Source organism: Myiozetetes cayanensis, unplaced genomic scaffold, assembly GCF_022539395.1.
Source record: "Myiozetetes cayanensis isolate MyiCay16 unplaced genomic scaffold, myiCay2020 scf26, whole genome shotgun sequence".
Lineage (NCBI taxonomy): Eukaryota > Metazoa > Chordata > Aves > Passeriformes > Tyrannidae > Myiozetetes > Myiozetetes cayanensis.
Genome location: NW_026087477.1, coordinates 5395240 through 5517135, shown reverse-complemented (window position 1 = coordinate 5517135; position 121896 = coordinate 5395240). Strand labels below are relative to the sequence as shown.

The window sequence follows — 121896 nt, the reverse complement described above, 5'->3', positions numbered from 1 at the left end:
AAAGCAACCAAAAAAAAGAGAGAAAACCCTTGCACCCAGGAAGGGCATTTGACAGTTCCAGGGTCATGTTTCAACAGAACTCAGCATCTGAAAACGGGGGGGAGGAAACACACTTCTGTTTTTACAGTATAAATAGTATTTTAGAAAGGTAGTACTCATGGATACAGGAATGGTGCTATTGCAGTCAGGATTTCAACATGCAGAGGAAACTCCCCAACAACCACTCAGCCCATCCCACCCTTCCCCTCCCACCTCCAAAAAAAAAAAAAAAGTCCTCTGCTGGTTAAATTTCTCTTTCAATTGTTTTAAATATTTCTCTCGTAGCCTGGCAACATTCTCAGTCTTTTATACAAGCAAGTTTTCTATTAAATCATATTTTAACCGACAGGAGACAGCTCTGGAGGAGGAACAACCGAGGCTTGGAAGAACCTTGCCAAATTTTTCGAAACTTTTATTAGTCTCAGTTTGGTTTTATTGGTGGAGACATCTACTGAAAACGTCAAAAACTCTGAGATTTAAAAAAAAAAATAAACAAACCCAAACCAAAACACAACCCTGTTTTTCCAAGGTCTTACAACCACGCACGCGCAGCCACGCACACACAGAAAATAACCCGTAGCAGAGGCAGGAAGGGAGGGCTGGGAACTCCAACTCTCAAGGGAGAACAAAACCAAAGTTTAAAAAAAAAAAAAAAAAGAAAAAAAGGAATTAAATTGCTTTATTCTATCTCCACTCTTTCACTAGGACAGTTTAATACCCATGGAGTCTCTTAAGATGCTAATCTACCATCTGCCAGCCCACAAATCCTTCCCACTTATTCCCTTAAAGATCCAGCCAGAGCGTTGCTTAAAAAGCCTCTCCCCAGAACAAGGGCCACCTTGCAAAAGGGGCTTAAAAAAATAATAATAATAATAATAAACCCCCCAAGAATATTGTCTTCTCTCCATCCAGTGATTTCAGGGAATTAAGTGGAAAAGATTGCAGTGCAGCTTTCCGGGCACTCACAGCGGCCCCGGGGCAGGGAGGGAGGGTCCGACTGCCCTCGCCCACCTTCACCCCATCCCTCTCCAGCTCTGTCCTAGCACTGCCTTCTTCTCTCCCTCTGAGTTGATTGGGGTCCTCCAAAAAACGTGGAAGACTTTCCAGTGACTTTCAGTTTGGATCAGGCTCTTTCCAAAAGGCTGCTCCGCGACAGCTCTTCGACCGGAGGTGATTCCCGAGCGTCCAAGTGGGAGCTGCCCACTCAATACTTCAGGGTTTGGTTTTGCCTTCAATGCTCCTTCAATCCTCAGGGATCTGAGTCCAGTCAAATGCAGGGCTCACACTCCTCTTCCCCAGGAGTAACTCAAAAAGGCTCAGTCTTTACTTAAGGAAAGGATGTCACGACAATCAAAGGCGGTTTGGGGAATTCCTTCTTTAATGGGATAAAAGAAAAACATACAAACACCTCCCAGGCTTCTGTCATGGAATGATTCTCACACTGTAAGGAGCACAACTCGAAAATAATAATAATAATAATAATAATTAAAAAATAAAAATAAGGAGACAAAGAAAAGAAGAAGGTTCCTAAGGGAGAAGTGCCTACCAGAGAGCCGGAGCAGCCCTCGGAGCTCTCGTCTTGCAGCAGGAAGGGGATGGCTCGGAAGGAACTAACACAAGCAGCAACAGAACACCTGCCAAAACAGAGTGGCATCTTGGAACTGAAAGCCATGCTGATCTCGATCTAGGAAAGCAACTGTGATGGCAAAGATGGGGAAGGAAGGTGACAAGAATGACCCAAACCTGGCCATTTCTTCCCTAAGTCCCCTCCTGGTGACACGGCAGCGATGCCCACGCCTGTCCCAGGGCTTTTAAGAGAGCTAAAGGTAAGAAACATCCCAGCTGTGAAACATTTCTTTCCCCATCTTCCCCAGCTTACAAAGAAGATAGTGTTTCTTTACAAAAACAAAAAAAAATAACCAAACAAACCCAAAAGAACCCAGAATGTTCCAGGACATCTGTTCTTGAGCTCCCTCTCCCCGGGGTAACATCAGTCACGATTCATTTGGAGGGGAGAGGAGTGGGGGGAGAGAGGATTTCATTTATTTTCTGTTTTAAAGCCATTTAATCTAGAAAAATGTTTCGTGGAAACTTTTGTTTCCCTCTTTTTGCTCGCTTTTTTTTTTTTAACAATGCTCGTTCATAGAAAACTTCACAAAGGTGACGTCTATGTACAGAAAACACGATTCCAAAGGCTGCTTCAGTAGTCAATGTAATAGCACCTTGAAAGACAAAAGTTTGACAGATTTGAAAAAGTCTTTTTCTTGTGTGTGTGTGTGTAATTTTAACCCTTTCCAAGCCTCATTTAAAAAACAAAACAAAACAAACCAAAAAAAGAACCAGTCACAAAGCTCCATCTGTAGAAACTCTTCCAAAGTCTCCGTGGGAAATGCTGTCTGAAGGGGTTTTTCCAAGCTCCCCACTCTCTTGGTCAGCAACACCTGGCAAGGTCGAGGTAGCGTGGAGCCAGACAGGGTTTTCCTGCAGTCCAAACCAAGAGGAGATGAAAGAAATTCACAGCAAACTATTGCACAGGGCTGGTCTTCTGTTCCACAGTTTCTCGTTAATTTTTTTTTTTCTTTCCACGAACTCAAAAAAAGGGTTAATTTAAGATTTTTTTTTTTTTTTTTTAATTAATCCTGGTTAAAACATGTTGCTCTGAGTCCCAGGCTGGTACTGTGTCTGCAACAGGCTCTCCATAAAGGCCAGGTAGTCTGGGTTCTGTCCATATTCTTCGGGATTTCTCGGATTCCCCAGCCGGGGACGCTTGGCTGGTCTCACTTCATCTCCCGAAAATACATCTTCCTGAGGGGCCCCAGTGCTGAGGGACTGCAGGGGACACGAAACACAACCATTAGAGGCACAGCAGGGAAACAGGGAGGGAATCATGGAGCACCCCTGTGGAACAGGACAGCAGGGAACAAGCTGGTTCAGAGCATTCCTGGAGAAAATGAACTTCAAAGCATGCAAAGCACAGGGTTGGAATTCAAAATTCTGGGCTTCTGGAACCAAACTGGAAGGAGAAACCTTCAAGTTGCCTTTTTTTTTCTGCTTCAGAATATCTGTCACTTCCTTGCCAATCCTCTCTTTATGCCTATTCCTCCTCTGCCTCTTCTCCCAGTAGCAGACACAAAGGAAACTGGGGCTTCCCTAATGCCTTTAAAAAAAGACCCACAGGAAGCATTTGGGGATCACTGCACAAACAATTCCTTCTCCTCTTCCTGCTCTCACACTCCACTGAGGTGCATTTCATTTGCTTCCACTCAAAATGAGATGAGGTGGGACCAGGTGGCACCACTGTGGTCCCTTTCCAACCTTTTCCTTTCTGGGATTCTGGGATTCCTCGGGTAGGAATTATAATCCTATGGCTCTGTCCCTTTGTCCTCCTGCTCTACAGCATCCCCTCCACAGAGAACAGGATGAAGCTCTGGCAGCAGAAATACAGGAGAAAAGCTTTAGCTTTCAACCAGACTTGAAGCTTTCTATTCCTCTTTATTCCCTTTCCAGCTTGCATTCCTTCCTCTGGAACCTGTTAAAAAGTCTCCACTGCACAGAAAATGCTTCTTTCCAAATCCTGGATTTCAGGGCTCCAATCTGTTGTCTTTATTATTAAACAAGCTTAAATAGCCTGGAATATTGGGCATGTCTTCAAAATTACTGCCATGCTGCTGCTTTGCCACCAGAAACCCTTCAAGGATAACAAGGTGAATTATTATGAACCTCTAAAATTTAGGCCATGAGGGTCTCACAGAGATAAACAGCCTCCAACAAGACAGAGAAGCCATTGGGGCTGTATCACAGAAAGCATTTTACACGTGAGATTTTTAGGGTAAAACCCCTGAAGATTTCATGGGAAAGGGAACAAAAATTTCCTCCAACTTGTGCTCAGTCCCTCCCCAGAAGTGCCTGTCCCGGGGCCATTTCTGGGAAGGTTGAATCATCCTCCTTTTGTCTCTTAAAAGAGACAAAAAGGAGCCCAGAACCTTGTCACAGGTTTGCTCTGGACCTGTCCCTGTCCTGCAGTGCCTGCCAGGCAGACATTTAGAATGAAGGAGAAAACTGTACATCCTCCAGTCTCATCATTTGTTTAAATGAAATGGCTTTTAAAGGTTAAAGCACCAGGTTTGAAAACACCCAGCAAGTCTGGAACCAAAAAAGCTATGAAATAAATCCCTCATCTCTTCTAGGCCCAGTAATTCCACTGTATGCACTTAAAGACAGCCTGATCTTGTAGATTAAGAGATTTATAGGTAAGAGCTACATCCTAAATCTCCCATTTGGTGAGAAAAGGGGGTTTGGTCCCAGGTTGATAATCAGTTCTCCAGAAAGCACTGAGCTGTAGCCAAATCCACCTCTCATTTGGACAAAAAGACTCCAATATAACTAAATTCATATGGTGTAAAATGATCTGAACGTAATCTTTTAACCAGAGGAAATAAAAATCCCATCTGAACACGTGCAAGGGAAAATCACTTCTGTGCTTCTCCAGCATTCACAGCAAGGATCCCTTCTACTTTATGCATTTGGGGAATGACAAGTGGTTTTACAGCCACAGAAACTCGAGGCTGCATTCACTCAATGCCTAAAAAATGCAAGGGGAAGATGTGAAGGGGTTCTGCAAGTGCAGCTGGTTTAGTGTTGCTATTTTGGTACCCACCAGGCGAGACTTCACTCTCTTGGGAAGCTCTTCCTCCAAGGTATAAATATCTCCACGCTTCACCATTAGCTGAGAACCATCTTCAAACTCGACCTGCAGAGAGGCAGAAGATGAAATCACAACTTGGCCTCTGCATTTCCAGCCCTAGAATGGCTCATTCCCAGCCTGTCCCTTCGGGGAATACCAAGGAGGCATCAGGGGTCAGATCCCATGGATGATCTCTGCAGGTCTCCAGGATTGCTCTGGAATGAGAATTCCTAAGCTCTGCTGAGGATGCTGAACCCACAGAGTGCTGTTTTCAGTGTTATCCAGCCCAAGTGCTTCAGAGATCCCAAAATATCTGCACCCCAGCTGGCCCAGCACCTCTGTTCCCCCCTCCCACTACATATTCCTACTGATTTTTTGATTCAAATCCTGAAAAAAAAAAAGAAAAAAAACCAACAGCAGCTTTTCACTTACAATAAAAGCAGCCCTGTATTCAGGCCAATATGGTAATAAGAACTTCTTTCATCTTAAACAAAGCATTTTCACAGGTCACAAGGAAACAATTCCAGCTACTAAAGTACATTTGTATTTCAACCAGCAGAAATAGTCAGCCAGGTACAAAAAACTCCTCCCATCAACCCTTTTGTGCTAAGCACTGATTGTCCCATGAATTATGCATCAGATGTTCCAGGAACGTTTATTCAAGGAAACGTGCACAGCAAAATGTTAAAACTATTAAAAGTTTTTTAAGAGATTCTCATTTCCTTTGCTCAAGACTTTAATACAGTTTTCTGGATAAAGCAGAAGGACACAGATCAGAGTTTAATAGGGGGGGTCAGGTTCAGCCTGGACAAATTCAGAAGGAATAAAGCATCTGTGTTCCCAAATCCTCCTCCTGCTCTGTCCAGCTCCAGCAGGCACAGCATTCCCATCATGGAGCAGCATCCAGGAGCTGGGGTAAATGTGCAGGTGGGAGCCCAGGCCTTGGAAGGTGAGCCCTTCTGAGGGGAGGGTTAAGATGCTACTTTATTTATTCCCATTTATTTCCACTTATTATTCCTATGGAGCTCTATATGGTCCTTGTTCAGATCACATCAGATCACATCTCTGAGGGAGTTACCCTCCCAGCAGAATTCATTTCAGGAGGCAAATTCTCCTTTGTGGCCAAGCACCAGGGAGCTGCCCAGTGCCAGGAACCATCAGACACACTGCCATGAAGTCCCTGGCTCCTCTGCCACACTCACCTGGTAAATCTGACTGATCTGGGCTGCGATAAACTTGGCCTTATAGATGATCCCATCCGTCCACTGCAGCTGAACCAGCTCCCCCTCCAGAGGGGGTCCCATCTGGATGCAGTCCCTGCTCTGAAGACAGAGGGAAACAGGTCAGAGAGACACCACCAGCAAAGCTCAGGAACCAGAGAGGTGTTCAAACTGCTCAAGGAAGCTGCTACACAGCACTGCAATTAGGCACAAGATGAGTTTCTGCCCTTGGGATTAATTGTGGGCATCTCAAACCAAACCAGCGGTGAGAGACCACGAACGACAGCACCCAGTTCTAGGACATTTCTCATTTACAAATCCTGAAACATCAGATCTGCTGCATCTCAAAAGCAAGCAGGGCAGCTCAGTGAATCAGTGGCACAATCAGGAAGGGAATGCATGAGTTGACAAATCAGCCTCTTCTAAACTTTCCCTCTATTAAGTGAACTCCCTATTCCGAAGCAGAAGCAGCTCACAGACAATCTGCTTCCCCCATGAATCACACTTGTCAGTTGAAAAATAAGATTATTCAACCACAAAATAAAGAGGATGAAACTTAAAACAAACACTGCTTTCTGTGAAGTCATCTGCATTCAGCAAAATCATATCTTTGTCAAGGAACCAAAAAAATAAATGAGATAATGTCAGAAACAAGAACTGCAATGAAGAGCAGGATGAGATTTTCTAAGCGAGGAGCGACTCAACTTTTTTAATCTTAAATTTATTTTTTTTTTAAATTTACTTTGCTGTTCCAGCCCAGAGCACACAAGAGGGAGGCACAAATCACACTTGGCACCCATCTACAGAGTCAGAGGCTCCACAGAGCTGCTTACAATGATGCTTTCGGGGTAGACGTTGTCGCTGTAGGAACCGTCGTCGAAGTTGACTTCGTAGAAGGTCTGTGTTGTTGTGCCGATCACTCTGCACCGGTAATAGAGCCCATTCCGGTTCTTTGTGATCACAGTCTGCCCCAGGGCCACCTCCCTTCGGAATGGGATCTGTGGGAGAGAGAAAAGGGAAACATCTGCAACCTGCAAATGGAAAAGCCGCGTCCAAAAATACCAACAGAATCGTGGGATGGTTTGGGTTGGGAGGGAACTCAAAAGCTCTGTGGGGTCAGGAACAGGACCTAAACCCCACCTTAAGCAACCCAAAAGCCCCAAAAGCCAAAGCCCTACATTCTGGTTTGCTGCTTTGTGTTTGAAGCAGGTGATGGACACCACGTAGGGCCAGTCGTCCGGCTCCATGGGCACCCCGGCCGCGTGCGCGCACGTGACGTGGAAGGACGTGGAGCAGTGCTCGTAGGAGCACTGGATGCAGGCACCCGACACCTTCTTCATCCTCTTCCGACAGTAGACACATTTCTGGAAGGAAACAGAGCTTGGGGTTATGCAGACAGGCAGCAGATCCAATGGGATGCATGGAAACCGGTGTCTGGCACAGCGGGAAGTCCGTGGGATGTGGCCAGGGCATGGGAGCCACAGGCAAAAATGGTGTTTGGTGTCAAGAGAGATTGGTTCCACACTGATAGAATTGTCTGCAGACACCTCCCTAGAACCACTTGCAAGCCAAAAACCTGGGGGAAAGTGGGGGGGAAGTTGTGGGAATAAGTCAGGGGGGAAAAGTCACAGGGAAAATTCATAGTGCGGGGGAAAGGGGGACTTGTGTGTGTGTGGGGAACTCAGGGAGGAAAAACTTGGGGTGGAAAAACCTGGGGGGGGAAACTTGGGGGAAAACTCATGGGGAAAGAATTCATGGGGGGAAAAAACTTGGAGAAATAAATCGGGGGAGAAAAAGTCCAGGATGGGGGAAAGTCTGGTGAGAAAAACTCAGGGGGGAAAAACTCAGGGAGGAAAAAATCGGGGGGGAAAACTCAGAAGGAAAAATTCAGGAAGGAAAAAATTCAAGGGGGAAAAACTCAGGGGGGGAAAACTCAGAAGGAAAAATTCAGGGAGGAAAAACTCAGGGGAAAAACTCAGGGGGAAAGACTTGGGGTGGGGGGGAAACTCAGGGGACAAAAACTCAGAGGGGGAAAAAACTTGGGTGGAATAAGTTGGGGAGAAAAACTCAGGGAGAGGGGAAAATTCATGAGGGAAAAACTCAGAGGGGAAAAACTCATCACTCCCTTGGCCATGACAGCACCTCCCAGTCCCTCAGCCCTCCAGAGCCACACTGGGCAGTGACTTAAGCCCAGTTTAAGAAAGTTCACTGGAGGGTTCAGAGAAAAGGAGGGCAAAGCAGGCAAAGACCCCTCAGTGTCACCAGAGAACTGCTCCAACTCCATCCTCACCCTGCTCAGACACAGGAATGCACCTCCATTAACTCCTAAATCAGCTGGATCGTCACAGATGTGCTGCTGGAAGATGATGTTTCCATTTTGTGAAAGAACAGAACACAATAACTGGGGAGTAATTCGCCCTATTATATTTAATGGAACATTCTATCGATTAGATCTAATAGAATGTAATTTTATAGAATGGAACAAAAATACTGTGTGTTTGTTTTCGATGCATAAGCCTATCAACCATAAATATTTTATTGGCATCCATGGCAGATGAGGCATTGTAGGTAATTCAGGCAGTTTTGCAAACAAAAGAAATAAAAACATTGCACCAAACACCAGAATTACCGGGGCAGGGGGGGAAAGGTCTGAAATCGTTCAGTAATTGTTACACTCATTTTCTGCAAAGCAGATCCAGTTATTAGGTAAATCAATGTAAGATATGTGACTATTTTAAAAAGAAATTACATTTTTTCAAAGCTAAAAATCCTAAGCCTGATGGCACTGAGAGTTGGCAGCAAGCGTGAGGCGTGGTAGGAACAAGATGCATTTCCTCAACTCCCTAAACCAGCACCAATTCTTGTTTCCAGCCCCTCAAAAATACAGAAAAGCAGATCTTGGGAGTCCCAAGCAAAAGAAGTCTAAGTTGGATGCTTGCATAATGTTTCCAGGGAACTACTGGGAACACCATTCTTAGTTTTGGTATTTCCAGTTTGGGGAATCTGTCACTGATCATCAAATCCCAGAGTGGTTTGGGTTGGAAGGGACCTTAAGGATCATCTCCTCCCACCCCCTGCCATGGGCAGGGACACCTTCCACTAGCCCAGGTTGCTCCAACCTGGCCTTGGACACTCCCAGGGATGGGGCAGCTTCTTTACCTTACCTGAGGCTGGGACAAGGCAAATCAGGGCACAATTAATGTCTCCCACCAGCCAAATGTGCACTTTACTTGTTAAAATGAACAGCCCATGTAAATAAAACACTGAGGAATATCTGATGTCCCTGTGTAAGTCAGTTATTACAGAGCAAGAATTCCACATAAAAAGGAGGAACAGAGGGAAGCAGGAATTTTTAGTGCCTGTTTCCAGCTGGCCATCCCCAAAACACACCACAGCTTGCTCCAGCCACTGTCCCCTTCCCAATCCATCCACTCATCTGAACATAAATGCCCTATAAACACATTAGGAATGATGGATTCATTCTGTCTCTGCAGCACCTGATGTCCAACAGAGCCCTCCTTCCCCTCTCCCCCTCTCCTTCTCCTCACTCCCATTAAAACAATGCTCAAACTATGCACCAGTAGAGAACACATGACCTAAATTTTAAGATCCATATGAATTACTACATCCCATAGGATTGGGAATGTAACACAAGCTGCCTGAGATCACACAATAAACCAACACAACCCCCAGAAGCACAAGTTCACTCTGTTTCTAGATCTGAGCCATCTTAAAAGTGCAACCTCAAAAAAAAAATCCTTGAAGGGTGGTTCCATACTATAAACTATTCATAGTTTATAATATAAAATATATACTGCCAGATATAAAATAGGAATTGCCAAATTTTCATGTTTTATTTGAGTTCTCACAGCTGAGAGCAGAGGTCCCACTGCACTCACTACAAACCACTGCCAAGACAAAAAACATTCCAATGCCTTTAAGCTGACAGAGGGGAGGTTTAGATGAGATTCTGGGAAGGAATTCCACCCTGGGAGGGTGGGGAGGCCCTGGCACAGGTTGGCCAGAGAAGCTGTGGCTGCCCCATCCCTGGAAATGTCCAAGGCCAGGTTGGAGCAACCAGGAAGTGTCCCTGCCCATGGCAGGGGGTGGCACTGGATGGGCTTTAAGGTCCCTTCCAACCCAAACTGTTCCACGATTCTGAGATTCCTTCTCCAAGATTCTCTCTCTTCCTTGAAAGCAAAAGATGCCAAAGAAAAGCAGATGTGTTATTCCCTATTTCTGTGCAACATTTCCCCCCTCCCTGCCTGGGCTCTCTATGAAATGAGCCACATTCCTTCCTGTGATTTAACTGAAGTCAGTTTGTTTACACCAAAGATTAATTTGGCCTTTTTACACAAACGAACAAAAACCAGGAAATTCAAAGCCAGAGCCTCAGTGCTGCCAGAACGTGGGTTTAGCCTTTAATAAGCTGAGCCTTTATCACTCTGCAAACCATGTTCCAAAGGCAGATAAGCACCAGGAAAGTGCACAGCAGGACATGGCCCGAGAGCCAGTCAATGGAGATCCCATTATTAACCTGTCAATACCCAACTGTCCCAGCAGCACAACAACTGCTGATACACGGGGGGCTCAGGGGAGCATTAACCCTCCTGGATCAGGAGTCTGCCCTTGCTGATGCAAACAGGATTTTTCCAAGGGAAAGGATTAGCACACACCTAATGCCGCCCTGGTGCCAACGCAAACTCCGTGTGACAGGCGGAAGAGCTGCCACAGTGAGTGGGATGTTCGGTGCAAATAGGATCAAAAACAAAGGAAAATGTGAGTTCCAGTGAGCCTGAAGTGTGGAGAATGATGGGAAAAGTAAAAATTCCTCCCTGGGAGGGTAGGGAGGCCCTGGCACAGGTTGCCCAGAGAAGCTGTGGCTGCCCCATCCCTGGGAGTGTCCAAGGCCAGGTTGGAGCAACCTGGGATAGTGGGAGGTGTCCCTGCCCATGGCAGGGGGTGGAATAAGATGAGCTTTGAGGTGCCTTCCAATCTAAAGTGTTCTGTGATTCTGTGAAAATGCAGAAGATCTGGATGTGTGGGAGATGGGATGGACAGAAACACCAGTGCCAAGAGCCGTGGCAAAGCAGCACAGGGAGATTTAAAGCCGCTTTCTGTGGGAAGGAAAAGAGAAGGTCTAAAACACAGGAGAGAAATCTTCAGAATAAATGCACACCAGAGAGTCAGGTCACAGCTGAGAGTAAGAAATGGGCTGTCTCCTGCATGATGAACACTGCAATTCATTTACTCCACTGAGGAATGACAGCTAATTATTCCAAATTTCCACGTCATAAATAATTTACGTGCAAGGGGCTGTAATATGCCATCAATCAGGGAGCATGGAAACTGCATTCCTGAAAATGATGCCATACCCACAAACGGACTGAAAAGTCTGCTTGAACAGGGAGACCTGCTACAAGCTTAAAGAACAGGATATAACTTTAACCAGACCACTGCAATGCCTTGGTACCTCAGCCCTCTCACAGTAGCTTAAAACAATACAAACACATTTTAAAAATTCAAATAATAATCACGGATAAACCCTACTCCCTCTTTCCTCCATTAACTTCATCTATTCACTTCAACTGTCCTCAACCTTCACATCATTCCTTCTCTCCTTCTCCATCTTTTTCAGCCACAAAGGTCACCTCTCCAATTTTACCCAGTACTGCATCAACTCCATCATTCCAAAGTCATCAGATCCAACACCAGCACCTTTCGGTCACCCTCAGTTTATCTTCCTGAATGCAGCTGCTCACCTGCAAAGCACAGACACCCCCCAACTCCTCCACTGACTGTAAATCCCAACACTGGACTGTGTAAGTCAAGGTACTTCATACAAACATTCTCTACCTCCTCCGAGACAGAAGGAAAACAGGAGGTGCAAATGGAATACAACAGTGGACAAATCAAACAAAATTCCTTTCCACAGCTCAAGGGGCATTTGGACAACGCTCTCAGGCACAGGGTGGGATTCCTGGGGTTATCCTTTGCAGAGCCAGGAGCTGGACTTTGAGGATCCTTGCGAGTCCCTTCCAACTCAGGATACTCTAGGATTCTATGAAAATATGAAGTTTTAATTCAGGAATGAAAGAGAAAGGTGTGCAGGAGGTCCATGCCAGGCCCAGCCAACACTTTTGAGCAGAATGAAGCAACAGGTTGTGACGGACGTTGACAGTGCCTGGCTCTGCAGGACTGCAGGGCAGCCAAGGAGTTAAAGAATTAAGCCATGTTTCCTTGTGAGGCTCCATTAAGCAATACAAGTGAGTCTTGTGTAAAAGGATTTTAAGTTCAGCGTTACAAGTGCTGGTAATGAAGAGGATGCAGGCTGGAAATGTCAGCTGATCCATAAAGAACCGCCGCGGCAAGATTTATCGCCCTCGCATCGCTCTGCTCCAGCACTCCTCCTGAATAATGAATGCTTTTTACATCCACATTTGTGTACAAAACCCATTTGCACAACAGAGAAATAACTCTGGAGGCAGGGATAGATTCTTCCTAATCCCTCACCTGGGCTCCCTGCACTATAAGGAGCAGCTCTGCTAAGGAATCCATCAGGGCTATCCCATGTATCACTGCTCCAGCACCTTCCCCGTCCCACACTGTGTCACCCAGCTGACTTCTGTACCAAAAAAAGCAGCAAAAGCACAATTTATTTTGCAATAACACAGTGTAGTGATGGAGCATTAACTAACATTAAGATTAATTGCTCTGAGCTAGTGAATCATCCATTACTAATCCCTGGGATGAGGCCACGCAGCTGAATAACAACTTGTAGCTGGACTGGTATTAAAATCTTCGCAGTCTCGCCTTGCAGTCAGGGTCACAAAATGTTTATTCGTTTCTACAGGAGATTTCTTGATAGAAAGAGAGAAATATTGCACAGAAAGATGAATCGAGTTAGAGATGAACAAGTCAGCTTCTCTCTAGTCACCACATCCCTTTGCAGACCCGCTGTGCAGCACGTGGAGTAAATGAAGCTTTCAGGCAGTTTCCACCTGACTGCAGGTGGGGAAGGGTCCTGGGCTCTGCCCAGGGTATGAGCACACTCCCAGAGAGTAAAGGCACATCTGGAAATCACAAGCTGTTTGTGTGTCAAAGCACTGAGTGCTCAGCAGATATCAAACGCTGCAGCTTCCCAGAGATTTTGTTTGGAAACAAGAGCGACATCACCTCCAATCTCAGCTACTTTATGAACCCACACAATGTTTTTCTGTCTAGTTACAGCTTTTTCCTCTGGCTCGTGTTCCCAAACACTCTCCCCAGGTAAGAGACACCCACCAGTTTCCATCTCTGCTCTGGAATAGCGCTGATATCCACAGGATGACGCTCCATTACATTGAGGAAACGGGCCTCGGGGACAGCAATAGCACAGATTACATGGACCCACCTGGGGAACAAAGCAAAGAGACAAATCAGAGGCTGCCATTAGTTGAGTTAAATGCTCAGGAGGGCAGTTAACATTTCCCTGCCTCCCTCAGCATCAAGGCATATTTATATGGGCTGGCAGCCTTGGCAATGTTACCGACTGTTAATTACGGTCGCACGAGGTAAATGTCTCTGCAACAACGGGGATCAACCTGCTTGTGCATCTGATTTTGCATGATGCTAAACATTCTCTGAGAAGACTTTTCTCTGAGAAACAGCCACATTCAACAAGTGTTCTGAACCTCTGCTATGGAGCACCTGGTGCAGTGTAAGACAGCACAGTCACTCAGGCTCATCCTCCCAAGCGAGGAGCTGTTACCTCCAGAACACCAAAACTCGCTGGTACGCTGAGCAATAAGACCCAATTCACAACAGCAGGAGATTAGGATGGCATGTGGAAGGAAAACACCCTAAAATACAACACTCACCGCCCATCAGTGGTCATCTGAAGAGCTCCTCCCCTGAGATTGCACAGGCAACATTCCTGCAGGAACACAACTCCTTCAGAACCGGACGGGAAAGCTCGGCCTATCTCCCCCCAGAAATGACTACACCCCACCTGGGACGTCACAGGCAAACTGAACCCTCCCACCACCCATCTCTGGAGAGGTATCTGAACAGCTCCCAGAGTATCCTGTGGGGAATTGCCTGGTGTCCAGAGGGGCAGGTCCTTACCGCTGCCCACGCGTTGGCTGAGCACCGCGAGCAAGACCAGCTCTCGTTCACCAGGTCTGGACGAATTCCGTAACAGCCTGAAAGAAAACAGTTACACCCTCATCAGGTCAGAATTTTCACAACTTATCTGTGGTACTGACCTGTTGACTTTTCAGTGAGAAGCATCTCTGAGAGCAGGTGCAGGATTTGGATGACTATACTCAACAGGCTCAGGCTAAAGTCTGAGGGGGCAGAATTTGGGATCAGGGGATCTAAAAATAAACAAAAAAACCCACATACAGGAAACTCTCAACATGTTTTTTTCACTTTCCTAAGGAATACAGTAACAGGACTTTGATCCTTCAGGCAGGAACTGGGCTCCAAAGTGATGCTATCACTGCTGGAAGGCACTCACACATCGAAACAGGTGAGGCCACTGAATTTTGGCAAGACTGAAGCAATTCTCTTTGCTACATGGTGTTAAGAGGAAGGACAGACCCAATAACACTGCAAGGAAATTAAATACCTGCATTTCACATATTTAACAGTATTTAATTTATGGCTAGAAACATCTGATTTTACAGAGCATCAACTACTGTAACATGCAAGCACCAGATCCTCCTACAGCAACACCAAAATAGTAAAGTGGCATTAAAGCCATAATAAAGACAGAGAAATAAGAACAAAAAAGTCCCTAATATTCTATAAAAGGCATTGAGGTTTGTCACTGAAAACAATGGGGAGAAGACACAGAAATAGTTGTGAAGAAGTGGATCTATGTGATTCCTCCAAGCTTGTAAAGCAAGTGGAAAACTAAATATAAGCATCCCAAATAATACATAGCTCATCCCACTCAGCCTTTACCTATCCTAACAAAACCCCATCCAGCCTTCACCTACCCTAAAAAGCTAAATAGAAAGTTTCAGCTGGGAACAACAATCTCAGATTACTGAATTAAACTTAAAAGGAGTCATTCAGAAAGCACTGGGATTGCCACCATAACCTGATTTATAAATATCATCCACTTAGCCAGATAAACAGCATGTCAAAAAAAAGTCAATACTATGGATCTGCAGCTGTTCTCCACAGCTGAGATCTCTTTTCATCATATGGCAAATCAAGAAAGCAGATTCCACCCAGTCCTAGACCACGGGCAGGGCGTTCAGCCCAAAAACGGAGCTGAGGCAGAACCAGACACTGAGCTGGAACACTGCTGGACCTCCCAGAGGGGGGGAACAGGCTGGGATTTCAGCGTGGATTTCTTCCTCCAGCACCACAGGCAGCTGGAATGTGGGATCTGAGGAAAGGAGACTGAGGGGAGACCTTATTGCTCTGCACAACTCCCTGACAGCAGGTGGGAGCCAGGGGGGGCGTCGGGCTCTTCTTCCACATAACAAGCGGCAGGACGAGAGGAAACAGCCTCAAGCTGTGCCAGGGGAGGTTTAGATGGAAAATTAGGAAATATTTTTCAAGGAAAGGGTTGTGAAGCGTTGGCACAGGCTGCCCAGGGCAGTGGTGGAGTCCCCATCCGTGGAGGTGATCAAACAATGTGTGGATGTGGCACTTAAGGACATGGGTTAGTGGCGAACACGGAGGTGGTGATGGGGTGACTGCTGGACTTGATGATCATAAAGGTCTTTTCGAACTTTAACGATTCTATGAGGGGAGAACAATCATATTTACTGAGCCCCAGACTGTCCCACAAAGACAATCCTAGCAGACCAAGAAAAATATGCTCTTTTTATGGATTTTGTCAGTGCCTCAAAAGCCCAGAAACCTTCACAAAACCTTCCCTCTCCGTCTGTTCCGGCTGCTGCCGTAACCCAGCACAGTTTGTGAGGACACTTCTCAAGAACACTCAGGCTGCCAACTGGTTTTACAGCACAGATTAGCCAAAATACACCTCTCAACACACTGCAATCCTGCAATAAAAGCAAATGGATCCTCTGCAGCAAAGTCACAGGGATGTCACAGACTCGGAGCACAAACAGCAACAAGGAAATGAGAATACGCTGGAGACTCCGTCAGATTTAAGGTCCGTCCTGTCCTCAAGGGGAGAGCAGCACGACCAAAAGAAAAAGCTGCATTTCTCTACACCCTGAGTGTGCAGATTAACATCACCTTGCCCACATCTCTCTGTTCCTAAACAGAATTTGGCCACTGAAACCATTTTGATAGACTGGACTATTGCAGACATATGGATGGACAAGATGCAGCATCTCTGATTGCTACAGAGGTCACAGTTTGGGAAGTTAAGGACATCCTCACTGCTTATTAGCCAGGAATGACCATAATCAGGGATTCAGCAGAGAAATAAAAAGTTGCCTTCCAGTTCTCCACCAGAGCCAGCCCTGCTGAGCTGCATGGGGACCTGCAGGCTCTAAAATTGGAACAACAAAAGTAATTCCAGCTGATGCAAGTCAAATAAGATTCCCCATCTGTCAAGATCAAGCAGCTGAACAGTAATTCGTCACATCTCCTACGAGCCCAACTGTTAACTGGATGTTGTACAATCCACGCTGAAGGTACACACTCCACCAGGATTAATCAGATCTTCTTTTAGACATAACTATCAGGGAAGCAAACAGACATATGTTCCCTTTTGTAATCAAGTGCCATTACTACAAACAGCATCACAGACACTAATAAAATGTATCTCCAACCCCTCCATAATCTCTGCTGCACGCAGGAACAATACAGCCTCACCCAGCAGAGCAATATTGGGAGGAAATATTTGAGAGAAAAGAGTGCAATAAGCCTTGTGAGCTCTGCTTTATTACAGAAAATGAAAGATATCAAAAGAAAGAATCTTTTCTGGGAGACAGGGAAAAGATCAGGCAACAAAACAACCCCTAAAAAGAATGTTGGTGTGAATTTTTAAGATCAGTGACTGCCAAGGTGGATTTGAATATACAGATATCCCTTCCAGTGGAAGGTGTTCCTGCCCATGGCAGGGGCTTGGAAGTGGATGATCTTTAAGGTCCCTTCCAAATAAATAAACTTGGGAGTCTCTCAGCACCCACAAGGCTTTGGGAAGGAGGGAACACTCACTAGCATGAACCTGCAGGCAGCATTTGGCACAGGATATCAAGGGACTGGTTCCATCCTCTCCAATGTAGGAATTCGAAGGAAGGGGCTCTGTGTTTTCCCCACTTGAGGTAAAGCACATCTCTGGGATCAGGGGCTTGGTCTTCTGTCCACACTTGGAAAGGTGGATGAAAGAGGACGGCTCCCCTGTGGACACTGGAACAGCTTCCTTATCCACCTGTAAGGACTTGGAGAGAAAATGTCAGCACATGGAATCACCTCTTGCCTGGGCACAGTTTAAACTTTCAAGGCTGAGCACTCTCCCCTTGCAAAAAAAAAACCCCATCCAACACCTGCCACCAGACAGCCAAAAACTGAGCCTTAAAACCTGATTCTCCCAGGCACACCCCACACCCCTGCCTTGCTCCTCTTCCTTAGGCCTCTCCTAGGAGCTGTAATTTGTTTGGAAAGCTCCAGGAAGCTTTAGAATAATGAGCAGCTTCTCCTGGTTTTCTTCTGGAAAAATCTGAATCCTTAAATTGCAGCTGAAAACACCACGGAAAAATAAAAAGGAAAATCTTATTTAAAGCAAGACCTTCCCTCCCCCTCTCCCATCCCTCTGGCATCCTTCCCTCCTCTTCCTGCAAGAATTTCTCCTGAAGGACATCTCAAGGTTTCTGGTAGCAGACAGAGTTAAAAGCAGTGGATTAAACCAGCCCAGCTGCACCCAAGTTTTTCCTCAGAACCATCAAACAACATCCAGCAATCAGAACAGATATTTTATTTTTCAGTCTCTATAATAAATCAAGGAGGTTTTATTGAAGGGGGGAGGTGGGCCCTGCTTTTCTCAGAAAAAGCTTCCAACACATATCCAAGGAATCTAAGGCACATATTCCTGGTGGACACACAAAGCCAAATCTGGCTTTCTGTGAGAACAAATCAATACCCAGCTGAGCAAATGACTAATTCATCTGATGAATTTTGCCTTTCTGCTCATAACATCTCCCAGAGCATATTGGTAGTTTCCAAAAGAGATGATGGATGTGCTTACTCAGTAAATTTTTATTTTGTTGCTTGTTTGCATATATTCAGCAGTCTGGGCCTGTACTGAAACACAAGCAATCATGTGCCTGATGTGGCAGAGTTTTCTGCATGAAACAGTGTTTGCAAAGCTCTTCAAATGTGTGATTTTAAAAAATGAACACTGAGAAAGCCAGAGAAGCCAGGAAAACAAAAAACAAACAAACAAACAAAAAAAACACCAAAAAGGCTATTCCAAATCCAAACACTTTTCTTTGGGGTGCAAATCTGTAGGGGTCTGTCTTTATTATAAATGTCTACATCCTAATTTATCCATCTGAGCAGTATCAGAGGTTTAGATTAGACATCAGGAAAAATTTCTTTATGGGAAGCACGGACAGGTATTGGAACAGGTTGGAGTCATCCCTGGAAGTGTTCAAAAAATATGGGAATATGGCACTTGATTTAGTGGTGAACACACTGCTGGGTCTGGACTGACAGTTGGACTTAATCTTAGAGGTCTTTTCCCAGTTCAGTGATTCCAGGTGAGGAATTACCTGGTTGTAGGGGTAGAAGAGGGTGCAGACAGCACAGTATGGCTCACTCAGGGCAGCAGCTGCATTGAATTTCCTTTCAGCTGGGAAATTAAGTGCTTTATTCTTCCACTGGAAGGAAAGTAAAGATTTCAAAGCCTCTGGATCGCTCATATCTTCCTCTCCAGAAAATGGAAACGTTTCTAGAACGAAAGAAAAAAATCCCCAAACAACAAACAGTCAGTAGAGGCAGAAGAGTTCATGGATAGAAGAGGTGGAATGGCACAAGGCTGAGTTAAACAGCTCATGTCTCAACTGTACAAGTGCAATAAATAACAACATTCAACTCATCCATGGTTGCTTTTACAGCCATTCCATGGAGCACACACCACTAAACCCACCCTTTGCTCTCCCCACCATCCCTCCCTCTGCCAGAGCTCTGCCAGGTGCTGCTCCTGCTAATTAGTTTGCTAATTCTTTATTTTCATAAACCTTTAAAAGGCCCTTGGCATTTCAGGATTAAAACACTGCAGAATCCATCTGGGGGGCCAAGTTTCTTACCTTTCCTTAGGTAGGAAATTCGAGTCACTGTTAAGTGTTAAAGAAATTTTCCACACAAGACTAAGTGTAAATCACTCCCTGCATCACCAATCTGCGAAGTTTCCAAGAGAACAAGGAACTCAAAAACATCTTGGTAGAACATTATCCCCAGAGCTCACACATTAAACCAGATTGTTCACTGCTTCACTGTTAATTACTAGAAATAAGCAGTTAATGTTCTGCTCTACAAGTCTTAAGTCTCCTCCCCATCTCTCCCTCCCTTTGAAGATTTTTTGACTCTCAGGTTACCTGAAAGGATAAAAGGAACTTGGAGTAAAACATTAATGGCTGAGTTCACATCTCAGACTCTAAATGTTTCCCTCAACTAATCTAATCTCTAATTGCCAGACAATGTGGAAATTTGATTGTGTTTAATTAATCACTCCTCTTTGTGAGGTGATGGATGCCGTCTGTGTGGCTCTGTCACACTTCAAACGAGGGTTACTTCCTAAAAAGTGCCTTTTCTTTTTAAGACATGAGCCAAAAACCTCATGTTTCTCCAGATTTTAGTTGAGGCACATCAGGTGACAGGCAGGGATTTATGATACCAGCGAAATCAATGAAAGCAGCATCCTAATCCAGAGTGACAGAGGAGGAGAAAAAGGGAATGACTGCTGTGTGTTATCACCTTCTCTCCTCCCAGGATGGACCCTGGGGGACACACAGCTCCTGCACTGCAAGTAGGAGGGACAAACAATTTGTCTGGACTGAATCTTAGTGCAGCATGTGCATCCCCTTAATTTACATGCTCACTGTTCCTGGTACATCACTCCCTGAAAAAGCAGGGAGTGCAGAGAGCTGCTTCTATTCCCTGGTGGGGGAGGGAAGAATCTGTTTGATCAGACTGTGCCCAGCAGGGCTGTAAATCAGTCCCCAGGAAATGCCAGCTTTCACAGCAGCCAAGTCCCCAAACACCATCCAACAAGTCAAGGCAGTGGGAAGGATCTGCCTAAGGAGGACCCTCCAGCACCAAGCTGGCTGCAAGGTCTCCCACCAGAAGAAGGTAACGAGTCTCTGCTGCCTCTCAGCTCTTCACCTTACACACACCAAGGTCTATCTCCATGGGAAAGACCCAAAAGTGGGAAATTACACCACAAAACAGAGGGAGAGGTAAGAGTATTTTTTTTTTCCCCCTTGGTCCAGACTGTTGGGGCATTCACAGGGATTGGAATGTGGGAAAAGAAGAATCGGTGATGTGCAGTTAAGCACTGACAGACTTTAATTCTCATTTCTGCATCTGCCAAGAAAAGTTGGGCCCCAACACTGACACGAATTAAAAGCCACTAAAAGGTTAGAATTAACTCTCCCCACACACACAAGAGCAGAGCTGACCTCCACCGCCCTCCAAGGGGAACAGATCTCATTCCACTCAACACCCAACACGGCACTTTTCCTGTAAGATGCAATTTTCTGTGAACTCTCTTTTCCCTTTGCCCAAAATGCTGCCTCACTCTGCAGCCAGCAAAATATTTTTCTTGAGAGAAAAAAAAAAAAAAGGGTGGGAGGTGAGAAGGGAACACCTCCCACGGAGGAGTTTTGTTTCCAGCTGGGTTATCAAAATGGGAACACGCTGCCTTTTCTACCAGCCAAGTGTAACACACACACAGTTTCAGGGCACCCACTTATGGCAGTGGCTTCAGGAATTTTTTTGTGGATCAGGCAAGAAAGACAAACATTCCTGGTGGTGCTCACTCACCCTCATCACTTGAGGTCTCCTGTTTGACCACGGACAGCGGGGAGCGGGTCGGGGGTTTGCCCAGGGGGTGACGACGACTCTTTTTGATCTCCATCTTCATTTTGGAGAAAGCAGAAGCGGTCTGGAAGGAAGCAGAACAAGCTGGATGGGCATCCCAAAGGAGGGAACAGCACAAGAGAGGCAGAACTCTTGTCATAAGGAGTTCTGAAGTTCACACAGCAAAGTTTTCACTGCCTTTTGGCTGAAACACTTCAGTTTTCTGAGCCAGTTCCTGTAGCTGATGAAAGCCAACACTAACTCTTCAGAAGGTGGGTAAACTACAGAGTTCTATTCCAATCAGAACAGGCTCAGAACATCTGCAAGCTGCCAATTCCATTTGCTTATGAAAAGTCTGGTCAATCACGTACACAGCTGGGAACTCCATGAAAATTATGGATCATCAAATCCTAGAATGGTTTGGGTTGGAAGGGACTTTAAAACACATCCAGTCTCACCCCCTGCCATGGTCAGGGAGACACTTCCACTAGCCCAGGTTGCTCCAACCTGGCCTTGGACATTTCCAGGGCTGGGGCAGCTTCTCTGGGCAACCTGTGCCAGGGCCTGCCCACCCTCACAGGGAGGAGAACATTCCAGCACATTCACATTGTACTGGACCCAATGCCCCATTTACCAACCAACACTAACTACAATATTCACCCTCATGCCAGGAGCTCCCCATCCACTGGAGGCTCAGAAACCACCATGGAATCAGAGAACGGTTTGGGTTGGGAAGGGCCTCGAAGGTCATGGAGATCCTTCAGGAAGGGCAGGCACACCTTCCACTAGCCCAGGGTGCCCCATCCAACCTGGCCTCGGACACTTCCAGGGATGGCACAACAACTGCGGCCTCCTCTCACCGCAACAAGTTACTGCTTCAAACCAGCAAATCTTACAGTGCTTACCCACAGAAAGCTGCCAACCACTGACCTCTGCAGCGACCTCTGTGTTTGCTGGCTCTGCATTCTCCTCCTCCTTCCCTGGCATTTCCAGGGGCACCGCCTGCTCCCTCCAGCCCAGGCTCTTCTGGGTGGCGAACTGCTCGAAGGCCTGCTGGCAGGACATGCGCTCCTTGTCGAACACCACCTTCTTGGTCCTGGGCACCACGTAGAGCATGGGGATGATGGGCCTGGGTTTGAAATCCTCCTCCTCCGCCGGCGCCTCCGAGGGCTGGATGATGTTGAGGGGAGCTGGGGGCAGGTTCTTCTGCGCCGTGGCCGGCGCTGGGGGCACCGGGGGCCGCGCTGCCACCGCCTCGCCCTCTGCCAGCGGCTGCTGGGGGGCTGGGGGTGGCACTGGGGGCTGCACAGGGGGCTGAGGGGCTTGGAGGTGGTGCTGGTGTTGATGGAAAAGGTGCTTCTTCTTCCTCTCGCCTTTCACTTTCGGAGGACGGGCCTTCACTTTGCACTCCCCTGTTTGGAGAGAACAGGCAGCAGTGAGCTCCTGTGCCCAGATCCGGTATTTAATATCTCCCTCCTTTCAACAAAGACCACAAACCTGTCCCACCATGGCACTATTGCTCTAACATGTCCCATCATCACCGTTCTAACATGTCCCACCATGGCACTATTGCTCTAACATGTCCCACCATGGCATTATTGCTCTAACATGCCCCACCATGGCATTATTGCTCTAACATTTCCCATCATGGCATTATTGCTCTAACATTTCCCACCATGGCATTATTGCTCTAACATTTCCCACCATGGCATTATTCCTTTAACATGCCCCATCGTGGATTATTCCTCTCAAACAGGCCCCCTGAGAGCTGCAGACATCCAGCTGTGCCTCAGCACTGACCTAGAGCAGCCCCACGTCACAAAGAAAAGACTTGTGGCGTTTCTATGGACTATTAAATTCTTGACTGGAGCAGAAAGGCTGCCAAAATGAATGTTTCCTGGAGGGAAAATATCTAAATCCCTAAGAAACTGGACAGTGTGCCAAAACCCATGTCATTTATTACATTAGCCCTGACTCTGTATTTCAAGTATTTTATATCAGCAGTCTCCAAAGTTGGGGGCACAAAATCATCTGCTGGGGTGTGGGAAGGAAATATTTTTGTACCGTTACCAAAATAAAATATATCTTCAGAGTAGAGTTTATTTTATCTTTACACCTTCCTTTTTTAAATCTCTGTTTTTCTGTATGTCTATAATGGACATATCAGCAAAGAAATATAAGTGTACCAGTGTATTTCTGTGCTACATATAAATAAGTATATAAATAAAGACATACATCAGGAGGTGTGCTGAATTATTTTTTTTTTGCTGATAAGGAGGTGCAATCAAAAAAGTTTGGAGACCCCCATTCTGCATCATGTTGTGCTAAACCCTGGTCCTGCCCCATTTGCTGCTCCCTTTATTTGCAAGCACAGCTCTTATCTGGGTATTGCTGTGTGTCAACACACTCAACAGCCCCAGGAAATGAAGAGCTGAACAAAGACACCTGAATCATTATCACCAGAAGATTTCTGCTATAAAGTCTTTTTAAAAGATGCCTTGAAAGCATAAATCAGGTAGAGCACTGAGCTAAGCCTGTTACAGGCACCACACCAGCACTGGATACTGAGATATCCTTTACACTGCCCTTGTTTCTCCCAGCTCACTGGTACACTCATTTTACCTGTGCAGGTCTCTCACACGGCTCTGACAACACTTCTTGAACAGATAAACATCTCAATATCATCATAAAAGGCCCATAAAAGACTGTCTTCCCAATGGAACTGCGTTATGGGATCCACACACTGATTTTCCAGCAGTAGTTCAAACTCCTGCTGGCCACTGAGGGAGTGTCAGGACAGGAGCTGCCTTCACCTCTCCCCTCTGCAACGATGTTCCCACTGCCCAGCTCCTCCCTCACTCCAAGGATGGGGTTACCAGTTCCCCCAAAGGAAGGTAAATCAGAGGTGCTCACAGGCAGGTGACAGGGCTCAATTTCTTCCAGAGGAGATTGGTTTTCACCTGCAGATGCTGTGGCAAAAGGTCATTTCCCACAGCAGGAAGGGAAGGAAGAGCTGATGACAACCAGAGACGGGTTGTTCACCCCAATAATGATGTTTCACCAACTCAACCTACCCAGACCCTTCCATTACTACTCCAAACCTGACCAGCCAAGCCCAGTAAATGGAAAACCAGATAAACCATCACACAAAAATGAGGTCTCTGCAGGAGGAAGGGTGAACAATCCCACAGCGAGATAAAGTGCCAATATCCCTGCTGAAATCTTCCAGGGAATACCTCAACCTCAGCATTTCCCAGAAGTCTGCTCTGATGACTTTATTTACACTAACTTATAAACATGGGAACAAGTCCAGCCCAAATAATTACAGCTGTACTTGTGTAGGCAGTCCCTGGGATAAACTGGTTTGTTCTATCACAGAGAAAGGAATATTGAATTTCCTTAGAGAAACAAACACAGTGAATGAAAGGCAAATTGGATTTCTCCCCAGTTGCACAAAACCAGATCATATTTACTCTCTATACACTCTGAGAATTCTCTCCCCAACAACACCACAAATGCCATTCACCAGCTTTATTGACTTCTAAAGGGTAATTTGACAGCAGCTGGCACGTACAACTGGGCTTAAAAGTCTTTGCATTAAGATGAACAAATGAGTTTGCAAGTGAATCTATAGAATCAGAAGCCAGGGAAAAGGGAGGTAAAATTCCAAGTGCCTATCCAGCTACCCTGAATATTTCTAGGAAGGAAAGGGATCTGCAGGCACAAATCCATTGTAGGTTAACAGAGGAAGGTCTTTCCTGTCCTTCCTCGTGTAGCAGAGCTGGGACACGTGGAAAACACGTGTGACAATGTGGTGTCATGGGGAGAAGAGCTGCGTGTCCAGGGATGATGGGAAATATTGAGAGAGCTCAGGAAAGCTGAGGAGCAGCTGAGGGAGCTGGGGGGGCTCAGCCTGGAGAAAAGGGGGATCAGGGGGGACCTTCTGGCTCTGCAACTCCCTGACAGGAGGGTTTGGGCTCTGCTCCCAGGGAACAAGGGACAGGAGGAGAGGGAACGGCCTCAGGCTGTGCCAGGGGAGGGTCAGGTTGGACATCAGGAGGAATTTCTTCCTGGAAAGGGTGGTCAGGCACTGGAAGGGGCTGCCCAGGGAGGTTTGGAGTCCCCACCCCTGGAGGTGTCCAAGGAAGGTCTGGATGTGGCCCTCAGTGCTCTGGGCTGGGGGACAAGGTGGGGATCAAAGGTTGGACCCGATGACCTTGGAGGTCTTTTCCAACCTCAATGATTCAGCCATTCTGTGACATCTTTGAGGGGAAGGGGTTTTGGTGAGGAAATCAAACCCTTTCCATAGGGCCCCACCCCACAGCTTTGGGCAATGGGATTATAAAAAGATGCCACAAGAGTCTGGACTTCCTCCATTCCTGGGTTGGGGCAAAGAGAGTTAGAAATGGACTTCAGCACCAGAGGGAAAGTTTGCAGGCCACTCTGCAGGACTCCTACCAGGCACAGCACCACAGGCAACACCTGCTGACTCACAGGAGATATTTCTGCTGCTCAGCACCCCCAGAGAAGAGCAAAGACTAAAGACTCTCCTTTCTCGTGTCCCAAGACAAACCTGCTAAGAATTCTAAATATATTAATAGCAACATAATAAATTATGAATGTAAAGCTGAGTCACAAAAACCAAAACAAAACACCGTTAAGGGATCTGGGTCAGAAATCCTGAAAACCTCGAGTTATAAATACTCAGCTTGTCCAAATAACCAGCATGAAGCACAGGACGTACTTTGAAACGAGGATTACTTTGAAATCTCCTTCTCCCTCCTTCTCAAGGTCATCTCTCTACTGGTGTAAATAGAAACCCAAGGCAAATTAAAACCAGAGGAATAAAGAAAGGAAGCGAAGGAGGTGGGAGGGGGGAGCTGAATTGCCACGAGCAGGGCCGTCCAAGCAGATGCTCTTTTCTTTTTTCAAGATGAAACCCTAAGACACTTGTGAGAGGCAGCAGGATGTGGAAAACTAGAGAAGTCATTGGGATTTAATTGCTGTGTTGCAGGGAGGAAGCTGTATATTTGCTAACAGCCACACCAAGCAAGAGCCTGTGCCAGTGGCACTTGCTGCGATGGTGCTGAAAATCAGCTTTTCCCTCCTGAGCTAAGAGTTAAAGAGCTCTTAAGATGTAGTGGAAGTGTATGATTTGGAACCTATTCAGCCAGAACAGAGTTTTTATTGTTCCTTGGCCATTCTAATGATCTCAGATCTGTCCCTGTCACTTATCTCTTGTCTCCGAAGAAAAATCAGCATTTTCGGGCCATTTATTCCAAGCATCAAGTGTTAAACTTGTACAAGAGCTCAGAGCAGACAATTTAACACACTGCTGCTGCTTCCAGGCTTAGGGCAATAGAAATTAACTGTCTGCACTGTGCTGCTGCTCTGTGCAACAATGATTCTCCAGCTCCTGATTTCCCCTGAAAAGAGAAAATACACTGTCTAGTTAAGAGACTCTGGAACTGAACAAAGCCCTCCATTCTCTTCCCAGAGCTTCCATAGATTTCCTTTAAGATCATTATCAAGGTCCTCTAAACACTTTGCAGCATCAGTTTCTCCAAGTGCTAAACAAATAAAGGATGTATACAACAGATTGAAATTAATTCACTTCTCGGAGGAGCCTCAAAGAGGGAGTGTTTCAGGCACAGCAACCATTTACCCACACGCATTAGGGGGGGAAAAACAGCTTTTTCCTGGCAAAAATTGCAATCTTTGCTACACAGCCAAGGAAAAGGTGTCACAGGAAGAGCCTCCTCCTGCTCAATGGGTGAGTTCAGGCCTTGGGAATAACCACATACAGAAGGAATCCTGAAGGATTGGGAGCTGCCATGGACTGGTTTTAATTTCAGCCTGGTAAAGGAAGCTGAAAAGCTTCCCTGCTCCAGCTGGACTTGAAGAAACCCAAGTGGGACTCGTGCAGCAGCTGTGGATCCCACCCAACCTAAAGCTCCCTGCATTCAGTCTGTGAGAAATGGGAACAAAGGGAGGGAGAGAGGAAAGATGAACTGCACAAGGCAGTGCACAAATCAATCCTTCCCACACAAATATATTTTATTTGTTTCCCTGTGAAATATTTTTTAAATATTCCTCCCATCATATATATATTTTTACAAACCTGTAATGGTTTCAAACCCTGCCAAGAAAGCTACTGGGACTGAATCCTTAAGGAGAGGGGAAAAAATCAATTGCTGCTGTGAATGATGGTGTATTCCAGTGAGCATGGATTTAATACTGGGAAAAACTCTGCTGATATTTCAACAGAAATAAACAGCAGCACCAGTTATTTACAAAGGTGTTTTAGAGAGATAACTTGCCCCCAACTCCTCACTACCACCAGTGAGCAGGGCCCTCACCTTCTCCCTCAATCCCTTTGCTTCTCTCCTCTTCTTCCAGGTCTGTCCCTCTTTTCAGCTCCTCTTTTACTTTCACATCTTCCAAGGCAGTTTCAATAGCCATGACATCCCCAAGAGACTTCTGATCCTCTGTTTTGTGTCTTCTGTGTTGACTCTTTTTTCTGTGAGACCTGGAAGTACAAAAGTGGGATTTGACATGAAAGCACAGCCTTCAATACAGAAAACCCATCACTGACTTAAAAAGCTGAATACAAAACAAAAGGATCTTCTTCGGAGTGAAAACACAAGGTAGTGAAAATAGCTACAGGGCAAAGGAGATATCTGAAAGGGAGCAGATGAACCTTGCACAACACAACATTTTAAGATCCATTCTTGCAGCCATTAATTGTCTGGGTTTCCTGAAGAGCTTTTTCCCACCATTACTAATGTGAGCTCACAAGCTGCAGTTAAAGTGATTTTAATTGTGGTTTCAATCTATTTTGCTTGTATTTCAAAATACAGATGAAAACTTGTTTAAATCCCCCTTTCATCCTCTGCCTCCGTTCCATTATTTCGGTTCATTCTGGCCGTGCTTCCCTTTGGCAAACTGCTGGAAGTCTGCAAAGCATCATCTTCCAGCTCTGAGACATTAGCCAGCACTGCCAGTTCCTAAAAACACACTATAATGAATGTTCAGAGCAAAATCAATAGGCAGACTATGATTATTCAGTGGTATAATTCACAAGGTCCAAGGCCTTGAAGAAATCTACCTAAAAAATATGTATATTAATATGATCAGACTAATACTAATGAGCCAATAGCAGTGCTGTTCGTTCTTTTTAAAGTCAATGCCACCAAGGCAAAGAGATTACAGTGGCCACAATGCAAGGAAAAATGCAAATTCAGAAGTCAGAATGATATTTTTTCGGTTGGGAACAGTTGGAAGCCAAGCACCCACACAGACACTCTCAAGAAGGTCAGGGAGGGAAAGCAGGAAGAACAAGAGCCAGAAAACTTGTAAGTCAAGACAAATGCAGGTGAAGGAAAGAGGAAAGAATAAAAAGAGAAAGAAATAAGCCCAGGAAATCCACTCACCGTATCCCACAGGCAGAGCAGTGCCCAGCCAGTCTCCAAACAACCCCCACCTTGGAAACCAAACCCCTCCTTCTTCCTCTCTCCCAGTTTTTATTGCTCACCATCACATTTTATGGTAGAGAAACTCCCTTTGGCCACCCTGGGCCAGCTGTCCCAGCTGGGTCCCCTCCCCATCTCTCACCCACCCCACAGGGGGGGGAAAATAAAGCTTTGACACTGTGCCAGCAACAGCCAAAACATCAAAGCCTTATGAGCACTGGTGTAGCCACAAATCCCAGCAACTCCATCCCAGCCAGTCCCAGCCCAATGTTTTTACAGAACCTACCCACCAGCTCCTTGAATTTTGGGTTTAAGTCTAACATGCTCTCTTTTCAGAAGAGCCTGATTCAGAGAGTTGCAATTTTTACCCTGTTTTTAGCACGTAGACACTTTTTTTTTTTTCTCCTTTGGTTGAAAGCAGCACTTTCCATATGGCCTCACATCCAGCATCGTGTGACAAACAGCAGAACACAACCACTGCATCCATCAGCCTCAAAATGTGCAAAAGCTGCAACTCAGCTTCCCATCCTGGGAGCCCAGAAATTCAGCTGCTAATTAGATTTGGAGCACAACAGAATTAAGGGCCCTTAATCAGGTAACTGCCAAAAGGAGGGAGAAAAAAAAAATTCCACCTGAGATGGGAGATGAATAGGAAAGCAGGTTGATCCATATGCACAGTGATTTCTAATTGCCAGACTCTGAGCATATGGTGGCTCTCCAAGTATAGATGTTGCCTTCACACCTGCAAGACAGTCATTAGCAGGAACACAGAGCTGAACCCAAAAGGATCAGCTTTGCTCTTCACCCATATTCCAAGTACACACCACCTTCCCTGGAGGGGGGAAAGTCAGGTGGGAGGAGAAAATAAAGCTGTGAGACTGTGTCATTGCAGCTGGAACTTTTTGGAGCTGAAGAAAGCATCAGAGAGGTGTTACAAGCTGGTTTTAGGAAAGCGTGTTTTATTCCTGTGGTGTGGAAATGCCAGGCAAAAATTCCAGCACAAAGCTTTGTACTCACAGGAGACAAAAAAAAAAAAAAAAAAGAAAAAAAGATCTTTTGGCAGTGCTCTCCTCACTCTGGAGTTGTGGGGAAGAGAGGCAGAAAGCTCCACTTTTAAAGAAACTGCTTCCAGAACTGCAGGCTGAAGGCTGAGCAGTTTGTGAGGTGAAGCTGTTCTGGGTCTGCCACAACTCACACACCACAAATGGGCTGCTGGGGACTGGACTGGACTAAAACAGCCTCTTGCTGAAGCCACAAAGTAAACAAAGTTGAGTTTTTCAAGGTAACTAAGTCTGACTGACCTCAGAGAAGAAATAACACATCTCTGCAGAGTTTAAAAGCTCCATTTTCCAGGAGAGCTGACAAAAAAGCAGCGTTTGTACTCTTTGAAGAACAGACCACAAAGTGACTTAAATTAAGTAGCTACAACTGTGAAGAGGTTTGGGCAGAGGTGAATCCCATCCCTCCATCCTGCTGAGAAAAATCAGGCTTCAAGTAAAATGATGTCTTGGAAAGGCATAAGCACAGGAGAGAAAGTACTGCTAAGGAGTATTGAACAGCTTCAAAACTGCTTCAGGATAATACTGAAATAATCCAGGAAACACTGAAGAGATAAGGAAAAAATGTACCTGGATCTTTTGCAATAGGCTCAGGTTGAGAGAGAGGCTTCTCTGCTGAGGGAAAATAATCCTTGGTGTTCATACAGTGCCTTACACTGTGCAAATATTTATATATATAAGTAACCCAAAACAGTGACAGGCAGTAAAGAGATTCCCAATTTCCAGATGAGGAAGAAAAAGCTCCAGAGACCCACTTGGAGTTCAGTCATTGCCCAGAGAGCACAAATGGCAACCTCCTGACTCTGAGATTGCACTGCATTTCCCTGCAGCTCATTACAGAAGGAAGAGCTGGAAACATCTTAGGAATGTAACCTCTGGAGCAGAGCAATATTGCAGAGGTCAGTCATCTGCCAAATGCCATATTTATCATGTCTTTTGGAGCATGGATTTAGTGGGGAACACACCTTTCCACTTCAGCATTTGTAAAATCATATTGGACAAAACATTTATGTAGGAAACACAAGTCACAGGACCCCCAGTCCAGGGCTCACTGGGTGACTGAAACTCCTGGAAGACAAACAGCAGTGATGGAGAAAGGGAGCTAACATACTACTAAAAGTGTCTCTCTCTTTGATAAAATGCCTAAATACATCAGCTACCATCCAATTATTAGGTTTTTAAATTGTTACTCACAGTCCTTATCAAAGATGGCCCCAGGAACTTATTTAACATTTTTTTTTCCTGGATTTCCAAGCAGTGATACTGGAACTGGAATTACCAGCAGAAGATTACAAGTGGATGAAGCAACACAATCTCCAGAGCCTGCCAATGCTCTCAACCAGGAATTTAACAAATACCAGATGAGAGCAGAAAGAAACCATGTGCTGCTCTGGAAGTGCTTTGGGGAACAGGAATGAGAAAGGTGTAAAAAATGAGGATATGGGAGCATATGGAAGGGCACAAACTTTACCTCGATTTCTTAAAATAGAGAATCTCACTCTTGAAGTAAGCCTGAGGAGGAAGGGAAGTTCTCCCACCACCAGCCCATGTCCAAACCCCTCCAGTTCAATTCCACTCTGAATTTTTATCAGTCACCCTCATCCACAACCAGTTATCATCACACACCCCTGCTGGTTCAGTAGATGAACTCAAGAGTGAAAACCAGAGCAGGCATGAGACAGCTGAGGGTCTCCAGTGACACAAGAGACCACAGAAAACTACCCCAAACCAAGAGGAAGCCTTGGGAAACCTCGATGCCCAAAGATTTCCTGTGGGCTTTCAAAGAAGGTGACATGAAAAAAAAAACCCAGTGACAAAAGGAAAACACCTCCAGAGTTACTATTTTAGGAAACTTGACAGGAGAAAGAATGAAGTGATTGAGGTTGATGAGGGAAGTCACGTACCGGTGTTTGTTGTCCTCTTCCTCATCTCCTATCCTACAAAGCAAGATTCCAACAGGAAAAGGTTAGCACGCCAAATTTTCAACTCAGGCAGTGCTGCTAACACACAAAACCCACGGACTTGGAGAAAATTAAGACAGATCAAAGGAAGCACAGAAAGGCATGCATAAAATCCCTTTTGCAACTGATGGGGTGCTTTTTTTTCCCCCCCTCCTGCTTTCTGATAAGTGAAGCTTTAAATGTTTACTCTAGATTTTTTTTTGTCTTCCAGGATGAGATGAGATGTGAGAGGGCACCCAGTGTCCTACTTTGGAAAACGTGTGCTTTTATAACATTTAAAGGAAAGAGAACAATGAGGGACACATTACCCAAGACAAATTACAAGAGGAATTGTACAAAAAGAACAAAGGGGGAGGAGGGGGGAGGGAAGGTTTTGAATTATCTCAAACCAAGAATTATAGCATTTAAAATCTTAGCAATTAGAATCAAAGCGCTCAGACACAGCGACGTTTTCTCTTTACCTGCGGAGCAATTTCGCCTTCAGCTCTGCCTTTGTCTCGTTCCAGGCATCCAGTTCTGGGCTGGTCAGAGCTGTGGGTTTCATGTGGTCCAGGACAGCGATGTCTTTTCCTTGTTTCCACAGATCATACCGTTCTGGCTGCAGGACCCTCACAAACACGTCCATGGAGATCTTCACCATGTCCTTGCGGCACGTGCACTGCGAGAGAACCCCCCCAACACAGGACACGTCACTCTGAGGGACTTCCCTCACCTCATCAGCCAAATTTCCCTTTCTCCAGAGGCAGATGAACCCTCCCCAGTGTCGGCTGTAAGGCCTGCAGGGGGTTATTGGGAAGAGTCAAGGAAAAAAAAAAAAAAAGAAGACTTAGAGGAACAAAAGACTAACCCAGAGAACAGGGCAGTTAAACCTCTTAATGGCACATCATGACATTGCACATCAATCCCAGGCAAGAGCTGAGAAATGAGGCTCCAACAAGAAGTACAACCTGCACCTAAAGCACGTGGGCAGTGGGAGGAAATGTGCATTATTCATCTCGACTGGCCTGTGCTCGTTAAAACTAACCTGGAAAGCCAGGTGGTTTTCCTTGGATACATCCATTTGCTGTGATGAAGCACAGGGGATTCTCACCCCAGACACCAATCTTGGTCAAAATGAGCATTTAGTCTTTATAAACTTAATCAAAGGAAGGTAGAGGATGGAAAAGGACACAGGAACCCCTCGTGGCTCTGGGGGCTGCAACCTCAGCTCTGCTTTTGTGAGTGGCTGAGCCCCCTTTTAGTCCTGCTCTAAGGGGTAAAGCTTTGCAGGGTGTGAACCTGCACCAAACTGAGTTTCAACTTTGAGGTTGAGGTAATTAGAGCCACTTTGCAGGACTGGTTCGGGCGTTTTTTCACCCTTCACGTCTTTTCAAAATAGTTCTACCCATTCTCTTCACAGAAATGCCTGAAATTAAACCTGTTCCTCCCTTTCTTCCTTCACTTTTCACCACCTTTATTAACAGATTTATGACTGTAGTTAAGAAGCCACTGAGAAAGAGAGGGAGAAGAGCCTTTCTGCACAGTTCTCCACTATCCCACTTCCTCCCAACTCCTGTTTTCCATTTTGCAAGGACCTCTGGCTGCTTCTGCTGCTCTGACTGGGAGAGCGCTGGTAACCCGAGTGGAAAGGAGCATTTATGGACAGGAATTTTCAGGAAAACTCCACTCATTTCATGAAAAATAGTGCAGGACAGAAAGGCTGGGAATGCAGTTTGGCCCAAGCACGGCAGGAACACCGATGGCACCCGTGCTTCAAATTCCAGCCCAGGCAGGAGCTTCCCAACGGCACCTCCATCAATCCTGGCTTAAGGGATTTGTACTGAGCAGGCTTTCAGTCATTTTTCCTTAAGGAAGTTTTAAAAGCACCTGTGCAGGGCTACAAAGAGGAACACAGAGGAGCACCCCCAGCACACAGCAGCAATGAGCTCTGGGGATTGACCTGCTCAGCCTCCACAGAGGATGAAAAATGGCTTAAAAGGGGAGCGGGTCCCTTTTGTGATGCTGACCTGGAACCAGCAGGTCCACACACAGGTCATGCCTTCAAATCCAGCAGAGCAAATCCCGAGGCACAAGGGTCTAAAGGCCTCCAGAGCAGTTTCCAACCAGCAGCAGCTTAAGAGTCTCCCAAAAGTGTACACAAGGATTAGGGGGAGCCCCACACGCTGAGCTCTCGGAGCGCTGGCTCCGTGGGCTGCATCTGCCACCTCCCACACCACCAGCGGCCTCTGCAGCAGCCAAATGCCTTTCTTTACACAAATCTACCGTGATGTATGTTTATACTTCAATTTTAATTTAATTCTATTGCTTTCACACCAGCAGGCATGAATAATTTACAAGAGCCTCTTTCCTCTGGGGCTTCCTCCGGACCGTACAGTTTTATTTCCTCAGCTGCTGCAGTTGTGTCATATCCACGTTCCCACCATGGGAACGAGATTTTTCCAGCCCCTGCCCCTCAGACAGCAGTGAAATCCTGCTTGATACAGCAGATGCTTCCAATACAGCTGGAAAAGGGGAGGTGCATGTGGGTGTGAGCGGCAGCAGAGGGAGAATGGGGGGATCAGGAGGAGACTGTGGGTAGAGAAGGGCAAGAAATTGCCTTTGCAATTAATTAGCTGGCCCAATCCATCAGAGCAGGACAAAAATGGCAAGGTTGTGTTTCCTGGCAGTGACATCCAATTGCTACATATTGCCTTCCCCCTTCCATATACACAGAGTTATATTTCTTTCCACGTATTTAACTGTGGTCATGAACACACATATTTCCTAACAGATATTATGTCTCCACCTCCCCCATCTCTGTCTATCCCTATCCCAATTTCTGCAGAACAAATCCTTCCATATTCCCTCAAACTCCAACACTTTTATATCTCACTATAATTAAAATTTTATAGAAAAAAAAAAAAGAATAAAATTGAACATGTCCACACTTAAAACACCATCGAGAGATACAAAATCTCGTTTTCTCTACATGAGCCAAAAGCAAAAGTTTGGGAATTCACAGCATTCCTATGGACCAGCAGCCCTGGGAAGGATTTCAGGGTGACACGAGCACCCAAAGCACAGCCCTGCACTAAATGGCAACACCTCTCATGTCAAAATGAGAAATTCAAGGAACTCTGGGATCTAACCAAGTCTCATCTCTGTCATTCCCCATTTGGCAGCCAGACCCCCACTCCAGGCTCCTTGGGAGCAGCAGGGCTGGCAGAGCCACAGCTCAAACAACACAGTAAACACCAGAATATTCATAACTGGCATCTCCAAGGACCAGCTGCAAGTCCTGAAAACGGGGGTGGGAAAAAAAAAAAAATCAAAAATCAACCCTGTTTTCCAGTTGGCTCTTTGCCTTTGATTACAGGGGAACAAGAGCAACAAGGCAAGGCTTTCCACATTCACCAAATCTGCAGGATTTTAACTTGTTCCATCTTCTGAAGGCTCTTCCCAGCCTCCCCTCTCCTTTTCCATGTGTTAATGGCTTTGCTAACCATAAGCACATGCAAAGGCAACTTGCAATCCAAGCACATGGAAAAATACTGTGAGGAAATGCACAATTAAGCCCTTTTCCAACCCAGAAACCCAACATTCTTCTTCTCCTTATTATTTCATTATCTGCTACTCGAATTTGGAGCCTGTGGTAAAATATGTGACCACACCAGGAGACCTGTCCCATCAATTCTAACTCCAAGACTGATAGTGGGAAATTTGTGGCTGTTGAATGCACAACCATTATCTTATTTGCAGCAGTTTCTAACATAAAAACACAAATAAAATACAAAAAACTATATAAAATAACAGTCACATAAAACTACCGTCTCCTCGAAGTAATAAAATTAAATGATATATGGAAAAATGCACTAATTCAACCTCAACCATCAGCATTAGTTATTTAAGGATATTTCCCTCAGTTCCCAGCTATTAACACTAAACAGAACCTCAGCACTTCCATAACACATAAAAAGTTAATGTAAAATAAGCCTTTTCCATATGTAGAAATAGTCCCCAAAATTACACATTTCAAGTGGCACCTCTGGTTCTCCCAGAAAAAAAACCTTCTTATTTAGATGAAATCAGTTGATAAGACACAGCTGAGTCTTTTTTGCCTTAATGGAAATTTAAATATAAAGAACCCCAGCAGGCTCAGAGTTGAAGTTCTTTCAGCTATTAAATCCCAGACAAAAATCTCTGCTGAAAGCTTTTTCTATCAGCTTTTCCCAACAATGAAGCCTAAAAGCAAGTTCCTGGGAAGGAGGGATGGTTCTGTTCAAAAGGCAGCTGAGAAACTCTCGCTGTGTAGCAGAGGAGCACACACTGCTAAGGCAGACAACACTCCTAAGCTTTTCTCCATACATTTCCAGGAAAAAACAGAGAGTTTCAGCTTCTGGGAGTCCTCCCAGAGCAATGCTCTTAAGCAGGAATCCAGTTGGTCACCACATTCCAGGTGTGTTACTGAGATCTGGTTCGGACTCATCCAACAGGACACAACAAACCAGTCTGGGCTCCGCTTTCCTTTCCCCTTCCCCTCAGCCTGAAAGATGAATGGCAGGTATTCTGCAAGGAAATAAGGAGTTAAACTCTGAGGAGAAGCAGGAAAAACCCAAACTGCAGAGTTGGTGTGTTTAATGGTTGGTAGTTGAAAGCTTGTGGGGAGGAAGATGAGTCTTGACCCCCCGTTTCCAGCGTAATTACCGGCATCGCCGTAAGTCTCAACAACAAACCAGTTCATTAGGAAACCCACTGGAAACCCTTCCCAGAGCTTCATAAACAAAACAATTAGGCAAAGATTTCCATGGACTCCCCCTGGTCCCTGGCTGCAGGGCACACTTTCCCCTTGCCTGCTTCCTTAACGTGCTTCCAGGCGGATTTCTGGGGGCAGAGGAGTTGGGTAAGTGGCAAGCAGGGAGTCAGACTCATCCCACTCATCAGAAGAGGATTCTGGTTTAAGACATGATATAAATGCTGTGTGACTTGTCTCACTGCAGGCAAATGAAGTAACAACCCATCCCAATGGGAATCAGGCTTCTGCTGAGAGAGGACGTGGAGATTTCTCCTTTTTCCTGTTTGCAACCTCTGCCACAATTCTTTATCTTTTACTATTCCATAGACTACACCTGCAAGGATGCTCCTGAATCCATCTCCAGTGCACACAGTCCTCATTTCTGCAAGACAAACAGGGGACCTGAGTTATGTGTCTCTGAAGTGGCTGGAAGGGCACAGGAGGAGGCTCAGAGCTCCCAGCAGCACTGCAAGAGGAGAACTCAATGAAGCACCAGCTCCCTCCTGCTTCGACACACTCATCCCAGCACAAGGGATAAACAAATCAGGACTTTTCTCCAGCGCTTGTGACGCAGTTTGTAGTGCATCCCCAAAGCCAGATGTCCCTTGGCACGGGAATAATTGGGGCTAGGACTCCTTATGAGGGACCCCTGTGAGGGGAAAGTGAGGGGAATCAGCTGCAGGGAGCACGTCCTTCCCAAGGGGATTTACTGCAGGCACAGCACACACGACCCACACTGCTCAGAAATCCCAGGGAGGGACTGGGACACTGTGTCAGCCCTGCAGCATCAGCTCCAGGGGTTCAGGGCAGTTTTCCATCCTGGAGAACAGCAGTTCCCATCCCACAGAACAGCAGTTCCCATCCCACAGAACAGCAGCCACCCCGGGCTGGAAAAGCCATGACTAAGCAGCACCAAAAAAAGAGCATCCTTCACACCTTGCAGTAATTAAGCTCAAGTAAATTAGGCTGAGGAGCATTTCAAACTCACCTAGTCTGTTTAAAAAATCAGTTTGAAACCTCCCATTTTGGTGCTCAGGGTTAGGCCAAGCTCTGAGCAGGAGGGAGTTGAGGTGCCTGAAGCCACCACTGGCCTGAAGCCACCACTGTCCCCATCCCTGTCCCATTTCCTGTGAACAAAGTCCTGAATAGTTTATAATATACAATATATAATATTTAATAACAGTATCTAAGTCTGGATTTCAAGGCAGACTCTCTCAGATGTCCCTTCTCAAGGGCAGGACATGCAGAAGGGCCAGGTACCTGCTGACACCCATCCATCTGCTCCAGCAGCATCCCAAGGGCTGCAATCCTGGAAACCTCCAGGTATTTATTCTGCTGACACAACTCTCAGAGTTCTTCCCTCATTAACAAAAATCACGAGCAGAACCTGCCAGTCAGTCCCTTCAGAAGAGGAGCTCGGAAAAGAACTCCTAACACAAAGCTTCAAGACAGTTCCTAAAAAAAAAAAAATATAAATAACCATCTCCTTTCCACCTCAGCAGGAAAAACCCTGTAAAAATTCCTTTTTATTGCACAGAATCAGTGCTTTGCCAAGAGTGAGGTATAAGGGGTGTTTACAAACAATACAAGAAAATAAGCAGGAAAAAAAGGTGGAAGATTTTGTACAAGAGCAACTTTGAATCTGTCTGATGAAAATAAACCATGGAAATGTTATTCCATAATAGATTTTTTTTTTAAATGTATTCTAAGCTTAAAAGCTCTAATTAGAGTAAAAGAGCAATTCTGAATGTCTGACAAAAATAAAGTATGGAAATGCTATTTCATGAGAGACTTTTTTATGTGTTCTAAGCTGAAAAGGTCTAATTAGAGTCAGTTAAGGCATAGACACAAAGTAATGCAAAGACACAATTCTGATTTCCTTTATTTTGGATTTTTTTTGGGAGCATTTACAGTATTACCAAACAGTTTTTGCAGGAAAAAAAAACCTCACAAATTTTATTTTCTTGGGAAGTATTGATGTTATAAGGGGAAACCTACTAAGCTCTGAGTAGTAAGAAGAAAGCTTCAATTTTCCATGGAAAATTCTATGCCAGACAACCTCAAATCACAGATAATGCACATATAAATTTGAGATTATTTCAAAAATATATATATATAACAAGAGAGGAGAAGGTTTGGAAGCAATAAGCCATGTAGAAGAGCATAGGCTGAGACCCAAAAGGTCCCTGTTTTGAAGATGCCTTTGCAGATCAGTAAAATCCAAATGCAAAAGTCTTGTTTTCCCCTTCCCTAAATGACTGAGCAGCAGAGCAGGAAGGGTTTTATGGGAATACTGCCTGGGATGAGACAAAGGCTACTCATTTCAGAACCTAAAATGCAGGATTTGGGAAGGAAGGGCGACTTGACCCTATTTTATATCAAGATAGATAATTCCAGCAGTACCCCTGGAGCAAACAGGAGATAAATGAAGGTATGAAAGTGTTGACAGGAACCCAGAAGTTATCCAGGAGTGTCTGTGCAGGAGTTGTTCCCCTCCCATCCACTTATTTCCAGCCCAGTTTGCAAAAGAAATTGAAAAGCTGACCTGGGACTTGATTTTTTCTGCTAAAACTGTACAAAAATTGTACAAAGAGAAAGCAGATTTTTGTCTAGCAGGAGATTTAGAGGCCACCTCGACTCGGGGAAGGGCATTTTACTGATCCTTCCACTCCAGGCTGGTTATTGTGTATTTTTTACAGCCTGGGCAGGTTTCTCTGTGGTCAGAACATTCCACCCATCTGGCAGGGAATTAGCCCAGCTCTGCCTGTGTTTCTCCAAGGTGAGCCATTACCTTCCTCTCTCTCACATCCCTGACATGCAGCGCTCTCAGTAGAGCAGAATCCAGATCTCCTCCCCAGGATGATGTCCAGGAGAACATTAAACAAGTGGCTAATTATGAACCTTGCCTTGTCACCAATCTCAGAAGTGCTGGGAGGACAAGAGAGCTGAGCTGATCACCCAAGGAATGGAGGGAATCATCTCCAGCCAGCTGGTTTAGTGCAGGAACAGCAGAGTTCCTGCAGAGCTTTGCCCAGCTGAGAGTCCCCAAGGCCTTGGTCAAGGAGTAGATGATCAGGAAGAAACCAAACCTGCTGGATGTGGGCAAGGATAACCTAATTGTGCCTGAGAGCACAGAAATCACACACTGGAGGATTATGGATTCACAGAATGGTTTGGGTCGGGAGGGACCTAAAAGATCATCTGTTCCAACCCCAATGGGCAGGGACACCTTCCACTATCCCAAGCCCTGTCCAACCTGGCCTTGGACACTTCCAGGAATGGGGAGTCCACAACCTCTCTGGATAATCTGTTCCAGGGCCTCACCACCCTCACAGGGAAGAACTTCCCTCCATGAATTCTTCCCCCACAAACACCAGGGCAGCTCCAGTTTCCACCCTCAGCTGGTATTTCATTAAGCCCTCGCTTAACTTCAGATGAGATTTAAACAAACCCTGTGCCCTCACAGGTGCAACAACACTCACCCTCCTCTGGAGCACAACACCCAGCTCTCCAAGGGTTAATTGGCATGTGATTTAAGCAATATTAACCAGAAAGCTCAGAACAGACAAGTGGCACTGAGTGCAATGGGAATAAATGGGGCATCTCCTTCCACACTTCCCCTTCCCCTCCCCAGGTTTGCTCAGAGCTCTCGCTGCTGCTTGTTCAGTAATTTCACGCTACGCTGCTTAACAATGTAAGCATGGAGGCTCCATCTAAAACTGCACTTCCCAAATGTCACTTGTTTGGGAACACATGGCTGAACCCAAAATTGCTTTTAATATTCGAGCGGTGCCTGCTGGCACTGCTGGAGTTAAAGGGCTGCAAGAATTTCCCTGATAAACCCCATTTTCTGGGCTGTAACAGCAGCACCATTTGCTACAGATAAACCTGCCAGACAAGGTCACAGCACACAAACCCCATTCTTTGCATTTCTAAAGCAAGGTTGCTTGGCTATTTTTTGAGTTTAAGATGCTTGGTTTAAGGTTTTTCTTGTGGTTTAAGGTTTTTCTTACCCTTTCTTTAACTCCAGAACAAATTCAAATGTAAGACCCATCCCTGGAAGCATCCAAGGCCAGGCTGGACAGGGCTTGGAACAACCTCGTCTAGTGGAAGGTGTCCCTGCCCATGGCAGGGGGTGGGACTGGATGGGCTTTAAAGACCCAGTGAAATAATAAAATCTGCTTATTTTAGAAGAACTAGAAAGGATTAGGCTGCCTTACAAAAGTTACAGACTCAAGCTGAGTTGATAGAAGAAAAAGAAGTGAAGGAGATATTACAAGTGTCATTCTAAGGGTAAAACTGGGTCTTTCTTTCTGCAGTGGCAATTTTCAATTGACACCCCTTCTGTATTCATTTCTCTTTTGCCCAAAGACTGTGTGGAACTGATCCCTAATTTAAAAAACCACAGATTCATCGAATGAGCTTTGCTGGTCAGTTGTTCTCCAGACTCCAAAACAGGAAAATGCAGGAGGTGTGTTGTGGCAAAACCAAAGGAACAAAACACAGCAGAAATTTGCCCTAATGAGAAATAACCACATATTTCAGCCTGACTCCCCTCTCCAAATGTAACTTGAGTGCACAGATTAGAGGAATTCAGGTACTTTCAGAATGTTATTACCATAGTCTTATTAAAGCTTAAAAAGTATTTCCAGCTTATTCCTTCCCCTCCAGTGTGCACCTAATGAGTTGTGCTGGGTTACATCAGTCACCTCACTCACTGTGAAACGCAGTTGGGCGGCATCAGAAAACCATTTCCAAATCACCAGTCTCCAAACAAGCTGTTCACAAGGTGTTTGTAACACCCAGCACTCGAGAAAGTCCCCACTGCACCCTCAGAACGACAGGAACTACCAACAGGAATAAAACAGCCACGTGGGACGGTGAAAAGAGCACATCACAATGGCACTTCCCATTCTGTCCTTAAGCCTCCCTCTCTCATTCCTCTGTATTTCATGAGCTGGTGGTTTTAAACAACACTTCATCCCAGCTGGCACCTACCTGGGTTGCCATTTTTCCGTAGTCAATCCATCTCAAAGTGGCAAAGTTGGTGGACTCGGCGCAGTTGAAGCCGTGGTTGAAGCCAGCGTGGTATCCGTAGGGAAAGGTGATCATGAACTCTCCGGCTTCCTGGGTGATCTGGAAAACAGAGGCAAAGGGAGGAGACACCCCACAGGTCAGAAAATGTACAGAATAGAGACCTGTTAAAACAATTCACCAGTTAAATCTCTTTCTTTCAGCTGAGGGCGGGGGCAGCAGGACAGTCATTGTCAACTCCTGGCTAAACCTGGGATAATTCCTGGACAACTGCAAAGATACTGAAGTATTTCTCCTAAGGAAAAAACCCAGAACAGTGGATGGAAAGGGCACAAGCCCTGAACTATTTACACCCACAGGTTCTAGTTAAAAGGGTCTCAGGCTGCAGCATTCCAAGAGATCCATAAATCCTCTGACTGTGACCACTTTGGCTCATGGTAGGACCAAACCTACACTCCCACCACCAAGCCAGCAGGAGCCAAGAACTCTGGATTTCCCTCCTCCACAGGGCAGGGCCCTACTGAATCACCTCCTGCTTTTCACTGGATTTATTCCTCCCACTCACATTTATCAGCCTCACTCCCATTTGTTAACCCAAAAGTCAAACACCTTAAAAATTACAGCCCATCATTTGTCTGCTTTGGTAGTTGCCCAGAGAAGCTGTGGCTGCTCCAACCCTGGAAGTGTCCAAGGCCAGGTTGGAGAAACCTGGGATGGTGGAAGATGTCTCTGCCCATGGGAGGGTGGAACTAAATGGTCTTTAGCGGTCCCTTCCAACCCAAACCATTCTGTGACTCTACTTTATTAAAATCAAACAACAATAAGCATTATGGCCATCATTAAAAAGGGTTAAACTCTACAGCTGGACCCAGAGGCCAAATAAATCTGTGATGCTTCTAAAAAAATCCTCTTTTTACATCTTATGCAGAGAAGCCTTTGGGGAAACAAGGAATTTAATTGTTAAGAGTCTGGAATGACTCCTGAGAGCAACTGGATGTACCAGAGTGGGCTGGGAGCAGCTCCCCCAGCACCTCCCTTCCCACGGATTAGCAAAGAGGCAAAGCTTGACCTTCCCTGCCTTTCCAAGCCAGAAGTGCTGACAGACCTTTCCCAGCATCACATGCCAGGCAATTCCATTTGGAGCCCTTCCCACCGGCCATAACTCACAGCCCAGCAGTTCAGAGATTCCAAAGGACTTCTCCACACAAGGATGGGCCCAAGTGGAAAATGTAAACAGAGAGAAGTTCAAACATTCTTCACTTGGCTGGGCCAACATCTAAACTTGCTGATGTTGTTAACGTTCATAGAATAACTAAAAAAAACAGGTAATGAAATCTGCTGTGATAACACAAGCAGCTCCTGCAGGATTCCTGGGTGAGTTGCTCGAGTCCAGCCTTCACCCAGAGCATCCCCCCCATCCATCCCCTCCGTAAATCCCAGCAGTGCTACAGCTGTAACTCCACAAGACACAAAGATTATGTTCCTGTCAGTAAATCTCCATCCTGGTGTCTTCATTTCAAGCCCACAGTGTGTGTCAGCCATGGCACTGCTGTCAACATTAGCCCACAATAAATTAGAAAGCCCTCAAGATGATGGATAGGCCATGCAGAAAAGTAATAACTAGTGAAGGAAAGCCAGCACAAACTGCCACTCATGGAGAAAGCCCCAAATTTACTGACTCCTGCAAGCTCTTGAGGAATAAATGGAGAAATCAATAGGAGATTACAGAAATACACATTTTTAATTATTAAAAAGCCCTCGTATTGATCTGGTTCTTTTTTTTTTTCCAGAACATTACAGAGATTTATAAATGCTGCCTATTCACTTCATTGAAATCTGCCAAGAATTCAGATGGAGGGATCCCATCTCTATTCCCAGAGAAAAAAAAGGGCACTTGTTCCCTGTTTGTGAATAATACTGATCCTCCTTCAAAAGCTCCTATTTCAGGACAGGAGGCATCAGACACAGGTTGCTCAGACTGAAGAGATCTCCTCCTTTTCACACCTAAAAACAGCTTTCCGGGGAGTAATTGTCATAAAAACACACTGTAAATCAGGATTAGGAATTATATTTAAGTAACATGCTGTAATAACTATAAGTATATTTAAGGACCATGCTGTAATAATTTTATGTAAGTATATTTAAGGAAGTTTGGTGTTGACATCAATACTGTGCTCTGTGGAGGGTGGGCAGGCCCTGGCACAGGGTGCCCAGAGCAGCTGTGGCTGCCCCATCCCTGGGAGTGTCCAAGGCCAGGTTGGAACAACCTGGGACAGTGGGAGGTGTCCCTGCCCATGGCAGGGGGTGGAACTGGATGGGCTTTAAGATCCTTCCAACCCAAACCACTCTGGGATTCTGTGAGATCAGTTTGGCCCAGGAATCCTTTGCCACTTCCCACATGCAAAGGCAGGCCAGGAACACGCAGCACAGCAGAGGTTTGACTGATCCTGCACAGATACAAATCCCTGTAAGCCTTGGCTGAGGAGATTTACTTCAGAAGACTTTTAAGAATAAGCACATTAAAACGATCATACCAAACAAACATGACCCCTCAGCTCCAATAAGAGGGTTTAAGAGACTCAGGGATCCTTCCAGGCTTAGAGCAGCAGCACGAGCACTTACACAACAGGGAACCAGCACGTCCAGTCTGGGCTCCTGCTGGATCCACCAGGAAAAAAAGAAGTGTTCCTGACTCACCAAAGAGCTTTGCTGCCTGTTGATGAGCCAGAACATCTGTATTAGCCTGTCCCTCCCTACCTGAGAGGCTCCTGAACTGCCAGAGTTTGTTCAGTGGAAGCTTTTCTTCACTTCATGGTCTCAGACAAACCCCAAATGCTCCTTTCCTGGTTTGAACCAACAGGATACATTCAGCATAACAAACCAACTTCTCCCCAGGGAATTATTCCCTCAAGAGAGAGGTGCTGTGCCCTGTGCACCCCAACAATGTGCCAGTGTGTGTTCCCTGCCTCCCTGGACGTACCCGGTCGAAGGGAATGCCGTATTTCTTCAGGATTGAGGGAGAGATGAGGGTCATCTTGTGACGGAGGAAAGCATCACATCCCTGAGAGCTTCCTGGGAAAAATCCTGTGGGGACATTCAGAGGAGGGATATCACTGCAGGGAATGTCACATCCCATGGATTTGTTAGGCAGAGACAAATATTTCATAAAGATAAAGCAAAAGCAGACAACCAAGATGTCAGCAATTAGCACGGTTTTTTAAGCATTACACAAATTTTGTGACAAAAACTTGCACGTTGAGGCACCTGAATCACAGAAACATGGAATATCCCGAGCTGGAAGGGACCCACAAGGACTGAGTCCAACTCCTGGCCCTGCACAGGACACCCCAACAATCCCCCATGTCCCTGACAGTGTTGACAACCTAAGTCTGAATTCCCTTCAAACTGAGTTTGCATCTAAGTCTTCTCTGTCTGGGTATAAGTATCTTGGCCAAAATACCAGTAAAACCCTGAAAATTAAGAAATATAACCTGTCTCAATTAGGTTTTGGTTGGTATTCCAAACCCTGACCCCCTTTTTTCTGAACACAGACAAGGAAAAAGTCCCATCCTGCACCATCTACACCAAGCACCACCACACCCTTTTTATCCCCCCTCTGCTGGGCTGCTGGAATATTCTTGGGAAAGCAATACAGTTTGTTAAGATTCCAGACCAATCTGTCCCTACAGACCACTCCCTGAAGGGGAAAATCAGCATGTAAATGTTAATATTTGGGGAAAAGAAAGGGAACAGAACATCTCCCTCCCAGGCAGTGGCAGGAGGGACACGTTCAGTGGTCACCAACAAGTGGCAGACACAGCAGGACCTGACCCGGTGAGAACCTCAGAACCATCAAGTGTCAAACCCTTCCTCAGATACAGGATCCACACTGAGCTGTTCAACCCAACCCCAAATAACAAAGAATCCTAAGAAGGGTGGTAAACACTGAACAACCTCCTTGATGTCACCAAATGGAACCCCATTTGCTTCCAAGATCACGTTTTTCCCTCCAAGGGGGTGACTCAGTGACAAATCGTGTGTTTACAGGCATTCAGACCCATCACCATTTAGGAAAATAAATAAGCCAAGCTCTGGAAACAAAAGTAATTGATGAGACATAATGGAAGGGGGTTCAGATAAGCAAAAAGGATTACTGGATTCCAGGTTTTCTTACATTTTTGCACTAAAAGCATTTCAATTAAAATTATGACTGCCTGCTACCCAGCCTGTCCTTCCTCTCTGCAGTCCCTCTTTTTAATGCACAGTTTAAGTGGCTCTCATTAAAGCCACTAATAAAGGAGCACATTTTAAGTGATTAGCACCAATAACATGGCAACACATTAACATTCTCTCCCTGGGCTCCACAGCTCTCCCAGTGAGCCCATTTACAGCTCAGCTATTCATTTTCCATATTAATTGCACGCTCATTTCTCCACAGTAAACTTCTCCCTGGTACAGCCCCACTGATGGGGAGGACACAGGGAATGGCCAGGGAGCAAAACGGCCTCCTTGGAGCTGTCAAACATCTCCCCCCCCATCCCACCTTCCAAAAGGCCAGAAAACTAAAATGAAGACCAGATCCTGGATAACTTCCTTCTGGATTTACGTCACAAACCATCCAAAAATTGACCATCTGTAAAAATTAGTTACAAACAGCGAGAAACTTAATTATTGCTTCTGTCAGACTTGGGGGGGGGGGGAATTTCAGAGCCTGCAGAACACGAGTCCTCTGCACTGACTGACTTCTTGGAAAAATCACTTCTTCATCTGTTAAAATCTGACAAATGACTGAACTGAACTGCAGCTTTGAAATGTACCATTTCTCAGCAGACATTTCTGATATTATTTGTATTTAGGGATCAAGGAGCTCAGCGCACAGGAAAGCAACACTACCATGCCCTAGGAAATTCATTCCCAGTTATTCTACATTTATCCCACACAATCAGTTGATCCCCTTGGCACTCTCTCCTTTTTAAATTATTTTTTAAATTCTATTATGTTAGTCTATTATTTTTATTCCATTATTTTAATGTTTATTCCGTTTTATTATTACATGTATTAGTTTTATTCTATTATTCTTATTCCATTATTTTAATTTTTATTCCGTTTTATTATTACATGTATTGGTTTTAATCTATTATTTTTATTCCATTATTTTATTTTTCATTCTATTTTATTACTATATGTATCTTTTTATTTTATTCTTTTATTCTTTTAATTATATTTATTATATTAAAATTTTATTCTTTTTTATATTTATTAATTTTTTAAAAAATTTATTTTATACAGTGAAATGTCAGACTGGCAGCAGGAGATGGCACTACACTGAATTTGCTTATTTTTGGGAAAATCAGCCTCAGAACTTCTTTTCTTTTGAACCAGAACAGAGTCCTCCAGATTTTCCTGCCCGCTTTTAACTTCCCCACCAGATCCAACCCCTTCCCCCTCGCCTCGCTGGAGACGAACCACGGAGATTTCCAGTTAATTATTCTGGGTCAGGAGCTTTTTTTTAGCTGGGCAGCTCCAGGAACATTGGCAAGCGAGCAAAAATAGCAACCACATCAACAAATTAAAAAATATATATCTACTTCTGCAGCCAGACATCCTCCCTGGAGCTTGGGAGGTGGGAGTTCACCCCAACCCAAACTAACTCGGCCTCTCCCTCACCCCAACATTCTCCTTTCTTTTCAAGCAGAGGCTTTGAGGAAAGAGCTGAGCTGGGAGGAAAAAGTCCCTGCCAGTTTTTTTTGGCTCTACCAAGGCAGGAGCTTCCTCAAGCAACTCTGGCAAGGGTAAATTATACCTGTCAGTTCTGTGTCAATGCCTCGAAAACTCCAAGCTCACCTTTTGCCAGGCGTTCCAGCCTCTTGCCGTGTTCCGGAGGGATGGCGTACCTGGGAGAGATGAACAGGCAATTAAACCCCACAATCAGCACTCTGTCATGGAAAAACAGCTGAAGAAATAACCCAGGAACAAGTAGGGGAACAACCTTCAGCACAGCACACCTTGCCTGGAAATAAACCCAAATTTTTACAGCCCTGAAAGGCATCAGGAACACACAATCCATGGGAGAAACCCAGGATTTTAATAAAATTCCTCAGACATGTTATATGAGGTGTGTTATTTCCTGCCATTTTCTAAAAGAGTATCACAAGATTTCACAAGGTAGAAGGAGAATCGAGGAGACAAAGTGATGAGGCAGCACTGGAAAACCAGAAATAAATCAGTGCAGGGAACAGCAGGTGTGTTTGCCATCGGAAACACATCTGCAAAAATAAAATTGTGCTGAAGATTAACAGGCAAGAAATGTTGGATGGGCTGAAAAAGGTGTGAAGGAGGGTCTGTGTGCTTGGGAATACCTACAGCAAAGGAATATAACCATTTTCTGTGCAAATAGTTTTCATTTTGTTCCAAAAAGCACATATTCTTCCCCATGTTTGAAGCACTAATGGCTCAATCCTTATGTCTGTGCTGGATTTTATTGGCTGATGGGAAACAATGGAATTAAACCATTCAATAATTTTCTTGATGAGGTGAATGAAAATGAAAGGTCTGCTGAGGAAAAGCAAAAATTAAAGGGTACAAAGAACAACTTCTACACTCCTTAAAGACAGTTTTGTGAGATTAGGGGTAAAAAGGATTTGACTGAAGTTTTCTTTGAGTGCAAAGTTATTGAATGTGAAACTGGAGAAATGATGAACTGCCTGAGGTCACAGACACAGAGCTGTGTGTGACCATCATGTCCAAAAACCACTTTCCTCTCTCTTCCCAAAGCTTTCAGTTCCCTTGGTGCTTTGAATATTCCCAGGTGACTTAGACTGATGTGTTCAGGTTACAAGGAGGGAGCTTAAAAGCCACGACAAATGACAAACACTTGGGTGTGTTGAACACGGTGCCACCCGTAATCCTGCCAGTGGAAATTTGTAAATTGCTGGTTACACACACACTGCAGCGAGCCAAACGTGGCTCTCCCCGCTCCTGGTGACAGAGAATTCCGAGAATTTACATTTGTGAGAATGGCATTTATCGCCAGCAATAACTCCTCTTCAAAGGGAACGATAAAAAATGCATTATTTTTGCTATTTCCAATAAAGATGTCAAAGCCATCAGGCCTCGTTACAGCGAGCTGAAAACAGGATATTGCAAAGGGGGGGAACTGCACCATCCCAACAGCAGGTGCACATATTGCTCTGCTCAGGATGGAGCTCAAAATACACCTGAGTTGAGAGGAATTGCAGCCAACTCCTCGGTTTTCAAGTCTAAAACTCGAGTCTGCAGCGCAAGGAGAAGCAGATAAAAGTCCTATCTTCCCGTGTGACAAAATCAAAATGTACCTGGTGAGGCCTGGCAGGTGGGGAGGATAACACAGGACAGAAATCAAACACAGGGGGGCTTCAAGATTTAGACATTAAGCTGATTTCGACTGATGGCTTAAGAAAAAAAAAAATTTAAGGCAAAACACTGTGTAGCCCCTAATCTTGTAAAATAATAAATCCAGCAATGGACTCCCAACATCCCCTGACCAAAGTTTGACAGTGCCTTAAATTGCATAATTATCAAACAATTCAATTCCATTTGTCTGGGACAAAGCTGGTGGCTTTTATTTTACAAAGACCATTCATCACTTACATAAATGTGATAAAACTAATCCCGATCCAAAGCTCCTTTGTGGGATTAATGTCCCTTAAAACAGGGAAATGAGACATTCCATTCCTTCTGGGAAAAATGCTGAAGGATTGGGAAAGAACTAATTTATGGCTACAAGGCTGCTGATGATTAATGTAATATCCCCAGTCTACAATGCAACCTTCACTTAATTAGTGCCTGTAATTGGGAGTTGTAAAGATAAGATTAATTGAATCTTGAGGATGTTAAAAGTTTAATACATTGGAACATGGTTATTGTGTTATCTGAAACTGCAGCCTGCAAAAAGCCAAGCGAGGCTTTAGAGAACAGCCCGTGGAGAGACAAAGGAAAAAGGACTTGTTGGAGAGAAACCAGCCAGAGAGGAGGAATTTCCAGCTTATAAAAAAGAACTATATGTAATAAAACACAAATCAAAATAGCCCGGCACAGAGTGGTAACAGCTGACTCCCACTTTGGAAATTCACTTTTTTTTTGTTTGGGCCAGGCTTTAGGAAGCTGAGCCTACCACACAGCCCTCTGCATTTCTTTTAAGGATTCACAGAATTAACAGCAGGAGAGAATTTCAAAGTAGGTCAAATTGTGCTTTAAGTTATGCTCACAGATCTGAGCTGATTTCCATAAAGACAGGCAATAAAGACAGAATTTGGGCTGCTGTTTAGAGCCAGGAAGAGAAACAGAAGGCTGGGAACGTATGGCACAGATTGAGCTCCATCTACACATAAACTGACTGATTCTCAGGCAGAACAACAATGCAAACACTCAGAATTGCTGCACTCAAAGGAGGGCAGTTACTGAGTGAGAAACACCCACAGAGGGCTGGTTTTTTGGGTGTCCTCCTGCTTTCAGTGTGAAAAAAACAGATCAACCTTCCTGGGCTTGCAAACAAACCAAGGGACGGATTCCAAAGGTCAGCCTTGCAGTGGTTGACCAAGACAAAGGGCCAAGCTTCCCCCAAAATCCTGCCACTCAGCAATTTGTGGGATTACAGCCTGAAAAATGTGCTGCTGCTCTGCCAGGGGACACGAGATTTATGGAGCAGGGGAAAGAAAAAACCAGCTCAAGATAACAAAAGTTACAGTTCCACGACTCAGATGTCACCCTACCCCGAAGTCAACAATCTGCACGTAACATACTGAGCCTTTTAAATTACCTTTTGCTGCTTCCTACCAAAACAACACAAAGTCCCTGAAGTGGATCAAGTATCACTTGTACTCAAACAGAACTTACTGTTCTACATGAAACACTCTCAGCTTCCAAACTTGTGTCCTGAAACTTTAATTCCAGCGTTTCTGGTCTCTCTACCTCCCACCTGATCCTCTGAGTTCCCGAGTCAGGGTCACAAGTTCAGAAGGTTTTGCCCCCAAAGCTACAAATGGGTTAGAAAATAATCTACTTGTAGGGGTAGTTTGCTTTGGAATGGTTTGGGTTGGATGGGACCTTAAAGCCCATCCAGTCCCATCCAGGGACACCTCCCACTAGCCCAGGTTGCTCCAATCTGGCCTTGGACACTTCCAGGGATGGGGCAGCCACAGAGAATCCAGGGCCTTCCCACCCTCCCAGGGAAGAATTCCTCCCAAACATAAGTTTAACTGGACAGTCCCCTCTTTATCCTTAACACAAAAGAAAGATCCTTCCTATTTGCCATCATAGGATGTCATTAATAGTGTAATTTTCTTGGTGTTTTGTTTATTCCCCTGGAATGGGGCTTGATGGATGTGGATAATTATCAGACTATAAAAGCCAGCAAATGTGCTATTTTCTATCGCTCTAAATCATCAAACAAATAAAGTGTGAAACAGCATTTCTGAATACAATTTTCCCCTCTAATGGCTTAGAATTATTATCAGGAACAATGAAAATAAATAAGCAAATGTCTTGTGAGTTAAGAATTAAACAAGTGTTTCAGCAAGAACGAGCTGACAGGCCACGCTGGGATCCAGGGAGCAGTTTGGAGGCCTTTAAGGAATGATGTAACAGGGAATTCAGGATGGCAGCGACAGCTTCCAGCACCAGGTGCTCCTCAGGGACCTTCCAGGCTCGGATTCTCCTCGTTGCTGCTTCTTCAGAGTGGAGGAAATTCAATTTGAGGCTCTCAGTGGCCAAGGAGAAGACACTAAAAACCTGTTCCATAACAAAGGCCTGCTCATTCACACCTGTTCTCTCCCTGGTTAAGAGGAATTCTTCTCACCTGAAGCCATCCCTACCTTTGGCAGAGGACCAGACCATCCTGTCCCTTCATCCAACCTCCCCCAGAGCTTCCAAGACCTTTCCTTGCCACAGTTGTCACTCAGAGAGTTTTTGATAGTTACCCCTTGCCTCCCCCACCTCGTTACACACCAGCCCCAACACAGAGCAATTAAGCAGTGATTAATTTATTAAACCCCACAACTCTTGCTGGAGTTGGGGCTCCACGGGCAGGAGGATCAACCACAAAGGCTTTGGAAATGTCACTTCAATCCTGTCCATGTGAGGAGGTAAGAAACTTAAATTTCACAGTGTGCGCACAAGGTTTGCCCAAGCAGGCCCCACGCAGTTTAACAAACCTAAATTACTGAAATAAGGAACAGAAACACAACAGGAGCAGCACACTGAAAATGCCCGAGCCCACAAGTCGAGCTGGGGTTAGTTTTGTGTCCTCAGAGCAGATTTAATGGTGCCCAGAACACTGACCCTCTGAAGATTCAAATGCCAACCCACTCTCAGCCACGACAGGGCATTGAAAAGCTGCTATTTCAATCTCTGCAAGGCAAAGTGTGTGTCCATAAATGCAGAATCTGAACCCTGACCTTCAGCATCTTTAGCCCCCTGTGACAGCAGAGCCTCCAAAGAAAATTCCTCAGTCCATCAGGGATATTTATCACCCAGGAAAAGCCATTAAGAACCATCATTAATACAGGGTTGGTCCCTCACTGCAAAGTTCAGATCCTGCTTCTGAGGCCTGAATTTTCTAGGAGGTAAAATCCTCACTATATCCCATCTCCTCCCTGGGTCAAAGCAAAGCTCAGGGTAAAAGGGGGAGTTTTCCCCATAGAATATCCTGAGTTGGAAGAGACCCCCAAGGATCAGAGTCCAACTTCTGTCCAGCCTGTATGAATTAAAAAAAAAGGCATTTCAACAAGAAGAACAGATTTTTCATAGCACTGTCACCTCCCTTTCGTGGTCACCTCTCTTTTCCTCACCTTTACATTCCTCCATATTTAACCTTCCTTCATCCCTCTCTCCCAACAATTTGCTGAAATACAGAAATCAACTCCCTCTCTCCTTCTCCTCATCAAACCTGAGCTTGGACCACACTGAACTGGCTGGAAATATCCCATTTCCCTGCTCAAGGTCGTGGTCAGGGAAGGAAAATCTCTGGCTTCCCTCTCCTATTCCCTTGTCTTGTGGCTCCTTTCCATCAGGAATGCAAGTACATGCTCTGGAGATAAGATCACACATGGATCAGAGAGCTCCTTGTTCCTGGGAAAGAACCTTTATCAAGTGCCTGCAGCTTTATCTTTAATGGATCATTTCACAGGACAACAGCTGATGGAATTCAGCCTCTTTAACCAGCAGTGTCAATGATTTCAAATAATGACATTTTTATTGAAATACACACAGGGAGAAAGATAAACACAGAGGTTGGGGAGTATCAGCTCCAAAAGCCATAATAAGGAGTAAATAGGTAATGACAGGACAAGATTACAGCCCCAAAACACAGCAGATCAACCTGTGCCTTTGACAGCTCCGAGGAACACGAGCTCTGCACACAACTGGTCACATCCAACCCTTTGGGAACCAGCACAGGGAGAAAATCAGGGCAAACCCTGCCCAGCAAAGCCTGGCCAGCAGCAAACACACTCAGCACTCACCCCACAGGGCCCATCTCGCTCCAGACAATCCCTTTTCCATGCACAGAACTCCCCAATTATCCACAGCACGAAGAAATGGCAGCGATTTTGCTGCTGACAGAACAGCAAGGTGAGAAACTTTCTCCTTCCCTGAAGGAACTCAAGTTGCAATTGCAAACTCTCCCTTTGCTTTCCAGTTACATTGAACAGAATATCTGGAGCAGAACTCTGGAGCTGGGATCAAATCCTTAGGGATTGACTGTTGCAAGATTAAGTCAAGCCCAGCTTGTGCCAATCATCTACTTCTAAAAGGCTCTTCAACCCTCAGAGTTGCCATGAGCTAGAAATAGGATTAAAGAGCCATTAGTTTCAAGAAGTGCCATTAGACAGGAGCTTTTTAAAATTCTGATTTTAAAGCAATATTAATTTCTAAGAGGTACAACTGAATTCCAAGATTTGCACAAAACTGGGCAATTTTCACAGTGATTCACTAACCCCAAACTCAGTGAATACAAAAGAGATTTTTTTTTTTCCCAGAACTCCAAATGCAATTTTTAAATACCATTTTAAAGCAGAGCATTTAATATGAACAACCATCTGCTCTTGGAAAGGCTCTCACTGTCCCAGTCCAGTCAGCTCCAAATGCCAGGCACAAAAGCACAGAATTGCAGATCACATTGGAGTGACTCTCCTTCCACATGCAAAAATAAACCCACAGTCAGCCCCTGCCTGCAGTGAATGAGCAGCACGAAGGAGGCATTTTACTAAGAAAAGGTGTTTTGGGAAAAGCATTATGAAGTCATTTATTCATTCAGTTTAGCCAAGAAGATAATTAGTATACAATTCAACAGAGATGAATGACTACAATATTCATCCCCTCGCCGTTCCCTGTTATTTGTTTTGAAGAACCTGTTCACATCAGATTTATTTCCCTAAACTGGCAATCAGGTTATTAATTACTGGTTGCTTTTTTGTGGTGGATACTGTAGAAAGGGAAAGAAAAGCAAAGATTAGACTTCAAAGACCTTGTGTTCTAAAATAATAGCTCGTTTCAACTGCAGAAACAAGGAGGAAAAAGGGAACCGAGGGAGATCACAGAGATTTGTGTCTCCTACCAAGTGACCTGTGTGAGCTGCCTCCTTCACCAGGCACAGCAACGCTGTATTCCCGAAAAAAAAAAAAAGCACGGATAATTGCCTGCAGCAGAACAAAAGAAACCTGCTCACCTGTAATGAAAGATATTTTTAGATGAGGAAACCCCTGGTGCTAGAGGTGCAATGACTCCACACACACTCCTTTGTTTTTTAAGGAGAAAGAAAAAACAAACTCCACGTTCCAAAGGTTTAATTCTCCTCATCCATCAACTGCAGCGTTTCAAACTCCAACTGCTTTGAAGTGAGTGCCTGTGTTCTTGTCAGCATCAAAGCCAGGGGTGTTGTAGCTGCGATTTGATCAAGATCACTGAGATAGTTTGCAAAGTTTCCTTTATTTCTTCTGTTTGATCCCTTTAGTCTGGTTGATTGGGCAGTTAGAAACAAAGAGGGGTGCAAAAACCCAGCCTGTTTATCCCTGAGAACATTAAAGAGTTAACAACTCTCAGACAACACCGAGTGCTATTTAAGTGCTGTCATTACCACAGGCTTCTCTTATTTTAAACCACACTTGTGCTGCACTTGGCATCACCCAACGACAATTTTCTCTGCTGAGCAGAGGGGGGAGAAAAAAATAAATAAAAAAAATCCCCGCTGATTTTTGCCAGCGTGTTTAACCAAATGTGAATCAAGACAAAGCTCTGCAGCACCACTCCTGGTGCCTCCTGGCCTTCCCAAGCCAGAACCTGCAAGCTCATTCTCCCACAGGGCCCAGGGCAGATCAGGCTCAAAGAGTGAGATGGAGCATGGAAGAACCTCTCCCTCCCCTCCTGTCTCCGTGGCAGAGTGAGCTCCTCAAAAGCCTCAGTTCTTCAAACCAATCTGGGCTCCTGTCAGGCTTCCACAGATCTTCATTTCAAACCAGGCCTCAGCTCGGAGCAGACACTTCAAAAGGCAAGGATGAGATGCAGCAAGAGCCCTCCTGGGTCAGAGACCTCGATCCAGGCTGGGGGGACTGAGCTGAGCTGAGTTATTGATGCTCCACACACAGCAGCACCTGCACAGACCACCAGGGCAGCGGGGCAGGAGCCCACCTGAAAACACCGCTGTAAAACCAGGGATGTGATCCCAGATCACCATCTCCACCTCCATAAACCAAGGATGTGATCCCAGATCACCATCCACACCTCCAAAAACCAGGGATGTGATCCCAGATCACCACCTCCAAAAACCAGGGATGTGATCCCAGATCACCACCTCCATAAACCAGGGATGTGATCCCAGATCACCATCTACACCTCCATAAACCAGGGATGTGATCCCAGATCAGCATCTACACCTCCATAAACCAGGGATGTGATCCCAGGACACCATCTCCACCTCCAAAAACCAGGGATGTGATCCCAGGACACCATCTCCACCTCCATAAACCAAGGATGTGATCCCAGGACACCATCTCCACCTCCATAAACCTGGGATGTGATCCCAGATCACCATCTCCACCTCCATAAACCTGGGATGTGATCCCAGATCACCATTTCCACCTCCATAAACCAAGGATGTGATCCCAGATCAGCATCTCCACCTCCAATAACCAAGGATGTGATCCCAGATCAGCATCTCCACCTCCATAAACCAGGGATGTGATCCCAGATCAGCATCTCCACCTCCATAAACCAAGGATGTGATCCCAGATCACCATCTCCACCTCCAATAACCAAGGATGTGATCCCAGATCAGCATCTCCACCTCCATAAACCAGGGATGTGATCCCAGATCACCACCTCATCTTCCCAGATCACTATGGAAGGTACAAAGAGGATCCACAGATGGGAAGGGTCTCCACTTTGATGACTTCTGAAAGTCTCACAGTTTAACCCCAATCTCTAAAATTTATGATTTCAACAAACCAAACAGGCCCAGTAAAGATGGACATAAAATGCACAGACTGAACAGTAAAATGGCAGTGAAGTACACACTGATTCCATGGCTTTTGCAGCGGATTTAGATGGGAATAAAAACCAAGGAAGACTCTGGGGAGGAAGCACAAACAGCACAGAGCTGAGTGGAAGGCGGTCTGAGCAGCTGAGGTCATTTCATCTGTGCTCTTCCAGAGCCCTCAGACAGGTTCCATAGCTGATTCCATCAGTCCCACAGCCTGGCTTGCTCTTCACGGCATTTTCTCTCACAGTTAGATGAAGGTGGATGACAAAAGGCAGCAGAAGTCCTGCCCTCCCCAAAATGCTGTGCCTCCTCTGCAGCAGAAAAATGGCCTTTTAATAATCTACAAAAGCCTAATGAAAGACCACAAAACCCTGAGTCTATTAAAAAGAAAAATCTCCACTTATCCCAACTGCAGCACCTGACTGGGAAGATAATCCACGACCACAAGTCAGAGTTCATTCAGGTTGTGGACAACAAGCTTGACCCTGGGATTTTTCAAGCAAACCACCAGTAGCACTGTCCCCTTCCTGGTGGCATTTACCTCTTCCTTCCCCCCCATTCCCACCCCCAGGATGAAGGGGCTGGGCTGGATCTTGGCAGCAGAGTGTGGTTTGTATTGATTAACTAATGACTGCAGAGCACACAGCTTGCAAGGCTTTATTAATAACTCCCTGCTCTCAGTTATCAGGGAATTACAGGGGGATGCAACTCTGCATCTCAATATATCCCTCCTTCCATGGGTCTCCCAGCAAATCAACATGCACACGGATTCTCAGTGCAGAAAGCCCCTTCCAAAGCAGCTTTCACCTCTGTTTTGGAAGAGATGGGAGAGGGAAAGGCTGTTCTGCCTGGCCATACTTTATCTCACTTTCCTTTGATTCCTTTTAATGAATATCACCGTCCCTTCCTCTCTCCCTTTTATCAACAGAAAAGGGTCTTGCTTTGCCAAATCTGCCTGAGAGCAAATGGTGTTGCAGTTAATCCATAAATCAACCATCACCATAAATTCTGCTCTTTCTCCATCCAAAACTGCAGAGCTGTAAAACAGATTACATGGGATAGCAGAGGCAGGAAGGAAATTTGTGAGCTGTGAGGAGCCCATCACGGCCAAACGGCCTTCCCTGCCCCTCCTTTCCCCCCACTCCACCCAACAAGCCTATAAATCTCTGCTGGCAGGGCTGGAACACACAAACAGCCAGTGTGGACAGTGCCTGAGAGCAAGGCAGCCTCACACAGTTCACAGTGCTGACCTTGGAGATCCAGGGAGGAAAGGCTGCAGAAGCTTCTCCTGAATTCCTCAACACCAAGACATAGGAAAAATGAAACTCAGAAATATAAAAGCCCTCAGAATGGAGCATCAGCTCCCTGAGGGCAAAACTCAGCTGGGATTGCAGCTAATCCAGCCTTAAGAAACTCAGGATCTCCAGGGTGCCAGGGTTACTGGGATCCCAACAACCAACACTTCCAGTCACAGCTGATCCACTCAGCGATTCCACCCGCTGGGCAATGCCCTCCTAAGGAACTGGAATAGTTAGGAGGCAATAAACAATGCAGGGGACAAGTGCCCTTCCCCCCTGCTGCCACACCATCCTGTATCAAACATGAAACCAGCTGCTTTAAATGAGATTACACCAAGGGAGTGTTTAAAGCACAGGGCCAGAGGAAAGGGGGATGAGGGCCCAGCATCCTGCATGGAAAATGGAGAGAGAGAAGCTGGAGGAGTTAAGCTCCATGACTGTATTAGGTCATTTTCTTTCTCCAAGAGAGTTTTCCAGGGATTAAAGTGTTCTCTATCCTGGGGGGAGGAGAGGACAAGAGTTCTGCTCAGGGAGCACTGCAGCTGTTTAGGACAACAGTGAGAAATAAAATCAGAGTGAGATTCTCAGCACCTCAGACCTGCAGCTGCTTCAGAGGATGCTTTTAGGCAAGGACAGAGAGGGCTCCTTTGACAACCCCCTCCCAAGGGAACAACCACGTCTTGCTTTAAATCTCCCCATCGTATCTCTGTCAGAAGATGTGAGGATTCCCTGGGGTTGGAGGCACCAGTAACAGACACAACCAATGTATTAAATTGCAGATGTTACAAGGGAGTCATGGAATCCCACACTGGTTTGGGTTGGAAGGGTCCCTTAAAGCCCACTCAGTTCCACCCCCTACCATGGGCAGGGACACCTCCCACACCTCCCACAAGCCCAGGTTGCTCCAAACTGGCTTTGGACACTTCCAGGGATGGGGCAGCCATAACATCTTTGGACAAGTCTTCCCTTGGCCTTTTCCTCCTTCACTGCTCAAGACAGACTTACCCCACACTGCTCACCTGGAGGGAAGAAAGGTGAAATCCTAAAACACTTTAACCAACAAAGTTCTGGGGTAACTCTCTGTACCTTTAGGTTTGCAGACTTTTACAAGACAGAATTCCACTGTAATTGTATCTGTGACCAGTGCTTCCAACTAATCATATTATTTTAAAGTTCCTTTGGTAATTTGCCCTTAATTCCACATAAACTGCTGCTCTGGCATAAAGTGTACTTTGTGATATCAAAGTCAAACAGATTAGGCATGATCCACTTCCAGCGAGGGAGTGTTTTGGAGAGGAGACGATCTAACTTAAGAGCTAAAGCTGGCTCCCTCTTTTAATTAAAGGGGATTAAACATCCATCATGATAAGGAAAAAGGGACATTTTATAAAAATCAATTACCTTCCTCGGTGTCAGCCTGGTTTAACACCTGCAGTTTCTGAGAGAAAGAAAGAGTGTAACAACCCACTAGTACTTGGAGGTAAATTAAATGCCGGTGCTGTACAGCGAGATCAGTCACAAAATATCCAAGAAAAACAACTTTGTTACCCAGTCAGGTGTTACACTGTTGACAAAACAAGACCTTGCACTTCTAAAGGGAATCATCAACTTCACAATACCGAGATTTAAAGTTTCCTCCAGCTCTTCCCCACCCCCCCAGGAAGCCTCCAGGTAGGGATTGTACATCTTTATCAGGAGCAAACGAAGCGATGTTGGAGCATCTCAGTGTTTAAAAACATCCTTTTGGAATTGCAAGGGCTGAGCCACACCACGTTCCTCAAATAAAATGCCATAAGAACCATGAAGAATGAGGCCTGGCATTCAGTTTTGTTGCTTCTGTCATTATAAAAATCAGTTTCCACTTGACAAGATGCCCAATTTTAGATCTCAGCACAGGAAGGCACGAGGGGATTGTACATAATACGTATAATTGACACAGCAAAAATCCCCACCACCAGAGGTTTAATGTGGGGCTGCAAAATGAAATGTATTTCAGGGTTTGTTTTTTTTTTTTTTTTCAAAAGTTGGAGACTATAAAAGGGTTGTAATTAAATTCCTAATGGGAGAGGGACATTTAATTTGAGGGGGGTAAAAAAGCAAGTGAAAGGCTTGGTCTGGCAGCTGCCTGAGGGGCTTCACATGAAGTTACACAACAGCTCCCAGTTCCTGGGGTGTTGGATGGGAAGTGCCCACACCTTCCATAATATCTCCTCAGCCTGTCAGAGTGATTTTCCAGTTAAAAACAACAACAGTGTGAGCACAGTGTGGACCAGAGCATGTGCCTGGGAACAGCACATCAGAAGGGATCATCGTCTCTGGGAGGAGGTGAGTCCAACCCAGGGGGCAGGGCAGGTCCCTGCAGCAGAACCAGGGCTGGAGACACCCCAGTGCTCCTCCTGCTTGGTGCAGACAACAGAATTTAGGAACTAAATGCACTGCAATCCACAGGCACAGCTAAATTATTTAATGAGAAGCAGGAAAAGAGCTGTTTTCCATTACCCCTTCCCTGTCCCTCGTCACTGGGTGACCCTCGACTGCTTGACCACTTCACTTTTGCTGAATAATTTTTGGAGCTGCATCCCAGGGACACAACCCTGTGCAGGCACCTCTGACTGCTGCAGCCTGTCTTGCTCTGCTGATGGAAAGGAACAGCACCAGAAGTGTTGGCAGCAGCACTTCTCTGCAGTGACAGAGACACACATTAATCAAGGAGCTGCACGACCCAGCAGATGCTCATTAGGTCGTACAAAGAAGCCACTTGGAGTTGTTGAGCCACAGACATTTATTTTACCTGCAATCCCAACAGCCCCCCCTCACCCCAAGCACCTGTTTTGTAAGAGGGAACACTGCAAAGACAGAAATGAAAGGCACAAAATACTCAGTAACAATCCTCCCTGGCCCAGGAGGCAGATTCTTTGTCCGCTAAGGTGGCTCCTCCTTGTCCCAAACACCACCCAGACCTCCCTGAGAAGCTACTTCAGCTCTTGCACAGCACCTCTCCTGTGAGGAGGGACTGAGGGAGCTGGGCCTGGTTACTGTGGAGAAGAGAAGACTGAGAGGGGGTCTTATCAATCCACACAAATATCTCCAAGGGGTGTCAACAGGATTGTGCCAAACTCGTCCCAGTGGTGCCCACCGACAGGACAAGGAGCCAGAAACTAAACCACAAGGAGTTCCACCTCCACATGAGGAAGGACTTCTGTCCACGGAGGTGGCAGAGCACTGGAACAGCTCCCTGTCTGGGGACATTCCAAACCCACCTGGACACATTCCTATGCCACCTGCTCTAGGCAGGTGGGGTTGCACTGAGTCATCTCCAGAGGTCCCTTCTAACCCTAAAAATTCTGGGATCCTGCGAAATAATAGAGATGTTTTGTAGAACCCACTTGAATGAGGTCTGGGAGGGAACCTCAAGGAGCCCAACTCCTTTCTGCCCTTGCCCTCCCACACCCTGCCCTGCAGAGCTGGGCTGTGGGAGACAGCCTGGATTGGAGCAGCCCAAGATAATTTATGAGAGACACCAAGAGAGAGTTATGGTTTTTAACAGGCAATTTTGAAGCAGAATACTACCAATATACAGAGTCCTTGGTTCCACTATATAAATATCTCTGACAGCCAAACAATAACTCTGCCTCTTATTTTAGAGCTCAGCCCCAAACTGGTAGACTTCCTAACTCTCCACACTCCTGCTATTCCCCGAGGTGCTTCCAAGATGATCACTGTCAGAGTCACAGAGTCTATAAAAAGGATGAAGGAAGCTGGGAAATTTCCACAGAGGTGGTGCCAGCAAAACGCAGCGAGCATTTCAGCCATCCTCGAGTAAAGCCAGGCTGCACCACTGGAATTCCAGCAGTGCAGTCCAACAGCTCCCCCAGCTGAGCTCTGGGGTGGCTGCAACCACTTCCAGAACACGGTGGACTGCTCAGGTACCTGGAAAGTTCCAGAGCTGCTCAAAGGGATATTCGGATTTACTTTTGGAAGCCGATGCTTGTTCGGGGAAGAGCTTGAGAACTCATGAACAGGAGCTGTCACAGGGAAGAACAAGGAAGAAATGACTTGGGCAAGTGGCAAACTCTTGCCTTATGCTTAAGGGAACAGCAGGGAGGCCCTGCCAAACCAGCAGTGGCATCTTGTCACAGCCCATCTAGTTCTGTGTCACACACTGGCATTTATGTAAGAAAACTCCATTGAGCGGGAAAACATTTTGCTCAGAACGTGGCCTGTCCTCAAAATCCTCCTTTTCCCCCCAGCTGGGGGAGGTTTAGAGAAGCAGTGACTGTCAGAGAACTGCACAAACACAGCAGGGCTGCATAAAAATCCTCCTCTCCTTCTTAAACAGGGGTAAAAAGTGCATTTAAAAACCCACAAACAAAGCAGGTGCAGAGCAAGTTCCTGCTTGGATTTTTAAGCACCTGAGCTGCCTGGTAAAAAATGCTGAGCAGATTTTATGCTTTCTGTTCTCTACTCCCACTGTAAGCAGCAGTGACTGAACTCTCCAACTCCTCTCAGGGGGATTTTAGCTGTTCCCCAGCCTCTCCCCAAAATTCTCAGTAGATTAGATAAAAATAAGCGCTCCCAAAAACTTCTGAAATCCGGTATTTGCCAGATGCAGCTTTCCATCTACAACTCCCAATTCTTTTCTGATTTTTAACCTCTTCCCACAAACGTGCCACACGAAGGTGCTTTGAGTTCTACTCTTGGGAGATTTGTTTTGTTTCTCTGTGCAGTCCCTATTTCCCACAGAAACAAGAGCAAATATAAGGGCATGGCAGGAGGTTGGAACTTGATGAACTTAAGGCCCTTTCCAACCCAAACCATTCTGGGATTCTGTGAATGAAGATGTGGCAACAGCTTCATGCAAAGAGTTTCTCATCCTTAGGATATCATATCATATCCTTATGATATCCACATGTATCCTACAATACTCAAAAAAAACCTACAAAAAACCCACTAAACACCAAAAAATGCCATCAAACCCAGGGGAAAAAAAAAAGAAAGCAAAAAAAATTAAAAATAAAATCAAACAGCATGAAGTGCAAGAAGAAAAGCAGATTAAATCAGGCTACAAGTACTTTGTGTATACTCCATTTAGCATCTGTTCTTTAAGTTTTACTCTCACTATGGGTCTGTGGAACAGCCAGTGGTTTCCTGCTGCTTTTCCAGCTTCTCTTTTAAGGTGAATTTGCTCTTATTTCTACTTTTGGAAAGCGTTCCCCCCTTCAGAACAAAGAACGAGGCAGCACGAGGGGTGAGTCAAAGCCCATCAACACACAGGGAGGGAAGGAGCAGAGAGAGCCAGGAGGGAACAACCCAACCCAGAGCTCCTGAACAACCTGCAGGTGAGTGAGCAGCACGCCGGGGGTGTGTGATGTGTGATGCGGCTGAAGGGATGAGGAGCTTCCCGCGTGCTGTGGCACCACCTGGTGGAGATGGGAACCCAGGAAAAAGAACCTTTTCCTGAGAGCATTTCACATCCTATAAACCCTTTTCTTGAGCTCAGGCTTGTTTAACAGAGGTATCACAAGAGATTCTGCAAAATTCCTCGTGCATCCACCTGAATGAGGGAGACGAAGGATCGGGAACGTTGGGAAACGACTCCCGACGTGCTGGAAGGAGTTTTAAAATTCACATTAACGCTACACAGATTCAGCCCTTCCTTCCACCCCTTTTCCAGGGCTGGAAAAGAGCAGTAGAGCCATTCATTAAAGCCTCCTGGTTTCTTGGGGGCTTTTATGAGCCCACAGGCACCAACATTCCAGGAGACACCCGGTGTCACCAGGGACTCATCGGGCTGAGGGATGGGATCTCATCTGCCACTGCCAGGGCACGATGACAGCAGCTCCACTGTGACATTTAAGCTCTAATTTGCAGGCAAATGTCAATATTTATTAGTCACACCAAAGTCTCTGTGGTTATACTTTTAAACTGCTTGGAAAAAAAAGAGGAATATTGGCTGCTGGGAACTTATTCCTGACCTCCTACGTTCTTAATTTCACCCTTAACTATCGATTACTTTTTGTGGAATGTTATTTTCAACCAACCTGTGCACCCACAGGGTTGAAAAATGCTTGCAACCCTGCCAAAAACTGACTGTGGAAAAGCAACCCTTTGACCCAGTCTGTCCCTGGAGCTGTAAACATATTTATGGATTTAAATAATGGAAATTTTAAAGCAACAGATGTTTCCTGCCTACAGCAGAGTGCAAGAACAACAGACTTTCACTATGACAGTGCATCTGAAGCATCCACACACTCCCATCACCATTTGCTCTGCTGTGCATTAGTTTGCAAAAATCCCCAAGTGTTGAAATCTGGGTTTAATCATGATGTCAACAAGTCTCCCTAATCCTGCTGAAAGTCAGGAATTAGGCCCTCTGAGCAAGGCAGCATGATGGAAAGTAAAACTGCTTTTAAATGGAGAGGAGGAGAGGAGAGAAAAAAAAGGAACTGGAGAGATTAGCAAGTCTGATGGAATCTGGTGGACCTGGAGGAAAGGATTTTTCAGTGGTCTCCAAGCAGAGGGCAAAAGCCCTCACTTACCAGGATTTTGGCTCCCCAAAATGCAAGTAGTTGATACTGTAGAGATCCATGTCCTCTGTGTGCCAGGCAAAAGTTGTCTTCCACATCCCAAAGTAGAGGTAGGGAGTGTTCACACCCTCTATGATAATGCCACACTCGTGCTCCACCATGTCCAGGAGGGTGTTCAGATTGCCAATATTCCATTCATCCACGTCCTGGAATTGAGGAGAAACGTTTGGAACTTATCAGGAAGAATCACAGCCCCCAGCTTCACACCAGGGAAAAACCGTGGATATTAAATAACATTATAATTTTATATTATCATTTATATAATCTACATTCTTTATATTACATAATCTACCTGCTTTATAGTGTAATTATAGCCTTATATTAAAAGAGAATGAAATACTCTCATCCAAGCATGAAATCCTATGGATACACCTGTGATGTGCATGGCTCTGAAGGCCTCAGATACCTCTGCTTATTCCAATTAATTCCCTATTAAACCACACTGATAATAAGAAGACACTTTTACATTAACACTCACACACTCAAACACTCCAAAAAAGAGCCACTTTCCACTCCAAAGAAAACTACAGAGAAGAGATTTAAATTATCTGCCTGAACAGGGAAAGAAGAGAAGGCCCTTTATCATCTCCAGCAGAAAAGACCACGGCAGAATTACTTTAAGCAGAGGATGAAATTTCACCAAGGAAAAGCTCAAACAATTTGCACTGTGAAATAATTCAGTGTGCAGGTGCATTGTGTCCTAATGGAGCTGCTCATAAAGAAAAAATCCAAATGCAAATAATTTTGAATCCAAATGCAAATAATTTAATTGTGTTAAGAATCAAAAGTATTTTTGATGAAGCACCAATTCCTTGAAATGCTGCTTTTTTTTTTCTGGCTCTCTGAGGAGCTTCAGCAGAAATTTCTGTTTTATTCCCTTAAAAAAAGAAACAAAACCCAAGCTATATATAATTTTTGGCCACACACTCCATAAGAACTTGTTTAAATCACATTTTTCTACTAAAACTAAGCTTTTCACAGCTTCCATTATTCCACTATTACCCTGAATCTCTGAAGCAGGTGGAAAGTTTAGTCCCACTTTTGCAATGAGGGGGGAAAAAATAACAATAAAGGCATTATTTTTTTAAGGGTCGCTGAATGAAAGAAATTATTAATTACTGCTCCTTAACGAGAAAAGAGCAATAAAGAAGCTACAGAAGGAAGAGACAATAAAAGAGGAGCACTGCACTTACTGCATCATACAGGGAGCCACTGATATCAGCCCCATAAATGGGAGACACAAAGGTGAGATTCTTCCAGTACTTGCGCTCCAAGTCCTCGAAATCCTGGTGTCGAGGAGTGCAGTACCTGGGAGGGACACGGAGGAGATGGGGATGGGAGAGTCCTAAGGAATTATCCCCCCCAGAGAATCCCCAGGGAAGCAGCAGGGGGTGTCAGAGCAGCTGTGTTTCAGTTTGAATTCAAATGATTTACCGCCTTTCAAACCTTTCCACAAAACCTCTCACAGACGTGGATGTGGAGCATTGGATCGCCCATCCCAAGGGAATGTGGGATGAAGTCGTTTCACAGGGAGCACTCAGGGAGCAGAAAAACTGCAAAGCTGATTATCATGGAATGGTTTGGGTTAGAAGGGACTTTAAAGCCCATCCAGTTCCACTCCCTGCCATGGGCAGGGACACCTTCCACTATCCCAGGTTGTTCCAGCCTGGCCTTGGACACTTCCAGGGATGGGGCAGCCACAGCTGCTCTGGGCACCCTGTGCCAGGGCCTGCCCACCCTCCCAGGGAGGAATTTCTTCCTAATCTCTAATCTAAATCCCCCTTCCTTCACCTTAAAGCCATAATTGCCCAATGTCACTGTTGATTAAAACCCAGGGTACTCCAGAGCTGTGGAAAAGTGACTCTGGAAACAGGATGCAACTGCAGTTTGCACCGGCTGGCTCATCCCAGCTGGCTGCAGTGCTCTGCAGGGTCCCCAGGCTCTCAGGAGACACTCCTGTCACCCATGTGAGCTCAGGAGACACCCATGTCACCAATATCAGCTCAGGAGACACCCATGTCACCAATATCAGCTCAGGAAGACACCTGTGTCACCAATACGAGCTCAGACACTCCAAGATACTTGTATTTCTACCTCAGCAACGCAACACATTTTCCAGAACAACCATTAATACCCCAAGAGCTCCTTTTTCAGTCCCAAGCCACTATTTTCAGGAAGATTCTCAGGCAAATCCTTGAGGAATTCTTCTACACTAACTCCCAGAAAAAAAAATCTGAGATGCACCAAAACCCACCAAAACCCACCAAACCCCACCAAAACCCACCAAAACCCACCGACTTAGGAACTTTTTTGAGCCTCTGGGTGCAAGCTTTTAAGAAAAAGCAAATTCCTCCAAAATACTTCACATTTAACAAGGCTGCATTTCCCCTCCAGAAGAAAAGCTTCCCCTAAAAACTCCCCCCATCCCCAGTTCTGAGCCCACCCCTGGCCAGCCCCGTACTTCTCGCTGTTGGCCAGGCGCCGATACTCCCCCACCGTCATGGGCTTCTTCTGGATGTTGTACTGGGTGAAGAGCCCTGACTGCCCAGTGACCACCTGCTGGATGGGAGCTGGGATCACCATGTCGTCGATGTCATCGTAGGTCCTCCGGGGCTTCCACTCCTTGGGAGGAATCACCTGGAATTGGGGAGGGGAGGAGAAAAGGGAAGAATGGACACTCGGTGTTCACGACGGGCAAAGGGAACTGCTGAGTTTTTTTTGTTTTATTTGTTTGGGTTTTTTGATATAGAAAGGGTCAAAGTGTCTGAGGGAAGGGCTGGAGCTGTGCCAGGGGGTTGGGATGGATCTCAGGGCAAGGTTCTTCCCCCAGAGGGTGGTGGGCACTGCCCAGGCTCCCCAGGGCAGTGGGCACGGCCCCAAGGCTGCCAGAGCTCCAGGAGGGGTTGGATGATCTTCTGAGGGACAGGGGGGGATTGTTGGGGTGTCCTGGGCAGGGCCAGGAGTTGGGCTGACGATCCTTGGGATCTCTTCCAGCTCAGGGCATTCCCTGACTCTACAGAAGTCCTGTAACTCCTCTCCTCTCCTCCCTCCATAACTGAAACAGAGATTCCAATTCCCAAAAAAACAAGAGGAAATCAAACCTCTGCTGAGCGACAGAACTTCCCACCCCCCTTGCATCAACCAGAGCTCCGTGAAGGCACCTGGGACAACTCACCTTGGCCAGCCCTGCCCGGTGAGCTCCTTGGGATTCCATGTAGGCGATGTACTTGCCAAAATCCCGGAATTCCTCCAGGCTGGGACGGAAGGTCATGATTTTACAGCCGGGGTTCTGCGGACTCGGGTTTTCCGACCCCATATTTCCAGTGTGGCAGCTGAGGAGGGGAAAACACGAAGGGAGAGGGAAAGAAGAGGGGCAGGGAACAAAATACGGGTTAAAAAATGTTGGGATTTAATGAATTTCACAGAAAAGCTTGGGGAGATTTTACATCTTTTCCCCTCTATTCCCCCAAGGGGATATTTGTAAGTACGACCCTTTAAAGTGGATATGAAGAGATTCTGACCAAAAATCCCAAACAATTCAGGATGAAATCACAATTTTTAAAATGGAATTTTATTTTTTTTAAGAAGGTTATGCTGGAAATTTGTAAGAGGAAAAAAAAAAAAGTGTTTTCATGGCATTTCAGTAGCAAACATAACTCTGAAAATATTCTCCATGTCAGAGAAAGAGCTGCAGCACAGCCAATATCCCAAACCCTCAGGAGATGGCAGTGCTGGGCTGTGAAGGAATAAAAAGTGCAGCAACGCTGTCAAAAGTGACTTTTAAACCCAAGCAAAATCCGTGTTTGGATTCCAATTGATTTCAAACCAGCCAAGCAGTTTTCCAGATGCCACCAGAAGTACTCACTGTGTCGGGGAAAGCAAAATGAAACGGGCAGAATAAAATCACAATTAAAATTATCAGTCAAAATGCTGCTAAATCTGTGTTTTAATTGCCAAGTGTGGCAATGAACTCACTTCAGAGGCAGCAAGTGCTCTCACCTTCTGGAAATAAAGCCATTCATTTGGACAGATTCCATACCCAGGGCACCAAGGTTTCCTTTATCATCTTTAACTGGGTAAACCATTTTTCATTTCAGAGGCAAATGAACAGTTTTGCCTGGAAATTTTAGAAACTCAGAAATTTTGGGATTCTTCAGAGTAACTTCTATGCCAATTTGTTTGACAACAATGAGCTGCAAGTCTTCAGCTCTTCCCCAAGGAGCCTTCAAAGGAATTGTATCCGTAAAATCACGGCCTCCCATGGCCAGAAAAGCTCTTCCCAAAGCCCAATCCAAAACAAAATCCAACTGTAAACCCCAATACTTCACAACATCTCCCAGCCCTGAGATGAACCACAGGGGCTGGGCATCCCTGGGCCAGTGGTTTTCCCTGAATCACACCAGGAAAAACATCGTTCCCCAGGAAAAATGGGGCTGAAGTGGAGAATTGGGACACAGAGAGAAACCATCCCAAACTTCTATCCTAACAAAATCTCCCTGGGAATACTCTGCTATTTTGGATCTGGGTCTAGAAATGCCAGCAGGAGTTCAGGCAGGCTCGGCAGCAGCAGGACACGCCGGGAGGAGCTGCCTCAGGAAAGGAACTTGAATTCCGTCCTGAGGAGGATCCACGCCAGCACCATCTGCTCCACAGAGGCCTTCCCAGGATTTGCAGCTTTACTCACACCCAGGGGGGGGGAAAAAAAACATAAACAAAGCCAGGTTTTATCCTATTTTTTTCCCCAAGATTGTCTCCAGGTTTTATCTCATTTTTTTCCTCAAGATCATCTCCAAAAATTCCAATTTTTAGTCACTAAACTGGGAGCAAAGAGTCAAAATACATGCTGCACCGAAAACCACTTCATGCAAAGCTTATTCAATTAATTAAAAAGGTTAAACTACTTCATGTAAAGCTTAATCAATTAATTAAAGGGTCTTTTGCCTCAGTGCAAGTGACATCACCCGGAACTCAGGAATTCTGTAGAGCAGAGACAGCAAAACACACCATTTTTCCATGTTTAATCCCACCTACAGGACATTTTAACACCCACCCTAGATAATGTACGTTCCTCTAATTAAACTAATTAAGGCATTACTAAAAAATGGCCACGGAGCTCATGGGAGGGGAGAATCAGTTCAAGTATTTCAGGGAAGACACATCCAGAGTTGCTGCCTGTCCCATCATCCCCCTCCAGCCCCAAGGAGCTGGGAACACCCAGGGAAAGCCTTGGGAGAAGAGAATTTCTTTCCCAACTAATTTAAAATGAGGGAATTTGGGATAAACAGTGGCAATATTTGCTGTCACCTCCTTCCCAACTCCCGGTGTCACACAGGAGGCAGCAGGACAAGCCCAGGGCTGTCCCAGCCCGGCCAAGCTGCTGCTTCCTTAGGGAATTTTCAGGAGAAGGCCTCAATTAAGCAGTGCCCTAACGAGTTTCCCTCGCTCAGCATCACTGAGGGACATTTCAGAGCAGCTTCTGCCTGTTCTGAGCACACTGAAAGGCTCTTTCAGCCCCAGCTCTGCCGTGCTGAGGGTGAGGGTGGGAACCAGCTCTTCTCTCGGCACTGTCAATGCAGAAAAGGAGGATTCTGCAGAGTCTGAGCCCCCTTCAGTTCTTGAAAAGGATGGTATTTGTCTCAGCTGGGCTCATTCTGGGTCTTTGTAAGAGAGTAACAACCTGAAATATTCTGAAAACCTTCTAATTTTCAACCATTGTGAGGAAACACTAAACTGGTCTCCAGAGGGACGATCTCGGTGCACACAAAGAACTGAGGGTTTCATTTCAGTGACTTTTACAGGAGACTTTTCCCTCCCAAACTGAACTGAGACACTTCTGTGACTGAAATCCTCTACCTGTTGACTGAAACCTTTGTATGGCAGAGAAAAAAAAACCAAGACACCCAGCTGAGATCAATGATTTGTGCTTGCTAAAGGACTTCCAGGACTGGGAATCCTTCCTCCAGGAAAATGTTTAGGATTTTCAAGTGGTTCCCCACTGCTCTGATCTGGGAGGAGCAGATAATGCCAGTTCTTTTGAGTCAGGGGTGATTTTGATTGAAGTTGTGACCAGTGGTGGAAACAAACCTGCCTTCAGGCACCAGCACTGGAGCCAAACCCTGTGCCCACCCCTGGGGCAACGTTCAGCCATCGATCTGGATTGGAACAACAGAATCGATTACACAGGAGTCACTTTGTTTACACAGTAACACCACAAAACCATCTTTAATCTTGCTAAACACAGTTAATAGACTCGCTGGGACCTGCAGAGCCCTTTGAAGAAGGCACCAGGTCTAAAGGTAAAGTCCTTCCCAAGCGAGGAACACGCTGTGCACGAGGGGCAAACCCACTTCTGAGCCACCTCCTGCCTCTCCAAAGCTGCAGTTTTCCACCACCAACCCCACAAAAACTCCTCTCAGCTTTTTCCTAAAGGCCCTGAAGCCCAAACATAAAATGATGAAGGGAAATGCGCTCTGGAACACACACCCACAGGAGAAAAGGAGAGAGCAGGGCCTCAAAATCTGGTAAATAAAACCCTGGCGTGGACGCTGCAGGTGGCAAAACCACCTTTGTGAGAAGAGGATGTGCAGAGATTATCAGAGAATCCCAGAATGGTTTGGCTTGGAACAGACCTCAGATCAGCCAGACCAACCTTCCACTATCCCAGGTTGCTCCAAGCTGGCCTTGGACACTTCCAGGGATGGGGCAGCCACAGCTGCTCTGGGCAACCTGTGCCAGGGCCTGCCCAGGGAAGTTCCTCCACACATCACACCTCAGTTTCCCCACTGGATGCAGTGATCCAGGTGGGGTCTCACAAGAGTGGAGATCCTTTGACCTGCTGCTCACCCTCCTTTGGATGCAGCCCAGGATTCCATTGGCTTTCTGGGCTGGGAGCACACACTGACAGCTCACGGGGAGTTTCTGTCGACATTCCAAGAAGATTCCACAAGATTTCCCCTGGCTTGTGTCGGAAAAGGTTAAAAAGACACATGGAAAGATCCTGCCAAGGGCACCCTGCAAACTGCTGCCAGCTCAGGGCAGGAACCACAGCCTGCAGAGGGGTGGGCACAGGGGGTGGCACTGGAGGTGGGCACTGAAGGGGCTGGCACGGGTGTCCCACCCTGCTGAAGGAAACAGCCCCCAGCCATCCCAATGTCTCAGAATAAACAAAGCTCTGGTCACAGTTTGAAGCAGGAGGAAATCTCCCAGCAGTCCCCACTTGGACAGTGCCCCAGCTCGTGCTCGTGGCCATTTGTTCCTGTCCTGTGCCAACGGGGAGGATTTGTGGTGCCACAGCACAGAATTCTCCAGGAGTGACTCCAGTTCCAGGGCTGTGCTTTGGAACGAGGCTGGGCTTACAGGGGCAGGACTTTTAGGACAATGGGGCAAAGCCACCAGCTCAAACCACAACCTCCAGATGCCAAACATCTGCCACAGCTGGAGGAAAAGTCTTCCCCAGACAGGAGAGTTTGTTACTCCCTGAGTTAACTGGAGTTTGCCAAACTGGGCTGAGGGTTCCTGGTGCTCTCAGTGGAATTACCCTTTCCTCACTGAACCCACAAACTCTAATCAATGCAGACAACAAACATCCCTGGGTGTGTAACACCACTGAAAAACTGCTGGGAAATGGTAAGGAAATTAAGTTCCACAGCTCATTATGCCACAAGAGGACAGTGAATTATCCAGGAAACCATTGAAGGACAACAGCAAACCAAGGCAGAAAGTGTAATAAGGCCCAGATATTGAAGAGGAGAAAAAAAAAAGAGGAGAGATAATGAGAAGATCTAAATGAGGCACATCTAAACAGCTCCGATAATTGAAGACATAAAGAAGATGTCATTTACAGCAAGAAGCACAGAAATCATTAATATACAGCAAATTATTCATTTCAGTGCTGAAAACAGAGTAGTTCATTCTTTGGGGAAGAAATTCTAAGTGCATTCCACTCCTCAGTGCAGAAAGCTGCTGGTAGGAAAAGAATTTACAGTTTTAATAGTGTAGAGAGATTGAGAGATGCCATACCTTAAACAAGGTTTTTAAATCAGAGAAACAGAATCTTAAAACCTCCCTTGCCCTCCACAGTTCACTAAAACCCTCTGAATGTGTCGGAGGGAAACTGAGAATCAATGGTAACAAAATCTCTGACTTTGTTTCAACACCCAAACTGATCAACCTTCTATTTCCTGGCCCTGCTGACACTTTGCCTTGAGAACTCCCTCAGTCATAAAAGGGTTTGGGTTGGGAGGGACCTTAAAGCTCATCCAGTGCCACCCCCTGCCACGGGCAGGGACATCTTCCACTGTCCCAGGGTGCTCCAACCTGGCCTGGGACACTCCCAGGGATGGGGCAGCCACAGCTTCTCTGGGAAATCCATCCCAGTCCCTCCCAGCCAGGAATTCCTTCCCAATATCCCACCTAAATTTCCCTTCTTTCACTTTGAAGCCATTCTCTGTGTCCTGTCCCCCCACCCCTTGTCCCCAGTCCCTCTCCAGCTCTCCTGGAGTCCCTTCAGGCCCTGGAAGGGGCTCTCAGGTATCCCTGGATCCTTCCCTTCTCCAGGTGAATCCCCAGCCTGTTGATCTGATCTGAACAGAAAATACTGTAAAGGTACAAAATGAAACCACCAAAACACAGATTTTAGGCCTGGCTGAATTAACTTCTGACTCACTCAGTGCTCGAGGCATTTCCCCTACAACAAGGCAAAAACTCTGTTCATTAAAAGCTCTTTAAATTTACTCTTAACTCATGATTTGACTACTCTGTACACTCACAAATATTAATGGAAACCTCGTGTTTATTTGAAATGGCTTTTTTTTTTTTTGGAACACAGAGGGCAGATTCTTCCATTTTCATCAACTTCCTTTCTCACTAAGCCAACAAATTACACTCCAACCTCCATCGATTCTCGTGGATCAGAAGCTTCTCAGCAGGACCAAAGTAAAACTTTTGCAAGACATCAAGTCTATAAATAAAACAGGTAATTATATATACCCCACTTTTAGAGAAGAGTTACGTGGTGGAAGGATATCTGAGACAACTTTCCTTTCTCCCCCTTTATGCCCAAGAATCACATTTAACTGCAGCAAAATTATTTAGTCACAAACAGTATTTAAAAGCAAACAAAAACAAAAAAATTGGTTAAAGTGCAATAAATCTGTAAGGCATTAAAGCAGTTTATTATTGCCTGAGGGGAGGCAGTTAACATGTAATGGTTATTTCTGACTAAATCCAGAGTAGAACCTCAAAAAACTCTCATGTTTTACTGAGCAGTTATTTGGTTGTCTTTGCTGTATTTTCTGCAAGGTTTTGGGAGTATTTAAAATATAAATTTAAAACTTAGATTGAAGAAAGGCATTTAATGTGGACTGAGCCTTCCCAGCAGCTCTGCTGTGCCCTGGTACACAAAACTCCTTCGGGTTCACTTCGAAAATCAGGAATATGAGCTCACCATTCCCAAATGTGAGACCACAGTGAAAGGAGAAAGCCAGACCTGGAGCAAATGAGGTTAAAAAATCACCTCTTTTTTGCATATTCCTGTTGAATCTGAACAAGATTCCCAAGTTTTAACCCCAGACACCTTGATCCAAAGCAGCAGCACTGCAAGCCTTCAAATAAAAACCTTCAAATAAAGTAACCAGAGCCCATTATTCTTATGAGAAAGAAGCTCAGAAACCTTGCAAAGCAATCAGAAACCTCAATTACTGCACTGCTTTGGCCAGAAAGTTAATTCCTGTATCAGATTAATGCCTTAATAAGGACTAATTCCCAGTTTTCCTTCAACAAACCTCCCAGAACCACAAGCCTGAAGGGCTGTCCTCAGCAACTTGCTCAACTTCTTTAGGTCCCTTCAGGTTTTTATAGCACAGAATTCCAAGAAATTGGATTGTTCTGTGGGTTTTGGGGGTTTTTTTGAGCATTTTGCCAACAAAAAACCAACACCTCGGGTGTATTTTTTGCACCAGGTGCTTTGGGTGCTGCCCGGGGTGGGTGTGACACACTGACCCACATTCCAGGCTCAGGAGGCAGAAAATCCATCTCCTGAGCAAGAGGAGGGAAAGAACAGCACCAGGGAACGTGAGAAGGAGCTCCAGAATTCCCTTCAGCTGGGATAGCTGCCCCTGGAATAACTTCCCCCCTTCCTCTGCACAGAGAGGTGTGGGGGAAACCCCCCAAGTTCACATCCATTTCATACCTTTTAACCCAAACTGCAGCTACGAGCAGTGATGACCATTTAAAACCGAAATTAAAGCAAAGTAATTCGAGGTAAAATGAGACCATTTAATCCCTCCCAGCTCCCAAACCTCGTCAGGGCCAAGTGCTGCTTGTTCTGCCAGCACGGAGCTGAGAACAAATATGGGAAACTTCACATAAACTCCTTATCTACCCCAAAAAACCCCTCAGAATCCTCCCCCACTCCCCTGAGTGGGTATCCAAAACTGTAAAGTAGGAGAAAACCCCAGAAATCATCTTAACCTGCCACCAACTTGCAACATTCACTTCTCAGGCCACAGGTTTTCTGTGAATTACAGGATTATTCCTACAAAATACAGGATTTCTAACAGGTATAGGGGACAAAAGGACCATCCTGTATTTTCTAAGAGTCTGGGAATTGGCAAAGAAATATAAAAATAATTAGGTTTCGGGTCACTTTTGCCACAGCACACACAGAGCATGGAAGGATTTGACATCACACAGCAAAATATAAATGTGTTCTCCCATGAAATCCAGCAAGAACATTATTGAGGAACTGCCCAATTTATAAAAGAGAACCATTTACTCCACAGAAATACAAATGAAAGCAAGTACCTTAATTAAGCCAGGGTAGCAAACGACTCTACCCACAAACCATGACGAGCCAGGACATATTTGGTCCAAACCAGAGGTTAAAAAGAGAAAAAAAAATCTTATTAAGTTTAGTGGAAAACCACCAAAACTGGACAAACACCTGTCCGACCCCACAACGGGGAGATAACAACAACAACAACAACAACACCCAAACCCACGGGAAACAACAGGATTTGTGCCCAACGTTTTGCAGGACCCACGGATTTCCAGCCCTCTCTAATTCCTCAGATGACAAACAGTGATCTCAAACAGAGCCCTGAGCAGCCCCAGAGGATCCCAGGGCCTTCCAAACCCATTAAGCAAATCCCTCACTTGTGGGGACATTTTTAGCTGTTATTAACAGGTGCTCCAGTGCAAGGGACACCAGGCACACACACTGCAAATCCTCCTCCACGTGGCACAGAAAGAGTGGGGAAAATCCCCAGCCCAAAGTCCTTCTACATTCCCCTGAATTAACTCAGAAAAATCAAGTTTCTTCTCACTGCAAAGAGCTTTTCCTTTCTCTTTTTTTTTCTTTTTTTTTCCTGCAGGCCACAGATTATTTCTGGTCACAGGTGGAACCTCCCTGCCCTTAAAAACGAGATTTCAACTCTGAAATTACATATATATAAAATATATAAATATGATTCCAGCCACCTGATGCCAACACAGAGTTTACTGTACTGCAGCTGGACAGCCCAGGAGAAAATAAGGACACATAAATCTGGATAAATAAATGTAAAATAACCCCACAGAGCCAACATGCCCATCCAGCCAAACTGGTTTGCCCAACTCACATCAACTTTCTTGTGGCCTTTTATATGGAAATAGTTCCAAGCTTTCTTCAGGAGCTGTCTGTGTTTTAAGGGGATTTAAAACACCTGGGAAATGCTCCCTCTGTTAAACCTTTGGCTGGTGAATGACAGGAGGTGAAGTGAAAGCTGCTCCCAGCACTTGGCTCCACAGCTCAGGTTCACTTCCCACAGCTGGATTTTCCACGTTCGAAATAAGCAGAATTCCCTAAAGGAAACGGGTGGGATCCTCCCTGAAAGGGCATTTTTTTGCTGTCAACTCCTCATCAAAAGCTGGTGAAAGCTCTAATGTGAGGGGGAGGCCTCACGTTCATCCTAAAGCCAAACTTGGAATGCCAGACCTGTGCACTTTGGTCTTTCATCCACTAAGAAAACTAACTTATTCTCTCTCTCTATATATATTTATTTATTTATTTATATTAAAGAAGTTGCAGTTGAGTGAGCCCAAAATATATAAATATATAGAACTATTTGTATTCTGGTTTCACCGGACCAGTTAAGGCAATTATTTCTTTTCAAGGAGCACTTAAAAAAAAAAAAAAGAGAAGAGAGAATCCTTTGAGTGAGCTTGGACAGAATTTTTCTGTCAGAAGCTGTTCCAGCGAGTGCCTCATCCCTGAACATCAGCTCTGGAACGAGGAATCACGTACTGCCACCTACACCCTCCTTTGCATGGGAGGAACTCCCTGATGGTAAAGGAACAGCCGTGGATTCCTCTTGGATTCCTTTGGGCACTGGAGGAGTCGCCTGCCCTGCCCCAACCTCCTCCTCTCATTACAGGGAACCCCAAGAATTAGGGATTTGCTGTCCAAAAGCAATTACCCCCCGAGTCCTCCAACAGTTATTTCAGGTAATTGCTGAAATGTAACTGGGAGGTTGGAATTTTCGGCTTAAGACTCCTCCGATTCTGGGAATTTTAATTCAAACAGGAAAAGGAAACAGAGGAGAGAAAAAAAGCAAAAGCTCCCAAGAAAAAAGTGAAAATGGTATTTAGGTTTTAGATGAGCAGAGCTCCTTAAAATTAACTTTTTTTGGTTAAAGGACGCTTAATTTTGGAAGGGTCAGGCTTGATCTAACACAGTTTTACCCTGGCCCAGCACAAAGACAACCGAGAGACAGAGCAAAACTCTCCCATCCCAGACCAGCAGAGCAGCACAGCCCCCGTGCCTGCCCCAGCAGCTTTATTGAGACACAGAACTTAAGGAACACACACCAAACTAAATCTCATTGGTGACTTTAATTCTTTAATGCAAAGAGCTCCAGTCATTCTGCAACACACCTGGATCCTAAGCAGCTCCAAGCCCAAGAACCCAGGGAAAGGGAAGTATCACCCTTGGATGAACCACAGAATCCTGGAATATCCTGAGTGGGAAGGGACCCACAAGGACCATCCAGTCCAACTCCTGGCCCTGCCCAGGACACCCCAACAATCCCACCCTGTCCCTCAGAGCGTTGTCCAAACACTCCTGGAGCTCTGGGGAGCCTTGGGAATTAAGCATTCCATGGGGAGCCTGGGCAGTGCCCACCACCCTCTGGGGGAAGAACCTTTCCCTGAGATCCATCCCAACTCCCCTGGCACAGCTCCAGCCCTTCCCTGGCTCCTGTCCCCGCTCCCAGAGATCGGAGCTGCAGCCCCCTCGAGGAGTCTCCCCCCAGTCCCTTCTCCAGCTGAATAATCCAAGCGCCCTCAGCCGCTCCTCCTCTCGGCTTCCCCTCGGAAGGGCTTCCCGAAGAGTTTCCCCTTCCACCACGTCCCACCAAAGCCTAATCCGGCCTCTATTTGTTCCTGCGAACCAGGGCAAACCCTGGAAACCCGGGGCGAGTCACCAAAGCGTGACCCGAGGAACAAACCCCGCGGGTCACAAAGGGGCTGGGACCCCCCCTTTCCACCTGCCCGGGGGACGAGGGGGGCACGGCGAGGGGGCCCTCAGAGGGGTCGGGGGGGCCCCCAATCACGGCAACGATACAAAATACACCTACGAGTAATACAAAAAAATTCAAAGAGAGGAAAACGGAAGGGAAGGGGGGAAAAAAAAAAAAAGCCTGGGTTTGCCCCCCAGGACTTTGACAGTCCCCAGAGGAGGAGAACAGGAATTAAAAGCCGCTGTCAACGTTCCTGCCCCCCCGGTTCTCGCACCGCGGAGCCAACCCCGGCAGCTTTCGCCGCCCTCCACCGAGCCCCGGGCCCGGCCGAACCCGCCGGGATCGCCCGCACCGTTCCCGTTCCCCGCACGGATCCCCGCGGGGCACCCCCCGACAGCCGCTGCTCGGGGGCACCGGGGACGCCCGGGGCCGGACGCCCTGAGGGGAGAGGGGGTTCCCGGGGGGCTCCCGGGGGGATCCCGCACAAAGCGGCGGCGGGGCCCGTCCCGTGCCGGGCCTGTGGGGAGGCGGCGGCCGGAGGGGCGCGGGGACGCGGGAGGGGCGCGGAGGGGTCCGCGATGTGAGGGCGGGCAGCGCCTGAGGGGCGCTGAGGGGCGGCAGCGAGCGGGGCGGCTCGGGAGGGGAGGGGGCTCACCCCCGGCGAAGGGCGGCGGGAGCGGGCCCTGCGCGCTGCCCGCGGCGGGGGCGGCCCCGGGGAGTGCCGAGGAGGGGCTGGCGGCGGGGCGGGGGCGGAGGGCGCGGTCCGGCCGTACCTGCCCGGGGGTCCGTGCGCGGCGCGGGGGGCGCAGCCGAAGGGGGGGGGGGGATCACCCCGGCAGAGCGCAGCGCCCGCGGCCGCCACCTGCGGCCCGCCCCCCCTGCGCGCCCATTGGCCGAGCGGGGCGCCGCCCGCGCTCCCATTGGCCGCGCGGCCGCCGACGGGCGGCGCTTCCAGCCAATGGTGGCGCCGCTCGCCGCACAACAAGGAGAGGGAGGGCGCCGATTGGCGGCTCCCGCGGTGTGGCGGCCCCGCCCACACCCGCGGGCGGGGCGGAGGGGCGGCCTCGCGTCGCTCAAGGGGCGGCTCAGCCAATAGCGCGCGGCCCTCGGCACGGGGCGGCCCGCCCCCTCACGGCCATTGGCTGCGGCGGGGGAAAGCCGGGCGCGGATTGGCCGAGCGGGCTGCCCGTCGGGCGGGGGAGGCGCTGGGTACGTGAGGAGCCGCACGGGGGCGGGGCAGGGGCGCTGCGGCCGCGCTGCGCCAATGGGGGGGCCCGCCAGCGCCCCCGCGGCCGGGCGGGGAACGGCAGGGAACCACGGCCTGGGGGGGCATCGGGGACCGGGGGGTCATCAATGACCGGGGGATCATCAATGACCGGGGATCATCAATGACTGGGGTCATCAATGACCGGGGATCATCAGTGACCAGGGGATCATCAGTGACCAGGGGATCATCAATCACGGGGGATCATCAATCACCGGGGGTCATCAATGACCAGGGGATCATCAATCACCGGGGATCATCAATGACCAGGGATCACCAATGACCAGGTCATCAATGACCAGGGGGATCATCAATGACCAGGGGGATCATCAATCACCGGGGGGATCATCAATGACCAGGGGGTCATCAATGACCAGGGGGGTCATCAATGACCAGGGGCATCATCAATCACCGGGGGGTCATCAATGACCAGGGGGTCATCAATGACCGGGGGGTCATCAATGACCGAGGATCATCAGTGACTGGGGGTCATCAATGACCAGGTCATCAATGACTAGGGGGGTCATCAATCACCGGGGGGATCATCAATGACTGGGGGATCATAAATGACCGGGGGGATCATCAATGACCGGGGTCATCAATGACCAGGGCATCATCAATGACCGGGGGGGTCATCAATGACTGGGGGGTCATCAATGACCGGGGGGATCATCAATGACTGGGGGGTCATCAATGACCGGGGGGATCATCAATGACCAGGGGGATCATCAATGACCGGGGGGATCATCAATGACTGGGGGATCATCAATGACCGGGGGGATCATCAATGACCAGGGGCGTCATCAATGACCAGGGGCATCATCAGTGACCAGGGGGATCATCAATGACCAGGGGATCATCAATGACCAGGTCATCAATGACCGAGGGATCATCAATGACCGGGGGGTCATCAATGACCGGGGGGATCATCAATGACCGGGGGGTCATCAATGACTGGGGGGATCATCAATGACCGAAGGGATCATCAATGACCGAAGGGATCATCAATGACCGAAGGGATCATCAATGACCAGGGGATCACCAATGACCAGGTCATCAATGACCAGGGGAGTCATCAATCACCGGGGGGGATCATCAATCCCCCCTAGCACAGCCTCACCCCCCTGGGCTGGACCCTCGACCCCTGGGAAGCCCCCCGAGGCACAGCCCAGGGCAGGGAAAAGGTGATGAGGCGCTGGAAGGGGCTGCCCAGGGAGGTTTGGATTCCCCTCATCCCTGGAGGTGTCCCAGGAAGGACCTGGGATGTGGCACTCCCTGCTCTGGGCTGGGATCAATCACAGTTTGGATTTGATGATCCAGACACCACAGACAGGGAATAGGGTTGGAAAAGACCTCTGAGAGCAAGTCCAGCCTTTGCCCCAACACCACCACGGCTGCTCAGTGGGGGCACAGCCCCAAGTGCCACATCCACACCCTTCTGGACACCTCCAGGGATGGGCCTGACCATCCACACACACCCCAGACTCTCTCCCCAAACTGCCTGCAGCTCCAGGAGCGCTGCCAGGACGAAGAACTATCAGGGACGCTCTTTACTTTGAGCTCATTAAGCCCCGCAGAGCATCAGCTCTGTTGCATTCCCTGGGAATTCCCAAAATAGCTTGGTTTTTTTGCAACATTGTCACCCTTCCTTCCGAACTCCCGACCCCAAAAACAACTTTGTTACCAACTCAGGCGGTGGGATTTTTACTCCGGAATTTCACAGCAGAGATGAGCACCGGAGTGGATGGAAGGGAAACATCATCCCATTAATCACCTCCAGCATTAAAACACAGTTCCTTCATGTCCACAACACCCCTCTGGTAGCACAGGAATTTCCCCAGTAGGGCTTTATAATTTGGGACTTCGCAGATCCCACCATAAAAGTGCCTGAGAAATTCTAATTTATGCAAAAAAAACCCCCCAACAATCAAACAAACCAAAAAACTCTGACACTTCTGTAGGAAAACAAAAAGTTTGTTTTCCAAAGTCCAAATAATAACAACAGCAATAAACTAAGGAAGTCACTGCAGGCAGTTCTTTCAATTTAAATACAGAAACTCCTCCTCAGTTTCACTCCCTCACCCCCAGTTCTTCCCCTCACAACACAGAATAAAAAGTGGAAGGACGTTTTCAGTGAAATCCAAACACCTGAAAGTGCTCAATGTTAAACACTGACCTTAGAATAAACTTATTTTAAAGAGGGCAGATGGTGCCACTGCTGCTTAATTTCACAGATTTGTTTCCAACACCTTCCTGCTTTTTCCATTTCCTTCGTCTGCGTTTGTGAAAAGCTTCAGTGGTTGAAGCCTCTGCTTAGTGGGACATAAATGCAAATTCCTGCACAAGCAACTGGGGCTGCAAAGCTGCTCTGGAGACAGAGAATCAAAGGAAAACAGTCAACATTTAATTTGAAAAAAAGTTATTTATTTTGAGAACTTCAGCTTGCACATTGTACAAAAATTTGACAAATTCAACAACAACAACAACAAAAAAAATCTATAAAATGCTGTGGGGTGGGTTGTTTTTTTTTTCCCTAACATATTAACATAATAGTTTTCCAAAGGGTAAGAGTTAAGAAAGCCAAAAATAGGCACATTTGTTCCAGTCTGTCTGCAGAAAAGTGTGAGTAAAAACATCCCTGTCTTGCTGAGGTATCAAACTGCAAACTTTGGCAATGGTAGAAAAATACAAAGTGAGCCTTCTCGGTGGCAGGTCCAATACAAAATGGTTCGTACAAAAGCCAGAATTGGTTATTTTACATTTCCAGGTAGAAATGCAGTGAAACAAAGGAGGAAAAAAAAAAAAACCAACCAAACCTTAATTCACCTATCACTAGGAAACCTGATCCTCTGCAAATCCACGCTAATCACACACAGATACAGTGGTGTTTTTTTTCCAGGTTACCAAAGATCTGGCTGGCAAGTTTAAAACGATTCAGTGCTTAGGAAAAAAAAAAATTTAAAAAAAAAAAAAAAAAAAGATCTATATGGTGATTCAGAGCCCAGTCTTCCAGCAAAGGACAAAAGGCACTTAAGAATGGCTTTAGGATATTCCACAATGGCATTTTCGGGACAGAGGACAGCGCCTGGCTGAACAAATCCTTCCCTACGACGAGTCCAGTGAGGTAGTACTTCGTATTGCTCCAACTACTTGGCTCTAAAGCAAGCAGCTTTATGGTTTTGATATATAAAATTAGCAGGAAATGGCTTTTTGTCAATAGTATAAAACCCCAGTTCTTACCAAAAAAAAAAAAAAAAAAAAAAATAGCATACAGCCACTCGTGGTACAAAGCCAGGAACCATCTCGTACAAATTGAGTATCAAAAATGCTGCCAAGGTGATGCACAAGTCTACCTTGATGGCCAAATCCCCAGACAGTGAAGATTGTTCTAGCAACCAAGCCATTTTTGGAATTAAAAAAAAAAAAAAAAAAATAAAGGGGGGCGTGAGGGGAAGGGGCAACTCTGAGAACTTTCCTCATCATTAGCAGCCTCACCGGAAGCACTTTCAGTCCATTAAGAACAAATAATTCTGTGCTGATGAATGGCAGGTTTGAGGGGAGCAAAAACAACATTAAGAACAACAAAAAAAAAAAAAGAGCAAACTTCAACATTTAGAACGAAAACAAAATCCACAGAACGTACAAAAGGACAGTCCTTGGAGATTATAGTTGTTTTAAAAACAAGGAAGACTTCAAACCTTTTTGTTTGTGTTATTTTTTTTTTAAGAGGGGGTCTGGGACTACTTTTTTTGTTTGTTTTGTGGGTTTTTTTGTTTTTCTTTTTAAATTAAGCCCATGACAAGTGTGAACCCAAGGGATGGAGAAGTGCTTTGCCAGAATCACCGGCCGTTGCCGTAGCCAGGGAAGAGCTGGGTGAGGATGTCCTGCAGGGGCTCGTTCACCTCCATTCTGTAGCTCTTGCCCAGGTCGTAGCGACAGGCAGGGCAGCTGTAAACGTCAGCACGGAAGGATCTGTCCAGACAGTCCTGAGGGACACAAGAATTCCTGGTTAAAGGGGTGTGTTGGCTCCAGGTTTTCAGCTGGGAAGGTTGAGGCGGAGGGAAAACTTCAGCGCCTCAGCTGAAACGTCAGCGTGTTCTAATCACCTCATCAGAGTTCCCAGGGACCAGGGAAGCCAACACTGAGTTGGATTCCACGTCACCTTTTTGGAATCAAACCCATTAAGAGCAAAAATGGTCAAAAAAGGGGTTGCTGGGAGGGATGAAGAAGAAAATAAAGGGAAGGGATCTGTCCCAAGAACAGAGGACAATGACACAGCAGCTTCGGAAAACTGCTGAGGACAAAGGGGTTGAGATGAACAGATAAAGATGGTACAGAATGGTTTGGGTTGGAAGGGACCTTTAAGATCATCCAGTGCCAACCCTGCCATGGGCAGGGACATCTTCCACCAGCCCAGGGTGCTCCAACCTGGCCTTGGACACTCCCAGGGATGGGGCAGCCACAGCTTCTCTGCCCAACCTGTGCCAGGGCCTGCCCACCCTCCCAGAGAGGAATTCCTGCCCCATATCCCATCCAACCCTGCCCTCTGGCACTGGGAAGCCATTCCCTGCATCCCACGTCCAAAATCCCTCTAAACCTTCCTAACACTAAAGGACACTAATTCCTGGCCAAAAACCCCCAAACCAACCAAGGTGTCCCAGCCACCCCAACCCTGTGCCCACTCGTGAGGCAGCTCAGGGCTGAGTGAGCTCAGCAGGGCCCAGGGCCCCTCACCTTGCACACGTTGTGCTGGCAGACGGTTGTGACGGGCCGGAACACGACCTCCTGACAGCAGATACACAGGAAGGCCTCCTCCACCTTACTGAGGAATTTCTGGAAAGATAACACTGGAATCAACTTATTGCTATCACCCTCTGAAAAAATATATAAAAAAAAACCCCAAACAACCCAGAATCCCCACCCCACATTAAATGCAAGGGATTTACTTCGGCCACTACAAATCTTAACGTGTAAAAACGGTCACATTAACCATGCTGGGGGTGCCTGCACTAAAATAAAACCACTGTAGGTCTGAGGCTGTTTCTTTGATGCAGCCAAGGTTTGTATCTAGGGACACAGCACAGCTACAGCTGGCCCTGTATTTGTGGGGTGAAAGTCCCTTTATTTGTGGGGATCAAAAGCAGGATATACCGGTCCATCTTTGAGTGCCTCTAGTACTTCATTCCACAGTTTTTCATTGGCTTCATCACGTTTTATAAGAGATTTCTGCTGGGCTGTCAGCTTGTATGGCTCAACTTTAGTTTTCTTCGGAGTCCCTTCTGGGGAGGAGACGAGTTTTTCCTCCCCACCTGAAAGAAAAACACAGTGATTTTTTTTGAACCAAATGAAAAAAAAACCACCAGAAAAAAAATGAAGCAAAATGCACAAAAACCTACAAGGCTTTCTATATCCACTTGTCTACTCCACAAACCTGCTGATTTCCTTTTCCTCTTTCCTTTCCTCGGGGTATCAAACTCATCCTCTTCGTTATTTTCTTTTTCCTTATCTTTATTTGCAACAGCTTCCAAATATCCTTCAGGGTACTACAAGGAGACAAAACAAAGAGCATCCAATGCAGACACACCAGTTCAGACTTGACAGACCAATACAGGTCCAAGGCTGACCTCTGATGAACTGCTCCAGGGGCAGTTTTAATCTATTTTAAGCAACAGATCCCTGCTCTTGTTGAAGCAGTTATGCAGACTATGGAAATCTCATACAAAAAAAAGTGAGTTTTGCCCTTTCAGCCTCCTGATGTATAAAGAAATAAAATACCCCAAGAATGGAAGCATTTGTGCCCCCCCTCAGTCTGAACCATTACATAAGAGCATGGAACAGAAAAATTCCTCCTATCCATGAAGTTCAGTGGGCAGGTGACATCCCAAGGGAGTACCTGCATTGTCAGGCCCAGCTTTTCCATCCTGTCCTTTCCCTCCTTGGTCCAAGGAGCAGGTTCCTCGTCGTCCCTCCTGAGCAGGTAACGCCACACCAAAAATCCCGATTTCCCCGTCTCGGGCCAGTATTTCACAACCTGGAAAAGTCAAGAGCGAGCCCATCACGACCTGCAAAGCCCCCTGGCCAAGTTATCTTCTCCCAGTCCAGCCAGTGAACTCCCAAACCCCCTCACCTTGTATATCCCATCGTATCTGTTGCCTTCCTCGGGGGCGTATTTGCTGTGTTTGCCTCCCTTGACGTTCCTGACCACCCGGACGGGCTTCCCAGCCCTCCAGTCCTTGGCTTCTGCCCCGTGTTTGTCGTTGATGGGGGCACTGCAGTTCAGGGCCAGAGCTCTGCAACACGAACTCCAGTCAGCTCAGGGCATTTACCACTCTGCCTTCAATAACTACCCTTCGACACAACTTGTGTCCAACAGCAAGAGCTCTGCAGACAGTGATTAACCCTGCTGATGGGGGGCATATTTAATTATTCATGACCTAACCCTAATGTACCAGCACAGACCACCCCACTCCACTCAAGCCCATGCTTATTTTTAAACTCACATATGGTCTGGCCTCCCAAGGTGACCATGGGCTGTAAAAGCCTTCAGGAGAGAGCATGAACACTCCTGCCCCAATTCACTACCCTGTGCCTCAAGATTCAGCCAATATTACACGTGACACCGATACCATTTACAGTTCAGTTCCATTACAGTGCATATTCCCACTACCCAGCTGATCTGCAGCCTCCCAGCACCATTCTGATGGTTTTTCCCTGGGTACAAATGATTCCTGGCAGTGGCAGACTGCCAGGCACCGAGGTCAGGGTGGGGCACAAGTGTTGCCAACCTGTTCATGTTGGTGAGTTTCTGGTCACAGGACTGCTCAGCCGTGCGTTTGTTCCCGGAGAGGTCCCGCCCTCCGCTCCCCGTGTAGGTGAAGGAATTCCCATGGTCCTGAAATGCACGGGGATGGTGTTGGCACATTCACAAGAACAACTCAATAAAAGCAGAAGAGCAAAATCAAGTGGGTTTAGCAGCGTTTTCTCAAAACAAGGGAAGATGCTTCCTGTGTTTAAGCTCCCAGGTTGGGTCTGTGGCCCTCCCTGAGGCTGCCTGGAGAGCAGAGTCAGGGTGACAGGGTGACAGGGTGACAACTGTTGTCTTGTCCCACCCCTGAGCAGTGCCAAGGACCTCTGGGCTGCACGTGGCTCACACAGGATCTCCTGGAAGAGAAGATCTGGCAGCACAGGCCACGAGACTCTGCTCAAACTGTGGGTGCATTGGAGACCCCGAAACGGCAGCTGAGGATTCTGAGATCAAAAGCTGACACGGGGATATAAAACTTCGTTTAGATGATCCTGTTGCTCGGGTCGGCACATTTGGCTGCAGTTTTTCCTTGCCTGATTTTCTTCTGAAGGAAATAAGTGTAGATGGGCAAGTGCCTGATGCCTGATGTGGAGTGTGAAAAGTAATTAAGGCCAAGCTTCGGTTCTGGGTGTAAATAATCACGATTTACTTACTACGTCATCTTCATAGCCTCCTGACAGGACCAAGGAATAGGCCCCATCGTTGCTTCTGCCATGTATCCCTGCAACATGGGGCCTGTGGACTCCGGATTCGCTCACCTGCAAAACCAGAAACAGTTTGCAAGGCTCCAAACAACGTGAACACCCCTTGGCCTTGGAGCTGAACTAAACACCGTTCCAGATTTGGTTTGAAACTGCTCTCACTGCTATCCTCCAAAAAGCTCCAGGTAGAGGAAAGGAAAGAAAAATAAAAATGTTTCTTAAAAAAGAAAAAAAAAATAGCCACTGAGTATTTCAGTCAGTTGAAAAGATGGGTAAGTTTTGAGATGTGAATTTAGGAATTTGGATCTTACTGAGATAGCTTATTAAAAAGCTCCAGGGATTTAGGAATAATAGATATTAAATATTTGTATAGGGGGATTGGTTTTGAAAGACTTGTAATAGCAACCTTCACCTGGATGCTTGGGAAAAAAGATCTGGATAGGTCAGTGCTTTTTATTTCCCCAACTTTCCAACAGGATGAGAAACCTTCTTTTTAATATATGTAAACATCTGAGTGACTCTTTCCAGGGGAACAGGGGGAGATACTACAGAACTCCAGGACAAACTCCTGGAAACAAACATGCTTGCTTTGGGTTGAGTTACCAAAAAGAGCACTGAAATAAAAAATAAACCAGGCCTTGATAGGCCTGGACAACACAACATTAGTTCTGGAACACTTGATCCAGACAAAGCCGGAATTCTCTCCCTCCTGCACTCACACAGGCAGTGACACCCACTCTGAGATTAACTCTTTCTTGTAAGAGCTGCGTCCTTCCCATTTTTCCAGCTTTTCCAGGCCAGGATTCAGCTCCATACCTGAACTCTGAACTTCCACATGGTGCCAACGGGAATCCCAGGGATTGGTCCGTAGTGGTTGGAGGGGACAATGGTGCATTCCTTGGTGCGACCCACACACGCCATGCCCTGGATCAGAGAGCAGGACCAGTGAGCCAAGAGCCCAAAGGAACTGAACAACAACACAACACACGCTGCTCCTGGGAGTAAAACAGCTCTGAACTGACCTTGCCCCAGTCCCTCCGTGAGGAGGAGTTGGCAGATGCCATCTTCTGTTTCTTTTTGCTTTCTTTTAACCTCTCTCCTGCTAAAACCACCTCGCTGGCATCGTTTCGACACTCGGGGCAATACCTGAAAGTCAGGGAAAATTAACAAGTAGCAAAGCCTTGAATTAAAAGAGAATTTCATCAAAACACACTGAGTTGTGTTACAATTCTCCCTGTGAAACTAGATAGGACATGGAAACTCTCCACACTGGAATTAGACCTGTACCAGGTACTGTCCTTGCAGCACCTTCTAAGCCACTGCTGATGCATCAGGAAAACAGCTCTATCATGAAATCATTGTAAAAAATGCTGAAAGGGGTCAGAGGGAATAAAGCAGTGTATTTTACTATCTATATGTACATTGAAAGGTGTATTTCACTAATTACATCACATATTTCATATACAAACCAGCATCTGTCACCAGCCTGATCTGATGGTGGGGCCTGTGCAGTTACAATATTTGCCACCAAAGGGCAGCCTCAGACCTCACTTTCTGCTCCTAATTAGATGGTATTTGTGCTACCACACACACAACTCACCAGTCCTCATCATCTGGAATGCTGCTGAGGGGAGGGTTGAGGCAGTAGATGTGGAAGGCCATGTCACACTCGTCACACATGAGCTGCTTGTCTGGATCTTGTTTCCCTCCACAGATGTGACAAGCACAGACTCTGCAGGTCTTGTTTGGGTTGTCCTTGCAGGCTTTGCACACAGGTCCACTCTGTCCTGTGAGCAAACACAAAGCAGGCTCAGAATGGTTGAAGGAGACACAACTAAACGTGTCTTGAGACCTTTGATCCTCAACAAGGACAATCAGCAGAACATCACAGGGTAAGACAGAACATGCAAGAACTCCACCAGACTCACGTTTGGGTGTTCCAGATGGGATGGGGGAAGCAGTGCCTGGTTCCTCAATTTTATAGATTTCATCCACTAACGTGATTGTGCAGTCGTTCAAGGAGTCACCAGCTTCCCTGGAAGTTGGGAAAGGTAAGAGATCAGACTGTGGGAGTATCCCACAGCACGAGTTCACAGCTGTGCACGTACCAGACTGCTCTGGTATTAAGAATCAAATCATTTTTATGCAATTAGAGGGTATCCCCTTTTGTCTCAGTGAGATTCCAAGCACTTAGAGCATCCCAGATATCATCAGAGACTGTTCTGCCTCCCCCCAGGTATATTCCAGATTGATCCTTCTTGATGAAAGAAATGGTGCAGCAGAAGTGCTGGGGAGAGGGAAGAAGTCCCTGTCCTTTTTGGGTGACTGACTTCTTCATGCTGCAGCTTTGATTAACTTCCACTGGGGAACTGGGCACTTTAGGGAATCACTGAGGATGCTGATCCATGGATTCACTTATGCTGAGAAGCTGGGAAATTCAATTTATTCCACGTTACGGATTTGCTTACCCAAGCAGTATCTTTGCATTGATCTCCCTGGTCATTTTTGATTCCCTTTTCTGCAGGATCTCAGCATCATACCAAAAGCCCCTCTCTTTTGGTTCGTCAGGGTTGTAGTTGACCATCACCACCTGCCCCACTTCCAGCTGGTGCCACTTCAAAATAGTCCGTGCCCGGGCCCGAACGTTACTGGAGCTCATCTGCACCACTCCATTCTCTGGATAACTTGGAGGGAGGGACAGAGAAGGAAAATCAGATTCAATATCAGTTTGAGAAGTGATAGATTATATCCAGGCAGGTCGATTTTGCTGTGCAACAGAAGAATAAAACCTCCTTCTCCCCCACAGACACAGCCAGAACTGACCAGCCTAAAGTTGCTACTCCTGCATCCCATTTCATCTGCATAACAGCCCTTCACATTTCCAAAAACGCGATTCCAGCCCCCTGGAACTCCCAACTGCAAACCAGCCTGACAGTGACACAACCACCAGTTCACCTGGTGGATCCTTCCCGCTAAAATCCCCCAGGGACATCACGACCCAAACTCACTCGTCGTATTTCACGTGGTAGATCACATCTTCCTCGGGGACGAGCTGCCCAGGGGCCGTGCAGCTCTCAGCTGCTTCCCTGGCAGGCTTTTTCCTGGTCACATTGACCACCGTGGCTTCAAACCATGCTCCCATGTCGGTGTCCCGGGCGTCGACCAAGTCGTTGATCTGCACGCAGAGGATTTGTAAATTAACCGTTCATTGCCAAACCTACTGGGAGTTTGATCACCTCGAGAACTTCATCGTTATCAAGACGTTTACAGATCGTCTTTAAAACTAACATTTCCTTTGCTTTGCCCTCCAGTCTGCTCAGGTTGAACTTAAAAGATTATAAGTCCATTTTACACCACCAGCCTTCTTAGCAAGCACAAAGCATTCTTATTTAGCCTGTAGCAGACTTTCAAACTGTCTCGCTCGTGGTGTGGCAAAGACACCACTAGATCTGTAATAAAATCCATTCAAACACACAAGTGAAACGATTCTGAACATCTGCTTGAGATTTCCTTCTGTTCATTCAAGAAAGTTTCAGCTTTGACAAAATGCAGTGACCCCGAGCAAAAATACTGGGAAAATTTTTAAAATCAAACCAGGCACTCTGGATGCCTTTTTGGGTTTTTTTTTAATAATCAATTAATGTATTGTAGTTTTAGTTCAAAGGATAAAAATGAAAAAAAAAAAATAAATATTTCGACCTACAACATGTTGCATTTTGTGGGTTTGTGGCTTGGTTGGTATTTTTGTCTTTGTTGTCAGAGGGTTTTAAGAGGGAAAAACAAAAAAAAGCAACTACCCACACAATTGAGGCATAAAGGATCTTCAGAAATTCTCAACCACAGAGGAACAATTCCCACCCAAGGGGAGAATTTAAGGAAAAAATGATATTTTTTGGTTGTTTTTTTTTGATGACTCACCTTATAGAGGCCAAAGACGGGGTGGGTCCAGTCGGGCTGTGCTGCTGTGCTGGGCTGTCCCTCCAGTTCCAGGGCAGCCTCCCCGTTGTGGGAGCTCTTGTCGGAGTCGCTCTGGCCGGAGCCGCAGCCGGAATCCGTGTCGGAGAGCTCGGGATCCTTCTCCTTGCTCCCAGCAGGAAGCACTGCCGGGCTTTGCCTGACCAGGAGCTGAACGATATCGTTCAGCCCCACGCTGTAATCGAAAAGGGAGTGCCCATCTTCCATCTGCAGGGAAAGCACCAAAGCAGTTGGTTATTCCCTCATCCCGGCTCCAGAGGTCCCTCCGTGCCAAGAAGGACCACGTGGCTTTCAAACCATTAACAGTCGCTCCCTGGGCAGCTCCTCACCATCACACTTACTGCTACATTCTTATTCTTACTATTTTGTTATTATTTTTCTTATTTTTCTCAATGGTCCCACAAGCTACAAGAGCAAGGTTTCTGTGTTGCCCTAGACTTGTTACCAGGCTAAGCCACAGCCACTTAGACATCTGAGAAAAGGTTTTGCAGCACATTCCCTAGAAATATCAATGCTGGGAAGGAGAACTTAAAAGAATTACAGATCCCCAGCATTCCCATCAGGACCTGAAGATAATTACGTGTTACCTGCAAATTAGAAAAGGAATTATTTCTTCCTTAATTCAGACACGTCCTGAACGTTAACACAGACCGGTTGTAACTGTGAATGATCCAGGTTGTTACACCATCTCCACTAATTGTGGCACTGAGTAGAAGCCAAAGAGTTAATCACCCCCTTTCCTCCAGGCCAACACACAATTTTTCCATTGCAAGTTAAATCAAAAAAAAAAAAAGACCCAACTCAACTTGAAACCACCCAATCTCTCTTTAGCGTGGCCTCATTTCACAACCTCTGTAATTCTGAGAGTTTATCTGGCAAGTCTGGCACTGGATGCAGTCAAATCAAGACCCTGCCCCTGCAAAAGGAGAAGTGCAGAGGCACAGATAGGTATCTCAAGATTTTGAAGGAGCACATCCTTTTTAGGGTTAACATGTAAGAGTGGAGGCCTCGGAGCAGTCAGAAGTTCAGACAAGCTTCCCCACATATTTAAGGTCTGACTAAGAAACTACACAGGAAATGATCGTCCCCTTCCAGCCCAAACCACGAGAAAAAAGCAATCCCTGGAGCTTTGTTCTCTATCAGGGGGGAAGCAGAGCGAAACCACAAAAATTTACACTTCACAGGAATGACTGTGATAATTCAATTCTGATTTATGGCATTGAGGGCCTATGGAACAATCCCTGGAAATCTGGCTGCACAGGAAGCCACCCGGGCTTTTTCTGCTTTAGGGGTTGAAAACTCCACGAGAACACACCAGAAAATGTCTCTTAGCCCAGAGACATCATCAGCACAGGGCACGGGTGACAACAGGTGCAAACTGAAACGGGAGAGCAGGCCCGGGAATGGGACAGGAAACCACAGAGGAGTTCAAAGCACAGGGGAAAAGAAGCACCAGCCACTGAAGACAAACCACAGGGGAAAGGTTTTAACTGACAACTCATTTTCTAACCCTGTTTGAAAGTTTTAATAACAAACTGAACATTTCCAGGGATTCCAAAAGCCAGGCAAAGCACAGTGAGTGCAGCAGGGACAAGGACCAGGAGAGGTTGTGCCTGAACTAAGAACTTCTGGAGCTGCACAAGGAGGAATCATCTTTGTAGGGCAAGCGCATCCTGACTGAAAACTCATCACTGCTACTGAAAATCGGTTTATCTGCACTGATTTCAGGGCAAGGCTGACAGCTGGGCACCTACCCTGGGCCACTCCCCACCCCTTATCACTTGATTTACAACACAAAAAGGTGATTAATGCACCCAAATCTACCTTAACCCAGGAGAAAGGTGGGTTAAACCCAGCAGTCCCTCAGAGATGTTGCCCCAGCTCAGAAGTTTCTCTGGCAGGAAGGTTTTGCAGCACAGGATTAAGCAGGATATGGAAAATGTATTTGAAAACAGTTTCAGCTGACTTTAATGCTAATTTAGGGACTTTTTTAAACTCCCAGGGAGGAGAATAGTTGCTACTCAAGTGTTCTGTACCCAGGGAGATTTTGATGCCGGAGCTGAAGAACTTCCAAAATCATGAGCTGCTTCTCCCAATTTACAGAGAAAAGCGGGATTTTCACGGTGAAACTTTAAGCACTTCAAAGAAGTCCTGGTAAGGTTCAGACGCTTTGCAAAGATGACGTCAAGGCAGGAAAGCAACACGTTGGATGGAAAATGATTAGGAGAACAGAAAATAAAGCCCACTGTGCTGCCGGCTGCTCTCAGTACAAACCCACGGGAGGAGCAGGGTGGGGTCACTAGATGGCAGCAGAACACGCCATTTCCACGCGAGTGAAAAGAAACCAGTGAAACGTAAATAAAGACACTTAAGATAAATACATTCATTAAAAATAAAGAAATTAACAGAGGATAAAGAAAGGAAGTAAAAATGAAATAAGTTAGAAATAAAGAAATCAAAATAAAGGGAGAAACAGAAGATAAAGAAATTATAGAGAAAATCAAAAAGAAAGAAATTAGAAAGTGGAAAGAAGCTATATAGAAAGAACTTAAATAGATGCAATAAATGAAAATAAATGAATAAAAATAAAGGCATTTAAAACAGAAATTTAAAATAAAGTAAAGTAAAAAAAATCAAGTAAAAAATTTGAAAATAAAAATTAGAAATAAATTAAAAAGTTAAATAACAAAAGTTAAAAACAGATAAAAATTAAAAACAAAAATTAAAAACAAATAAAAATTTAAAAACAAAAATTAAAAACGAATAAAAATTAAAAACGAATAAAAATTAAAAACAAAAATAAAAACAAATAAAAATTTAAAAACAAAAATTAAAAACAAATAAAAATTAAAACAACTACAAATTTAAAGCAAATACAAATGAAAGCAACTAAAGAACAAAGAAAAATAAATGAAAATAAATAAAACTTCGCCTCTCCAGCTGGAGGGCGAGAGGGCTGGGGTGGGGTGAGCGTCCCCTCTGCTGCTGCCGCGACGCTGTCAAACCCCCCCATCCCATCCATCCCATCCCATTCCATCCCATCCCATCCCATCCCATCCCCACTCCAACCCCGCCGGCGCCGGTACCTGCTTGCCGCGGTAGAAGAGGCGCTGCCGCTGGGGCTCCACGGCGAACACCTCGTGTATCCGCAGGCGCAGCTCCTCCACCTTGGTGAGCTTGGAGAGCGAGTCGACGCGGCGCGTCTCGGCGCCGTCCATGGTGCGCACCTGGATCCACATGGCGGCGGCGCTGCCTGCCCGGCAATGCGGGACCCGCGCTCAGCCCGGCCGCCGCTCCCGGGGGCGGACCCCGCCCGGCCCCGCGCGATGATTGGCTAGCGGCCCGCCCGGCCCGCGCGCTGATTGGCCGCCCCGCCGGCACCGGGCCCCGCCCCCCCGCGCCCCACGCGGGAGCCCCTAACGGCTCCGCTCGCCACTCGCGCGCGCCACAATTGAAACGCGCCCGCCGCGCCCACGCGCCGGGTCTCGCGCGATCATGTAAATGAGGGGATGGGGATGGGGGGGGCAGCGCGTGGTCTTAAAGGGGCCGGCACCCGCCAGCGGAGGGGGGCTGGGGGCACACGGGCGACCCCACGGCCCCCTCTGCTCACCTACCCACCCCACTCCACTCCACTCGCCTGGCTTCCCACCGCGGGAAAAGCCCGGCGGTGTCACCGGGGCGGCGGTGCCGAGGTTTGGGGGGAGGGAGGGAAGGGGGGGTCTCGGATGGGTGGGAGGGTCCAGCGGGCTCGCCGCGGTTTGGGGGTCTTAGGGGGTTCCGGCGGACTCACCGGGGTGACCGTGCCGGGATATGGAGGTGGAGGGAGGGGGTCCGGCGGGCTCACCGGGGTTTGGGGGTCTTGGTGGGTGGGGGTCCGGCGGACTCACCGGGGCGGTGATGCCGGGGTTGGCGGGATCCAGCGGGCTCACCGGGGTTTGGGGGGTCTCGGGTGAGCGGGGGGTCCGGCGGACTCACCGGGGTGGCTGTGCCGGGGTTGGGGAGGGGGTTTCAGGGGCGTCCCCAGTAGCGGTGCCGGGGTTGGGGTCTCGGGGGAGGGGTCCCGGCGGACTCACCGGGGCGGCGGTGCCGGGGGGGGGTCCCCGGTGGCGGTGCTGGAGCCGGTGCCGCCCGCGCTCTCCCGCGGGCTTTGGAGTTTGGCGCGGAAAAGCCCCGTGCGCGCCCCGCGCGCGCCCATTGGCCGCCGGGGGCGGGAACGCGCGCGCGGGGGCGGGGCCGCCGAACCCCCCCCGGGGTTTTTTTGGGGGGGAGGGGGAGGGAATGGGACCGAAAAAACACCCGCTGGAACCGGCGCTCTTGGGGACGGCAACGGGGATCCCCGAGCCAGTGATACGGCTCGGTGCCCCCCACCCCTGTCATCCTCCCCCCAAAATCCCAGGGCAATGGGATCCATCACCCCTCATTGTCCTAAACTGCCCATTTATTGTCCTAAAAACTGGTCCCCGGAAAGCCCTACTGGGAGAGGGGACCCCAATGACTCCCCTCTGAGTGCACCCCCCACCCTCTGAGGGGTCCCAACCCCCAGGAGGGCTCCAGGCCCTACCGACCCCTCTGGGGGGGCTCCAGGCCCTACGGGATGCGAATAATCCGAATAACCGGAAAGATGCGAATAATCCGAATAAACCGAATAATCGGAATAATCCGAACAATCCGCAACAGGGCTCTAACTCCCCAGGCCAAGAGCTCCGAGGGGGTGACTTTCTGGGGCTGGGGTAGGGTCCTGCTCTGGGAAAACACGGCCTGGGTGACATGCAGGGCCTGGGTGACACGGCAGGGCCGCGTGAGCCGGTCCAGGAGGACGTTTGTCCCCAAAACTGACGCCACAAGGAAATCAGAAACGAAAACGTTCTGCTTAAAACCCCCATTGGATGGGGCAAAGCGTTGAGCCAAGAGGTCCCCGAGGAAAGACAGAAGGGATGAAAGCAGGAAAATTGGTGGTTGAGGAGCAGGGAGGGGGGGAGACGCCGGGGTGGGGACGCGGGAATGGCGCTGCCGGAACAGCTCCGGGAGCCGCCGGCCGGACAAAGGGAACACGAGGCGCGCGGAAGGGCAAAGGCAGAGCTGCGTTTCCCGTGTTCTCCCTCCCCCACCTAAAACGCCCCCACAGAGCTCACCTCGGGCGCTAAAAATATGGGAAGTCAGCAGGATGTGGAGCCTTCCCAATCCCGGGTTTGCCGGCGGCCGGGCAGGGCACACGCGGCGGCGCCTCCGCCGCGCTCCGCCGCTTTCCCGGGATCTGCTGGGCACGCCACGGATGAGCCACCGAGCACAGGTTGGGAGTCGCTGGCCTAGATGGGATCAGGTTTGGTGGTGTCAGTGCACAAAGCCTCGGTCCTGACCTGCGACCTGCAGCAGTCAGGCTTCCTTTCCTCCCACAGCCCAAGGCTTTGCCTTCCCAGAAAGTCACTTTTATCCCTTGTGGATGCTCTGGAGGCTTAACCTTGACCTACCACAGGCTGAGAGGGCTCTCGGGTGTTACAGACCTGGCAGGGAGGAATTCCTTCCCAGTATCCCATCTAATGCTGCCCTCTGGCAGTGGGAAGCCATTCGCCCTTGTCCTGTCCCTCCAGGCCCTTGTCCCAGGTTCCTCTCTAGCTCTCCTGGAGGTCCCTCCAGGTCCCTCTCCAGCTCTCCTGGAGCCCCTTTAGGCACTGGAAGGACTTCCTGGATCCTTCTCCAGGTGGACACCCCCAGCCTCTCCCAGCCTGGCTCCAGAGCAGAGGGGTTCCAGCCCTTGGAACAGCTCTGTGGCCTCCTCTGGACTCACTCCAGCAACTCCACATCCTCATTTTGGGATCCCAGAGCTGGAGGCAGCTCTGCAGGTGGAGTCTCACCAGAGCCCCCCACTAGGGTCCCATCTCCTGCCCATTTAAGAACCACTCGTGTGTCCCCACGTGTGTCATCCCCACACGTCCTCTTCCCCATCACAGCAGGGGAACAGGGCCTTACTGTAAGACATGGACCGTTCATGCAAAAACTTCCCACGAGTTCTGAGGAAAAGAGCACCCCTGGAAGCATCAGAGCCAGGAAACAAGCAGCCCCCACTTTCCAGAGAAGCTTTTACTCATTCGGTGAATCCCCACGCAGCAAACACGGTGCTGCATCCTACACACCCTTCAGCTGGGCCCCCCCAAATCACTTCAATTAAGGCTCAGTGCAACTTAAAACATGGCTCAATCCTAGATCGTTCTGGTAGTGGAACGTTGGTTTCATGAGAGGTTAAATTATTTATGCTCTGCTCTTAAGGTCCCCTCTTCTACTAAAGCTGGAGTGGCTTACACAGAACTCGGTGAGATAAAGCCCTGGGAGCATCAGGTGTGCACAGACTGTCAGAGTAAGGAACAGGACTTGATTGCAATGCAGTGATGAGCTACATTTTCCTCCCTTTTGGACTGCTTTAGGCTTTTCTTTCCTTTGGAGTTCCAATTCTGATTGAAAACACTGCTTTGCCACCTGGTCTGAGGAAACAATATGGGTTCTGCCAGCAGGGACATCCAGTTCAGTTCAGGGAAACTTAAAAAAATTGTTGAATTCATTTTCAAAGAGATGCACTTTAGCAGGACAAAGTTCTGACACCCTCCCAGGCCATGGGATTATTGCTCCAAGTGAAGTTCTGGCACAATGTTTGAGGAGAAACCAAAGCCCAGGCCTGTACATAAGAACCACCAGCTGACTAAAACAAGTCTTGGGTGAAGAAGAATTATAACAATAGTAATGATAACAATTCTAATCATTTTAGTGAAAAGGAGAAAGGGAGGAATGAAACCCAAGAGAAACAAGAGCTGCACAACAGCTGCTCAGCACCCACTGACTCGTCCCACAGAGCAATTGGCCCCTTCCCAGTTTGTCTGCTGGGCAGGGTGTTTATGGAATGGAATATCCCTCAGGCCAGTTGTCCTGACTGTGCTCCCCCCCAGCTCCTGGAGCCCCTCTGTGCTGGCAGAGCCTGGGAAATGGAGAGATCCTTGGATCAGAGTAAGCACAACTCAGCAAGAACCACAACATCGCTGTGTTATCAGCGTTGCTCCCAAACTAAACCCAAAACACAGCTACTGGGAAGAAAATGAGCTCCATCCCAGCCAAAAGCAGGACACAGGCACCGACATTTATGCTTTTACAGATGCATATTCCTTGCATAGCTGTTCCCAAGGCCAAGGGATGAGTCAGGCCTGTCACACGCAGCGCAGCGAGAAACCTTCCCCCAGGGGAAGCAGTGGGGCCACAGGAAAGGGGGAGCAGTGCAGGTGTGTCCCAGTCCCCACGTGTTTTCTGGGATGATCCAGAGTCATGCTGCAGCCAGCAACAGGAACTCACCAGACTCCACGTTCCTCTCCCTCCATTCAAGGCTCTGCGGTGATGGAAGCTGAGCAAGAAGCGTTTTCCCACTGCTGCTTCAGCACAGAGGTTCTGGGATTCTTCAGATTCCCTAGGGAAAAATGTATTTGTTTGAAGGTTGGGATGGATCTCAGGGAAAGGTTCTTCCCCCAGAGGGTGGTGGGCACTGCCCAGGCTCCCCAGGGCAGTGGGCACGGCCCCAAGGCTGCCAGAGCTCCAGGAGGGTTTGGACAACACTCTGAGGGACAGGGGGGGATTGTTGGGGTGTCTGTGCAGGGCCAGGAGTTGGACTGGATGATCCCTGTGGGTCCCTTCCAGCTCAGGATATTCCAGAATTCTTTGACTCTTGGTGAAACCACAACAGATGCTCACTACAGGTTGAGCAAATACATTTAAAACATAAAATTTCCTTTGCCCTCAGCTGTGCTGTGTGAGACCTCCTGCACTTCTCCAAAGACCAGGATGAAGGAGATGGTGCTGGAGTCCAGGGCAAATGCTGTCCTCCTTAATGCCCCTACAGTTTCCAAAAGAACTGGGGTAGAGCTTGGCCAAACCCCAAGACTGGGGAGTGCAAAGGAGGCCTGTGTCTCTGGGGAAGCAAAAGTAGGGGTCTCAGCAAGGGTCTGAGGTGACATCCCCCCTCTCACCCACCAAAAACAACCAGCACTGAATGACCCCACCTCACCTCTACCTCAGGTATGAGGCAAAAGTGCAGGAGCAGAGGGAGGAGCAGCTGGGCACGTAGGAAACCATCCTGCAGCCTGAAAAGCAGCAGAAAGGTGAACTGGAATACTGGGAGAGCAGCCAGGAACCATCAGGCTGTTCCCTTCCACGAGGGCAGAGCAACTGGAAGGGGAGCAGGAACCTGCCGCCACCTGCCCTTTTGGGAGGTTGGATGAGCTGCTGGAAGGGCAAGAGGGGCTGAGGGACCCAGGGGAGCTGCTGGAAGGGAAGAAGGGGCTGGAAACCCTCCAGGTGAGCTGGGAATCCAGGCACAGGAGACAGGAGAGTCCTTCTGAGCTGGTGCAGGGCGAGGGCAGCAGAGAGCTGCAGCGTGTCCTGAACCAGGAGAACGCTCTGAAGGACCAGGAGGGACCAGGAAGGTTGGTTGGGAGGCAGGGGCTGGGCTGAAGCTTTTGGTAGTGCCTGGAGGGTTGTTTTCAGGAGGCCAGGGCATTTTGAGGGCTGTTGCCTTCAGAGATCATCAGGCAAAGTCTAGTGAGAGAGGCTGACAGGTGGGTAGGGCAGGATCCTGCAAGGAATCTCCTCCTGCCATGGCCCTGCCTCCATCCCTCTGCTCTGGATCCCAACCTCCAGCCCTGCTGGACCATCTCAAGGACACTCCCTAAGTGTGGGGGCTCAGACAAGGCTGCTCCAGGGAGCACCACCAAGTGCTGCAGTGCAGGAATCAGGGGATGTGACCAGCTGAAACTACTCCTGCCACCCCTTCCCCAAGGGCCACAGGGCAAACTGATGGAGGAGAGGAAAACAGGGACATGAGGAAGCTGATTCTCCAGGCAGTGGAGAGATGGGGCTGTCAGCAAACACCTCGAGGGTTTGGCACAGCAGTGAGTGACCCTGAGACAAACTTGTCCTCTCCCTGGGCTCCAGACAAGGCTGTGCTGCAGCTCCTGGAAGCTCAGCCACACAGAGCTGCTCAGGCAGGTTGCTGGAAGCCCAGAGGCTTAACCAAGGAGCAGAATCAAAGCAACACATGGCTCAGCCCTGAATCACCACCTCTGGTGGCTGTGCCTGCCCCAGGGCAGGTGACCACGGACTCCTGGCAGGTACTCATGGAGCAAATGCCTTGGGAGATCAGCGAGATCATTTCCTTTGCAGCAGAGGAACAGCTGCAGACAGGGAACTCCAATGTCACGTGTGGCCCCTGGTCCCCAAAGTGACAATGCTGTGACACAGCTCAGAGCAGGGAAAGCAGCTGCTCCCAACAGTGTGGACCCAACACGGAGGCCTGATCCTCCAAGTCCTCCACATCCCTGCAGGTTTTCTGCTCAACAGAAATCCAAGCAGGACTGGGGAGGGCTTGTCCCCAGGCACAGCCAGGAGGCAGCTGGAAGGAGAGCTGTAAACCATCTGCAGGGGAGGGGGATCTCCTGGCTCCTGACAGGCACAGGAGGTGGGGGGTACACCTGGCAATCACCTGGAGGGTTCTGCCCCGTGTCTCAGTGCTGCAGCCTCACACAGTCCCTGCCACTCCAGCCCACGCTGCTCCCTGTGCCTTCCCCAGGCGTGTTCCTCCGCTCCCTCCCACGCCCTCCCCACGCCCAGCCAACCTCTCAGGGCCGCTTTTATCTCAGATTGAAATCTGTGGCTTTTTACAGTAACAAGGGCCACGGAGATGATCAGGCAAGCCTTTGCCCTGGCATTGCAACCCCCAAAATTCAGTGCTCTGAGCCTGTTCTACCTCCAAGCAGGATCTCCGGGCATCGCTGTTTTACCCTACTGTCAAAGCCACTCATTAGATATTAAGCACTGCCTGGTTAATTATAATTAACACCTGTGTTAGTGTGCCACTAGCCACTTCTGCTCACATTCCTCTGTGCCCCACTGCAGCCACATGAAGGTGTCTCAGGGATCACCCACTCAGGTGATGAAATACAACCTTGTGTCATGAGACTTTCACCATCACCACCACCACGACTGGCCCACTTGGGCGCTTCACACCCACAGACTCTGACAGTTTGATCATTGACACTTTACCTGAGGAAGCAGCGCTGTCCATGTCAGGCCAACACCCAGAAAAAACACAGGACTCATTTCTTGAATCCTCATTCCCTGCAAAAAACAAACAAACAAACAAGCAAACCCACATTTCATCAGCTCTTCAGAGGACACACCAGAGACAAGAACATCTTTTATTTTCCCTACAACACACCACAATTGTTAAAGGGCACTCTTCAGCTTCAATTTTAGTAAGAGACATCAAACACTTCAGAACTGCAACAAGCATTTCTAAACTGGGCATGTTTAATTTAGAGTTGGGAAGAAATTCCTCCCTGGGAGGGTGGGCAGGCCCTGGCACAGGTTGCCCAGAGAAGCTGTGGCTGCCCCTGGATCCCTGGGAGTGTCCAAGGCCAGTCTGGAGCAATGTGGGATAGTGGGAGGTGTCCCTGCCCATGGCAGGGGGTGGAAGGAAATGATCCATAAAGTCCCTTCCAACCCAAACCATTCTGGGGCTCTGGGATTCTATAAAAGTGTCCCAGGTGTTGACAGAAGGTGAAGTTTCTGTCACACAAACAAATGCACAAAAACTGTTTTCAGCAGTGTTAAAACAAGGAGGCAAAAGCCACAATTCGTAGCTGGGGAAGCTCAGAGTGGAGATTGGGAACTGCTTCTTCATTAGGAGCATAATGGAATACCCAGATCCAGAGGATCCCACAGCCAGTGTGAGATCTCCATCCCTGGCAGCCAGACAGATCCCACAGCCCACCTGACCTGGCAGCAGGCTGGAATTTCCAACCTCCAAGAGGTCTTTTCAGCCAACAGCCTGACAGGATGGGGATTCCTTCCACCCTCAAAGCTGAGGAGTGACAATTGTCTACATTTTTGTCGGCTTAACAACACATTTTCCAAAAACCCTCCTGCCCTGCTGCCCTCATGGCAACACAGAAACAGACCCAAGGTCTCCTGCATTCAGTGGCCAAAAACAAGGTGACTCAATCAGTTTAATAGTGTTGGAAGACTTCAGATAATTCTTACCTGTGCCTCGGTTTCCTCCCCCGCTGATCTCAAAGACAGACAACAGGAAGCTTAATTGATGCTTTCAAACCAGTTTTTGAGAGCTGGAGATGAAAAGGCACAAATGGAAAAGAAGAGCATTAACTGGAGTTTGGGGTATTTGTTATAGCTATTAAAAAACTCTGAACTCCCCAGAGTCCTGCATTGCTGGGCCCTCTGCAAGTGTAAAAACAAAAATCAGCTCCCATCCTGAAAATCACAGCAAAGTGGAGAAACAGAAGGTTTCACCATCAGGTATTTGCTGGAGCCAGGAACAGGCTGAGGGTGGGAGAGACTCCCTGGGGAGGGACAGAACCTGTGCTGCAGGACAGGAGAGATTTGGCAAGAAAACCCGGGGGCTGAGTGATGTTTTCACATCCCCAACTCCACATCCTGCTTCCTTGGGACTTCTGGGCAACATCTGTGATATCCTGCAAGGAGCAGCCCAGGAGCAGCCAGGTCCCCTGACCAGGGGACAATCAGGGGCTCAACTCCTGCCCCAGCACCCTCCTCCCAGTGCAGCTCCAGTGCTTGACCCCCACAAGCAGGGCTTGGCCACAGTGTTTGCAGGAACAGCTCGCTCCAGCCAGGCCTTTCCTGGCTCCAGGAGCAATGCCTGGGGTGACATCCAGCAGCAGGATCATCCAGCCCTGAGGTGCAGCCAGATAGGAGCCACGGGAAACACGAAACACGGGAACAGGAGCAGTGCCTGCAGCTGACCCTGGGATGAGCCCATCTCACGGAAACATGGAATGGCTCACGCTGGAAGGAAGCGCTGGGGCTCATCCAGCCCAACCTCCCTGCTCAAGCAGAGTCCCCTGAGCACCTTCCTCGGGATTGTGCTCTTTAATGTCTCCAGAGGAGACTCCAAAGCCTCTCTGGGCAGCCAGGGCTCACTCACCCTCACAGAGAAGTTCTTCACAACCATGGGGATGATCCCTGCAGAATTCCAGTGCCTGCATCCCTCAACACCTGCCATGTCAGGGGCACATCCCTATCCACAGGGGAGGGTTGGGATGGATCTCAGGGAAAGGTTCTTTCCCCAGAGGGTGGTGGGCACTGCCCAGGCTCCCCAGGGCAGTGGGCACGGCCCCAAGGCTGCCAGAGCTCCAGGAGGGTTTGGACAACGCTCTGAGGGACAGGGGGGGATTGCTGGGGTGTCCTGGGCAGGGCCAGGAGCTGGACTGATGATCCGTGGGGGTCTTTTCCCACTCAGGATATTCTGTGACTCCATGACCCCAAGGCCAAAGCTCCGGGGCATGGACACCCTCCAACAGGGTCCCCTGGGACACCCTGTCAGGTGTGTCCCTGCTGGGGGGACAAACAGCAGCTCCCACACCCCCCAAAGCCCTGAGGGACCCCCAGACCCTCCCCTGCACCCCCTACCTACCGCCCCTCCCTCTCCCACCCCCTCCCCATTGGCCAGGGTGGCACCTACACCCTCCCAATTGGCTCCCTCAGCCGCCCATCAGCACTTTGGGGTATTTATTTGGGGCGACGCCCAGTGCTCCCAGTTCTGCCAGTGCCGGGAGCGGAGGAGCCGGCGAGGTTGGGCTGAGCCAGGTAAGGCTGGGCTGGAGAAGAAGGGGGGCAGGTGGGGGCTGCATTGGGGTTGTCACTTGTTTTGGGGCTGGGAGTGGGAGGGCGGGACTCCCCAAAGCCGCCTCTGCTCTCGCAGGGGTTCTGCAGCCCCCTTTCTCGGGGGGCTCTTTGCAACCCTCGCTGGGTTGGAGGCTGGGATGGATTTGTCTCCATCCCTCCAGCCCGGAGGTGCTCGGGGGCTGCGTGTGCCCACGGAGGCTTTTCCAGCTCGCTGGGAAATCCACGGAGCCGGGTGCTGTGTCCCTGCTGCTTTCTGGGGATGGGGGAGTGTCTTGGCTTTTTGAGGCCAAAGGTGATGTTCCAGGGTGTCGTGATGTGTCTGTGTGCCTTGGGGACGGGCTGGAAGGCTTGGGGGTTGGGATGAGATGATCTTTAAGGTCCTTTCCAACCCAAACCGTTCTGGGACTCAAATCCTTCCCTGACTGCTCCTTCCTGAGCTCTGAGATGGCTCCCTGGCGACTCCGTGGATCTGTGATTGAGAAGTTTTGGGTTTAAAAGCTCTTTTCTGCTTGTTGTCTGCCGGGGAGGGTGGTGCACAGGAGGTGACTCCCACCCAGGGGCAGCACGTGAGGGGCATCCCCCCGGGCCGCGCTGATGGTGGGGGAAGCAGTGGGTGCTGCAGGGGCAGGTGATCAGTCGGGCATTCCCTTCCTGTGACAGCGCTGCCCGGGGCTATTTCACATGATGGTCCGGTGTAGGCACGATAATGGTGTTTGGGAAGGGGGTGGCTGAGTGACAAAGGAACCAAAGCTCTTGCTCAAGAGCCCCGTGTCCCTGCAGGGCTCCCTCAGACTGCACCAGTGTTTCTCAAGACTAGCAGGGTTTTCAGTGGGGCGGTGATTACCTGGGAGTGTGGATGGCTGGGAAGGATTTCAATTGCCGGAGCTGGTTCTGCTGAAACTTCCAGATGGGAAATGTGTTGAGCTGCTTGCTCTGCAAGTTACAGCTTCCAGCTGAAACCTCGTGGGAAAACTGGGAAGTGGGAAGTGCTGAGAAGCTGTTTGAATTAAAATCTTCCTCTCCTCTTCCTTAAAATATCTCTTTTCCAAGGAGTTACTGATCCAGTGATGGCCACTGGTTGGGGTGTTTCATTGCTGTTGGAAGGGTGTGTGGGGAGCTCTGCCTGATCTGCAGATCTGGCTTTGATCTCGGATGTTCCCCAATGCTGCTGGTTTATCTGGAAAGGTGAGAGGGGGGCACCTCTGGCAGCCACCCTCAAACTCATGTCCTGAGGCCAAGGCTGGAAACCATTTGATGCTGCTCCTAAAGGAGCCTCTGCCCTCAGGAGCATTTGCAGCCCACTCCCCACAGACATCCTGTGACCCAGTTCTGCATTTTTGGGGACTGGGGTATCAGTGGCAAATCCCGACAAGAATGCAGGTAAGTGCTTTAACCACAAATACCTCTGCCCTGATTCGCCCTCCCTGCTCAGATCTAAAGCACTAAATTTAGCTTTGTTTTCCTTAATGGTCAATAAGGAATCGGCAGTTGAGCTACTGAACCAGCCACCCTGGCTGTGGCTCTGTCTTCCCAAGGTAAAATCCCTTTGGAAGGGAGAAAAGCTTCCTAAACATGAAGGTCCTGCTGGTGCCTGCAGGACAACACACCAGCAGCCTGTTTTCATGGAGCAGAGCTGCTTTCCACAGGGAAAATAAGAACCTTGCAGCCAAGGGGAGTTAAAGAACCAGCTTTGGGTACCCTGGTCCCTGTCAGAGTGAGGAAATCAGGGAGGTGCTGATCCCAGCAGGAAAGCTCCTGGCTCTTCTGCCAGCCCAGGGTGGGATGAGCCTGACCAAGGCAGGGAAATGGAGCAGCTGGGTGGGTTTGGTGCCACTGTCCTGCTGTTTGGTGCCAGCCCTTGTTCCTTCACTGACTTCAGACCTGTGCCCAGCTGGGCAACAATCACCAGTTCAGCTCTTGATCCTGGGAAAGCACAACTGGAGAGTTTCATCGCCCTGAAACCACCATTTCAACAACTTTCTCCAGCAGTGACCTAATATTTCTGATGTAGCAACGGTATGAAATCATCTGCTCTTCACTTTCATATGAAGCAAACCACAACCAAAGCAACCAGTGATGCTGTTTCTGCTCCTCTGCCCGCTGGGACTTCCACTCACAGCAAAATCCTGCCTTGGCTGTGCCCTCTGCACCAGCTGACCCAGAGCTGCCAAGCACTGTGTTTTCCTGCAGCCTCTGAAGTGAAACACTCAGCACTCTGGCAGGGGAAAGAGAAAACAAAACCACGCTGTGGGTTCGTGGATTTGCCCACACTGCAAATCCTGGCGTTGCGACACGTGGATTTCTCCCACACAGAGAGCAAACCTTGTTCTGACACGACTGTGCTGAAGGATTATCCCTGGCAAGACTGCATCCATAATTAACATGGGATCTCTGCACTTCAGAGGTGGATTCTAACCTTCCACCAGATTTTCTATCAGCCAAGGAGCTACTCCTGACTTCCATCCTCTCCTCTCACTGCGTGTCTGTGCTGACCCTGACACCAAGACCGTGGTGTCAAACTCCACAGTTTGAGCTTTTCCCACCTGTCCAGAAGCAAAATAACTGAGCAAAGGGGGTTGTTTGTGGTGGTGGTGGTGGTGTTGAAAGAGCTGTGCTTTGCCCCTGAGCCTGCCTGCTTGGACTCAAAGAAACAACAAACTTGCCCGAAAGCAAAGCAAAGAGGAACAGCCACTGACACCAAACCCCAGACTCTGGGACTGGGATTTCACCTTCAAGCCCTGCTTTGTTGGCAGCAGTTTGCTACAAGTTCTCCCAGCCTGGTGAAGTTCAAGCTGGTTTTGCTGTGCAGTTAAATTAGCTGGGATTGCCAGGGAAGTGTTGGCTCCTGGCTTCTCACTAGAGAGGCTGGAGGTGACAACTTGTGCTGTTGTACCACCCTGCATCCCTGCCCTGCTCAAATCTCACTGATTTCTGACCAACTGAGTGGTTAATGCAGCAATATTTGATGTTTGGCCAAGTCACCTCCTGAGATGTCTCTGCCCAGTCCAGGGCTCATGATTGCTGGTTTCACTGCTTCTCCACAGCTCTCTGTTCCTGTTTCTCAATAAAATAAAAACCTTCTACGATGCAAAGAGCACAAGAAATGAGGACAATGGGCTCTGCCACGAATCAGATAGCAAGGTTTTTTTGGGATAGAGTCTACCAGGGAGCCTGGAGCAGTGCGTGGCTTGGGAATCCAGTCTGGGAGGAATTTTGGTTTGAGGGTTTCCATTGGAAAATGCCACAGCAAATCTGAGAGCAGGAATTAACTGGTAAAGCAGAGGAAAGCAGACTCTGTACTGAAGAACAAACGTGCACAAATCCCTGCTGTGCCTGACCAAGGCTGAGCAGTAATCCTGGATTTATTGCCAATGCTGGAGTGTCCAGATACCAACCGAGGTCTGTGCTGGGGAAGCCAACACACATTTAAATGATTGCATCATTTGACACTTCTTTAATCCCATTATGTCAGGAGAATGCTGCTGAGCCTTGGTTTCACAGGAAGTGAGGGCAGATTTCCTGCTGAACTGGGAGGAGGGGAAGGCAAGATTCAAGCTGGAATGCTGCAGCTGGGAAAACTCCACATGTCCATCCCATGAGCCTGCCAGTGGTGTTGGAGTGGGCAGTGCTGGAGAAGCTGACAAGTTCCTCACTATGAACACAGGCAAAGGGGGGTGACTCCAAAGTAACTCCTCTGAATATCCATTGCAGAGGATACCCCAGAGGAGAGGGACTATAAACAACCCTTATTCCCTGTCCCCCTGCACTGCTGGGTGGCAGGAGGCAGAGAACTCAGGAGTAAAGCTGGGCCTGGGAAGCAGGGAGGTGTGGGAGGAAGTGGTTTTAAGATCTGAATTTATTCCTCATTATCCTACTCTGCTTTGATTGGTAACAAATGAATTTCTCCCAAGTTCTGCCCATGACAATAATTGGTGAGTGGTCCCTCCCTGTCCTTATGTCCACCCATGTTATATTTGTATATATATGACAAATATATATGTTATATCTCTACCTTTTGTTATGTTTTCTCTCCCCTGCCCAGCTGAGGAGGGCAGTGATGGAGTGGTTTTGGTGGGTGTCTGGTGTCCAGCCATGGTCATCCCACCACCCAGAGAAAACACAAGCCAGATAAGACAGTTCTCACCTATTTCCAACCTGCAGCTTTCAGCCAGTTGCCCTCTGCTTTTCACCTGTTTTAGTGGGGCTTTATTTCCCTGCAGGAGATGAAGTTGTGCTGTTAAACCCTTGTCTTTCCTTTCAGCTGCAGCTGAATTCAGGATGGCCTCAGGAAAGACCCCCAAACCAGACCTGCTGAAGGCTGAGGAGCAGCAGCAAGCGGTAGGTGCCAGGGCAACACTAAACAACACTCTGGAAAACTTCTACCAGCCCCCCCCAAAACCAGGCTGGGGGGCACAGAAAGATAAACCACGTGAAGCTGTGGCCAAACCGAAACTCCCTTAACGCAGGAGGCAACTGTTTGGCTCAAGAGAACTTCTGGACTGGCTCAAGTGATGCAAGTAATTCTGAAACATGAGCTTACAGGTCCTACTTCCACATCTGCTTTGGTGCTGAAACCAGTGTGACTCAGAGTCCACGAGCCCAGAGCTTAAACTGTTAACCTTGTTTTGTCACTGGCTCGGTAGAGGCCTTGGGATGAGTCTTCCCAGCCCTGAGTTTAAGAAGGATTAGGACATGGATTTGCTGTGCCCTTGGGACCTTCCTGGGCAGACTCATGGCTGTGTGCACCCCCAGCTCCAGGCTGGGCTCTGATGTCACTGTTTCTCCTGGGTTTCAGAGCGCTGTCAACCGAGTGACCAGCTTGCCCTTGCTCAACTCTGCCTTCAACCTGGTCTCCTCTGCCTACAACTACACCAAGGAGTCCCACCCTTGCCTCAGTGGTGTCTGCAACGTGGCTGAGACGGTGGCAGCCGTGGCAGTGGGCAGCGTGGTTGGAGGGGCACAGCCCATCCTGAACCAGCTGGAGCCACAGAGTGAGTGGAGGGGCTGGAGAGACCCTTGGAACTGAGGAGTAGGTGGGGAGGGGACTTTGATGTGTGCCTGGTGGGTCATACTCAGCTCCTACAGCACCCTGGCCTAGTTCATTCTAGCACTGTTATCTCCCACTCAGCTCCTGGACACAGAATTTCCTGGACACAAAAGTGTTACTGGTGGAAACAATTTGGTTTCTTTAAGATACAAAGTAGAAACTGCCTTTTTTTTTCCTCCACCACTCCCAAGTTCTGAACACCCCAGCTGGTAGGAGCAGTGTCCACCTTGGATGTAGCTCAGGCTGGTTCATTCCCAGATGCTTTTAAACCCTTTAAACCTATTCAAAAGCAAGTGCTACACTCCAGCTGGAGGAAATTCTACAGCTAGAAAGCTGGGAAGGCAAAGTGGAGACTATCTGAACCTGACAAATTGTAGGGTTTGTTCAGTATTTAACAAGAAAACCACACACATCCCACCCTAGAATGGGGATTTATATATTTTGACCTTGCTTTCATGAACTGGACATTCTGAACTGGCCATTTTAGGGTCAAAAATCCCTCCCCAAACTGAAGGATAAAGTGGTACCTCTGGTTGTCTCTTCCAGTTGCACTTGTGAATGACTATGCCTGTAAAGGACTGGATCAGCTGGAGGAGAACTTGCCCTTCCTTCAGCAGCCAGCAGACAAGGTAGAGAAAAGGCTTTTCCTGGGGAAGCCGTGGCTTGGTGGGACTGTTTTGGGTGCAGAAGAATATGGGGAAATAAACTCCAGCAGGGCTGTGTCAGGCCAGGCCCTGGAAGGGGTTAGAGGAGGCACTGCCATTCCTTTTTTTATCCCCTAAAATATCTTTCTCTGCCTCTCCCTGCCCTAGGTGCTGTCGGACACCAAGCAGCTGGTTTCCACCAAGGTGACATCTGCCATGGACGCCGCCTGTGAGGCCAGAGAAGCCGTGGCTGAGAAGGTCACTGAGGCTGTGGATCTCACCAAAAACATGGTTGGGGACAGTGTCAAGCTGACCAGGTCAGTGGTCACCTCCACTGTTAACAGTGCTGTGGAGGCTGCCCAGGGAGCCAAGGAGCTGGTGACCACCAAGGTGACAGAGGCTGTGGATGTCACCAAGCACCTGGTGGAGGACAGTGTGGACAGGACCAAGTCTGCTGTTGCTTCCACCATTGTCAATGCTGTGGAGGCTGCCCAGGGAGCCAAGGAGCTGGTGACCAGCAAGGTGACAGAGGCCGTGGAGGACACCAAGTCTGCAGTTGCTTCCACCATCAGTGCAGCTGTAGGGGCTGCCCAAGGAGCCAAGGATGTGGTGACCACCAAGGTGACAGAAGCTGTAGATGTCACCAAGCACATGGTGGAGGACAGTGTGGACAGGACCAAGTCTGCTGTGGCTTCCACCATTGTCAACGCTGTGGAGGCTGCTCAAGGTGCCAAAGACCTTGTGACCAACAAGGTGACAGAAGCTGTGGAGGACACCAAGTCTGCAGTTGCTTCCACCATCAGTGCAGCTGTAGGGGCTGCCCAGGGAGCCAAGGACATGGTGACCACCAAGGTGACTGAGGCAGTGGATGCCACTAAACATGTGGTGGAGGACAGCGTGGACAGGACCAAGTCTGCAGTTGCTTCCACCATTGTCAGTGCCGTGGAGGCTGCCCAGGGAGCCAAGGAGCTGGTGACAGACAAGGTGACCAAAGCAGTGGACCTCAGCAAGCACATTGTAGAAGACAGCGTTGACATGACCAAGTCTGCAGTTGCTTCCACGATTGTCAACGCTGTGGAGGCTGCCCAGGGAGCCAAGGACCTGGTGGCCAGCAAGGTGACCGAGGCCGTGGATGTCACCAAGCACATGGTGGAGGACAGTGTGGACAGGACCAAGTCTGCTGTTGCTTCCACCATCAGTGCAGCTGTAGGGGCTGCCCAAGGTGCCAAGGACCTGGTGACCCACAAGGTGACCGAGGCAGTGGACCTGACCAAAGGGGCTGTCCAAGACAGTGTTGAGAAGACCAAATCCGTGGTCACCTCCACAGTCAGTACAGCCCTGGATGCTGCCTATGGCACCATCTCGAGCAAGATAAGCACAGGTGTGGAGATGACCAACTCAGTGGTGACCAACAGTATCAGCAAGGCCAAGGCAGTGAGCCAGGCAGTGGCTGGGGGTGTGGAATCTGTCCTGGAGATGTCAGAAGATCTGGTGGATCACTTCCTCCCGATGACAGAGGAGGAACTAGGTAAAAAACTACTTCCCTGGCGGCTCTAAATGCAAATCCTTCCCCCACGTGACTAGAGAGCACCTGACCCAGCAAGACTCAGCTTCTGAAGCAGACAGGTAGCTCTGAATTTGCCAACACCCAATTGCCACGTGGTATGGGACAGAGTTCAAGCATTTATTGGTCCTTGGCCATCAGCCTCAAGGTAAATAAACACGTGGGTTCACACTTCAACCTCTCCATCGAGTCTGCGTATCTGAAAAGAACGTGCTGAGCAGGGACTGCCTTTTAACACCTGAGCAACCACAAACCTCTCCTGTTCCCACAGCAACCTTCCTGTTCTCCCAGGGGTTAATCTGACCTCTCCCCCTCCTCCCAGCTGGGGGAGGGAAGCCTGGCTGCATCTCTGTTCTTGTCTCCTCCAGGTAAACTGGCCACCACCGTGGAGGGGTCTGGGATGGTTTCCGTGGAGGAGCAGAAGGAGCAGCGCAGTTACTTTGTGCGCCTGGGCTCCCTGTCCAGCAGAGCCCGGCTCAGAGCCTACCAGCACTCCCTGCACAAGCTGCAGTGCGTCCGCCAGAGCACCCAGGACACCCTCTCACGACTGCAGATGGCAATCAAACTGGTACAGGCATGCTTTCCCCCCCTCCCTTTCCTCCTGTCTGTCGCCTTCCTGCCCTGCTAGCCAGCTGGAAGCTCCTCCTCCACCCTGCACCTGCACCAGTGTCACCTTGGATCCCTCCCTGGCAGGGAAGCCCTCCTGCTTCTCTGTGTGTGCTTGCAATGCAGCTGCTCCTCTGGTTTCTCCCATCAGATTGAGTCTGTGAAGCAGGGCTTTGGCCAGAAGCTGCTGGAAGGGCAGGAGAAGCTCCATCAGCTGTGGGTGAACTGGTGCCTGACCCAACCCAAAGGAAACCAAGTTCAAACTGCCTGCCAGCCAGAGGTATCCCTGCAAGGTGTATTTGGCCAGGCCTCAGGTGGCTGGTGGCCATCCCACCTGCTCTGGTAACTGAGCTGTCTCTCTCCCAGCAGGTAGAGTCCCACACTCTAACTATGCTGAGGATCATCACCCAGCAGCTACAGCCTGTCTATGAGAACCTGAAAACCAGCATCCAAGGCCTCCCCAGCAACATCCAAGAGGCTGTGTATCAGGCCACTCGAAATATCCACAAGCTCCACAGCTCTTTTTCCAGTGCCATGTCCTTCCAGGACCTCTCCAGCATCACCCTGATGCAGAGCCAGGACTGTGTGACAGAAGCCCGGAGGTCCCTCGATGTCCTGTTCGAGTATGTCACTCACAACATCCCCCTGAACTGGCTCGTGGGGCCCTTCAGGGCCATAGCTGAGGTGGCACAGGGCAGCAGAAAGCAGAAGAAGAGAGAGATGGTGACTGAAAGAAAGTTACCCATGTTGGAAAAGGCTCCACCATCACAGGAGGCGACTGAGACACCCAGAGAGCCCAAGGGAACCAACAGGATCCCAGGGGAAGCGTGGTATGCAGTGCTGGATAAGCTGAAGGAGGAGGCAGAGAAGCAGGAGAAGGAGGCAGGAAAGGTGAAGGAGGCAGAGAAGCTGGAGGAGGAGGCAGGGAAGGTGAAAGAGGAGGTAGGGAAGGCAAAGGAGGCAGAAAAACTGGAGAAGGAAGCAGAGAAGGTGGTGGAGGAGGAGGCAGAAAAGCTGGAGAAGGAAGTAGAGAAGGTGGTAGAAGAGGAGGCAGGAAAGGTGAAGAAGACAGAGAAGCTGGAGGGGAAGGCAGGAAAGATGAAGAAGGCAGAGAAGCAGGAGGGGAAGGCAGAAAAGCTGGAAGGAAAGGCAGGGAAAGTGAAGAAGGCAGAAAAGCTGGAAGGAAAGGCAGGGAAAGTGAAGAAGGCAGGGAAGCTGGAGGAGGAGGCAGAGAAAGACACAGAGGTGGCACTGGCTACAAAGGAGATCAAAACTAGTGCACCAGAGGAAGGTCTCTGATAAATCCCAGCTCTTCTGGCCAAGGCTCCCTGGTTAGAACTGCACTTGATGTTTTAGTCGTGTGCCCTGTTGTGCCACAAGTGCCTCCTGCTCTGAGTTTACAGTCAGATGCAGTTGTAAGGACATTTGACAACCGAGGGGGGGGGGTGGTTGTGTATCTTGATTTACTATTTTTAAATCCCTGCTGTGCTGAAAGGGAAGATGGGGACCTGCACTTCAGCTCTTTGTCAGCCCAGCTGCTCGCGCGAGCGGCTTATTCTTGCTCAGACACGTCGTGGCAGAGAAGAAGTTGTCTCAACTTTTATTTTTAAAATGTAGGGTTTGCTTTTAATGCCACCCAAGCCGTGGAAAACTTGAGGAGATGCTGAGCTCGACTTTTGTGACACCGTTTCCCGCCTTCTCCGGGTTCAAAAATGCCCGGCACGGACACGACTTCCTTTGTGCCTCTTGTGCTTCCGGGGAGGCTGGGCCCGGATGCGGCACATCTGGCACAGCTGGAGCGAGAAGCTGCTCCTCAGGAAGAGATTTCTCTTCGTGGATCAGCCAGATACTTCTTCCTTCATGGAGGAACACTCAGCAGGGTGGGGTTTTCTTTAATCACCACGGGGTTTTTAGGGGCTTATCTTTCCTAGTTCTGCGACTGACTCCAGGGATCATTCAGGCCTGAAACACTTCACAGCCACTAAACTGGCAAACAAGGCAGCTTTTCCCAGGATTTACTCTGCCTGCCATGGGATTAGCATATCCTGCTATTAAAATGGGGGGAGGAGGGGGGGGGGGGAAGGTGCTGGTTCTTTCCCAGCCAACAAGGCTTTGTAACAACTTCTAATGTAATTTATTTTGTTAACTCGTGTTCTGTCGTGGCCCCTGTGCTGGGTGGGCTGAGCAGACATCAGAATAAAGTGTGACCTGCGTTCAGAGACGTGTGGGTTTGTGTGAACCTAAAGCTGCAGTGTCGAGTTCTCCCCTTACCTGAGCTGCTTCAAAGCTTGCATTTACCAGATCTCTTCTCTGGCCAGGCTTGGTCCTGCTGGAGGGGGAAAAAACAAAGTGCTTTTAGCAGGTCCTGTGCTTTCTGAAGCAGAAGAATATCTTTTGTCCCCAAGACTTCTGCCTGAGGCTCAGGTGCTTCTGTTCATGTCCCATTCCTGTCTCCCCCTCACCCCTCTGGATCCTGGGCTGTCCAGCCTCACTCATCCCACTTCCAACACTTCCTAGAGGCTGTGCCCCCACTGCTCTGAAACCCCCCCCCAAAAAAACTGCCTTCTTATTGTGTGTTTGCTACCAGTGTTTCTCCATTAGACTCGCAGCTTCAAGTTTATTTTTTGCCCTAAATTCACATTTCTTAGTGTTTGATCAGCATCCTCCACCACAATTAAAGTGTTAGGAAATGTACCCAAACCCAGGAATGACAACTGGCTTAGATGTTTTCAAGCTCCCTTATTCATTATCACCTTGAATCTATCAAGCTACTGACCGAGGATTTTATTTAAGTACTCAAAACATCTTAAGAGGGGCTCATAATTTGCCTCTTTTTTTGTTTTAATAAATCTTTTGGTGTCACATCCACGTGTTCGGGGGGGGACACTGGACAGGGCTGCTCTAGTCAAGGGGAGGTGGCGGCTCAGGGGGGCTCAGATGCTCCTGTTGAAGTCCCCAGGCCCTGGAGGAGCTGTCCCCTGTCCCGCTTTCCCCGGTCCCGCCCCGCTCCGCCCCGGCCGTGCCCATCGTACCGCTTCCGCTTGCCCCGGGCACCGGCACTGACCGCAGGTAGGCTGATCCCTTCCCTTCCCGGCTCATCCCTTCCCTTCCCGGCTCATCCCATCCCTCCCCGGCTCATCCCACCCCTCCCCGGCTCCCGCGGGGATCGGACCCGAGCGCTGCCCCCGCCTCGCCCGCTCCAACTTCCGCGCTCGTTGGGCAATCGGAGGATTTTTATGAGAGCGGAAACGAGCAGATTGAAAGCAGAAAGTTTCCACGGTCGAGAGGCACTCGGGGGCACTTGCTGGGGCTGCCTTTAAATAGGGAAAGTTCCCGTGGCAGTGCTCAGGCAGCGCCTGGAGCGGTGTCCCACCGGGAATCCGCTCCTCTGCTCCGGACACTCCTGCTGTTTAATTAAACCCCTGTCAGAGGCCTTGGGTGAGTGCGGGGGCTCAGGGACCAGCTGAGGATGGGGATACAATGTCCCCAGTCCCAGCTCTGGGACCCCAACATCAGAAGGATGAGAAACTTCTGGAGTCAGTCCAGAGGAGACGACGGAGATGCTCCAAGGGCTGGAGCCCCTCTGCTCTGGAGCCAGGCTGGGACAGCTGGGGGTGTCCACCTGGAGAAGAGAAGGATCCAGGGGGCTTCAAGAGAGCTGGAGGGAGACTTTGGACAAGGGACAGGAAGGACAGAACACAGGGAATGGCTTCCCAGTCCCAGAGGGCAGGGTTCGATGGGATATTGGGAAGGAATTCCTCCCATTGAAGGTGGAGAGGCCCTGGAACAGCTTGGGCAGAGCAGCTGTGGCTGCCCCATCCCTGGAAGTGTCCAAAGTCTGTTTGGACAGGGCTTGGAGCAACCTGGGCTAGTGGAAGATGTCCCTGCCCATGGCAGGGGGTGGAACTGGATGATCTTAAAGGTCCCTCCAAGCCCAAACCATTCCCTGACCAGCAGCCTGACAGGGGATGCACACGGGTTATCAGTTGGAAAGGGTTTCCTCCAAGCCTGTTTTATTCCTCAACTGCCAGCACAAGAAGGCCTCTGGAACCCCCTGCCCGGAGGAGACAGACACTCACATTTACCTAAACACATCATTATTTCAGCAATCATTTAAACCCAGTTATCACTACTGTGAAATGAGTGTAAGGAACGTGCCCTTTGCTGATCACAGGGTTGGGATAACGCACGGAGCACCGGCAGAGCTGCAAGCACAGAACAGAGGCAAAAATACTTGAGAGCTGTGAGGGAGCGTCTGGGAGCTCCACGAGCTCTGGGAGCATCCCCTCAGCTACCCACATCACCCTCTCTGAACTGTCCTCTGTTCTCCTCACAGGTTCCCCAGGACAGAGATATCCCAGTTGCCAAGACGAGCCCTGGGCACAAAGAGCTTGTGTGGTACGAGAAGAGCGACCGGGACACCCCCGAGCCCCACACGGGAACGAACCTTTGCCATAAGATGATTTTTCCATCCCTGCTGCTTCACTCCATGGTCTGGGCCAGCAGCTGCTGAGATGGCACAGAGCACCGAGCTCCAGCCAAGCTTTGAGGACGTGTTTAATATTCTATCCCAGGTCCCACAAGACAAACTCCTGAGCCTCAAACTCAAACTGAGGCACCTGATACCCGGGCCCAGCAGCAAGTTGCTGCAAGCCATGGTCCTGCTTACCCTGGGGCAAGACATGGATGCAAGGATTTGTTTGGATGCCTTGAGGGATAACCCAGCAGCCCAGTATGTCCAGCAGACCAAGCTGGGTGCTGCAGGAACGCAGGAGGATGGGGAGGATGCACAGCCTCCTCAGCTGGATGCAGGTGCCGTGGCACTGCTGGCACAGGTGTACAAAGTGTTGGCACAGGAGAAGCTGTGCAGTCCTGAGGCCCGGGACAAGGCCTGCCAGGCTGCCACCAAAGCCTGCCAGGACACTCAGAGGGGGATGCTCAACAACATCCCACCTGAGGAGCAGGACAAACAGGGCTTTGCTACCAGCATGGGCCCCAGTGACAGATTTCAGACGCTGAGATCCGATGAGGACACGGGATTTCTCCAGAGGGGCAGCTCCAGCTACGTGCTGAGAAGTTCTCCAGTGCAGATCGGAGGCAACTCCGAGCTCTCAGCCCCACGGACCTTGTGCTCCACGGGGAGCTCCTCTCTCTCCAGCTGTTTGGAGGTCAGTGCATCGCCAACGCTGGTTTTCCACAGCCCTCCCTCTCCCCCCGAGGGTGTCCCCCAGCCCAGTGGTGCTGGACACCCCGATGGGGGCACACAGAGCCCCCAGGAATCCAGCTGGCCCAGCAGCCCCAGCTCCCATCCCAGCCAGGACACAGGTGCCCAAGTGCCCCAGCCAGAGGAGGGTCTGCAGGGCAGTTCCTGCCACCCAGAGCTCCCTGTTCCCTCAGAGGGGGCTGTGATCCAGCCTGCCCAAAGCAGTGACATTCCCAGCACAGTGACAGAACCTCCTGCTCCAAGAGAAAACACGGATGAAAAGCAGGAAGAAAAGCAACTACCTACTGGTCTTCCTGACCCAGGAGCTGCAGTGGGCACTGATATGCCAGCAGGCATTCCTTGTAACTCTACACCTGCTTCTACTTCAACCTGTTCCTTTCCTCCTCCTCCTCCCACCGGTTCCTTCTCCTCAACCCTTCCTCCTCCTCTTCAGGAACCTCCTTCCAACTTCAATCCCCCTCCCCTGCACTCATCCCTCTCTCCAGCCTGGCCTCCTCCTCCTCCTCTCCCAGCTGTGGACCCAGTGTCCCTGTCAGAGCCAGATGGTGGCAAGTTCTTCACGTTTGTTGTCCTGCATGCCAGTGAGGATGAGGCTGTTGCCCAACAGGTCAAGAAGCTGCTGGAGAGCATGGGGGTGTCCAACGGGGCCACGCTCTGCGAGGATTTCTCCGTCGCCGGCCGCAGCCACATGGCAGGCTTCCTGGAGGCGATGGAAAACTCCGCCTTCATGATCCTCCTGCTGACCAAGAACTTCACATGCAACCTGTGTCTGTTCCAGACAGACACTGCTCTGATGCAGTCCATCCAGGACCCGTCCAAGCACTACTCAGTCATCCCGTTTTTACCCAAGGTGAACGCCCTGGAGCAGAGTCAGATCCCCAGGATGCTCAGCGCGCTGGTGACCCTGAACGAGAGCTCCCCTCTGTTCCCCAAGGTGGTGCACAACACTTTTAACCCCAAGAAGATCAGTCAGAAGAAAGCCATGTGGGAGCAGATGCAGAGAAGGAAACTCCAGCTGCGCTGGGAAGGGCAGCAGGCCCAGCAGAACTTGGCTGCCCTGAGCCTTGGCCCCCCTTCCCAGGTGCCTCCAGCAGCGACACGGCCGTGGCCACCAGAGCCATCCCCCCAAGAGTGGTGTCCCCACACCCCCACGGTCCCTCTCTCTGCTGGGCACCCCACACCTGCTCAGACAGGTCCCCCCAGTTCCCAACCACTGCTCCCACCAGGCCACTACACCATCACGCCGGGCCCAGGAGGGATCGTCATCCAGCACGCGCGGATGGTCCAGATTGGGAACCACAACACCATGCAGGTGGAAACTGTCCCCCCCGGGCCACAGGGCAGCGAGGGACAAACCAGGCACCACGTCTGATCGGGGTCAGCCAAGGTCAGAGGCAAAACTCATTTCAAATCCTAGATTACAGTGATTCTGCTGGGACTGGGACTAATCTCATTTCTCTGTGGGTCAAGGGTGCCTCTTTCCTGAAGCACAGAAGAAAATTCCTGATTTTATGTTGGACTGTTTTCCTTGTGATTATTCTCACATAACTGAGAAAACTATTTTGCTGATTTTCTGGGGCTACTTGAAGATTTTATAAATAAATTTTAATGAATTTATTTGTGTTTCTCTGGTTCTTTCCTGTGGAATTAGAAAAGGGGCAGTCAGGGATACATGAAAAACTGTTCTGCATGTGGGGTGGAAAGGGCTGGGAGATGGCACCGAGCAAATCACTGGAGGGACAATCTTCAGGGGGTGCTCTGGGGAGTCACTGTGCCCTCCTGCCGAGGTGCTGAGCACCACAGGGTCCCACTGTTTTCTTCCAGCAGAGCAAAGCCCCAGATCCCTCCCTCTTCCTCCAACCTGCCAGGCACAGCCATTTTCCTGATCGTCAGCAGAGGTCACCCCAAAGCCACCCAGTGACTGGGAATGGGGCTGTTCCTGGGTGGAGCAGAGCCCTGAACCAGCTCACCCTGTGCCGGGAGCAGGGCAGGGCTCACCCCACTCCTCACCCCACTCCTCCCACCCAATTCCTGCCCCTCGGAGGAGCTGAGGAGCCACATCCCTGTTAAAGTGGATCCCAAGGGCCACTCTGGTCCACAGAGGGAGGTGCCCCCAGTCCAGGAGCTCCTGCAGGGGGGTGTGTGCTCCTGTCACTCCGTGTCTGTCCCAGCAGGTTCCAAACCCAGAGTAGCTCAGGACTCCAACAAACCATCCTGGACCTGGGACTGCCCAAGCTGGGCCCTCACAGGGCCTAATTCTGGACTGTGCTCCTTGTCCAGGAACCATTCAAGCCTCACACCCACCCCTGTATGAGACACATCAGTAAGTCCTCAGAGAAGACTCTGCAGGACCCAGTGACAATGGCTTAACTCATTTACTCTTTCCAGAGCCTGCTGGAATCCTCCAAGTGCTCAAATTCCTTTTATGTCCCCATTTTCTGTTAAATAGGTGCTGTGTTAATGCAATTCCTGCCTCCCTGCAGTTGGTGCAGGACAGTTCCTCCCCTCGGGAGAACACACACATCCCTCCTTCCCCAGCTCCTCTCCTGCTATAAATAAACATCACAAGGAATGAGGCAACTGGAAGCTGCTCCAGCTTGTAAACAACCTCAGCACAGCCACATCCAGCCTGCCTGGATCACAGAATGGGAGAGGGGAGAATGTGTGGGGTACAGCAGGGTCTGCAGCCACCCCAGAGGAACAAAACTCTTCTCTGTCCAACATAATTAACAAAGCAATCACTGAAACACTGCCCTGCTCCCCACAACTCTTGTGTTTTGCCCCACATGGCTCAGACAACACCTACAATAGATGAGGCCTGTTCAGTGTAATCACCCCTAAATCATGCAGTGAGTTCTCCCACCCTGTAATTACTATCAACCTTTAATTGCTGGGCCCTCTGTGCAATTACACATTATTTATGTGTTAAAAATAATAATAAAAAAATAAAAATCAAAGCCTTTTCTATCACACGAAATATTCTTCTTCTTGGGGGCTGCTGTACCTGACTGGACCCCCTGGCTCCCTGACCACACCATCCCAGCTCCAGTGTGGCTTCTGCATGGAATAACTCCAGGTGTGTAAGGCAGGTAAATACCTGAGTCAACACAGATCCCTTCACACTGTTTCATTGACCTCAAAACACAAGGCAAAATACACAAGCAGAGGTGTGATTTCAGTGTCAGTGTTATCCTCTTCCAGGGACACTTTGCCACTGCAGCACAGATTAGTTTTTTTCCCAGGAGTAACAACGAATCCATCACACCTGTTGATTGCAAACACCCCGTATTTCCACACCCACACTGTCCCATCCCTGGGGGACAAGCTGGAAGGAGAGGCTTACCAGGAAGAAGTCCAAGGCACTTGCATTCTAGCAGCCATTTTTTGTTTTATTATTTAAAGTTAAGAGCGCTCATCAGCTCACAAAGGAACAAATCCCATTCCTGCAGTTTAGGTCAGGTTTCAGCCAAAAGGAAAAATAAAACAAAATAAAACAAAACAAAAGAAAACAAACAAAAAAAAAAACAACAAAAATAGAAGGCAGCTAAACTAACTCTGCACTTTACAGCTCAATTCAAGTTAAACCTCCTTGCTTCATAAATAAATGTTAAAGTTAACACTGCAAAAATGTAATGGCAGATCTACAATATCTTTAAGGGGCAGAGAGCGTTGGTTATTGAGGCTGATAAATACAAGTAGAGAAGCTTCAGTAGCACATCGAGCACAGGTGGTGCCAGGGGTCTGCTCTCCCAAAAGTGGGACCCTTCCCAAAGCTCCAAGGCAGCTGCTTCCCCCCCTCCCACCCCCTCAAACTGTGCTTCCCACCCTGCTCAGGGCCAAGAAATGAGCCACAGGCTGCCCAAGCCCTGTCACCCCCCTGCACAAGGATAAACTGCTGGAAACCGTTTCTTTTCCACCACAGAGGGTTCTGCTCATGGAGGCAAAAACCTGCCCTAAGCCTTAAAAAAACCAAGGTGCGTGCAGATCCTAATTAAAGGAAGGAGCTTGTCCAAACAGCAGCCAGGTGAGATTTCAAACTCCACCTTTGAAGTAGCACCATCCTCAGAAAAGTTGAGAGAAAAAAGAAAAGGAAAAAAAAAAAGAAAAAAAGAATCGAAAGCCCAAACTGCTTGCTCAGAACCCACTGCACGGAGGTTTAATTAATGGGATAATTAACACAGCCCATGGAGGTGACACTAAAACCTCCCAAGGACAAGGAGGTACCTTAAACTTCCATGTTTCATCTTCCATCAGCCCACGCTGGTGCAAACACGGCACAAACACTCACCTGCTTAAATAACTCCCCCAAACACCCCCAGACACTGCAGGTACCTCCTGTCCTACAGGGCTTGCAAGAGCTCAGCCTCAAAAATGGTTCAGACTGTGCTGCTTTGGCTCCAAAACGTGGCCACATCCACCCTCACAGCTCGATCCCTGCTGACCTCTGGAGCTAAAGCACCTCCACGCTGGGAATGGAGCACACAGGCGTGCAGTGGGCAAGCCAAGGGCCCCAACATCACGTTTTCCAACTTGGGTTAATTAAAGCAGCTTTTCCTCCCCGTTCGTAAACCCCGACATCTACGGGTGAAACTGCATAACCAGGACTGACCTTCCTCTATCTTACAGGGCTGGAGAAGTCTTGCAGCACAGATAGGGCCTGGCTCTACGAGAGAAGAAACATCCCAGCTTTGTGCACAATCGTGGAAATCTCAGGCCTTAAACACCGTTTGGCCGACCGAGAGAGAGAGAAAAAAAAACCCGTCCTCAGCACACCCAGCCCTGTGCCATGCAAGGAACTCCCTCAGCAGAGCACGAGCCCCTCAGCAGCTGGACTTGTGCTGTCCCAAATGTGACAAGAGGGAGGGGAAAGGATTAGTTGGAAGGCATTTTATTCCTCACTCGCTTTCTGCGTGTTGGATGTGTGGGCTGGGGAGGGTCAGAGCACGTGGGGGGGTGTGTAGCTGCTCCAAAGCTGAACACTGAGTTAATCCAGCACTAACGGGAGAGGCAGCAAGTCCCAGGGAATCTCCGTTCTCCTTCCTTCTCAGGACAAGACGGGAAAGGGCAGGGGCTGTGGCCTTCTGTGGACACAGTGCACTGGAGAGAGCTGGTACCTGAAGGTGACAACAACGAGGGACAGCCGGGAGCTCTCGAGCCTCCTCCTCCCTGCCCTGCCTTGCCAGCTTTGTGGTGGCAAGATGGGGACAAAGCTCAGCACCCGGCCGAGGACAGCCCGAGACCTCCAGCTGCACAACCTCCACGGGGTGGGACAGGCGAGGGAAAGGCTGGGGGACACCAACTCTCGTGCCCTAGTGCAGCTCAATGAAGGCTTCCAGCTCCTCGGGGATGAACCCCTTGTAGGGAATCTTGTGCTTGTCCAGGGCTCGAGCAGCAAGGCACTGGAGGGTGATGTAGTTGAAGGGCTGCATCGTGCTCTTGGTGAGCAGCTTCTCGTCCAGCAGCTCGTAGGCCGTCTGCTTGAAGGCGTTGGTGGCATCCATGTGCGCCCCGGCCTCCATCAGGGCCCTCATGATGAGCGGGCAGTTGTTGCGGGCGGCCACGTGCAGGGGGGTGTTGTTGTCGTAGTCGCGGCTGTCCGGGTCGGCCCCGCACTCCAGGAGCAGGTTGACCACGTGCAGCGACGGGAACTTGCCCACGGGGTAGCGCCCCACCGTCGTGGTGTCCTTGTCCACGGCCATGTGCAGGAGGGTGAAGCCGTTCTTGGCCCGGGGGCTGCACTTGAGCAGGCGGTAGATGGTCTGGCGCTTCTGGTGCTCCTGCTCCGGGGTGCACTCCACCTTCTCCAGCAGGAACACCAGGTGCAGGATGATGGCCAACGTCTTGGTGAACTGCACCGAGTCAGCCACGGGGTCCTTGCCGTGCACCAGGGCCCTCTCCACCTCCCGCACCCCTTTGCTCAGCACCCCGATGAGGTCGGAGAAGCCCAGGTGGGTGGCTAAAGTGCCTTTGGAGCGGTCCTGGAGCACGTAGGAGTAAAGCTCGGCGAAGGAAAGGAAGCTGCTGGCAGTCATGGGGCTGAGAGGCTCCAGGTTGCCTTGCTGCATGTCCAGGGCGTACTTCCACAGGTTGATGCAGCGCTCGAAGTTGCCGGAGTCGGCGTAGACGGCGCCGCGGTAGCGGATGTAGTAGGAGGTGTCGGGGTGGGAAGGGCCCAGGATGCGCTCCCGGATCAGCAGCGCCTGCATCCGCATCTCGTCGGGATCCGTGATCAGGGCCTCCAGTTCCT

At 48.3% G+C, this 121896-nt stretch overlaps 5 protein-coding genes across 5 annotated transcripts in view; 2 read left to right on the top strand and 3 right to left on the bottom strand.

The window, feature by feature from the left end:
* Window positions 1–430: 430 nt before the first annotated feature.
* Window positions 431–77942, bottom strand: KDM4B (lysine demethylase 4B). The gene is made up of 23 exons (XM_050321018.1): window positions 77903–77942; window positions 66809–66965; window positions 66095–66270; window positions 64827–64941; window positions 63586–63779; window positions 47081–47130; window positions 44217–44320; window positions 41201–41338; window positions 31893–32089; window positions 31375–31407; window positions 27300–27469; window positions 21871–22352; window positions 20905–21025; window positions 18633–18811; window positions 17080–17302; window positions 14050–14126; window positions 13803–13858; window positions 13228–13336; window positions 7122–7307; window positions 6777–6941; window positions 5926–6045; window positions 4697–4789; window positions 431–2868 (listed from the first exon to the last, which is right to left on the bottom strand). The coding sequence occupies exons 2-23, from the start codon at window positions 66947–66949 to the stop codon at window positions 2683–2685; spliced, it is 3315 nt and encodes a 1104-aa protein (XP_050176975.1). The 5' UTR covers window positions 66950–66965; window positions 77903–77942; the 3' UTR covers window positions 431–2682.
* Window positions 77943–81359: 3417 nt separating this feature from the next.
* UHRF1 (ubiquitin like with PHD and ring finger domains 1) lies at window positions 81360–93113 on the bottom strand. Its single transcript, XM_050321122.1, has 16 exons — window positions 92961–93113; window positions 89818–90081; window positions 88908–89074; window positions 88368–88583; window positions 87828–87934; window positions 87500–87686; window positions 86922–87045; window positions 86716–86823; window positions 85852–85956; window positions 85179–85285; window positions 84521–84683; window positions 84287–84424; window positions 83825–83936; window positions 83545–83702; window positions 83128–83226; window positions 81360–82379 (listed from the first exon to the last, which is right to left on the bottom strand). Exons 1-16 carry the CDS (start codon window positions 93111–93113, stop codon window positions 82233–82235), a joined length of 2355 nt encoding a protein of 784 aa, XP_050177079.1. The 3' UTR covers window positions 81360–82232.
* Window positions 93114–106842: 13729 nt separating this feature from the next.
* On the top strand, window positions 106843–114938 carry LOC126643269 (perilipin-4-like). Its single transcript, XM_050321526.1, has 9 exons — window positions 106843–106902; window positions 107360–107555; window positions 108158–108240; window positions 108424–109581; window positions 109681–109783; window positions 110188–110387; window positions 110577–110705; window positions 110792–111286; window positions 114762–114938. The coding sequence occupies exons 1-9, from the start codon at window positions 106843–106845 to the stop codon at window positions 114936–114938; spliced, it is 2601 nt and encodes an 866-aa protein (XP_050177483.1).
* TICAM1 (TIR domain containing adaptor molecule 1) lies at window positions 114765–117260 on the top strand. The gene has a single exon (XM_050321138.1). It carries the CDS (start codon window positions 114940–114942, stop codon window positions 117019–117021), a length of 2082 nt encoding a protein of 693 aa, XP_050177095.1. The 5' UTR covers window positions 114765–114939; the 3' UTR covers window positions 117022–117260.
* A 1757-nt stretch (window positions 117261–119017) lies between these two features.
* Window positions 119018–121896, bottom strand: part of FEM1A (fem-1 homolog A) — a 4111-nt gene continuing 1232 nt past the window's right edge. Inside the window, exon 1 of the mRNA XM_050321206.1 lies at window positions 119018–121896. This exon is cut by the window's right edge and continues 1232 nt beyond it. Coding sequence (XP_050177163.1) covers window positions 120959–121896 — 938 coding nt within the window. The 3' untranslated portion in view covers window positions 119018–120958.

Bases quoted from the DNA above. Each gene is read 5' to 3' on its own strand.
- TICAM1 (XM_050321138.1), top strand. From the start codon at position 114,940: ATGGCACAGAGCACCGAGCTCCAGCCAAGCTTTGAGGACGTGTTTAAT.
- LOC126643269 (XM_050321526.1), top strand. From the start codon at position 106,843: ATGGCCTCAGGAAAGACCCCCAAACCAGACCTGCTGAAGGCTGAGGAG. The intron at 106,903-107,359 runs GTAGGTGCCAGG...CCTGGGTTTCAG, and splicing joins CTGAGGAGCAGCAGCAAGCG to AGCGCTGTCAACCGAGTGAC. The intron at 107,556-108,157 runs GTGAGTGGAGGG...TGTCTCTTCCAG, and splicing joins GAACCAGCTGGAGCCACAGA to TTGCACTTGTGAATGACTAT.
- KDM4B (XM_050321018.1), bottom strand. From the start codon at position 66,949: ATGGGGTCGGAAAACCCGAGTCCGCAGAACCCCGGCTGTAAAATCATG. The intron at 13,859-14,049 runs GTAAGGACCTGC...GTGTTCCTGCAG, and splicing joins CAGCCAACGCGTGGGCAGCG to GAATGTTGCCTGTGCAATCT. The intron at 6,942-7,121 runs GTAGGGCTTTGG...TCTCTCCCACAG, and splicing joins ACAAAGCAGCAAACCAGAAT to ATCCCATTCCGAAGGGAGGT.
- UHRF1 (XM_050321122.1), bottom strand. From the start codon at position 93,113: ATGTGGATCCAGGTGCGCACCATGGACGGCGCCGAGACGCGCCGCGTC. The intron at 88,584-88,907 runs GTGAGTTTGGGT...CCTCCCTCCAAG, and splicing joins TACCACGTGAAATACGACGA to TTATCCAGAGAATGGAGTGG. The intron at 83,937-84,286 runs GTACTCCCTTGG...GTCTCCTTGTAG, and splicing joins AGCTGGGCCTGACAATGCAG to TACCCTGAAGGATATTTGGA.